The following is a 144,179-nucleotide window of genomic DNA, read 5'->3' as shown; positions in this document are numbered from 1 at the left end:
ACTCTCACACGAACAACGAAAAACCCGGAAGAGACTCTCCCATGCGTAAAGCACGATGGCGAGAAAAGGTAAGAGGAATTAACTCAGCGCCATCATGCGACTCGACTGACGGGAAATAAACCAAACATACTTCATAACAGTGTAAATGTATGGATTTGAAGCCACAGCTAACTGTTCGTTTTATTGTATTTTTTGTACTTTCGTTTAAATAGCGAATATCGATATTTCCTCTTCAATATTAAACAACATGCAATTGTATGTGTACGGCACACGAGGGCGACATAGCACAGGCTGTGTTTGGTGAAATGTTCAGATTTGTTATATGTAATTTATTTTATTACAAAAAGTAGAATAAAATGAAAAAAACAACAACCAATACAAATGTTTTAACGTAAACATGAACTCAGAAAAACGCAGAGGCAAAAAAAGAGGTTGTAAAAAAAAAATCACATCAGATACACACCTACAATACTTAATACCCCTTAGCATACACAATTAACTTTGTTTGTCCGTGACATGTGTGTCCCCGTCAGTGAAGATTAAAGAACAGGCTCTCCCTGAGTTTCTTTTGTCTTTGGTCTACCCAGTAAGGTTACGCCTGTAATATATAATGTGTGTGTGTGTGTGTGTGTGTGTGTGTGTGTGTGTGTGTGTGTGTGTGTGTGTGTGTGTGTGTGTGTGTGTGTGTGTGTGTGTGTGTGTGTGTGTGTGTGTGTGTGTGTGTTTTGACAGTGGGGTCTTTTAGAAACAGCTAAATCTTTGATGTGATGTGCAGCTGACCCTGTGGTCGCTCTCACGCTACTGTCCCCAACACAATGGGAGAATGGGAGACTGATCTTTACACACACACACACACACAGACACACAGACACAGACACACAGACACAGACACACACATACACACACACACACACACACACACACACTGTTCTTAAACCCTGTTTAGTCAGTCCTGTGCTGCTGCTTTGTGACCGGGTTTGGCTAAACACTGACTCGCTGATGTTGCTTCCTGAACAGATAAAAAAAAAGTATCACAATTAATAACAGAAGTAAGACACACCTCTCTAAAGGCCAACAGATCGTGGGGTGTAAAAATAGAAAAAAAACACTTCCATTCCATGCTGTGTGGTATGAGCTGTGTGTGAGGTCCTGTCACACATCTTCCATGTGAACTTTGAGACTCTCTAAAATCTACGTATAGTTGTTAGTTCTTCTCTTCAACTCTGTCACCAAGATAAATCAGGCTTGAAATTACACTGCAGTGCTTAAAAAAAGTACATTTAGATTTTTAGACTTTACATTTACATGTAGACTTTTCTGAAGTATAGGCTAGATGTTCTAAATGAATGAGCTGCCCTTTACTTCTGCTGAACTACAAACAGCAAAAAGATCAGTGTAGTGGTTCTTATAAATAAATTAACAAAACGATTACTGAAATATTTCATATACTGAAAAATGCATGAATGTGTGTGGCACCATCTAGGGGAATAAAACCCCATCAAATGATTAGGATTAGGAATTTCAAAGTATTGTCTTACAGCCAAACACCCCAAATGCGTTCCTGGAAATCTATGCGATTGCCTTTATGTACCAAAATACATACTTTTTTTCAACCTGTGGTAGTAAAATAGATTTTTTCAACTTACTTGAATCAAATTCACCAACACGGGCTGTAAAAAGATTGCTTTAAGGAGGCAATTGATATGTTGAAAAGAAAAAACAATACCCTGCACAAAAGATTGCAAAATGTAATGAAGAGATGGTCCTTGTGTTCAAACATATGACGTACAAACATTAATGTAATTAACTGGATAAGATTACTGAAATACACAAGCATGCTTGTCCACACACACACACACACCCATGCACACACAAAAACACAAACAGATTCACTGGGTTGGGTCCATGCTTCCCAGGATGCTGTCAAGGACAAACTAAATGTGGCAATGTATAGGTTCAATGAGTCTTTTTGCATATTGTGTTTTTTTTTATTGTGCGTCTGTTCTGCACGCTCATGCATGAGGAGGCAGTGTATCTTCATTAATATCTACGTTATTTGGATCCAAAGATAAATAAAATATGTATCGATTTTTTTACTGCAGACAGGCAATTCCTCTATATCTGTAAGCTATGTTAAGGATTGTGAGCATCACAGTTATCTTCTAATGGTTATTGTGTAGGTCTGAATCACTAGGCTTTGTCATATTGATACTATTATGTTTTTTTTGTGATTTTATTAATTTACTTTAGTTTTATGGGCAAATAGTGATTCCATTCTTCATTGAATCAGTTTTGCAGAGCTTTTATGATTCAAACATATCTCTAAGGGCTACTCTATATTTTTGATGTTTTTAAATATTGAGAATCTAAATTCTCGTCGAAACGGGAAAAAACGTACATTAAGATCAGAATTGTTGAATGATTCAGGCTATATTGGGCTTTTCAAAACATAAAAACCATGGTAAACACAAAGTAACCAAGTGTTCTTATAGGCCTCAACTGTCTGTTAACAAGTAGTAGATTAGTAAATATGTCTTATCCTCTCTGTGTCTCTGATTCCTGCAACGTCAACAGAAAAGAGGGAGGAGTGAGACAGAGATAGATAGAGAGGAGGAGGAGGAGGAGGAGGAGGAGATGTGTATACGTGCAGAACTGCACTAGTCTGTATTACATAGTCTGGGGGATCCCAGCCAGCTGTGTTGTGAGCATTGACCTTGGCAAAGTGTACACTGTTTTTCAGTCTCTGGGACAAACAAGTGTTTAAAACACGTGTCAACTGTTCAGCAGACAAATTATGTACAGACATTAATTAATGGAGAGGTGTTACTGCTAAAGAGTGAAAAATGCAAATATTAAATCATCTAAAATAAGCACAGATATGGTGTTTTATGTAAGTTATGTCATGCTGTATTATGTAAACTGTGCTTTGAAAGTTATTTTGAGGGACGACACCATAATCTACAACCAGTACAGGATACAGGATGGAAAGCTGTCGGGGTTATTGAATGTTGCAGGTGCGCGCGTGTGTGTGTGTGTGTGCCTCCAAGTTTGTTTTTTCCTTTCATTATGGTACAGCTTTTGTTTTCATCTCCTAGTATCTGGGAGCCCCTCATTTATTTTGAGGCGCCTTGTTTTTTATGACCATAAATTATGTCCTTTAGATCGTTGGAGCATACATCGCAGGCCAATGGTTTGATTTGTTTATGCCTGAAGTTTTATCTCCACCTATGTCTGCTGTTTTTCTTTTTTTTTTCCAGGCACTTATTATGTTCGGGGTGCCTATTGGTGGGGCAATGTGGAAACTTGATACATTCCCCACTGTAGTCAAAGCCAAACAATGAATCATGTTTTATATCTCATTGTATTAAAACAATGGTATCTTTCTTATAGTAGTATTTGACCATCTGGTTGCTTGGCATTGGCAAAACATTGGGGGCTTGTGTTATTTCTTGTCAGTCAACTCATTTGGTAAGCTGTATGACTTCAGAATGAACTCATTTGCCCATTGGTGATGACAATGTTCTATATTTTCTTTAAGCACACTGCCTTCCCTCATTTCTTTGCTGTTAATTAAAGGTCAGCCTTAGGGCATTTGTGAACTCTCCATGCAGTCACAACTTGTGTGTTTTTGTTCATGCCAATTAGCAAAAAGTGTGTGTAAGAGTGGCCTAATACAGAAAAGGTAGGGAACTTCTCAATCGAATAACACAAGTTGGCCAAACTCATAAACCATTTGTTGTACACTCTTGTGGAAGGTGTATCATTGTCACAAGCAGAGAGTGTTTGTGAGGTTGTGTGTGGTAATGCTGGCAAGCGTGGAATCGTATGTGTGTGTAGCTATTTGACATTTTTGCTCTTGTTTAGTGTAAAGATTTTCACAATGTCAAGATCAATCAAAATCAGCAATCAGCATTAAACATACAATTGATGCTACATATAACCAAACTACTGCTTGAATTGCATGATGATTGCAGCCTTTATTAAAGTTGCCTGTGTACGTCTTGTGACTACTGACCATCGATTTCCCAAACAAGTTTCCTATTCTCTGAAGCAATATGTTATTCTTCTTTTCTGACCCATCTATCTTTACATACATTGTACAAAATTATACTTTTGATCTCTGACTGATAACTGACCTTTGCTTGGTTGAGTTCAATGACCCGACAAGCATCCAGGTCTGGAATAAACCTCAACACATTTATTCCCATTTTCTCTTCAGCTCAACTAAAAGGAAATTTTGTTCCTTTGTTTCTTGCCGAGAGTTAAAAAGAGTGACTCAGCTCTTATACAGTAAATATGAAGGTAATACTGATAAGCAGCATAAGCCTAGTTCTGTCAAGAAGTAACACATTCTGCTTACCTGTCAGGGTTTGGGGAAACAGGACCCAATTGCAGTAAAATGAACAGGAGGCAGGTATGGGTCCAAACAAACGGCGAGCTTTATTTAAATTAAAGCTGTACTTTCAACGGAAAATAACCACACCAACACTAACCAGGGACCCCCATCGGAACAGGTGACGGCAGGGCCCACAACGGAGCAGGTGCAGGTGTTGGCGGGACCCCCATCGGAACAGGTGACGGCGGGACCCCCATCGGAACAGTCGACGACACGGCCCCCAACGGAGCAGGTAGGCAGAGGCTGTGAGGCCCCAGAAACAGGGGCGTAGGTCACGGCGAGGGAACACTGGGGGATGGAGACAGGGGCGAAAACCTAGGCTAGGCAACTCTGGGGGGCAGAGACAGGGGTGGAGACAGGGCCGGCGAGGGTTAAGGTTAGGGTTAGGGTTAGGCCGAAAAGCCTCTGGAAGATGGGCTGGAAGACGGCGAGACGCCTCTGGAGGACGGGCTGGAAGACGACGAGACGCCTCCGGAGGACGGCCTGGAAGATGGCGAGACAGCTCGGGAGGACAGCCTGGAAGGCGACGAGACAGCTCCGGAGGACGGCCTGTAGGATGGCGAGACAGCTCCAGAGGATGGCTTGGAAGGCGACGAGACAGCTCCAGAGGACGGCCTGTAGGACGGCGAGGCAGCTCCAGAGGACGGTCTGTAGGACGGCGAGGCAGCTCCAGAGGACGGCCTGTAGGACGGCGAGGCAGATCCGGAAGACGGCCTGGAGGACGACCTGGAGGACTGTGGGATAGCTCCGGAGGGTGGCGAGACAGTTCCGGAGGACGGCCTGGGAGGTGGGGTGACAGCTCCGGAGGGTGGCCTGGAGGAGGAACAGGTTATGGCGGGCCCCCCATCGGAACAGGCGATGGCAGGGCCCTCAACGGAGCAGGTGCAGGTGTTGGCGGGACCCCCATCAGACCAGGTGACGGCGGGACCCCCAATGGCGCAGGATTGGGTGTTGGCGGGACCCCCATCGGAACAGGTGTTGGCGGGACCCCCATCGGAACAGGTGACGGCAGGACCCCCAACGGAACTGGTGAAGGTGTTGGCGGGACCCCCATCAGAACAGGTGATGGCAGGACCCCAAACGGAGCACAAACGGTTCTTGGCGGGACCCCCATCAGAACAGGTGAAGGCGGGACCCCCAACGGCGCAGGAACAGGTGTTGGCGGGACCCCCATTGGAACAAGTGACGGTGGGACCCCCAATGGGAACGGAGCAGGTGTGGCCGGAGACGACAGGACAGGCGGGCCGGAGTCGACTGGACAGGCGAGGCCGGAGTCGAGGCCGGCGTCGAGGCTGGAGTCGACTGGACAGGCGGGGCCGGAGTCGACTGGACAGGCCGGGCCGGAATCGACTGGACAGGCTGGGCTGGAGTCGACAGGACAGGCCGGGCCGGAGTCGACAGGACAGGCCAGGCCGGAGACGACAGGACAGGAGAGGCTGGAGTCGGCCAGGCCGCCGAAAGGAAAGCAGGGGCTGGAGTCGGCCAGGCCGCCGACAGGACAGCCGGTGCTGGAGTCGGCCGGGCTGCCAACAGGACAGCAGGGGCTGGAGTCGGCCGAGTCGACTTGACAGGCGAGGCTGGAGTCGGCCGGAGTCGACTGGACAGGCCAGGCTGGAGTCGACTGGACAGGCCAGGCTGGAGTCGACTGGAAAGGCCAGGCCGGAGACGACAGGACAGGATAGGCTGGAGTTGGCCAGGCCGCCGAAAGGACAGGCGGGGCTGGAGTTGGCCGGGCAGCCGACAGGGCAGCAGGGGCTGGAGTCGGCCGGGCCGCCGACAGGGCAGCAGGGGCTGGAGTCGGCCGGGCCGCAGCTGGAAACATGGCGGCTAGGGCCAAAACATGAGCCGGAAGCTTGGCTGCAGGAGAATTGGCTGCAGCTTGAGCCGGAAGCGTCACTGCTGTGACCCGAGGTTTCAGCATAGGGTGCAGGCTTTCTGGGGAAATGACAAATGTCCGTAAATATTCCGGCAGTGAGCTCACGAACCATGGCTTCTCTGTCACTTCCCGGCGTGCACGAAGGAGAGCTGCATCTTGAGCCTCTTTAGACACTGCTTTCCTCCATTCTCCCAAAATACACAAAATTTGGTAGGAAAACTCCACCAGCGCATCGTCCAAACATACTGCTGGGTCCATCTTTGGTTCGGTCATTCTATCAGGGTTTTGGGAAACAGAACCCAAGTGCAGTAAATTGAACGGGAGGCAGGTATGGGTCCAAACAAAAGGCGAACTTTATTTAAATTAAAGCTGTATTTTCAACGAAAAATAACCACACCAACACTAACCAGGGGATACAGGGACACTGGGAACAGGAGCAGACAGACGGACGAGCAAGAACAGGCAGGTAGCAGGTACAGGATCAGGTAGGAAACGACGACGACCGAACAAGAGAAAAAAGGGGAACCAAGACTAAATACACAAGGCTAATCCCCAAACAACACACAGCTGGAGAGGGGAGGAGAAACACAGGGGCAACAGGTGAACACAATGACACAATCGGGGGAAGGAGGGAAACTAAAGACAGGGAGTGAAACTCAACCTGACCCAAGAGGGGAAAACCTTTCAAAATAAAACACACAACCCAAAGACATGACAGACGAAACCAGGATCCTGACATTACCATCCCCTCTAAAGCTCACTAATTTACCTGATTTTTCTCATATTCTTTTTGTTGAAACTGCTTATGTTGAATATGATGACCTCTCAACCTTTTTCAGCTGTTATGTGCATAGCCATACTTTTATAATGAGTGGTATGCCCCCAGCACTTCACATGCTGCTATTCAGGTCTATATACAGGCTGTACTACAAAGTAGTAGGACACCAGGCAAAAAGCTTTGGTGTTAAAACAAAAACACACAAAAAGTGTCAATTATTTCACAGACAGGGCTGCCCTGGAAGCAGCAGATGGATGTGGCATGCTAGTGTAATGTCAATACACTCTGTCCCTAATCCCTCAGGGTGAGTAGCTAATTCCACCACCCTAACCCCAGGCCTGGCTTTATAAAAGCACATTACCTCACTTCCTCCTGCTACACAAACACAGAAGTGGACAATAATGGCAAGCAGAGAAATGCAAAGTGTAGCAAGACTACAGTCTACTGTATCATGGGTCAGCAACATGATCTCAGTCAGTTCCAATACAGATATGAAAGGCTACAAACTATACAACAGCTGACTATCACTCTAATATCCTATAGGATGGGGTATTGAGGCAATATGAGACAATATATGTTGTGAACTGTCAGACATTCATAGAATTATCAGTACAAATTCACGATTTACTTTAAAAACAAAATGCAATGTTAACTGTAGCTATCTACACTATAGATACAACAAGTTACACAGCCAGAAGAAAATGCAACAGATTAAGTTAAATATAAATCATCTAGTTGGGAATACTTTGGTAGTTCACTGCACGACTTTTACTACTAGACATTACTTAATTGCAATTTTACCAAAGTAAAGGGTGTTATTAGTTTCTTAATGGCAAAAAACAACAGAAATAGCTTTTGTTATAGGGGGACAGATGGATACGTATATTGGGTAGGTTCAAACTTGAATATATTCAATTTTGTGTCTTATTCACAGACACATACTGGTAAGGGAGCCCTTTATGTAGCCTAAGTTATATTTATAGTAAAGTTATACATTTTTAAAAACAAGACTGTCAATTAAAAACTAAAAACTGAAAGGACTGTTTCATGAATGCTGTCACTGTAAATATGTTTATTGATGATACTTGATAGGAATATCCAAGCAATACTACAACGTATATTTCTTTTTAAATAAGTTGTATTATGTCAGTGCAGCTGAAAGTTGTATAGTAACTGGCACATGGCTTTTTGTGCATCATAATGACAGCAAAAGAGAGAGAGTGAGCGAGAGGGAGAGAGAGAGAGAGAAAGGAGATAGAGAAAAGAGAGAGAGGAGGAGGAGGAGCGGAGGGTTGACAGGCTGGAAGTGGGTGTACTCCCAGAGCACTTTTTAGGAGGTTTATGGAACCTCGTGCGACTCCGAGCATCCCCCTCTGTCAATCGGTTGAGTCTAATGTGTCATACCGGCGATGTTATTCTTAACCCCGCTTTATTTTATTTTTAACTGACAAGAAAATTGGATGGGACCGGCACCAGGGCAAGACAATCCCGGAAATAACATGCGTACTCACAGCCTGTCACGTACGCTCACTGGAATGCATTGCTGTTGACTGCCGAAGGTAAGCTGTGGACTACTGCAGGGATATTATACAATACATGTAGTTACTGATCTTTACACTGCGAAATGTGTTGCTACATTTTAAGAAAGGGACATGAACCCTAGGCTGCTCAATGGGTAATCAATTAAAACGAAGCCTTTATGTATTTGAAGGGTGTTTCTTAGCAGCCGGATATTCTTCTAATTTTAGAAGCAAAAAGAACACCTTTTTAATTACACACATTTCATAATTGAGTCTAATTCAGTGTAAATGACAGTAATATGTGTGTTTCTGTTAGCGTTTATTCCTTAGCATTTCTTTTTAGGGAATACAACTCAGTTAATAGCTCTGCAATATCATATCGTCATGAAGAGACGTGCGATTTATTATGTTATTTTGTTTATTGTCCTACTTTAAATGTTATGGCTGCATAAATAGTGCAGCATGTAAAAATAGCTTAATTTAACGCTACTTCATCTAAGTCTGCAATGTGCTATTTATAGGACTAAAGTATCATTTTCACTCTCCATAGATATCTTACACAATCAAAATGTGAATAAAACGGATACGATCAAGTTCGCAGTTTGACAGTATTAAATGAGAGTTATTGGTGAAATCATAACAAGGAGAAGAGGACTTGGACATGAAACTTCTGGTGGCTGTGGCAAAAATCCTCTCCGTCAGGGAAAGCAGAGGCTCAGCTGGAAAATGAAGCGAGGACGTGAGCTACGTGCGCATCCAGCAGATGACGAGGTGAAATGGAGAGCTTGGGACATACGGACCTTTTAAAAAGCTCTTCCCGCGGATGCGTCGCTGTTTCAGCATCACAAGAGAGGAGGACGACCTGCCAGCAGCTGGGCTTTGGAGAGGCAGAGATTCATCACACCTACCGGGCAGACATGGGGCTAGACTGCTTCTGCGCGGCCCCAGTCGGTAGTCCAACGGCGGCAGAGTTACTCGCGGGTCTGGCCTCTCAGACCGACTCCCCTGCAATCACAACCCCGACTAAGCAGTCCAAAACCGGCGTGCCGCTGTACAACGCCGGGTTGGTATCTCCATCAGCCACGGTGGAGGGGAGCCACGCAGGCATTTTGGCTCAAACACCAAACGGTTACCCGGCACATACAAAGGGGGTGGCGGGGGTAGGAGACCCTGTGCACCAGCACACCAGCAGAGCGTGTCTGGTGGAGAGCGGGCACCAGACAGATCATGAGAAATGCCCTTTAGTGTTGAGGAGGATCAATTGTGACCTGAGAGCCAGACAGGTGCAGCAACAGAAAAGGAGATGTGGGGAGAACCGGGGCACGGGGTCGGGAACTCTTAACACTCACACAATGGGATCGCCAGGCTCAGGAAGTTCTGTTGAACAGGTTTTTGCTCCCGGGGACTCAGACTTCAAGCGGAGAAGGCTGGTGGATGAAAGTGTTGCTCACAAACCTTCAGAGGCCTCCAGATTGGCCCCAGCAGTCGCCCCGCTCACACTCACAGCCAACTGCAGCAACAGTTCCCATAGCAACCAAATGACTATCAATAATGTGCACTGTGCCCAATTTCCCTTTACTCCTCATACTAACCAGCACAACGGACATCAAGTGGCCTCCTCAGACCGGCCAGAGGCACCCTGCCAGACCACCCCTGTCGTGGCTAACTGCATCCCGACCCCTGAACCTGCAGGGGCAGGCTGGTCAGCAGAGCACATAGCCCAGCAGTACATTGTCCCCTGCATGAAATACTATGGCATCTGTGTAAAGGACAACTTCCTGGGCCTTCAGCTGGGCAACAGGGTACTAGAGGAGGTGGAAGTCCTAAACCGCAGTGGGAAATTTCGGGGCGGTCAGCTGGTGAGCCAGAAAAACATTCCCTCTAGAAGCATACGGGGCGACCAGATTGCCTGGGTGGAGGGACGAGAGCCGGACTGCGAGGGCATCGGGACGCTGATGGCTTACATTGATGAGGCCGTCATGTACAGCGCCGCCAATGGAAAGCTGGGGGACTGTGTCATCAATGGACGCACTAAGGTGAGAAGGAGGGACGGGGTAAGGAAGAAAAACACAGGCAACCAACAAGCCTGATGACATAACATTTTGTGGTTGGTTGTGTCATATCTGCTCTGCTGTGTCTTGCTGACATGCAGGCTGGCCAACAGCTTCAGGTAGGATGTTAGGATGGGCCCTGCTGGGTTTCTGGCCCATGTGAGCTTGATAAGGTGGGATGTGGGCCGAGCTTTCCCCCTAAACTGGCTGTGTACCTAGGTCTAGATCTTGCATTGGTGTGCCCCTGTCCCTGCCTTCATACCATTTGGTATCCACAAGGAAAATAACTCTTTATCTGTTCTGCCATCACTTTCTGCCTTTTGAAGTCAATTTGTTGTATAACCACTTTCACCCATGCAAACACGGTGCTGATGTTGTAGCAGGGTTATGGTGCCTGTTTCCTTTGTGTCTAATCTCGTGACAAATTCAATCGCCTGGTTTCTTTTACATTTTCTGTGACTACACTGCATGCCCCATCTTCCCTTTTCCATTGATATTTTTCAGATGCCATGCACATTTACCAAAGAACAACACTGAGTGTTGTTAGTTTTCTAAACACCAAAAACGTTTACTTTACTTTACAGCAACCTTCACTTAAATTATTTTCATAGTCAATCCACAGAGGGAGCTTCTGCCTACTGCTGAGTTACTTTATACTGTGCAATAACACTGTCTAAGTTACCAAAAGATTTAAAAACTCTCTTTATCTCTTGACATTTCAAGCTCTAATTTCCTTTTATGAAATGAAGTGTTTTTTTCTTGGTGAAAGCAACAACACATCAAATCTGTTCCATTGATTCACCTGCTGTACCTGCTCTTAGGAAGAGGCAGCCTCATTTAACCTTACAAAAACTTGGAGTGTTGCAGCACATTCCATTTACTCTATGTACAGTACAAATTCTTTCTATTATTTGGCATGGTGATGACTAAGTGATTCCCAGGTAATAAAATGCAAAATGTCAACTGTTCCCTGGCCAGGTCCCTCTTTACCCTTGGTAGAGTAAAAAAAAAAGAGTTCAATGGTGCACTGTACAAAATGTCCCAGGTGGATGTTCTTGCAATGGGGTGGTGGAGTAAGCAATGATGGAGGAGGATCAGGAAGGAGTATCCAGATAGAAGGTCACTGCTTCATTTCCCTCCTCCTTATCCACAAAAATGTGAATTTTTCTACCCGCTCCTTCATTTTGTCTTTTTTCCTTTGTATGTTTTATCCTGACCTTTCCCCTGTCCTTAACTTCACTCCACATCTCCTTAAAACCTCTTGTTTGCCTCATGGACAAAATATTTCCTAGCTGTTACCTTAGTAACCGGCCCATACAGAGTAAAGCTCTGCATTGTGTATGAAAGAGATGAAGAGAGTGTGAGAGATATTAACGGCTCAACAGCAGTGGGTAATATCTCTGAGTCCTGTTAGTCAGCAGGAGCTGCCGGTAAGACTTAGACAACGGTAGGGATAACAGTTTTATCAATGGGATGGCTTTTCAGTTAGCAATGTCGGGATGAGACTAAACAACTCAGTGCAAGGAACGGGGTCTAATGAAGGGGGAGGGGATAGACTGGAAGTGAGAGTGGAAGGAGGGGGGGGGGGGGGGGCGGATTGGGAGCAAGAGTGTGGGAGGATAGCGTTGAGCGAGTTATAAGGGGCAATGCAGCACAAGCTTCGGCATAATGAAAACGTCTGCTGCAGCAGTGTGTCCTCAAACGCCCCTCCTAGAGTTTAGCAGTGCCACCATGCAGGCAGCTATTGACCATCCCCCTAGCTTTTCAGATGGATGGATAGACAGATACATTTGCAATTTTAGTATTCATTTGGTCTCTTTTCAGACATACCAAGATAATCATAATCTTTACCAGATAATATTTGCTTCATGGTAATTGGTATATTTCACGTCAGTTGTTTTTATGTGGTGTTCCCTTGCTGCAGCACCAACCTGTGATTTAAAATGTAACGTATAGCAGCAATCATGATGGTTTAAGCTGATATATAAGGGTCCACTTTGCGATATCTTGATCATTTAAAATTGTGAAAGACATTAACTATTTTCGGACATTTTAAAGACAAAATAATTTATCAATCATTGTCAGATAATCAATAATTAGTTGCAGCCCCAAAAATTACTTTAGGTTAGAATACGTATGAAAGCATGGTCACACCAACATTAACTTTCTCTCCATCTCACACACACACACACACACACACACACACACACACACACACACACACACACACACACACACACACACACACACACACACACACACACACACACACACACACACACATACAGCCACCAACTTTTACAAAGGTCCTCTTCGAACATTCAGAGGTGACTCATGCATAATGAGTGCCATTGGGTCCAGTTTATTATATTTTTGTTGATTTCACCCACATCTGTACCCTTCATTTTTCCAATCAAATCCAATTGGGTAGAAACTAGTGGTAATAGCTCATTCTTATTTTCATCATGTACTATGTCACCAAGGGTGTGTTCTAGAAATCAGCTTTGGAAATTAAGATTACATTTAAGAAGGAAGGAAACTAAGAATAATCAAGATGGCAGTGCTGCTTAACAGTTTGTGAGTCAAGTGGTTTCAACCCAGTGATTGACAATATTTGTTGTGCTGAAGTGTCCTTGAGAATTACCCTGGCCCACTCCCAAACATGGAGTCACATACTGTAATGTGCATTTTGATAAGGGCTCAAGGATACAGGACTGTGAAATTTAGAGGACTCGATAGACTGTTTAAAAGTAGAGTATTCATTTTTTGTGTAGTTCTTCTTCTGGTATTATCATGTTGATTTGTGATCAAACAATACAGCTTATACGGTGTTATATTTAAGAAAGAGCCATTAACACTCTTAAAACTATATTAATGTGGACACTGGAATGAATCTATACCAGCTTTAGAGCAGCTGGCCTGTAGCTGATCCTGCGCTTTAAGATAAGGATAGATTGGAAGATAATGTAGGCTAACTATAAAAGTTAGTATTCGTATTGCAACATTTAAATACTATGTCCATAGAAATCATGGTTAATCATGAAAGATATTGCGAGTAACCAAATGGTATGATGTGTACATCAAGTCCCCTCTCCTTTTCTCTCTTTCAATGTTTGCATTTCTTACATTAAGAGGATTATTTTCCCTCTACTTAGAGCACATGTAAAGCTAGCACACATGTTATACATTAAATATAGCCTCTTTTTCATTGTAATTACAACATGTATTTGCTTTAGGTCATCTTAATTATGTCATGGCAATCCCTGGCTTCACACGCATAAAAATGGTGCCAATGGGTTTAACACAAATCAACATAGAGATGTTTGTGTACACCATAAAGAGCACTCATCTCAGACTGGAGATTGGATATCCATAAAGGCATTAGAATTGTTAGGAGAAAAATAAGTACCCCAAATTCCCGCACTGTGAATGATGATCACAGTGTACCAGAAACATACTCCTCTCTGTTTTAATCCCTGCTACCACCATCACAAACATACCTATGCTGTTCCCCTCACTCTTTCTGCTTTACAGCCAGTACTCTCAGTGTTTGTTCAAGCTTATCTATCCCCCCAGCCCTCTTTCCACCACCACTCCTCTTATCAGAATTTGCGTGCAGCATTGGAGTTTATTTTTGTCCTTGTCCATGGCGGCCTGTTCTGCCCATCCAGCCGTCACCTTGACATCTACGCAGTGATGCCATTAGGAGGTTAAACTAATGTGTGTGGTTGTGTTGCCATTTCGAAGTTAAGTCACTGTTGGCACAGATCTTGGCAGAGATGAAGGATCGAAAGGTTCTGCGTCATGTTTTAAACCCTGAAGATTTATTTTAAACTGGTTTTAATAGTAGTTAATTTTCTATAATGTCTGTGGTAAGTTTAGAATAAATAAAATAATCCTCCTCCTTAATTATACGCCTGTCTTGTGAAAGCTTTAATGTAGACATTGTGTGTTTATTCGTGTGTGATGTTTATGCTGCAGTCTAGGGCTGAGCTGGCTTGTGTGGCATATGAAATGTTAATAATGGTTAATTACAGTTGTTAAGATTATTACCAGTTTGATAATAACTGTGTACAGGAAAGACACACTTCCTTGGGCTACATGCACACCCAAAATGATCAATCTCATCCTAATCTTGAGAGAAAATCCATCCTTTGAAACATTTATTTGTTTTCATAAAAGACTTCAGAATCAGAATTCATTTTATTACCAGGTACGTTTACACATACAAGGAATTTGATTTATTCACTATTTATTACTTGATTCTGACTTATGTACATGCATGTGCGTTCCTCTTTCCCATGCCTGAGATACAAACATATGAGATCCACTTATGACATTGCTCAATAGATGTTGGTCAAAGTCTTAATTACTCTAGATCACATACTGTTTAGATTCCTGTTTGTAATAATCATAATCAACACATATTTGATCATGTTCATCTTGACGCAGCAGGTCTGCTTGTCATTTTGAGCCCAGTAGTAAAAGGTCCGGAGGTTAATGAGCTCTGACTGTGAGAGTTGGTCGGTAATGAGTGCTGACAATGGTCCGATTAACAGACAGAAACAAGGCAGCCAAACTTTCTTGGCTGCGAATGTTGGGGGGACAATTGGATCATGAGGAGTGTGCTCTCTGACTGAAAACCCTCTTCACACAAAATGTCACTTATATACTATACTATACATTAACCCTATGAGTATCACAATCAACAAAAGAAAAGGTGTTTGTCCTAGAAATGTATTTGAGTGCTGTTTGAGTTCCTCAGCGTTAAGACTCTCGTTCTGTTGTACGAGAGCTTAAATGATAGCGTCAGGTGAGTTAAATCGATATTTCAGCAGCGCAGAACCCGCTAGTCATGAAAGATAGTGTCCCAGAACAGAGCTGAAGTAAAGCACTGACTCCTGATATTGTAACGTTCGCGTCCCATGCAGAACAATATAAGTCAAGACAGTGACAGTATCTTCATAGTACTCAGCCTGGAGAGATAAAAGAGAAGTTATTACTCTACATGCCGCCAACTATCATCACCTAGAATGTCTCTCTGCGAGCAAAGGCTGATGTCAGTCTGTGAAATAGCTGAAGATGTTTCTTTATCCTCCTCAGTAGAGCAGACAAAGACAGAGCGTTTGCTAAAGCTACTGGGGACAGTTTGGAAATTATTCACACGGCCTGAAACATGAGCTGATATGTCATATTGACGCAGGCTCCGCTCAGTTTCACCCTGAATCAGTGCATATACAGTCCTATGGTCCTGTTGCGGTCCTGGTCTGGAATGCTCATTGATTGTAGGGCTCTCACGCAGGTCTCTGTTCCCTCAAACTCCCCAGAAAAAAAGAGCGCTCGCCTGCTTCATAGCCTCTAACACATAGACGTCAAGCAGGGGAAATACCAGCGCAAGACCATTGTTTTAGCGTAGAGGCTATATCTGCAGATAATTTGCTGGGAACAACAGCTGAACTCTGACACATGCCACTGATCCTTCTCCCTCTCATGACTGTGTGTTTCACAAATCACATCATTAGCAAATAGTCCACCTGGAAAACAATTTAGGAGGGAGCAGTGTGAGAGCCAAATGGCGAGAGAGGATAATAACACTAAGTCACTGCCTTCTTAACCAGCATGATTTTTATCAAGAAGTACATTTTCAGTTTATTGTTTAAGGTGGATGCTAATGCACAGCTAACGGTCTTAATTTCTTCTGTTTCAGGCAATGGTTGCATGTTACCCTGGGAACGGGGCGGGGTATGTCCGTCATGTGGACAACCCTAACGGTGACGGACGCTGCATCACGTGTATCTACTATCTCAACAAGGACTGGGATGTCAAGGTACATTCATAATTGAGCTGCAAAGATTATTACATTAATCGAATAGTTGTAATCTACAGAATTGTGTTATTTTGACTATCAATTATTCAACTTCAGTTATATGTTCTGGTTTCTTTACTCTTTCATGATATTCAATCATTTATATTTTAATTCGGCCAAAGCACAACATTTGAAAATGTTATTGTTCACCATTTTCAGATTTTTAGAGAACAAAAACTGATAATAATAATGAAAATATGTATAATGTCTACACCTTGTATGACTGTGGTGTGTGTGCTCTGTATGTGCGTAGAAACAAGGAGGGTTGCTGCAGATTTACCCTGAAGGAAAAAATGTGGTAGCCAACATCAAACCTCTGTTTGACCGGCTGCTCATATTCTGGTCCGACCGCAGGAACCCACATGAAGTCAAGCCAGCCTATGCTACTCGGTCAGTAAAATGCTGCTAAACACAAACTCATGTATAGTTCTGTCCAGTGGCGGCTGGCAAATAGAGGGCGCTAGGGCGCCGCCCCACCACTCACCTCTCACCACATTTCCTTGAATAAGACATAAAAAAAATGAAATAAAAATGAAATAATAAAATAGAAATATTTTGAAATATATGTATATATTTTTTTAGATGTGCAAGATAAATATTTCTTAGTTAATGATGAGTAAAGTTGTTTCGTTCGTTGACATTGTCTGATTGGTGACGTATTTCGGCCCTGGGGCGCAGGAATCTTTGCCCATAGACTCTCGTTAAAAGTTGTACATGCGCAGTAGCTCCTCTTCAATACAAGAGATAGGACGATGTTGGGGCGCACCTCTCCTGCGCCCCGAGCTGAATGCAGCTGGATTTGGCGGCGGGGCTGACGTCACAGCCTTCTGTCATAAAGTATGTGTATTGTCCATGTTATATATGATATATATTATTTAAATATATAGATATAGAGATATATCTAGAGATAGATAGAGAGATATATCTAGAGATAGATGGAGAGATAGATATAGAGATAGATAGATAGATATTTATTATATATGTATATTGACCCTCTGTATAGTAATATAGCACATCTGTATATTTGTTCATACTACATCTGTTTATACTATGCCAATTATTCCCACCTCTTTATACTGCCCTTATCTTTACATAATCACTCTTAACTGCATATACTGTACATACTCTATATATCGCACTTGTTTCTCTTTGCACTTCTATCTATCTATCTATAATGTTGTTTTTGTTGTTTTCATTTATGTAAATACACTCGTTTGATACCTTAGTACATGTATGCATGCTTTTTAAACATTTTTATACATTTTGGAGTTATAGCCCCCCCTGGAGAAAACTCCACCAGCCGCCACTGGTTCTGTCACTACTAATAATGTATTGGAAGAGACAGGGCACACTTATGTATAATCTGTATAACAATACCATTAACAACATTTTATTGTATTAACTAAAAATGAGTTGATGACTTACTTTTTATTGGTTTCTTTCCTTTGTAATGGGAGGTTTGTCTTAAAATGTATTTAAATCAGTTGAAAGCGACTTAAGTAAATGATGCTGACACAATTAGACACACATACAGTTATTTACATAGTACCACCAAGTAGTTGCTTCCATCGAGGGAACATGATACTCTTTCACTCCTCTCTCTCCTCTCCTCTCCTCTCCATCTGACTGCTGGGGGGCGAGATGAAGGCAGGAAGTATGTATTTCCTGAGGGGGTCGGTGGGAGGGAAGGGGAGGAAGGTTCGATTGCAGGACTCGTGCTGAAGAGGCACAGACACAAGAGACAGGAATAAACAAAACAGCCCCACCGGAGGGGCTTAAAACTGTAGAAATTAACCCTTTGCTGCCTTGGACATCTGCTGCAGTGTGCTGTTCTCGTTCATACAAGATGTTTGTTTTGTTATCAGTTGGTTCTTCTGTTTTTATTATTAAGATCTCTTTTTCCCTCTTGTGTTTTACAGCTATGCCATCACAGTCTGGTACTTTGATGCCAAAGAGAGAGCTGAAGCTAAAGAGAAGTACAGATTGGGTATGCTTCTTTACAGTCGTAGATTTTCTGTGCACTGGATCACCTTGTGTTGCATTTTGTACGACTTTATATTGTATGTGACTAATATGCCACTTCTCTATCTCACTTGTGTAGCAACAGGACAGAAAGGTGTTCAAGTGCCTGTAACCCAAAACAGCAGGACATAAAACTCAGCGTATCGCTGGAGAGAACTCTGAAAGTATTATGTGCCTTCTTGAACTGCTAATGGACGTTGCAATCAAAAAGGGAGACACCGTTAAATTGTCAGCCATCATTGCAGCTCCATGCCAGTCTACAGTGTCAGCTGTCAGACTGACACCACAGGCTGCGATGTGATCGGGCTGCAGGACAGAGACATGGCAGATATGGAGCACAAAAGGAGAAGAGAAAAACGTTGATGTCTTGCGGAATTTTGTATAAAGAAAACAAACTGGAAGAAAAGAACAGACTCCCTTAATTTTATTTTTCATTTTTCCCGTTTGGTTTTCTGTGTTGTTTTGAAAAAATCAATAGCTTTTCCCTGTTTTAATGTCAATTTTAAACAAAAGATAATGAATCAATGGGGAGAAGAAGGGGCCCAAGGAGTTGTCCCTGGATTCTTTCCCCCTTGCCTGGGTTTCATCCACTTGTCTCAAGATGTTGGCAAGTGTGTATGTGTCAGTGTAAAAACAGAGGCACGGGAAAAGGAAAACAGTGAGAAGATTCCCTTTGCTTCTCATTCAGTCAGACCAGCTTAAAGCACCAACATTACAGGGATGCACATAAAAACAGCATGAAGACACTGTAGTTTTACCCTCTATAGCACACTCAGTACAGTTCAAGTATTTCTGGACATTACTGCAATATCAGGCTGGGAATTAAGAATACTTTGCCTCAAAATCTTAGTGCAACAAAATCACTGAATTACCCAGCATGAACGATTATTTTTTTGAAGTTGCAATGTGTGAAGGTGATTGTCTAGACACCTAGACAATACAGTGAGTTTTCTATATGACTGATGTGAAATATTAAGAGAGGAGGAAAGCTCAACTGTGGTTAGGGGCAAAACAGGGTTATGATGAAAGGGTGTTTTGTGTGTGTGTGTGTGTGTGTGTGTGTGTGTGTGTGTGTGTGTGTGTGTGTGTGTGTGTGTGTGTGTGTGTGTGTGTGTGTGTGTGTGTGTGTGTGTGTGTGTGTGTGTGTGTGTGTGTGTGTGTGTGTGTGTGTGTGTGTGTGTGTGTGTGCGCTCATAGCTAGCCTGAATGCGAATCCAGCTTGACTATTAACTGTTCTTAACAAGACTGAAACAGTATGTACCTGCAGTGTGGACATTTACAGTATAAAGCACAGAGTTAAGCACACACACTGTTTGGTAACTGCAGGGTCAAACTACTGCCTGCATGTGTGGGATCAACTGTTTGTGTGTAAAAAATGTACCTGCACATGTATGTGGCAATTTCCTGTGTATTTTAGATTGGTTAAAGAGAAGGTTATATTAAAATGCACTTTATTGTTTGAAATGCTATGCGTGAATGATAGATAAAGTATTCTTAAATATCTAGATGAATGCCTTTATTCTGTGGATAATATGGTAATTTTAATGCAATAGAAACTAAAATGATGAGAACAAATTGAAATTGTTTGCAGTTTTTTTTATTTTGAAATAATTAATTAAAAACTGTCTGTTTTGTACACAAAGACTTTTGTATTGATTTACTTAAAAAATCCCAGTTTTTGTTAAAATAGTGGAAAACAAGTAAGCAGCTACATACACATTTTCAAAGTAAAGAAATATCCATCTTATGAGGGAATCACAATACAGTAAACTTTAGGTGTACTGTAAAAAAGTACATATGCCTAAATAAACATGGACAGCGCCTTCAAAAGTCTGTCAGATGAATTTACAGATTGTCAAACATGGTGAACTATTACAGTTTCAAAAAATGTTTTGTCTCCTCGTGAAAGGAAGTTCACCAAAGGTTCTGTGTAATTAAATTCACCTTTCAGAGACTAGAAGCGAGTTTGTTTTTAATTGCTGCAACAACAATAATTTATGGTTATTATTAAACTGTCTGCTTTGCGAGTACACAGATACACTTGGGAAGAAGCATGTTAAACATCATCACAATCAAATACTGTCATACAAGACGATTTTTTCTCTCTTAAATTACATCAATTACACCATAAATGCCATTAACATTTTTTACAGCATGTACTGTACATATTGTGCTCTTTGTGGTTAAAGGGGTGTCGCAATATTTTGTCAGTGTGCTTGTGAAATTTAAAAATCACACATGTAATCGTTGTGTAAATGATCTGGTGCCTCATAAATAATTTATGTTCACTTATTTGTGTACACTTTTTACAGCCTAGCTCACTGTCATTCATCAGCCATGTCAACGCTACAGACAACTCTGCAACACAAAAAGACCCATCAGAACACATGCTGAGAAGCACAGATGTTGTTTATTGGTGTATTTACATACACACTGAACACATAAACAAATCCCAAAGGAGTAAATTCCCTCAGTGTAACATAGTCTCCCTTTCTCTCTAAACAAAAACTCATGTATGAATTAACAAAAAACAGTCTAAAAACAATTGTAAATATAAACTACACTGTGAGAAAAATAAACACGGTTTGAGGCACCTTGTTACTGGCTGCTGTTTTGTTTTGGCAGCACTCTTCAAACTTCCTTCTCTACTTTGCACACTCCTGGAGTATGACCGGAAATATGACCCATACAAAAATGCTTTGTCATAGTCCAAAGGGAATTCAAATGTCACCTGAGAGACTTATATGCCCCTGTGTTATGCTTGGTTGTAGTTCCTATAATGTGATCCTTTGTGTGTTGGTTTGTTTGAGTACAGTATAATCAAGGTTTTACAAAGCTAGTGAAGTATATCTTGCAGCGATGTAATACACCACACTAGGTCTGAATATAAACACTAGTGTTTAATACTGAAACAATACTTTTTGAATACCTTACTTTGGAAATTGTCCTTGATTGAACAAACAGGATCAAACGTCTCAAGCACCGTACGAGAGTTTTGCCTAATAAAATTTCTACAATTTGGTAAAACCTTGACGCAAATCCTGAGTTACTGTGTCATAAAGAACACATAAACAATACCTGTCAGCGCTTAACAATTTCAGATACTCAATAGCTATGGACTAATTTCTGTATCCACCCAAAAATCTATTTAGGCCCAAAAGCCGGCCCTAACAATGGCTGGCTCTCCTTTATATTCCACAATCAAAATGTTCCACATCAACTGATGAAACAAGTTTAATTGTGCTGAATAAATATCATAATGATTATGCACCTGACTTCTTAGAAGTGCCTTTATACTTTGTCTTTTCACATAAACAGCAATGTCAGCATAGTATGAAACCCTGGCTCCTGGTCTGCCAATGCAAAGACTCACTCACAGTAATAAGAGAGATGTACGATGATGAGACTTTGCTCTTACATTTGTTGAGATTGAGGTTTCCTTTTATTGGCTGAACATTTAAATGACCTCAAGCTATTTTGGTTTTAGTAGCATTAACCATATAAAACCCGTCATGATCTGTTTTAAGGATATGTATTTGACTAGAGGGTTTTCAAACAGCTACATGGCAAAATATCTTGCTGTCATCTCACTCCACCTTGTGGTTTCTTTCCGTCATAACCGTTTGGGTCTAATCCTTCCTGTACTGTCATTTGCAACCCCCAGAGGTCAGAACATTATATAAAAAGGCTCCACGTGTGAAATACTGTTTGTGAATGGTGCTCATTGTACGGTTTGTCTGGATGTCAACTTTGCACGCCATGTCTTCCTCTCTCTGCCTCTATTTTTTCCTGTACTGGATGTACACAGATTTTTCATCAAACTGGTAGTCTTAACTACTGTAATTAACAACAATTAACATGTCATACGCCACACCAGACAGCTCAGCCCTACCCTACGGTATAAACATCACACATAAACAAACACACAAATAAACACACAACATTTCTACATCAAAGCTTGCACAAGCGGGCGTTTAGGAGGGGGGTTATGTTATGTAACCTTAACTAACCCCAGAACACATCACTTACTTTATATTAAGAACAGTTTAACATACGGTACATGTTCAGGGTTAAAAATTTACTTTTGTCAGTAGCTTACACACACACACACACACACACACACACACACACACACACACACACACACACACACACACACACACACACACACACACACACACACCAGCACGTGAGATGCAGCAGGTGCAGTCAAAGTATGTGCGCTCATATATTGGAAACATGCGCCCTTTAACTTTACAGTGTATGATATTTTTGGCATCTTACCTTCTCAGTCAACATGCATGTCATCACTAAAACAAGTGTTGTTTCACCCTTTTGCAACAATTTACCTATAAATGTAAACTCTTTTCTCTGTTTCTTCGATTCTATAGTGCTTAACTTAAGCTTCTCCCTTACAAAACCAATTTCCATCATCTCTCTGTTAGATCACATGTTTGCTCTCTAGTCACAATGATGCAACCCTACCAAGTGTTACTTTTACTAAATTGTTGAGTTTCCAAATGACATCCTTTGACTCATCACCATTTTGTGTTAGCCTCAATGTCATTTTATAAGTTTCATTATGTCTTTTCTTCATCCTTTTCCTTTTTTGTTATTTGGCCGTATAATACACTTCGTTTCATGTAAATAGACACACAAGGATGGTGCCTAGCAACAAAAAAGCTCATACAAACAAAACCAACTAAATCATGAGCTATAATGCTTTTTACCAAAACTGCAAGGCCGAGCTGCCACATTACAACATTTAAAAAAGGGTAAATAATTCCTAACTGCAACTTCTTTAGTTCCTCACTTAGAAAACCAAGTTCTACCATCTCTATGTTTGAGAAACTCATGAAAGGTCACAGTTTTAGAGATACCCTGACAGAACGACCAAACCCAAAGAAGGACCCAGCAGTATGTTTTGAAGATGCGCTGGTGGAGTTTTCATACCAAATGTTGTGTATTTTGGGAGAATGGAGGAAAGTAGTGTCTAAAGAGACTCAAGATGCAGCTCTCCTTTGTGCACGCCGGGAAGTGGCATAGAAGCCATGGTTCGTGAGCTCACTGCCGGAGTATTTGAGGACATTTGGCACTTCCCCAGAAAGCCTGCACCCTATCCTGAAACCTCGGGTCACAGCAGTGACGCTTCCGGCTCAAGCTGCAGCCAAGCCTCCTGCAGCCAAGCCTCTTGCAGCCAAGTCTCCTGCAGCCAAGCTTCCGGCTCAAGTTTCGGCCCTAGCCGCCATGTTTCCAGCTGCAGCCTGGCCGACTCCAGCCCCTGCTGCCCTGTCGGTGGCCCGGCCGACTCCAGCCCCTGCTGCCCTGTCGGTGGCCCGGCCGACTCCAGCCCCTGCTGCCCTGTCGGTGGCCCGGCCGACTCCAGCCCCTGCTGCCCTGTTGACGGCCCGGCCGACTCCAGCCCGGCCGACTCCGGCCTGGCCTGTCCAGTCGACTCCGGCCTGGCCTGTCCTGTCGACTCCAGCCTTGTCTGACCTGCTGACTCCAGTCTCGCCTGTCCAGTCGACTCCAGCCTCGTCTGTCCTGTTGACTCCAGCCTCGCCTGTCCAGTCGACTCCAGCCTTGCATCCAGTCTCACCTGCACCTGCTCCGTTGGGGACCCCGCTGTCACCTGTTCCGATGGGGGTCCCGCCAACACCTGTTCCTCCTCCAGGCCGTCCTCCGGAGGCGTCTCGCCGTCTTCCAGCCCGTCCTCCAGAGGCGTCCCGCTGCCTTCCTGCCCGTCCTCCAGAGGCGTCTCGCCCAGCCCCCAATGTGTCCCCATCGCAGCCTCAGGCCCCGTCTTTGGCCCCGTCTTCGTCGCCGGCCCCGTCTTTGGTCCCGTCTTTGTCGCCGCCCCTGTCTCCGCCCCTGTCTCCGCCCTGTCTCCGCCCCTGTCTCTGACCCCCAGAGTTCCCTAGCCTCGGCCTTCGCCCCTGTCTCTGGGGCCTCACGGACTCTGCCTTGCCCCCGGGTCATCCGCCCGACCATGACCATACGGTTCAGCGCCTGTACCATCGCTCTGTGATTTCTAATACCGGCTTTGTATGAGTCATTCACATTTTGCAACAATTTTCCTATAAATGTAAACCTTTTCCTCTTTTTGGTAAGTTTCTAAATGACATCCTTTGACTCATCACCATTTTGTTAGCCTCAATGTTTGAAACAAACTAGTCATGTTCCAGATACTCTCATACACTATTTCTGTTCATTTTATAAGTTTCATTATGTCTTTTCTTCATCCTTTTCTTTTCTTGTTATTTGGCCGTATAATACACTTCGTTTCATGTAAATAGACACACAAGGATGGTGCCTAGCAACAAAAAAACCCATACAAACAAAACCAACTAAATCATGAGCTATAATGCTTTTTACCAAAACTGCAAGGCCAAGCTGCCACATTACAACATTTAAAAAAGGGTAAATAATTCCTAACTGCAACTTCTTTAGTTCCTCACTTAGAAAACCAAGTTCTACCATCTCTATGTTGGATCGAGTTTTTGCACTCAATGATTCAACTCTTCCAATTGTTACTCCTATTAATAGTTGACCATGACCATACGGTTCAGAGCCTGTACCATCGATCTGTGATTTCTAATACCAGTTTTGTATGACTCTTTTGCAACAATTTTCCTATAAATGTAAACCTTTTTCTCTTTTTGGTAAGTTTCTAAATGACATCCTTTGACTTATCACCAAGCTGTGGTAGCCTGAGTGTTTCAAAAAAAGGAAAGACAATCAAGGCATGAGCTTTAATGCTTGTTACAACAGCAACATCTATAATGGTAAATACTTCCTAACTGCAACTTATTTAGTTCCTCACTTACAAAACCAAGTTCTACCATCTCTATGTTAGATTGAATTTTTACACTCAAGTCACAATGATGCAACCCTCACAAATGATTAATGGTTAGTGAGTAACAGTAAAAATGCCTTCATTAATATCATGGCCATTTGGCTGTGAAAAACTGTCAGGCAAGAGATCAGGAAGTTGGTAATTGTTCTGCCATTCTCACTGGGTAGACAGGTCCTCATTGTAGCTGTCCTGTGCACAATGTCTTCTCTGTTTGTTCCACTTTTGCTCGCCCCCTACACATTTAGGTTGGATCTGTACTGTGCATGTAGTGTGATACCTCTAAAGCTGTAAGTATCACTGAGAAAAATAATGACAGTGCTCAAAGAACAACCAAGAAGTTTGAAAGTGAAACGTGTTTTGAATTTAAATTATTTTGAATGGTATATTATTTGAAGACCAAATTATGGATTACTTATGGATGCCTCAAATTAACCACAGCTTAGTCTTAATGTGAACCCAAATGTGACACTCACATTGCCATTTCTGTAATCTTACAACCGTCTTGATGCTGTGAATGCTCACCAGTTTGTAACATAGGAAACCTTTCCGTGTCCGCCATCCGTCCATATGTACATACATGCCATTATTATTGGTTACAACTTAGTTTGCCTTCAAACACCCTGCAGCAGAAAATGGCTGGCTTGGCATTCCTGTTTGGCATCTTTATGTCTGTAAGACCATTTTTGTGTTTTGGCTTTGGGCTATATTCTCATAAATATCTAGTGCTTAGTTTGTGTTGTGTTAAATAAACTCTTAAAAACACTCACATGCACACACATGAAAGCAAACCACTTGTGCAGGAAATTTGATGTCTGGCTTCAAATTCACTTTGATGAGATCGCAGTATGAGTGCGTGCCTTTGCCGGTATGCTTCAGTGCTTGGCACTTGGCTCAAGTGGCCACAACAAAAGGTAGAAAGAGCATGACATTATTAAATTAAGCCCATTGAAAAAAGGTTAACTTGAGTTATTCAATTGTTGAGGACTTCAGTAAAGTCTGCAGTGTGAGATGGAAGATGTGGGATGCTAAACCAAATCATCACCGGCTAATTGTGACTGATCTTTTCACCCTACTGATTTGTTTCCTTCTATGCTTTAATGGTGCTGTTTTCATACATGTCTTGCTTTTATTATCTGTTTTTGACAGATTTTAATATAATGCATATCTGTCAACCTCTTCCATGACTTCCATTCACTATTTGGGATTCACAATGCGACAACAGTGAAAGTTTAAAACCAATGTCTTTTATTACTTGTTTTCATGGCTCCTGACAACTGACCTTTATGCCAAGGAACACTGGGTTCTCCTGATAATGACACTTTCACTCCTCTTCCCACAAACACATCTCAAATGTCATGATTTGTTCTTCTCTGTCTTAGGTTTTGGAAAAATAAACAAGATAAAACAACGCTTTCCAGGTGTAACCTTGGGCTTGAAGAAAATAATATGCAGGTGAATGAACAGACCACAGCACAAGGACGGCTGACTGTGTGTTTGCCACGCATCTGCTTGATGCTGAAACGTAGTCAAAGTTTATGGACATTGTTTCTTTGATGCCACATTTTTTGTGTTAAGAAGTCAACCACATTATCTACTTAGGGAATTCACAAAGGTTATTGTTGCTGCTGTGTGCATTCCTCCTTATGCAAAAAAAAGAAAAATGCACCACAGGAATGTGATCCTGTTCTATTGTTTTTTTTGTTTTTCTAGAGTAGCATAAAGATACAACTGACCTTAGTCCTAAAAGTCCTAAGTAGAAACTCTGCTAAAACCACTATCGGTTACCAGCAAATTAACACTCACTATACCTGGCTATACCCTACTTTAGTTGGGTAACTTTAGTTTTTGTCCATAGAGTACATTGTGTGCTTTGTTGACTCTTCAGGGGGTTTGTTGCCAGCTCATTCTGGAGATGTAATATCATAGCTATAATTCAAATCTCAGTTTTATAAGATGGTAAATGAAGGACGTTGGGAGATAAACTGTATTGAGATCAGAGAGCTGGACAAAAAGGTGAAACTGTATCAGCATTGCAAACTAGGTTGGTGTCAGCGTACACTCTAAAGTGCCAAAAGGGGGTATGTGTCTGTCTTTCCTGGTCTTTCTCTTCTTTGTCCTCCCTGTTGCAGATTGTTTCCAAGCTGGTTCACCTGGGCCAAGGAGAGCAAGATTAGGTTTATTATCTTTGCGCCTGCATAGTTGTTTTGGTTTATGCAGAATTTTGGAACTGTTGCCTGAACCACTAGCAGAAAATAATGTTCACTCACCCCAGCACATGCATCACTGAAACTGATAGCTACTGATTTGACACACTTGATTATTTGTTTGTTAAATAATATTTGTATTACATTATTTTCCATTTTATTCAGTAGCCAATTCATGACAAAATGGAGAAGTTGATTGAGTCTCGTTCTGAGAAATTGTTTGAAAAGTGTGGAAAAGAACAACAAAAATAAACCATTGCTGAGCACTGTGGAATTGACAAAAGGTTGAAAGACAATTATTTGTGACTCTAAAATGCGGATGTGGAAACTCCTTCAGATTTACATTAAATTGCATTTTGCGATACTGGTTTTGAACCATCACTGGCAATGGACAACACAATTGTTTTTTTGTTTTCGTTTTTCTTTGCTCTGCTTTTTGTGCCAAAGGAACACTGGGTACTTCTGGCCACATAGCAAAAATGTGTAATCATGGTTGCCTTTCATCACTTCAAAACAAACAATATTGAAATCCTATCCTCCTGTAGAGAGAAACAGGTAGTGAATCCATGCTCAGAAACACTCATAAACATCCAATGTTAATAATGGTCGGGCTGAAATAGCCGGATTATTCCTTTCACGCTCAGAATACACAGCGCTGCCTTTCACATGCCCTCTACTCCTGTAAGGTCACATCTGTAGTTGCCATGGTGATGGTTCTCGCACACTGCACACCTCAGAATAATTAAGTGATTTCTGATGGTTGTTACCATCGCTCCTGGCCTGGATATATGTTATAGATCAATCAATAAACTGTTTCTTCACATATTCGCATATGTGGAGCACACACAATATGGATGTGTATACTAAGACTGTATTTATAGAGCATGTGTGTGTTTTAGCATGTCTCTGTGCGTAGTGACACATTTGACTGTGTGTGTGTGTGTGTGTGTGTGTGTGTGTGTGTGTGTGTGTGTGTGTGTGTGTGTGTGTGTGTGTGTGTGTGTATGTGTGTGTGTGTGTGTGTGTGTGTGTGTGTGTGTGTGTGTGTGTGTGTGTGTGTGTGTGTGTGTGTGTGTGTGTGTGTGTGTGTGTGTGTGTGTGTGTGTGTGTGTGTGTGTAAAATGACAGATGTAGTTAAGAATGGTTGGCCAGTCAGACTTTCAACATGGATGTGGATGTGTCTCTGTGTCCCAGGGGAGCAACACAGGGTGGCTGTTCTCACGAGAGCACCTTTCCCAGGGGCATCTCCAACACAGTGGAAGGCTTAGACCGTCTGACCCCTCTGTCTGACCTCCGCCCAGTTCTCCACCGGGCCCCACGAGCTCCGCCTCTGCTGGCGTCTGTCTGTTCAAGCCCCCTCAGCAAGTTTCTTTCAGGTCTGGTGTATAAAGAAGCAGTAGTTATTTTGCTGTTTCTGAAAGATTGCAATATCAGCCAAGACAGAAGCTAGTATTGTCCAAACTAAATCCTAGTAGGTGTAGACTGAGACAGATGTGCAACACGGCTCTGTGGCTCTGAAACCAGTTCAGGTGTGTGCAATTAACCTTGTCCTCAGCAGATGGAGAAACTTGCAAAGGGGAAACAGAAAGTTAAGGCTTTTTGAAAACATTTTTTTTTTTTTTGGCATGGCTTTGCAGGGTAAACACAGGTGTAATTTATTATATGAAATACGGTATTTTTCGTTTTTCGAATCGTTTGACTCATTTGGAAAATGGAAAAATTAGCTGCTGTCTTCCATAACTCAACAACTATCAAATTGATAGCCATGGAATTTAGTAACCACATTCCTTTACCCCTCATAAATTGTAAATACCTGTGTGATCCTTTATCTTTTACATTTCAATTGTGTGGTTAATAACAAAATATAATCAGTCTTAACTATTAGGATCAGAATCAGTTGTACTTAGTTTTTGGGGCTAAGAGCAAATCTGATAATGCTAGATAGCTAAACTGAGACAGTGAACATGGTAAACAATAAACCTGCTAAGCATCAGCATATTAGCATCTGGGTTCATGACAAATAGCTCCATTAAATTCCTACTGTATCATCTTATGGTTATAAGCATGTGGTTAGGCAGCAGTTTTCTGTGTAAGGCACACAAGGAGGATGAGGCACAAAGTAACCGGGAAAGAAGAAGAACATAATTTAGTCAAAGTGACTATCTGAACACTGTCTAATAAATCTGATGTCTTATACAAAGAAGCATTTTCATGCCATCTCTAAAGATCCGGCGGAAACACAGGTGACAGTTAGAGATTTTGGGAGCAGCAGCAGTTCATCTTACCAACATGGCAGCCCTGCGCTTCATCCTATCTACTAGTGCAGCTAACAGCAAGAGCCAGTAGGCATTATCCGCTACAGTGAGGGGATTATGTTGCCATGTGGGTCTGAAGTGAGAGGAGAGAGGGAGTAAAAAGTATGGGGGAGGAGCAGCGGTAAATCTGCAGGTCGAGGGAGAAGAGATTAAGAGATTTTTTTCCTTTTGCATGCTCACTGTAGTCTCTATTAAAGCTGTGATAACAAGCACAGAGTGAATCCAGATTTAATTTCATAACTGGACAAATGACAGCTACTGATTTTGTTCCATATCAGCATTAAATACCTCCAACTGTGTTTTCATTAAGAGCAGAATCCTTTAATAGCGCTGACTACTGAAATTATATTAAACTGACTCAGCCGTCGCCATCAGGGTATTGGTTTACAGCCTTCCATCCTCAATATTGAAGGACTAAGATGCTGGTGATATATGAGAAAGGTATCTGTGGATGTAGTGAGGAATTATGAAGGGGAATAAGCAAAAATGAGAAAAGAATCCTATTATTAAGGATTCAGGGGCAGGAAGAGAGGAGATAATCACATATAAAACCTCACTGACCCCAACCCTGGCTTCCACCCTGGCTACCCCTTACAACGCAATATATGAGACAATGTATTCAAAACACCTAGCGAATCCTGTTGTTATGGCAACATGTAACCTCTTCTCTACAACCAGTAGCTTTTCTAAGAGGTTCTTATGAAAAACATCATTGTCATGGAAGTACTGACCTTTGCACCTCAGGGTCAACCACTTCCTTCTGCACTTTCCACCCTGCTGCTGAAGAAATTGTAAGTCACCAGTTCCCTAAATCATAGTCAAGGTATTCCAATTAGTTTATTTTACCACAGCATTGGTAGCACTTAATGTTTTTTACAGTCCTCTATTTGCGCCAATACCTTTGTGAAAGCTAGGTGAAGGACAACAGCCCGACAAACAAGGCAGCACTAACCCTTTTAACAGAAAGAGTAAACAGTGTGCTCACACCTCTAAATCTCTTTTACATCTTGAGTAAACTTTTGAGCAACCTCTAATCTTGACAGGACCAGTATTAGCCAGCTTCTTCTCATGTACACAGAGCTATGAATATAAACATTACATGCTCATATACTCGCAGAACACATTGTGTTCATAGAGCACATAACACACAGGTACTTTACATATGTACATCTTATTTGTATATCTTTTTCATATTACTAGAATGTACTTTTGAGTTAGTTTAAACAAATAAGCTTGAATAAATGAGGACTGTGGTAGACAGAAACTCAAGTGCTGGATTTTTAAGCTCCTTCTACTCTTCTTGAGTATTTTATTTTCCTGCTACAACATACATAAGCATCATTGCAATGCATAGGAAAATAATTAATATATAAATCTGATTGACATTTAGCTTTAGATTTGACTATTGAGATTAAAATTAATAATGCAGATCACCATCAGCATACAATTTATTAGGATTGATAAAACGTTTTTTATCCCTTCACAAGAAATTCCCATGCTTTAATTGTAGCATGCAAAGAAAAAAAGATCTCTACCCTTACCAGATTCAAGTGAATTAATGCATCCCTCTTTTTCATTTTGTAATGTAACTAATATTATTCTAGGATGCTGAGTAACTGCCTTAAATGTTTGTAATTGAATTACATTTTGATGCTAATACTTAGTATATACTGTATATGCAGTACATATTATTTCTTAACTATGGTACAAGTACTGTTACTTAGGTAAAACATCTTAGTACTTTGTTCTCTGCATGAGGAGTAGTTAGTTAATCTTCACACATGTAAAGTTTTCAATGCATTTTGAAGGTGGGGGGTGGGGTGCTCCATAACACCCCTGAGCCTTTTGACTAATCTGCACTCACTGAACCTGACTTGTTAATCACACTACAGTTACACCTCACTCCTTTCAGATGTTTTTTTCTCTAGAAGCCATATCCCATATCATATCAGCAAAGGTCAGTTGGCAGGCTCCATGGAAACGTATTTACTGAAACTTCATCTAATAAGTAAACTTCTTAAACTGTGTTCACTGAAAGCATGTTGAAATCAATAATACTTTTTTTTTTTTGTTTAATCTTAAATGTTTTTGACAAAAATCTAAACACCTAAAACTCTAGTATCCTTAAGCCATCTGCAGTCCATTTGGAAAACTCTTCTTCTCTAATGGAATTTGTTATAGTTGTCTTGTTTTAAATGGGCAAACCACTGGTACACTGCTTGATTAGGGAAGAGTCCCCCCCCAACATGCATCCCATATTTTTGTTTCCTTCTAGTAGCCCCCAATTTTATGAACAACCTAAAACAGGACAGAGGACAACAAAATCCTGTGTTCTGCAACCTGTATACACACAAACTATTCATGACTGGCTTAGGTATGTGCCCTCTGCACATGAAGAAGGCCAGGGTCCTTAAGTTTTGGAAATATACAGGTTGTCCTTTTATTATTCCGGTCTCTGGTCTCTTTTTGAACACTTTTTGCAACTCTAGTAGTGACTCAGCAACATATGAGGGTGGGCACAATCATGTGGGCGCAATCCCTAGCATTAAACCTTTAAAACCTTAAAAGTTCAGTCTTTCTCTGAACTAATGTGTTTTTATGAGACTTTCTTGACATCTAAGTCTTATAAGAAGCAAGAACAATCATGCTCTTTCCTTCTTCTTTTTGTTCTTTAGACCCATTCCTTATCTACACAAAGAAAGCCAGTGAACGAGAACAGAGTGGGTGGTGGAAAACAGGAGACGGAGAGAGGGTGGGCTGGTGAAAAGAAGAAATTCTGAGCCCCTCCATGGCATACAGTATCATATGACTTCCAAAGCAGGACTGCAATGAAAGGAGCGGGGAAGTGGGGGAGGCGTTGTGAGAAGGGCGTGCGGATCTCAGCAAATCAGAGCCCTTGTGGCTTTTCGTGCTCAGGCCTGAATGTTCCCTGCACATGTCCCAGGGAAGATTGTGTTCTTTTGGCACTTAAATCTATTGTTGCAGGAGTAAAATCCTCTTCTTCTATGATAAATGCAATGCAAAAAAGATATAAACATGAATAGATGAGAAGAAATTAAGTAAATAAGTAAGTATCATAAGAAATACAAGTAAAAGTAAAATGTTTAGAACTATTAAAATGTTTGAGTGTTGTTACAGTACTGGACTGCCACATGAGAGACTAGCTCATACAAACCATATGACAGGAGAGGTGTTTCAGGGCGTGACAGTAATGCCACAAACTGGCCAGACTGGAAAAATAACTTCAGTGAGCACATAATTTCATGACAGTAACATTTTCTGCACATTTTTCTTTGTTTCTCTGTTTAAGAACAATGTTCCTTAGTGTAATGTTTCCTAGCCTGAAGGTGGACAAATGACAATACCTGAGCTAGAATTGAAGCACTGTTTCCTTATCTTGTGTTTGCTTACATGTGAGGAATATTAAAATCCTTTGCATCTCACCACTGTCTCTGACCCTTAGTGTGACAGTATTTCAGGAGAAAGGTTTGACTCAGAGGGAGGGGAAAAGTGAGTCATTTGATTTTCGATTTACTGGAAATTATGAGTGCTGAGTTTACTATATTTTCTATCAAATTTAAAATAACATTAAGTGTTAACGCCTTGTTACAAGAACTAGCAGTGCACATAACTACTCAGTTAAGTAAAAAGGAAAACAAAAGCCAGCAGATTGCTCTCCTCTCTTTGTTATTGATTGACCTTGTCTAGGTCATTAATTCAGATACACACAGCGACACACACATCAGTACATGTACAGATTTACACAGAGTTGTAATGACATGCATGCACAAGAGCTGCATGTATTGTTAATTGTTGTCCTTAAACAGCTGTGTAGAGTGAATGTTAATGGCCATCTGTTTTTCGTGTTCTTACGAGGGCTGCCATGGTAAAGCAACATGCTGCTCTTCGTTTTCTGTTATAACAGGTCAATGAAATGTTACAAGCATAACAAACACAAACCTGATTATTAGCTATGTAGAATGTCGGGAAAAAGAACGGTGATAGTCTGTAGAGTGTGGGAACAGTTTTATTTTGGTTCACATGGGTGCTAGCGACAGTACGCTAATGGACGCTACTCAGTGTAGCGCTGATAGTGTATGTGTGAACTCCCGTTTTGTTTAAATTACATGATACCTCCCGTGCCAGCATTATTCTTTTTGTGTGTTATGTTTATTGTCAAATATATTGCATCTCCTATGTTTCAGGGTGTAATGTGTTGAGTTAAACTTTCACTTTCACTAGCTCTCAAGAAGTTGCCTGTGAGGCCCATTTTGGGTTGAGTTAAAACTTTCACTCAAAAAGTTGCCGGTGAGGCTCATTGTTCGAGATATGTGTATATGTATAGTCATAGTAAAGTCATCAATATGGGATTCATATTCCTCGTGAAACATGCTATATGTGCATTTGAAACATTTTTGTAATGAGAAGAAGGATAAATACTGTATGTGTTTTATTCTCAATAAATTCTTAAGAGGGCTGCCATGGTAAAGCAACATTCTGCTCTTCGTTTTCTGTTATAACAGCAATCTGCCCGCTGGTCCCTTCACTTGGGACCTGTAACAAATGCACCTATAACAGACAGAGAGGGAGGGAGTCTGCATGAATATCAAATGACAAACAGTGCAGAGAGATGGGGGAAAGGAATAGTAATTTCCATGTTGCACTGGTCCTTTATATTTATGAGAAGGATCCAAGACTGACCAAGGGGGGGAGGATTTTCTGTGGATATAATTGATTAATTAAAATGTCAATGCATCATTAAAGCGGTTAAGTAGTGTTAGCTGCTAAAAAATACAAGACAAGACAATAATGATTAACTTCCATTTGCTAGACACATTTAAAATACATTACCCAAGGGCAAAAAACATCTTGTCAGCATTTCACAGTAAGCAAGACTTTGAGGAAAAACAAGTCAAAGGAAAATGGTGCTGTGGTAGAAGGGGAGAGGGAGGAGCAGTCCAGGGTTAAACATTTAAAGCTAGCACAAAAACAGCTCTCCAATATACGGTGCGGTTTAAACAGGTTTATCCCAAATAGATGACTTGTTGCGGATATACAGCGTGTGGATAATTTACCCAAAGTGTTTGTGAATGGGGGAGGGTCATGTGAGTAGCAAAGTAGGTCGGTTGTGGGGATGATAAAAAAAGATGTACAGCTATATAAAGCTTAGAACCTGACTTGTTCTATAAGAATGAACAACTTCAGACATGTATCTTCTCAATCATCCCCTTCTTAAATGAAACCCAACATATTTAGGCATTCTTTCCTAGATGTAACAAAGATTATTATCATCAGGAATTGCTTGTATGCTTCTTGCTTTGTTCGGTTTTTGTGATCCAGTAACTGTATACACTTTTGGACGTTTGTACCCTACAACCTACACCTGCCCTTTTGCCAGGTGGGCTAAAAGAGAAGCTTCACTGAGGTTTTAGCAGCATGTTCTATACTTAATTATTCTAGATTAAAAGGGCAGAAAATCATTTATAAAATAATTGTAGATTATTTAAATAGCAATATTCTTTAAGACAAGTAGTAAGTCTGCCTATGAAAAGTCGACTGTAACAGACACAGAAGGAAGGTTGTAGGCAGTGCATGTGAGTCTGACTACACAGTGTAAATCTGTGAATCATTTCAGAGGCCACTCCTGGTCACACAAGGCTCTACAAGATAAGACAGGGTTTAGGGGCCTTTCTATCACTTCTGGACAGCAGCGATGGAGCTGAAGACTTGCTGTGTTTTCATGACTCAGCACATTCCTTGCCTAACATGTGGTTTATGGACACACATTCTAATGATTATATCTTCTATGGACGCTTTTTTTGTAGGATTCTTACAAAATACAAGGTCCCTTAGAGGAGAGCCTAGTGAAAGCCTTTCTGTATTACCCCTGGGTCGTGCTACATGACAAAAGTAGAATTCCATTACTTTATGGCACATTAAGACTTAGTATTATGTTTACTTTCTGTCTCCACCTATCTAATTTCTTAATTGGCTCTCACTTATTGTTCTCAGGATACCTGAGATGGCTGTATTTTGCTGTCCAACATGTCCTTTTGTCTGTGTCCTGGTTTCCTAAGTCACATGGTGCTTGTGCTTGTGACTTTGTTCAGATATCCTCAAGCAGGTACATCATCAAACACTCTAAGGCAGTGTTTTCAGCTACGGTTGGAGCTACATGCTAACACACTACATACACATACATTAACCAGTCTAAAATGCTGAGTTTAGGCATGTTTTATGTTTATGAGTTTAGTTAAGTGTGTTAGCATGGATAACATTTGCATTAGCACTTATATAATATTTGATCAGAAAGAAAAGTATTGAACTTTTAGCTGTGAGGCATGATCACCAAATTTAGTTGTTTTGCTTGTATCTAATTTTGTGAAAGGTTCTTAAGTGTATAACTTCAAAACTAAAAAGTAAAGCTTCACAAGAGGTGTACAGTATACTAAAGGACTATTCCGACGTACAGTGAAATAGAAACAGAGTGTTCAGATTGACTGAGGCCCAGGTTTCATGATAAATGTAGAATATTTAAAACCAAAAATCAAACATGCTTTCATGGAAGCGATAATGTTTATTATCGATACTGTAAATAGAGTAATAGATAGATAATGATAGATAGATACTTCATCTCAAAATTGGGAAATTATTTGGTTCCAGCAGCATTACACAAGTTAAACATGTTTAAAAGATACAATAAGGTACAAATATAATAAACATTTTAATTATCATTAGCATCAAGTATATATAGTAAGAATACAATAAAACATAAAAAAATGTAAATGAATATTAGTAACAAGTATATACAAATTCACAATAGAAAGGACATATATCCCTTGATTATCTCAATAATACACAATATAATGAAATATTGAATAAATTGAGTACTCCAAAATAAACAGTCTCACTAGGCTACAGGAATATATACAAATATACTACAGACACATAATGGCATTGGATTCAACATATAATTGATTTACATTTATTTTCTGTATTGTTTTGTATTTGTTGTTGTTGTAAGCAATCTGCATTTGGAATTGCATTTAAAATGTTAGATGTTAATTAACAGCAGAAACTCATCTTGTCAGGTATGCGTTGTGTAGATTGTGTGTACAGTGTGTGTTTTTATAGACAGGGGCTACTCTAGAAAAACTCTCGGCTCTAATGTGCAAACGGGTTTCACTATTGAAGTTGTCCTTTCTCACAGAGTAATGCTCTATTTCACAGAATCCCAGTGGTTCCTCCAATCATTCCCACAGTCAGAGTGAACAAAGAACAGGCTTGAGATAACACACTGATCAGTGGGAGCGGACGGCTTCGTATCAGCCGGAGTGCTGGTCCTGTGGGTTTTATTTGGTGTTGAAGGTGTTTTTCCCACAAATGTATACCAGTGGGACACTGTTTAAAAGGGGCTTGAATTGTTGTTTGAGTGTAAGCTAACCCCATGCTTTCTTGGACCCCTACACACATTTGAACCAGAAACCAGTTTTTAATTGTTTCCATCACAAACTTTCCCTCTCACTATTGTTATTATATTTTGCCTGCATTTGCTCCTGAAAGATATCTGAAGAAAAGGTGAAGGATGTAGTTTGTTGCCATGCTTTTCAGAAATTGGTTAAGTTCCAGTGCAGTTGAAATTGTGCAACATAACCCGTGATTCTCAATTATCATTAATTGTCATTAAAACCATTGATTAAATTCTTTATTTTTGTTTTGATGTGCTTGTGGTTCCACATGCCTCACCCTTTCATGAAATTACTATAACAATAATGATATTCTTTTAGGAATTGATTATTGGGCAGAGAAAAAATAAACACACAAAGGAGGGAGGTCTCATCAAAGTCCAGTGGCAGTCTCTATAGCTATGGAAGCAAAGCTTCCCTGTTGATGTGCTTTATTAACACTGGCAGTTTTTTTAATTGTAAGACTGGGTGTAATCCTCTTAATAAACTTCCCTAATGTTGAAATATTTTTTAAATTCTCATTCAGCTCCATGATTTGAAAATGTATGTTTAAGGACATGTGCATGCTGTCATGCTAAGCAATACTTAGTTTCTTACATCAAAATGCTAAATTTTACTTTTGTATACACAGCTTATGCCACATCTATAATTTTTTACTTATTAGGCCCAGAACAGCTGCTGTTCTAGATGTAATACAACTACGAAAGAAACTCTACCAACGTCTTCCTATTCAAACTGCCTTTTCAGCCTGAAGCATTTGATGAAATTGACAGGATTACTATTCACTATAATCGTCCCTTATAAGTTTAGCCTATATGTGACAAATAGCCTTCTTTGATTATTTGATTGATTCATCAACAATCTTGTGTTAATAGCGTATGTATGACCATACATTTGATTGCAACATCAACAACTATATAAATACAACTCAATGAACTAGTAGGGGTTTGCTTTTGTTGAACATGGAACTTTTGATCACGCATTTGATAATTAGGTTAATTGACAGCTGCCAGCTTCTCTATTCAAACCATTCACCACTGTGACGGTGACCTAAAAACACGCCCACACTGGACGTCACATAGTGGGTGTTGCCTTTCCGGATGTGGGCGTGTTTTAGGTCATATGGTGCATGTTGCCTTTCACTGAGAAACAGTCTCAGTGAAGCTGCAGTGTCGCGTGTAAGTGTTAAGGGAACCCGGTAGATAGTGCTTATAATATTAAAAGGATATTGTCAGGGTCACTTCCAAAGAGCACAATGGCTGAGAAGATGGACATGGAGGAGGGGAAGGCATCCAACGGCGAAGCACATTTCGACGAGACGCCGGCTAATGGAATGAAAAGCCCGAATAAAGGCGGTCAACAGCCCCTTTCCCAGCGGGTCAAGAGAATAGTGATGGCCAACTTGCTGGTGATTCTCACCGTGGCCGGGGTCATCGTTGGTGTTTTAATAGGACTTGGTGTGCGCAACGTGGCGCTGTCCAGGACACAGATCATCTACATCGGGTTCCCAGGCGAGCTACTGATCCGGCTGCTGAAAATGATTATCATTCCTCTGGTGGTGTGCAGTCTAGTGTCCGGGGCGGCCAGCATCGACCCTAAAGCCCTGGGCAAACTGGGCGGCTGGGCTATGCTCTTCTTCCTGGTCACCACCTTAATTGCGTCCTCCATCGGGGTTATAATGTGTTACATCGTAAACCCCGGGTCCGGGTCGATAGCCAAACCCAAGGTGCAAGGCTTGGATGAAAACGTACCTGCGGCTAAAGAAGTGATAGACTCCTTCTTAGATTTGATTAGGTAAGTGAACACTTCCTACACACTAAGCTGGCGTTATCTTTCAGTAAAGTACAGGACTCTTGTTTAAAGCAACAAAGACATATTACGTCTAGCCACTGGGTGGTAGCCAAATTAAACGTTTAGCTTGATGTATCCTCAGCTAGGTGTGCTGTAATAACATCTCCAGTTGCATCAGCTAAGCTGTGCCACAGTAAGTCCCCAGGACAGAGTGCCTGTTGTCACGGTCTGTTCAATACAACGACCACAGGTCCTTATCCCCACATGTTTTCATTTTGTAATCACAAGTTCACTCAATTATCTATTTATTAAAAAACATTTTGTGTGTATACTATTGACCCGTGGAGTCTAAGGAAGTGGGTGACACATGGGAGACTTCGGTGTAGCCATGATGTGACACTTCCTGTGGTATGTTGTAAAGTTAAAACCAGCACACCTCTGCTCTTCTAATTTTACTCTAAGGGAACGCGTCACAAAATGTCAGAGTATGTCCTTTCCACTTAATTTACTACCATACGTGTGAAGCCGGCTGTATTTTTAAGACCATTTAAAGACCAACGCTTTAACGTGTGACACGTGGTAAAGATAACTGTGGTTTAACATGTATCTGATGTCGGAAGGCTGGCTCAGTGCCCTGTACCCTGCAGCCTTTAATTTGGTGACCATGTTTGCACTTGCATGTCACTGTCCATTTTTCACCACTGTCTTTTTTCTTTTTTTTCTTCAATGTGTCGCATTCATGGGACATTCACCAGACCTGTGCTACATCTTCTGTTGAGGAACAAGGGAAAACACAATTGTCAAAAAGTTGACTAAAATGGTTAACATTTCTGACACACAATCTTGTATTGAATTTGAAGTAACACATTATACGATGTTGTTGTTGTTGAAAGTTATAAAAGGAGTGTTTAATAATAGGATGCAGTAGTAGGTTTTACAAAAGCTTCACAGCTGTGGCTCAATAGCCCGGGACACGCGTCCACAGGCCACTGACTGAGTGGAGCTCATCAGTACTTACTGTCTGGTGTGTTTAGTATGTAACTCCACTGGTCCTTCTCCCTCTACTCGTATATACAATACAATATTAGCTTTATGCTATCTGAGGCTAAAAACAACATCCTGTGTTACTACCGGAAGTGGACAAATATGATCCGTCCAGAAACAGTGAATTATCTTTTAAAAGTTCCGCTCCAATATATTGATTATTTCTAACAATCCCTTCTTACACACCTTTCAAAGGTGTGTATACTATAATATAATCAATATGTTCTCCATTTGAATATTGCATAATACAGAATTGTATAGTTAAAAGTTATACATGATCATACAATCTTTTATTATTGAATACTAGTGGCTGAAATCCTGGAATGGCACCTAGAACAATAGCAGCAATTTCCTAAATGCGTAAAATCTTCAATTCCCTCCTTTCATATCTTCTGATGAGGTAAACAGATCATTTTCGATTCTAGTCCTGTGTAAATGCACTTATTCAATATGATCATGTAAAAAAATAAATGAACTGTGTGTAAATCATAACAGGAATCAACTCTACTATAATACCAAGTTGTATTAAGTGATTAATCACATCCTAGGAGTAGTTTATAGAGCATTTCATGTATGCAGTAATAAGAACTTATAAGGCACTTCCTTCAGACAAACTCATCTTGCTCATGGTCTGAATAAGGGACCGGATCATCCTGCTTTTCAATTAACTGTTCTCTAAAGAGAAATTGACCTTTATTTTTGCTCACTAGAGAGGACCGTGGTGATCAATCGGTCCGCTAAAGTGCGAATACATGGAATGTAACAACATCCACATAGTACCAAGATTGTATCCATTCCTGCATTGAATAACATTGCATTCATTATCGGAGTCTAATATTTACTGAACATTCTTTCTAACGTTCCTACAAAGGGGTCCTCTACTCCACTATTGTCTGCTAGCTCGATGATCAGGGCGGTAAGTCCTTCTAACGCTCTGGTTACTGATCCATCTGGGGAAGTGTTATTTGGGATGAAAACACAGCACAAGATTCCAAATAGTCTGCAAACTCCCCTTTTTATTAGCCAAAAACATATCTAAGGCCACCCTTTTCGCCAGGCCATCAGACTGGTTCCGTCCAACTGTACGTGCAGTCCCCTTACTGCATCATGGGTGTAATTTATGAATCTCTGCTGGTCATAACCCATTCAACATTCTTCTTGATTGTAGACCAGAGAAATATCAATTCGAACCCTGCGGTTATCTGATTTCTTGCTTTAAACTCGACCTCCCCGGAGCACCCCAATATAGTTAAAATAAACTGTATAAATAAAACTCCCTCCTGGAATTGACCTTTTCATTCTGCTGGTCTTGGGGTGCTGTGCAAGCTTTATTAGCAGCCTGGCTGTCATTGGTACTGCATAGAAAAGTATCACCAACTACACCAGTGCAAATGTTCCAGGCCACTCATGTGGAATGACTGGACACAAAATTTTAGTACCACTGTACCACCAAACATCTGCCCTGGGGTATTGCATGTTAGCCACAGCAATTCCTGAAGGAAGGTCCTGGTTGGTTACTGCTGTTGTGGAATTTCACCATCGTAACGTTCCCATATTGCCTTTTGTGTGGTTCGTCACAATGCAATCATAAAGTCCCTTATAGGGAGTGAAAACAGGTGGAATGTCGTTTTCCTTTATGATGGGGTACATTAATGCAATATCAGTAGAGCCTGCTTTGTTCTACCGCATACACAACCCAATCTAACCATGCATTAGTGCCTTCATACCATATTTCCACCGCTATAACCTTCTGCACAGTCGATGTACTCAAATATGTCACCAGTCTATTATTATCCAGTATATAAGCCTGCGCTGTTCCTATATTAGGGACTGCATTCAGGGAAAACTTCGAATCTGCCGTTTCTTCCCTTGCTTTGAATAGATCATCCAATACCATTTCATGCTTTCACCGTACCAAACACACACTCTGTCATTTACCCTTTCCTCTTATTTCATGTCTCTCAGGGGATAACACTTTCTTTTACCCAACTTTGTAACTGCAACTCGACCACTCATTCAAACCATCCTGTAGATCGTTGAAACAACCTGTTTCTTATCTGTTTCAAAACACTAAATAAGTAAATTATGTAAGTTATGCTCATCTTTTCCAACTCCCATCTGGTATTATCTGTTATGCAACATTTGTTCCCGTCATTGAAAATTCCGTATCTCTTCCTTATGTCTAACGTGACTTCAAAACGTTATTGGCTTGTGCCATAATTACAAACAAAATGAAATACCCAACTTCCTTCGGTAAATTATGTTACATATTGCAATTAGCTTTGAATTTCCAATGAATATCCAAATTATTCCTACATTTTAAAATCCCCATTTCAAGTCAAAATGCAATATGTCAACAACTCCTAATCTCTGGAGAAGGAAACACTGACTGTGTAGATAGAATAAGACCCAGTGACGCAGCCAGAATGAATGAATTTCCTGGCTGTTGTTCCTGAAAAGGTGTGTATGAGATATACTTCTGTATCAGAATCAATTACCCAAGGCTTCCGTTCCTGTCAATCACTTAACCTCTTTAGATGTATCAGCTTTCTCCTGTGCCAAACTCCATGTCGATCTCTGCCTGAATCGTGTGCAGAAATCCCTCCTTAGGCACCAGACAAACTGCTTCTACCTGTTAGTGTTTAGAAGTTAGAGAGCTGGGACATGAAATCAGAATTCCAACATAATGTCATCACATTTTTCCTAGGAACTTAGATTACTTCTGTGAAATTATTGTTGTGTTTATCACCCTCCTTATACTCATAATCTCAACCTGTCTGTAGTTGAGCCTCACCCTTTGTTCCACTATTTTATTCATCTTACCTGGACCATGTATATCGAGTAGCTGGAGGAGCCTGGGATATACGATTTACATTGACAACCTATATGCTGTATCTGTGCATATTACAAACAAAACCTCTGAACCTTTGATACTTCTCAATCTCTACTAGAGAAAGGGCGCTGACTAACTTAGTTCCCATTTCATCACATGATATGTTTAGCTCAACTTTAACTATCCTTGTTATCTACTAACCCCAGGTATCATATCTGTTAAAAAAAAACCCATTTACAAATTCAATATCATTATCACAGGTGAACTTCTTTCATAGGTTCCACTCTGGAATTGTATCTGTCAGCAGCCTCTCGGCAACTGATTCTGCTTTTCCTGTAAAAAATGTAAAGAAATGGAAACAACAACATCATCATTTATAAAAAATTGAATTGTAATTTAAACAATCATGTTGAGCAAACATGTTGCCACTCAACAATCATGTTGAGCAAACCTGTTGCCACTCCCCCTTTTTACACATCTTAACAAAGAGGTGTAACAAAAACCTGGTTGAGAAAAAGAACTTCAGTTAAGCAAAAGTTAAAAAACACATCACTCATTATTCAGACACTTCAAATCATTATTGTTTAAACATCAAACTCTCCCGTTAAAGAGTGTCTCTCTCCATCCATCAGTCCTGAAAGAAACAAAATCTCTGGATTTAGCTTGTGTTAGTTCAGAACATGCTCAGTTAGTCTCTGTTCCTCTCTAAACTCATGCAATTGCATTGATCAGATGCAAGCATTCATTCTCACTCACACAGTCGGGTCTGGTCAGGTTCAACCCAGAGTCAGTCATCAACAGTGCTGCTGTAAAATAACACCTGTCAGCCCCGGTCGAAAGGTCATTCGGTCTCAGTCTTCTGGCCACGTCATGCTCTGCAGAGTCTTTAATTATTCCGTCATACTCTTCATTTACAAAAAGACTTATAAGTTTCCTTTTAATTAGTACTGTTTTTAAAATATGTCTTATCATTCTATTAGGACAGCGTCGTGGTTATGTAGAGAGACGTCCCGGACGTATGCACATTCCAATCTACTTGTATTAACCTGTCCAATGAACATATGCCAGATGTGTAGGTCACTGCCTTTTGACCTCCTAAAGCGACAGCTTTATTCCCACAATATATAATGTCAAAACTGTTGAGATATTGCACACATCTGGTGTCGCATCTTGTGTGAAACCTTCTAAAGAATCTCAGTCCCTGCTTACTTCAATATACTTTACTTAGATTACATTAACAAAAACTGCTTCCCTCATGTTAAATTAAGTAATTGTTAAGCCATCACTTCCTTTTTAAACTACTGGATCTTTATCACCACCGAATTCATACAATAATCTCTAATAGATCTTATTTCCAATACTCTTCACATACCCACTATCTTAAATCAAAACATTATTAGGATCTGTATGACTCTGCTCGATTCTCTTAATATACTCCATTATTTATTATCAATTTCAGTCTTCTTGAAAAATATTTCAAGTCTTTAATCAGGAAAATAATGTGTGGAACTATGAGAGCTTTGACATGTTATAACTACAACTTCAATCCATAAGAATGTTTAAAGTAGGAGTGACTTTAATATTGGTTTCCATTCACGTGGTTAATTATATTTGACATGGTCTGTTATCTAATGTTGGAGTTATCACTATAACAAGTTTATTTCATTTAAGTATCAGATCTGAGATCAAGTGTGTACTAAATCTCTCCCTCCTTCTGTAGATCAAAACTCCCACAATTTAACTTTTACCAAAGTCACACCTCGATATAGGCTCTGAAATAATAATAATAGGTTAACATGATTAAAATGTTCCTACCCTGTTCTCCTGACTCCTGAACAGGTTCTACCAAAAGTGTAGTGGATCTTGCTTATATCTATAATTTCCCCCTATAATAATGTGTTTCAGATTTATTTACTCCTTCACTTTAAAAACTTCCCTTTTTCAATTATCATTTACCAATCTATAAAATCTTATGTAACAAAACATTTGATATTTGATCTTAAATTTAAAAAGTCAATTCAAATTCTTTAATGTGTTCCTCCGCTCTGAATCAACCCTTGTTGCTCTGGACCTCTGTGCTCTTATCAGAGGGACTGGTGATGAGTAGATCTCTGTAAGTCAGCATGATGCATGTTTGTAGCTGAGCCAGGTGGAGATGCAGACGGATGCAGTTCGAGACAAAGCCCTGCTTTTGCCTTCCTTTTCTGTCGAATAGTTAGGAAATCTCCGTGGGGGATGGTCTTTCGCATTATTTCAGGAGGATATGGGTCTGTCACCAGATTGCAGAGGCTGCAGTCCAGGTTGCAGCTCATTTTAACCTATGAATCTCAACACACTGGTTAAATAAATCCACTTAATTTTCACTTTTTCAACTAAGCATGTGTTCTGTCTTGTGTATTAAATGCCATCTACTGTAATCAACTAAATTAATGTCGTCACAACTCTCAACGTAATTCTGTCGCAAAGCTTACGTTTACTGACCCACTCACTAATCACTCTATCGATCAGGCCTTAACCTGACTTTTTTAACTTACTTTCTCACAAAATTATACTATCAATGTCGAAATACGCTCCAGAACCTTAATCTGGATCTACGCTGCCAAATTTAATTAGCACTACGTTACCAAACTTTAATCGGTATTTACGTATTAATTTACCTAAATGTCTTTCTAATTCCGGCGTAAAAAGGACAAACAAAGACAAACAAAACAAACGAACAAAAAAACTTTGCAAAATCCAGGACCGCACCCCGGTTAATTTCAATATATTCACTTCTTAACTTTAAATAGACAGTTCATGATTAACGACTCACCTCCAGACACTCGCATATCAAAATGCTATATAAACTATGCAGATTTTGAAATAAACTGGCCCTGCTTACCATATTGTAATGGCGCCTGTGAGTGCCTTGAGGATGCGTCGTCTCTCTCTCTCCAATCCCCGTCTTTCCTGGCACTTCAAATCACGTCCGGGGTCACCAATTGTAAGAAATGTTCGTTTATTTGAAGCCCAGGAGTCGGTTTAAAAGAAAGAAAGCAAACCTCCCTTAAAAGTTATAAAAGGAGTGTTTAATAATAGGATGCAGTAGTAGGTTTTACAAAAGCTTCACAGCTGTGGCTCAATAGCCCGGGACACGCGTCCACAGGCCACTGAGTGGATTTCATCAGTAATTACTGTCTGGCGGTCCGGAACAAAAGAGAGCTCGATTCTACAATACAAACATGTTTTATAGAACCACCCCTTTCCGACCATACAATAAACAACTTCAAAATAAGACGCTCTCCGCTCTCGTGCTCTCATTGGTTGGTAGCGCGGGTCTGGATCCTGTTGGCCGCTTGTCCCATTGCAGCATCAATGAGTGAGAGGTAGAGGCGGTGTGTTTAGTATGTAACTCCACTGGTGCTTCTCCCTCTACTCATAGATACAATACAATATTAGCTTTATGCTATCTGAGGCTAAAAACAACATCCTGTGTTACTACCGGAAGTGGACAAATATGATCCGTCCAGAAACAGTGAATTATCTTTTAAAGTTCCGCTCCAATATATTGATTATTTCTAACATGGTTTTCTCTGACACATCTCCCGTTTACCCAAAATATGATAGATCCCCAGATGGCATTGCTTATATGAACCAGCAGCTATTCAGTAGTAGATTAGTTTACTATAAGGTTAAAGGGTTTTGAACCTCAGCCTTTTTATAAACACATTGCCACACACTACACCACAATGTACTGCTTGTGACTGGAAAAGGCCTGTGGAGTTTTTCGTTATAGAAACAGTACTGTTTTAAACACTCTTTTGAGTTTTCGGCTATGTGATGTGCTGTCTTCAACCATTTTTAGAGAGATAGAGAGATATAAACCTGTTTCATAATAACGGAAAGTCACTGTTTATATGCAGTCTTTATAGACTTGGGAGTTGTATACTTTTGTCTAGTTAGTTTGAGCATTCAGTGCTGCTTTCCATGAATTATGGAATTGTGTACTATAAAAGCCAGAATGTTCCACTCTCTCTACCACACCAGCAGTGTGACCTTGCCCGGGCAACACCTCTTAAATACATTTCATACTGCCAACAGCCTGATTACACATGCAAGACTAACAGAACAAAATGTAACCACTTGTAGTTTAACACTGTTATCCTGATGAGTTTTATCAAGAGGCCCTTGCATAACCGTATATAAATTGCAACACAATGATGTGGTTTACAAATAGATGGACTATCTATTTACCATTATATTTTACTCTGTGTAGTTTAACAGCAAAGATGAAAAGGGATTTACTGCGGTTGGCTGCTGTTCATAAAGTAATGTTTAGCTTGTGCAGGACCCATGCCAACAACACACACATGCACACATTATCCTATTATGAAAGCTAACAAAACCCGTGCCTCTCATTACAGTGATCCTTCTCAGTTGGTGTCCTAGTTAGTTTTGACAACAAAGAAAAAAAGACTTTACCAGAGGGCTGCTCATCAAAGTATAAACATGGCCTAGTCATTGTTCCAAGACTCTGACGCTCATAAAAGCTTATCAGTCATTGTCCATGCAGTACAGCAGAATACCAAATGTTAGCTTACGGATGTTTGTGATAGGTTCAACTCTGACTGGAGCCACTCCTACATCTCCTTATTGACATTTCCTATGTGCCTGAAGTTGTTTGGTTTCCCACTTTAAACAATATGACATACATTCACAGGTGACCACTATCAGTGGCTGCTGGTGACACCTGTCAACATTATTTGCCTGAAGTGACGAGTTTCAATGTTTTCTTTTTCAGAGTACTAAAAATAGTATGAGTGTCATTATCTTAAGGAAGAAGTTTTCCCTTTTTAAATAAGCAATTGACTTAATGTGGAAAGAGTAGGAGCTACTCTGTCATCTGTCCTAACAAGAACCTAGAATAATTGTTTGGTAATAAACTTAACATTAACATTTCCACGTCGACCTTCACTAGATGTTCCCTGATTATTGCCAGATCCTGGTGTAATGAGATGCTAGTAAGACGTCACAACAATTTGCCTCAAACAAACCGAGGCCTGACACAAAAGAAACACACCCACCAAATGGCATTTGAACTTGTGTGGATTGATGTCATACCACTAGTCTTTGTCATCTCTGGTTGTGCAATAGCCAGGTTTATTTACATACAGCCTGTCTCTTAAAGCCCGAAAGGGTAGTCCAAAGTGGTGGGTGGAGATGGGGCGGGGTATATTGTAATGAATAATGCATTTTATTGGAAGGGTTTTGTACCTGTAGCAGGAATTAAGTTTCCGAAACAAGGAAGTGGATAAATTCAGGTTTAATCTCTGCAGGATCAATTCCTAAGCAAAGTTAGACTAAAACAGTATTATTTTATCATCTGATGTTCTTCTAACATCCATTAGGCCTAATGATTAGGGCTGTCACTGTATTCATTTGTAAATAAAACATCTATTGAAATTAGCTCTTGATTTTGATTATTGTATTCAAAAGCAGGTTCTGGAAAGTGTTTTCTAAAAGAAAATCAAAAGTCTAACTTATCATTTGGAGATGATGCTAAACTTACAGATATTGTACTGATGCCCCTTTGCTAGATTTACAAATCCGTTGGAAGAACTAAGTATAATGCACAACCATTGAAAATCCAAATAAAGTTGAATATTTGCTTGAAAGCCTGGCAGCCATGGCTAGCCTGTGTTCCTGTTGCATAGTGTTTCATGTTGCCGTGCCACATCACATGATGTTTTAATTCTAATGCATTATGGTTCCAATTTAAGGGAATGAATGGTTTGAAAGAGCCTGTGAAGTTAATGCCTTGATTATATGCTAAATCCAATACATATAGAACTATCTGGGACACATTTAATGAGTGCTTAGAGATTTAACATACACAGGCGTGTGTGTACTTGTTAGCAGAGATTGAATAGCTAAATGGCAATGAGAAGTAGGGGCAAAGGGGGAAAATGGGCTTAATAGGTAAATTCTCCCAGCTATTTCCACATGATCAATCTTGTGATTCCATTTGCTCCAAGTATCAGTGACGCCCAGAGGGTTAATATTGCTGCTGTCTCTACAACAGAAGGAGTTTGTAGTCGATTTGAAATTATTTAATGTGCTGTGAAAAAAAGTATTCACCAGGAACAGTTATAAACTCAACAATGGCCACTCTATGGCTTTACGATGTGTTTGCCTTGTGTCTCAATTCAGATAAGAGGTCAGGGTTCTTTTTTTTTTTACTGTTGTGTGTATGCAAATGGGAAAAACAAACAAACAACATCCACGCTTTATATTGTTTTCTGCTCTTCAGTTTCCAAACATGTAATTTAGCTTCCTCCAATTACAGCTACATTGTTTTCATTGGAGTTCTCCTGAGACATCTGGTGTAGACACTGAGGAATTATAAAGTGTTTTTGTTTTTCTCTCTCCACAGAAACATATTTCCATCCAACCTGGTGTCTGCTGCCTTTCAATCAGTAAGTACTGTAATCATTTCTAGAACTACAAAACTGACCATCTGAAATTGTTTAAAGGATGTATTTAGATTATTTATTTAACTGACTAAACTTTCTTTCCCATCCAGTATGCAACAAGCTACAAGCTGGTTAGCAGGAATGGTACTGATGGAAACCCCAATATCACAGTTGAAAAGGTAAATGGACATGACATTTACCAAATATACCCAACACATCATAATCCAACATCTTGTTGTGTCTGGTGTGGATCTGTGTCCTGACGTTTGTTGTCTTTGCATATCTCTAGGTGCCTTTTGGTACAGACCAGGATGGCATGAATATTCTTGGTCTGGTTGTGTTTGCCATTGTTTTTGGTGTGGCTTTGAGGAAACTGGGAGAGGAAGGTGAAATCCTGATCAAGTTCTTCAACTCTTTCAATGAAGCCACAATGGTGCTGGTCTCCTGGATCATGTGGTAAGAAACTTGCATAAGTGTGAGAGGCTTGTTCTTTGTGTAAGTTCCAGAACTATAATTATTTAATGATCTGTTCATTTCTTTGTCTTTCCTGCACTCACCTAAATGTCTCTCTTCAGGTATGCCCCTCTTGGTATCATGTTTCTCGTGGCTGGCAAGATTGTCGAGATGGAGGATGTTGGCACACTATTTGCTAGTCTGGGCAAATACATAGCCTGCTGTATAATTGGACATGCCATCCATGGCCTTCTCGTGCTGCCTGCCATTTACTTCATCATTACAAGGAAGAACCCGTACACCTTCCTCTGGGGGATATTCACAGCTCTGGCAACGGCTTTCGGAACAAGCTCCAGGTTATAAACTGCACATTGCGCCCTTCTGTCACAGTCTCATGAAAACACACACACTTATTTGCTCCCTCTGTTTGTTAAAACTGAGATCTTACGTTCTTAAACACACAATTCTCTCTCAACAAACACACATGCAAATACCTTTCGCCTCTATACGCTCACACATTCCTTGTTTCCTAGCTCTGCCACTTTGCCCCTGATGATGAAGTGTGTGGAGGAAAATAACGGTGTATCCAAGCACATCAGCCGTTTCATCCTACCCATCGGCGCAACGGTCAACATGGACGGAGCTGCTCTCTTCCAGTGTGTGGCTGCTGTTTTCATCGCTCAGCTGAACAACTATTCACTTAACTTTATCCAAGTCATCACCATCCTGTAAGTCCCAAACCACACACAACTGGAGTTACACTGCTGAATACATTTTATATCAAACTGTACAATTCCTTTACTTAACTTAATGTGTGTGACGATGTTGTTTGAAGGTGAATCTGTGTCTAACTGATCATGTTCCCTTTTGATTTGTTAGTGTGACGGCCACAGCATCCAGTGTTGGAGCAGCGGGTATACCAGCTGGTGGTGTGTTGACCCTCGCCATTATCCTGGAGGCAGTAGGACTGCCCACCAATGACATCTCTCTCATCCTGGCTGTTGACTGGCTTGTGTAAGTACACAACTTTTTGTATTTTATGAAAAATGCATAACATATCAACCAAGCAACAGTTATGAATTATTTCACATAATCTAATTCAAATGTACTGTTACCTGCCAAAATTCTAAGTCTGAGATGGTTATTTACAGGGCTTCTTCAAGGCCCTAAAATGTCTTGAATTACTTTTTCTGAAATGTGGGTCTCTTAACCTAACATTACTTGATAGGTCTTTATAATGTTAAACTGTTTTCCCCGCTGTGGGACTAATGAAGGATTTCTGATGTGTTGGTGATATTCAAAAAAGGAATCTTCATTTATTCATGGTTTGCGCAGCTGAAAAGTTGGATCACAATTTAAAAATGTGCCACCTTGCAGAATTGACTATCTCCATGGTGGCCATCATGCGTTGAGTTTTTGTAAATATTGTGTAGTTGTATTAAATCCATGTTTTTCTATGCATTCAAGGTCTAGGACATTTATTTTTTCTAACTTACTGTTAATTCATACATGCACAGTATGATATCAAAACACAGATGGGTATTCATTTTAATTCTATTTGGTCTTAAAAAGTCCTAAATGTAACCTGCATAAACAATGAATTTAAATATCATAGCATTAAAATTGTTTGCCATCCCTTCGGTGTCTTCAGTGACCGCACCTGCACAGTTCTGAATGTGGAGGGCGATGCCTTCGGCGCTGGGCTCTTGCAGCATTTTGTGGACCGCACGGCCAAACGAGAGGAGGGAGCAGAGCTGAGCGAGGTCAGGCTGGAGGGAGTCCCGTCAACTCCGGCCCCAGAGAACTCACCGCTCATTGAGAAGCGAGGTGGGAGGGACAGTGCACAAGATGCCAAGAAGTTTGGTGAAAGAGAGTCTGCCATGTAATCAGCTGCTGAAACCATCAATGATACACTCCCTTATTTCACACTCCTGCAAAACCTGAGGTTCTTAACCCCTTTTTTTAATGCCCAGGCCTGTCGCAAAGAGAGGATGGACATGCATAATATCATGCAATGAAACTGTCTTAGCTCTACACTATTTCGTGCAGAAAAGTTTAGGCGGACATTACAAATCCGTAATATGTAGAGGGACTTTTGTGTCCTTGTTGAGCGGGAGAACTGTACATTAGGCTGGCTACTAATGTTGTGTAGCGTCGGTCCTCTTCAACTTCTAATGTCAGAATTTTTCACGTGGCCAAGTTGTATACAACAGGCGTTCCCCAATACACTGTGTACCTCCACTAGGATGTCAAGGGGTTTTTCCAGTGACCCTCTGCTATCTAATAAGATAAATGCTACATTTTTACCAATTTCTAGACTACTGGGTTGACTGTTATTGGCTTTGTGGTGGTGTCTGACTTTAAAAGTTGAAAGGGACCACATAACTGGTTGCTGTTTGTTTTCTCAAGAAAAAGTGTGCGTATTCTCCATCTGAAATCCAATACCTTTTTTTTAGTTTTTTTTAGTCACCCTTCTTTTCTTACTGTGTATTTTATTTTAAATCATTATGGCCCCTTTTTTAATGCAGATATCAAGTTATGTATTTAAACTCTATATCTTGTATTTAGATGTGTCATTTTTAAAGCATATGAGCACACTATTTATACTATGATATATTCCATATAACCTGCTTTGAAATGGCAGAGAAAGACATCAAGACAAAATGCACTAGCATTAGTTGTTATAATAGTTTTTTTTAACTGTTTATCTGTTATACCAGGCAAATGGTTCTTCTGTGCAATGCCTCTCTCATGGTTAAAAGCATCAGTACACAAAGGAAATAATATCCTCTTCAGCAGCACAAAAGCAAATGCTATTTCAATACCCCTATGCTTAATGAAGGAACTTTTTACTCAAGGACTTAAACTATGTCAATATGAATGGAAACAGATCGACCTCCAATCATTTCTGCCTCTTCTAATGGACGTTGGTGTGAAGGCCGGCAACACAACCTCAGGTTTAACTATGGCTTGAAGACTGACCTTAATATTCTGAGACCAAAAATCACACAAACTCTGCAAACAAGGAGAACGTTCAACACCCGATAAGATTGAATGTCATTTCCAAGGAGATTTTTTCTATTTATTTTTTAACCAAAGCCTACACTTTACTTACTGCTGCTCTGTTTAGGTACCATCATCTTACCAAGGCACAGATGCATTTTAAACCACAGACTGTTCTATGGACACCTTTTTGATGTTATGTAAAGCGAGACTTAATGCGATGTCCTTTCACTACAAGAATTTGGATTCATTGATAAAATAACAGCAATGGACTGCTGGTTTGTTTTGATTGTTGAGCCCTGAAAACTAGAAGACTTTAAGTCAAAGTTAGCATGTCTCAACATAAACCTGTTTGCCTTTGATGGCCATCATCATTAAACACTAGTTATATATGGGTTTCAAGCCTTCTTGTATGTCATCGGTAATGCCTCAGCTAATTTGTTCAATTTCTATTTATTTACCTAATCAAAATCCAAAGACTTTCTTAGCATTTGTTTTGAAATGTTAGTTACTCCAAAATACTGTTACATGTTGTGGGTTTGATTGTAGGTTTTAGACGGTTTGTAAAAGGTGACTATTTTTGGAATCTTCTTTTTTATAATGGCAGTGGTAAACTTGGGAGACTGTGTTGTGCGGAACTGATGGTATGAATTGCATTGGTGGCACCCTATAGCTACAGGACTATATTTAAATGCGACATGCATATGCAATACCATGTGTGCACCATATGCCCTGTATGTATGATTAACTGCATATGCACTATTGAATGTTTATTTCTTCCATCCATATCATTAACTGTTAATAGCAACCAAATGTCTGGGATATATTGTGTCCAATACAAATTCCTCAAGTCTGTATTCTTTATCATCTTTTATACTGTTATAGCTTTGCAGTATTTCCCATGATGGTCCTCTGATATCACAGTCATGAGGTCATTTCGCCAGTCAAATGTATAATATGTTAAGCATTTGGTGGAAGGTTGCAAAGATGTTATCATTCCCTGCTGAGATCTTTTACCATATGGACATCTCTCGTCCAAACATATTATTTGTATGGTGTGTATGCAAATGGTACTTGTACATTTATTAGTGTTTCAAAAATCCTCCCATGTTAGTCTGAATTTAATGTCTTTCGGTTGTAGACAATAAAGGCCTTTTTTTTAATTATTATTTGGTCTCCTGGCCATTGTTTTGTTACTTCGGTCAAGTACGTAATGTTTTTGATTTGTTTGTCGGCAGGATTATAGGAAGGAATCCTGGCCCTATTTTTATGAAACTTCTGTAGTCTGTTTGTTTAGCAGAGATGAATTGCAATAATTACAGTTTTGCAAAGCAAAATACATTTGTTGCCTTGCAAAAAAATTCATTAGTTATTTAATATGTGCTGAGATTCAGTTTTTTTAATCCAAAAATAATCACACATGAAAAATGTTGGTTATCCCATAGCAAGTTAGAGTAATGCGAACACAGATTTTGCACTGATAAACAAGCAGCCTGCATTCCTGTGTGTCCTGTTATAAACGCCCCCCATCTCCCTGGGCTCATGCCATATGGCTGAAGAACTCCCATAATGCTGTTCACAGTTTGGTTAACACAACTTAGTGCAGAAGCTTAGTAGTTTTAAAGGCCATAGAATAATTGGGTGTGTTGTGCCACCTGGTGTGGCTGCAAAGAATTACAACCATCCTTCATACTGTATTTAGTATATTACCATCAACCCTTAAAACAAATTAATAAAACATTCATTTATTTTACTAGTTCATCACCTTAATACATCACACACAAGCAACAACATTATAGGAAACATGTTGTACCTAGAGGGGTTGGTAAGTTTGTACATCCAACTTCACATTTAAAATATTAACTTTGATTAATCTCCTGAATTGGAGATCCATTTCGGCAAATAAATAATGAGACCTCAGTAGTAACACATAACTGAGCTATGGATTAATAATTTAGGAAATTCCAGTTTAATGTTTTTTTTACTGAATACTAAGGCCTGGTAGACCAATATTTTATCCTCTCCTATTGCCAACAATAACAGGGTTAATGATTTGTTTGTCATTTCACAACATGGTGATGTAATGGCCAAATGGCATAAATATACACTAACATATTCACAAACTGCAAAATTGAAAGTACAAGTGCATAAATTATTCTGTACATAATCTTAAATCCTGTTTAAGATAAAACACTTTGCACCTATTAACAACACAATATAATTTATTTATAGTATGTTTCATCTTTACAGCGGTCATATGTGTACTTTACAGTACAACACATACAGATTAAGTGCACCATGTAGTAAAACCAGTCTTAGACCCTTTTGGATTTGCCTGATGTAAATGCGCTATTACATGGAACTAGGAAAGGCATACATATTTCTGATTATACATCCAAATACTGATAATGAATAATCTTGACCAGGCAGTAGATAATAGTGGTGATATATCTGTGGTATAATAGGAAGCGAATACAGTTTTTTGGGTACCATATTAGTTTTCAGGCATCATCTTTGTTTCTAAATAAATTCAATTGAGGCAACATTTTCTGGGTTTTTCAGTAAACAATTGTAATAAGACATAAACAGGCTTTCGAGTCTTTATCATAATTTGCTTCTGTCCAGCCTCTTTTTTGTGGGGTTGGGATACTGTGGGTTCTCAATAACACCCTCTCCAAACTTGAGCTCCAAGAAGGCTCGGTGGTTGTTGGGGCCGTAGGCAGTGACGCCGGCAAAGGACATGGGCACCAGCGGCTGCAGAAAGTGCTCTGGGAACTCAACGTCCTGCTTATGCTCTGTCCATGTGTCTTTAGTCATGACGCCATTACGCGGATAGAACGGCCACAGGTCAACATGCAGGTGGTTGGCCTCGCTGTATTGGACCCTGTAGAAGTCTCCTTCAACTGCACGCTCCCACACATAACCGTTAGCATCCACAAGAGAGCCTGAGTCAAGGTTCTTCAAGTGATCACAGTTGGGAATATCTTCTAGGTAGATGCCCAGGTCCACATCATAATCCCATGGGATGATGTCCTGATGACGGACAGCACCAAGAAGAGTCCCCCCTTCAAGCCAGTAGCGCACACCTGAAGTCTCCAAGATGTTGATAACATATTTGGTGGTTTCCCTGAGAGCCCGCAGACAGCAGGGAGGTGTCCAGCGATCTAGATAAAGGTACTCTGGAGTGTCGTCCTGCACAGTGCCAAAGCAGCGAGACGTCTCTTTACTGCACCCATACCACTGTTCCTTCCCATCAGGCAGCAGGAGTCGCTTTAGACCAAAGCTCCTCATGAGCTTCCCAGTTGTCTCCTTTAATCTTGTGTCGGCCTTCCACTGGTTGTGAGCGGAGCTGAAAAGGGGCCGGTGGTTTGCTGCGAAACAAGGGCTCTCCAGCAGCTTGACCTTCCAACCTCTCAAGGCAGTCTGGACGAAGAGTGAGGAAAAAAGGGGCCGGCCCAGAGGAACAGAGAGGTTAAATAGATCCTCAGTGCGAATGAGGACAACTGCATCTCCTTGTAAAGCTGTACACACACTCCCACTGCTCCCAGATGCAGCTGGCGAGTACGTGGCTGTCCACTCTCTGAGATTCACCCGCAGGTGGAGACACTGTACAGCAGATCGAGCCAGCACAGGGGAAGCTACCAGCCTCACAGGCCCCCCACCCTCACCTTCCAGCTCCCTGATGAGCCTTTCAATAGCCCGAGGTTGTTCCAACTCTACTCCATCAGGCACCAGTAGCACAAACTCTGTCTGGACATGAAACTCAGGCCTGTGAGCTTGTGGTGGCTGGTCCGGGCTGGGGGAGAGCACTAGAAGGCGCGCCCCCTCTGGGAGCAGCAGGGGTGGGTACGGAGACGCGTCAGCTACAGCCAAGAAAGGAAGCTCGGGTCTCTGGTGGAGGAAGGAGTTAGCCACATCCCCAACATAATTCTCAAAGTTTTCAAACTCCCGAAGAAGAACCGTCACGCGTTGGCCACGACTGTGACCCTCTCCACCGCCCACTCCAAGGTCACCTCCAGCTCCTACAAGAACCCCTAGGCCTCCCCCAAGACCTGACGCTGGTAGGGCAGACCTTCTCGTGCCCCTGCCAAGCTCCTTCCTCTTTTCCATCATTTGCTGCTGGGCCCGGGACACGAAGTAGAGAATAAGGAGGTTGAGGACGATGGCGCCAGTTAACAGGCCCTGGCAGAGACTGACACGCATGGCAACTGATGTCTACTCTGCAGTTCCTCTCAGGAGAAGTATGAGATTAGTCCAATGGTGGGTCCTAAGTCCCCATAAGTGTAACAGTAAAGGGATACTGGTGAGGACAACCTGTGAAAGACAGCAAATATATATAAATACAGTAATTGTAACTGTTTTTCCCTCACCATCCGTGGGCGTATATGTACAATTCTAAGGAGATACCTTGCCTGTATGGTACAACCATATGCTAATAAAAATTTAAAAAAACAGAGGATTGCTTTAATTTGAAAGACAGCAGTGCACTGAATTATGCTAGCAATAATCTGTTATATTAAATATAAAAGTAGGACAGCCATAGCTTCATGCAAAGGTAACTTTCATATATAAACTAGCAGCATTTCCAATCTTTAAAAGCATACTGGTAAAATAACAATTTACCTTAATTTGGATGCATCATTTATCCTTTAAAATGTAAATAAACTGCAGTCCACCCCATCATTCATTGGCCATGTTATCAGAAACATTGATAACGTTAAGCCTATTAACTTTGTTGTACTATATTGGTATTCATGATGGTCCATCTTAGCAGGCTCTGGTAGCAGAGGTGGAAACCAGGCTTGATCGGTGGCAGACAACACAAAAATACATATTCATTTTTCGCTAGGTTTGATTAAAATACAGTCTCTAACATTTTATCAAGAAATCGACAGCTAAGTGCACGCAAATTGCATCAGAAAGTGCCATTATTATGTAGCCTGACCCAAACACAACCGTGAAACCCATCTGCACGAATCACGCTTGCCGAATGCCCAATGTCCGCAGCAACAACAGAAACACTTCCGCCTCAAAACCATCAAAATAAAAGTGGCATCTTTTAAATTGTAACGTAAACCTAATGTTTTGCACAAAAAGTAATCAGAATACATATCAAACTGTATTACTGGGCCAAGGGTTATTTTCACCTATAAATAAAAACACAACTATGTACGGCACAACATTACACTGCTACACCCTCTCTCTCTCTCTCTCTCTCTCTCTCTCTCTCTCTGCAACTGCATGTAAAAAACGATGAATTAGAAACATTTCAGGAGATCTTAACACTACTGTAAATACAATTATGAGGATGAACATTGCCGATTGTATTTGCTTTCTTGGAGATATCCATCTGGTTAAAATGATAAATCAAAAGTTGTGTCCACAAAGTTTATTGGATATCATTCCAGTTGATTATGGATCCGTAATACAACTATTGGGATTTTATGGCACACACAATAGCGGTCGACATGTACAGTGCGTGGTTTCGTGAACATGTTTTAATGCAACTTCAAACAGGAAACAGTTGTGGATAATGTTGGCAAACTTCACTGTCCTCAAACATTCCTGCTCACAAAATGGCAGGAAATGAACTCCCCTAGCGACATGTTCAGTGTGTGTTACTGCAAACATGGCCCTTTATTTGTCACCCACATTGGGTAGTTCCAAAAGCAAACACAAGGAGGGGGAAAAAATCCGGGATTTACAGAGTAAAAGTCGCAAACAACATTTTAACACTTGTCTTGAGTGGTAGGCATATTAAAAGCCATATTTTGAGTAATTTTAGTATATCTTTTCTAATAAGAATTCATGATATATAGGGCCAATCGGTAACTAAACAGGCCACCATTTTACAAATATTTATCTTCATTGTCGTGTTTTATTTTGAAGGTTTTGAAAGCGGAAGTGTAGTATATTGCTAACTGAATAGTAATTTTGCTCTGTGCTTGTGAGAAAAGGAAGAAAAGAGGGTCGACCATAGCCGAGTGCTGCTGGGCTGGAAGAAGGGTACGAGGTACTTTTCTACATTACTGTTCGTACACTCTGCCCGTTTCCACCTCCTTATACTGGCGAAAGGTTGAACGGTTAAAATGGAGGCGGATAGATCCGGCGGAGGACCAAACCCGAACTCCGGAGGCAGCAGCGGAGCGGGGCGCAACCCAAACGGGCCCAAAGCAGCACCGGGCCAGGCGACATCAGCTGCGGCAGCCGGGGTGATGGCAGCAGCAGCGGCGGCGGCAGCAGCAGCCGGGGCAATGCCCGGATCATCGCAGGCTAGGGAGCTACAGGACGGGGACTCGGGCATGACGCTTCCCGGGATCCTACACTTCATCCAGTACGAGTGGGGACGCTTCCAGGCCGAGAAATACCGCTGGGAGGCAGAGAGAGACGAACTCAGGGTAAATTTGTTTATAATTTAGCCTGCGTTTGCAAATCCGAATAAAGGCCAGAGCGGATATGGCAGGAGCTCATTTAGTGTCGCTTTGTGACAGCACACATGCACGACAATCAATCAGTTTCGGGATGCCACAATGCTAACTGGCTAACATTACACCCTATCATATTGTATTGTGTTGACCAGGATGTATTATTACTAGACAGTACATGGCAATGAAGGGAATCTATGACCTCCACCAGATGATCTCCTATAACCAAACGGCCACTCATACATTTTAAGCATAAAAAAACCACATGTTTTCAGAAAGCATCATTATACGCCTTTTGGCCATATAATCAGTTAAGTTACATTTCACTCACAAAGAGTTCCACTACCGAGTTGGATTATAAAGGTTAGCCTTGTTCAGTTTACTATAACTGAACAAAGTGTTGTCCAGCAAATAAAAAAAGGTAGGTAAACAGTGTTTAGGTGTGGCTACTTGCAGTGTATCCTTGTTATTAATGCATATGCACCAAAACATGCCTGTACCAGACTATTTTGAAAGATGCATTGTATTTTGCAGGTCATTTTGAAAACTACCCACTTATTTCACTACAAAACATCTTCAGATAAAGTTCCTTGAGGCCATACTATTTCATATCGTATAGTGGTTTGTAGTAAAGGTGTATTTGGTGGCATTGTAATGATATCCTAATTTTGAATAAGGGTATTTTGTACTTAAGAGTCAGTTCTGTGGTAGATGGACATAGTTGATAAGTATGTAATGCAGTTGCTTTTTTTAAGTCAATCATACTTCTTTTAACTGTCTTGGATTATCATTGGTTCATTAACCTCATACCACAACTAAACTATAAAAAAGTATGAAGATGCTATGACCTGCTACTAACAAACACATGCTGGATGCCTTCATTGCTATAAGTGAACTTGTGTCATTAAAGGTTTTCAGTTTTAGTCTTTAAATGGCAAGACAAATCGATGTTGAACGTGTGAGTCAATGCTATAGAAAGGCTCTTGAGCAAAGCATGGGTTCCCTAATGGTCCTAGTTATTTAGAGACTGGCAGCAGAAGACAGAGGTTGTGCTTTGCAACGTCCCAGAATGCATGCAGGTATAACTTTGTGAGGCAGAAAAATGCTGGGTAAGATTGTGCCTACACATCAAATTGTTCCATGATTAAGGCAGGTTTGGTAAACATGCACACATTCAAGATGTTTTTGCTCGGAATGAAGGGATGAACAGTTCATCTTTTCATTCCTACCCATTTGTGGTGTCTCTATCCTGTAGCCACCGTTTGCTTCTAATTACGATGATATATCTTCTGGAGTTTATGAGCTTGACAAAACCACAGATAAAATAAACATATCATAGGCTCTCTTCTGACACTCTGCATCCCACTTTGCCCCTGACTCAAACCCATGTAGTTATAAATAGGATCTGTGATAAAATATGGATGACCAATAACAAACTGGTTGTGCTCGCTGCTTTTAAAGTCGTGTGTGGGAAAGAGTGGGAATGGAAGGCAGAAGCGGACCATGGCTATGTCCAACAAGCCATTAGTGCTGGTTATGGAACTTTGTTTGCGTGTGCGTATTTGCTACACATGGTCTGGTTTCATGGGTACAATTAGCACCACGTCCTGTGCTGAGAGAAAGAAGGGATTGCGAGAGTGCCAGGCTGAAGAAATTGACCTAGCTTACATTTTACCACCCACAGGCCACAGTCCACAGGCCTTTGGCTTTTGTTGCCAGCATGCTGGCAGGGCTATCAACATGCCAGTTATGAGGCCCCCCTGGGCCATATCCTGTGCAGTAAGCACCATACTGTACATGTATGCTACTCACATGGCGACTATACATGGCATTTTGAGCTTTTATGGCATTTGTAAGGCTAACGGGACATGGAAACTAGACTATATGCGAAATGTTACCAACGGCAGCAAAACCATCACCATTATTTGAGATTAACACTATTTGACCATGTGAGTCTCTGTGCAGCTGCGTGGATGGCTGTGTCTGTAGCAAAGCACGTCTCAGTGAGACTGTAACACGTGCTGTCTCCCTGAATGGGTTTTTTTCGTCGTGAAAGGCCACCTGTGCTGTCGCGTCTCATGTCACATTCCAGGAATGAAGACCCTCCCCGCACTGGGCCAGGTGGGACGTCCCATCGCAACTATAGGACAGCAGTAAAGGGGACAGGTGGCAGTGGCCTTGTCCCTCTGTTCTTCAGACATACAAGACGCTTCTTCCGAATGTGTTCAATCAAATTACATTACTACTGCCCTGCCTGAGCAGACTTGTTTTAACCTCATACTCATTATCATTTAATAGATTAACAAATTGGGCAGCAAACATCTCATCAAAACATCACCTTATTCTGCAGAGAACACAGGACACCTTTACCTGTTACTACCTCTTTCTATTATACTCATTGTCAGCTACTTAATTTTATTAACCAGTCAGTGTGAGTAGTTGTATAGAATAGATTACTGGTGACCCAGTTGACATCACTTCCTGTTGATTGTGGGCCAGGGAGGCCCCTGGGTACACATCTCTAATTAATAGCTCTGCACTCTCAGCTATGACACAAATATGACATCCATATGTACCATATGATTACAGTGTATGCCACCCTTGTTCACTTACAGAGCTCCTGTTTTAAACGCAGTGGTGTGTTTATCCCCCTTATTTTACCCATCTTGTTGATCTGTTTGTAATTCTCTCCTATTTGTTGTATTTCTTTCTCTGCTCTTCCCCTGAAATCTTAAAAATTACGATAAGATTGTTCCTCTTTTTATTTAACAAAAGGTTCATTACATGCAGTTTATTTGCTTCCCATTGCTTTTCAATCATCTTCAAATCAAACTTAGGCAGCAAGCCCAACTTTTTATGTTGCCATTCTCACGCTGAATACCACACACTATGATATGCTCCGTCAAACCACACTGTCCCAGAAAAGTTCATTGCTCTACTTGCTGTCTCCTTGATGCTCTTATGGGGATGAAGGGATGAGAAGATGGAGGGTGACCAGTGGAGGAGGAAAGCTGCCCTTGACCCTGTTCTGTAGTAAAGGGAGACTGACAGAAAAGGCTAAATGTGTCAGCGCTCCATGCTACAACAAACTCTGGAAAGGTCAGCAGCAGTTGGTCATACTGAGGAAAACCCCCCCACAGGAAAGAGAGATCAGATGGCACGAAAGGATTGCCCTCAACAAGGTTCCTTTGTATGTTGTTAGAATACCAACACAATACAGTGAATAAAACAGCAGTATCAGTGTTGGCAGGACTATATCAAATGACACAAAAAAGTATAACTAGTGAATTTGTTACTCCTCAACATGGAACAATATTTAGAAATCAGATTCAGAAATCCTTTATTAGTCCCACAGCCGGATTTTTAAAAACTCGAGTACATCTGTCTCTAGAATACCTTGATAACCTGACATTCTCCATTTTGGCTCCTATATAAAGGGTCAATAAGAACTCCTTTAACAACTAATAAATGGAGTTCTTTGTCTCACCTCTGTTGGACCAGGTCCCACATACGAGTAAAAGCAAGCATGTCCCAATCTGAACCAGACAAAGGGGAAAGAACAAAACAAAACCAGAAAAAGCTAAAACAACACAATGCCATGCATGTTTTTGTTAATGGCTTCACACACTTTAATAGGGGTATTGGTTTTGTGATCTTGTTTTCCTTCTCAAGCTAAACTGCATTTGTTCTTGTCCCAATGTCTACCAGGAAAATCATCTACTCTTTACCACTGAATTCCATTACCCTACCACTTTCAAAGATACATCTTGTAGGGAGAGCCAGTAAAACCAGGTCAGAGCCAAAGTAATAGATGGAGAATGGCATACAATTAACCCTTTGACAGACTTATCCCTGTGTTTTGCCTTTATGATTCAGAAAAAGGGCAGTTCTTAGAGTCTGGGTTCATTGTCATCTTAATAATTGAGTGCGGGGGTGTACACATGCAGCCAGGGCTTTATCTTGGACATATAAGCAGAGTCAGGGATTTAAAGTTTTGGACACTCCTGTGAACCTGTCCTTCTGAGATCACCGGCGCACAGGGGTGTGATGGTTATCTCTGTGTGTGAGCAGGTTGTAGCTCGTCCGTGTGTATGAGTAAGAGTTAAAGTTGTGTGCCTTACCCCTGAAGGATGAAGTACACACATTCCTTCTGGAGGTGGAAATTACAAAGATCGTTGATGCTTTGAATAATTTAGTTTCTTAGTCACCAACTATTGTCTTAGCACTTACACTTACAACACATACAAATGAACAGAAGTAAATGATCAAATGATTTTTCATGGTAGGGTGACATTACTATGACTGTTGTTAGTTATCTGCTGTTGGTTTAGGCCTAAGTTATTTGTTCAGTTCAGTAAATAGGATCTAGCCCTTAATAACATATGTTAACTATAGGTGAAGTGCGCAGCATCCACCTATCTGCAGCTAGTTGTCACTCGGATGGTTTTAGGTCATGGTGTTTCACTACTGAGTAAAAGCTCCGTAAAAGATGTGTCTATTTGTGTACAGACTACCTCATATCTTACCCCGCTTACTCTTGAACTGAATTGGTTTTACACGATACAAGCGAAAGTATCAGAACAGAGCTTAACAGAATTTTATTTAAATTTTTTCATGCAAAAATACTGTTTTCCAGTCTCTTAAACATGGAGATTTGTTTGCTTTTTTCTGTTTTAAATAACATTAAAATGATTGTCTGTGGGTTTTTTTCTGAAAAAACAAGACATCACTTGGAACTAGAGAAATGTTGAAGTACATTTTTCACAATTTTCTGAAGCAAAAGATTCAACTAAACCATAATCTGCATATTTATTAATACATAAAATAATTGTTTTTGCAGCCCAAACATCTGATTATTAATTTCATAAATAATAAATCATATTGTATTTGTTATTAATCACATTGTAAGTATAGTACACCTGCTCCTTGGAATGACCAAATGTAAACTCCATAACGTTATCTGTATTTCACACCTCTTAGATCTAGCCTGCAGTATTGACATGGTAGCTTTGACAATTATCTCCCAAATTCTCAGCTAAGTATATAAAATCACATCGCATTAATCAGGATTACGCAGCAGTAGTAGTAAGGTTTGCTTGGCAGATTATCCGGTGTTACAATCGCCCTCCTAGCCAGTTATATGACTGTGTGTGTGTGTGTGTGTGTCTGTGTGTGTGCGTCTGTGTATGTGCATGCACTTTCCTGGGTGATTGACTACCCTCTCAAGTAGACCGATTGCCTGCCCCATGAGATAGTGTTTTTAGACTGTTCTAGTTATACCGAACAGTGTATGCACGTGGGAGCAGACTCATGGACACAGACAGAGACATCCAGAGGAGAGATGGACTGTAAAACAACCGGTATTACTGCTCCAGCAGCACTTGACACAGTGAGAGAATGAAAAAGACAGGGTGATGGTGAAAATGCAAAACAATTGTCCCTACAATCATCTGTATGCAAATCCTGAGAGTAGAAACATGCCTTTTAACCTACTTCTTACTAGGGTAGTTACGGAAGGACATCTTCATATCTTATAGTTGTACATAATATAGTACTTTTTCAAATTGTTCTAATTTTCTTACTATTATGACCCTTAAAGGGATGAAACCTGAATTATATTAATAAACCGAATTGTAAACCTGTTAAAAGATAGCATGTGACGATAATTAGTACATAAATAGTTATGTAACTAAAACATATTAGTTTGGATGTCAGCAGCACTAATATGTATATTTGGTGATAATTAAGAGCTTTAAAAAAAAAAGTGTTTTCCTGTTAACCTGTGCTCACACACATGCACTTATTTTAGTTTTTCGATACAGTTTAAAAGCAAATTTGCACATTTTGATATTTTGAGTGTTATCTCGCAGTGGCATTAAAACCCTATTTCTAACTGGGATCTTGTTTGTTTTTTTGTACCAATTTTTCATTTCTAACAGAGGCCAGATACTGCCCAGTGTGAAGCATCCTTTGCTGCTAAACACAGCATATTTAAAAATGTGTTATAAACTTTCTCCTCCACTCCGGGAATCCTTTCACACCTTTGTCAAGTTGTCCATTATGATGCAGTACCCAGAGGAAGATCCTGTCCAAACATAGTCCTAGTCAAGTCTTGACAGTGTTATCACCCTTAATTCTTTCATTTTCACATGTTTTCTTCTTTTCACAAACACTCTGATTGTTTGCCTTATGGCAAGAATGGGCAGTGAATATTTTCGTTCCTTAAGGTGAGACTTTTATCTGCTCAGTGAGGAAGGAAACGGAAGGAAAATGAGAGGGGAAGCACACAAAGGAAGGATGTGTTTTAAACGAGGGTTTTGAATTTGGCCGTTGTGTGTCTTGTTTTTCCTCTTCTGCAGATGCGCACTGAGGCCTTGGTTAGGAGAAGTTAAAAATAAGAGCCCTGTTCCACAACCCTCTACTTATTCCTCTGGGTTTTCAGAAGTCATGTTTGCTATGCCTGTCACATCAAACTTTTTCCTTCCCATTCAAGGACTTTGTTGATCTAATAGTTTCTAGATTAAAATAATATATTGATGCAGTTATAGTGTTGATTGACATTGATTTAATGATTTTATGCTTGTGAGTGGTTGTTGTTGAATGTGTGCGCCTTTTTTAAAGGTCCCTTACCCTCCTGTATGTGTGTTTCAGGCTCAGGTGGCGTTCCTTCAGGGTGAGAGGAAAGGGCAGGAGAATATGAAACAGGACCTGGTGAGGCGGATCAAAATGCTGGAGTACGCCCTCAAACAAGAGAGGTCAGACAAATGGCAGGAATCTCCTTCTTTCTGTCCCTCATGTGTTTTATCCACTCAGACAGCTGTCTGTCATTTGATCGTTAAAGGTCTTCCTATATTTGCTTGTTGTACTGCCTTCATGTGGTATTTTGTGGGGTTGCAGGGCTAAACACCAGAAGCTTAAGACGGGAAATGACCAGAGTCCCGGAGACAAGAAACCAGAGACAGAGGCTGACCAACGTATGTGATTACATTATCTGTTACTTTGGCTTTACTTTTAGTAAAGTTGCTGCTTTTCTCATTTACTTCTCATTGCTGTTGCCTCACTATTGACCAATCCTTTTTCTGTAGTTCCCAACGGGCCTGCTGAGTCAGACTCTGAGCCAGCAAATCAGATGTCCTGGAAGGAGGGACGTCAGCTACTACGCAAGTAAGGCCTCTCTTTCATCAGCTCCTGTTGATCTCAGTGCTATACTAATGTGTTTCATGAGTTCTTTATCATTAGTGTTATACTTGTGATCTAGACTGGAATGATTAGATCATTTGAATGTGGTTATATATTCATATGTGGTTTTCCCTGTGTAGATATCTTGAGGAAGTGGGTTATTCAGACACCATCCTGGACATGCGGTCTAAGCGTGTGCGGTCGCTGCTCGGGCGGAGCAGCCCAGAGGCTAACGGGCCTCCACCTATTGAATCCTGTCCTGAGCCCGAGCCCCGGGCGGGGGGAGAGTCGTTGTTAGTCAGACAGATAGAAGAACAAATCAAGAGGTGAGACTGTGGAAGCGGACACAAGTGTTAATTAAGGGTTTCTCCACTCATCAGATAAATAACACCCACAGTTTGCAATACTAAATGATACATACATTTTCTTCAGTTTAGTTAAATCGCTATATTCATCTTAAATATCTGGTGTAAAAACGCCCAAACATGTTATACCTTATCAAACTAATGCAAATACTGATGTCCTAATTTACTCATCATCCCATAATAGGATCGTCTATTCACAGACATGACCTCGAAATATGATGGTATGCTTTTTTGGCAGTGCACACACTGCTCCTCTTCAGATCATCTGACCAAGACCCATTACAAAAATCTATGTATTAGTTTGTGCAAAATCACTATAAACAGTTCTATGCTAGAAACTACAAAAAGGTCTACCATACGGAAAACATACAGATGACTAAAGTGCAGTAAGGTTATTATTGGTAGGAAAACTTACTTACTCCAGGTGAGACAGAACATGAGTCATCATTGTATCTTAAGGCATCTCTGTGAGCATTATTCTGTAGCAGAAATGTGAAGATAGTGAAACAAAAAGCACACCCTGATCTCAAAAGCCAACAGAACAAGATGCAGAAAGGATGTCTAAAACGGAGGGCATCCTCCACCATGACAACATGGTAAGATTTATAAGAAAAAAATAGCTGAAATCTATTCAAAAAATGGTTATGTACAAGTAGAAAACTAGATGAAAAAGCACATGCATCCATAAAACTCAAGAGTTGTTGATCTAATAAAACCTTTCTACCATAATAATTAGAAAAGCTAAACTGTTATGTAGACTGCTGTAGCCAAACTTCTTATACTATGGTATTATTTATACATAAGTATAATTGAGGTCAACCTGTAGTGTCCTAAATGATCTTTTTGTCCTTTTTGAATTGGAATGAACATAGCAATTGTGTGTGCATTTGTAGGAATGCGGGCAAGGAAAGCTCGAAGGAAAATCTGGGAAGCTCGGTGCTCGATAAAATCCCCTTCCTGCATGGCTGCGAGGATGACGATGAAGACGACAGTGACGAGGAAGATGACTTCCAAGGCATGGCCACGGACTGCATTGACGGACCGCGCAAGAACAAGAAGTCTCGTGTAAAGGTATGATGTTAGATTTGAAAGGAAGTTGGGAAGACAAAGAACATCTGAATGACTCAACACAAATTGTAAACTTGATTGATGACTCGTCACATTATGAACGCTCTTCTCTGCTCTGTTCTCTTGTCCAGATGGGTTCGGAGCCCATGACCACAGACCTGGACCCGGAGGACGAGGAGGACGAAGATGACTCAGAAGATGCCCTCAGTGAATTTGACTTCCTGGGCTCGGGGGAGGATGGGGAGGGGGCGGGAGAGGCCCGGATCTCGGGGGACGGACGGGAGCTAGGTACGCTGTTGCCATAGCAACATCATCAGCACTGCCAGAATCACTGCCACCAGTGTATCTGTCTTTTTTGCCCCCCCACCCCTCCCCCTCCCTGCTCACTTTTTTATCTTTTACTTCTCATTGTGTCCTGGCATCTCTTCTTGTCAATAAAACCAACCTCTTTTCCCAACCACCTGTCTCTCTGTCCTGTTTCACGAGCTGTCAGTCTGTGACTCTTTAGAGTTGTGTAGCTGTCACCTTTGTGCTTAGATGTATTTTCTGTGGTGCAGGGTGGGGTCATTTCAAAGGTAATCACGCATGCTGCCCTTTCTTCTATGTGCGCATTTCATTATTTGAGTCATGTTTACACTGTGACCCTGTGCTCTTTTTAAATTCATTCTTATTGAAGAGTCATTCAAATTGTATGGGTGTTTGTTTTGCATTTAAAGAATGAAGTCTATTTTTTTTGCCCTCTGTCTACATCCGTCTGTCTCTTATCTGTCCGTCTGCTGGCCTCTCCATCCTTCCTCCGCCCATCTGCATGACTGGATGTTTTGTGTCTCTCTCCTCTTGCCGGGTTCAGAGAACCGCAGGAACAAGTTACAAGGCATGATGTCGGACTTCCCCCCTAAACCCACCCCGCCCCCCTCCGTATCGGGACAAGCTCGCTCCGGGGAAGGTAAGACCCCTCCGACGATTTATGCCCCATCAAAAACCATAGACTTTCTTCTATTGCCCTACACACATGACTGTAGCTTAGACACCGGACAACAAATTTAGAGGCTGTCTTGTTCCATTTTAATACCTGCGTGGGGTGAACTTAAAAAACTGCTCCAATACCTATAAATATATCCGCTGGTACACGGTTTGGGAGTAAGGAAACAAGATTATTGGACTCTTGCCATGGAGATTTATTGCTATATTTAACATTATTTATTTCTAAGCCTGTATTTATCAGGCCGTGATGTTTTGAGGATAACTTTTGTGAACTTCCACCCCGAAACCTGCAGGTGGAGCCCTGGGTTTTTCCTCTGACGTCTTCATTATGGATGCTGTCGGAGGAGGGGACATGAACCTGGGTGAACTGGCTGATCTCACCGTTGCCAATGACAACGATCTCTCCATGGATGTAATTGCATATTTCTACTGGTCAACCAATGGGATGTAATCCAACATACATGTGCACACTCAGAATATGTGACTCTTTTCAAACGTGTGTCCCGTCAGATGCAGGATAACAGAGAGGAGTTTAAGAAGACATGGAACCCTCGTTTCACGCTACGCAGCCACTTTGATGCCATCCGTGCTTTGACCTTTCACCCCAGCCAAGCAGTTCTGCTCACAGCCTCCGAGGATGGAACACTAAAACTGTGGAACCTCAACAAGGCCATGCACTCTAAAAAGTAAGAACCCTAACCCTCACCCACTGGGAGTGAAGACAATTCAGAACAAGAAATAAATTAATATAGCACTTTTTTTTGCTGTAGGAAAAAAATGTGCAAATGGAAAATAAAACTAAAAAACAAATTTAAAAGTCTGTCCCTTCACAGGAACGCAGCATTGGATGTTGAGCCCATCTACACATTTAGAGCACACAGGTGAGTACCAAATAAAAATTCACACATTGTCTGAAAACTGTGTCACTGACACACACAGAGGCAGTGCCAACACTCTCTCTCTCTTTCTGTCCAGTGGAGCTGCTCTGTCCCTCACCATGGACGAGGACGGAGAATCCTGCTACAGCGGGGGTCTAGATGGAGCTGTCAGGTGTTGGAAGATGCCGGACCTCAATGTGGATCCTTATGATAACTATGGTCAGCCCTTCTCAACTGTAGATGGATAAGAATAATCCAATTTTAGATGTGTTTCCCTTTTTTAACATGTGCGTTTGTTTATCCAGATCCAGGCATCGAGAGCAGTGTACTAGCCGGTCACGAGGACAGCGTGTGGGGTCTCACATACTCAGCAGTTCACCATCGTCTTGCCTCATGCTCAGCCGATGGTACCATTCGCATCTGGGACCCTCAGAACTCAGCTCCCTGTCTGTCTGTCTTCAATAAAGAAAGAGGTAGACATTGATGTGCAGTTTGTAGATGTGCTTTTTAGCTTTGCATCCATGACTCACAACTTTAACCATCTCCTGCCTTCTCCCAGAGCACGGCACACCCACATCAGTAGCATTTGTGGCCACTGACCCCGACCAGGTGGTGGTGTCATTCGACGCTGGAGAGACGCTGCTCTACGACCTCAACACGGAGCAAAGCATAATTTCGCTAGAGACGCAGACCAAGGACGGTATGTTCTGGACCCTATTTGTTCTAGCACAAGTAATATATTGTTGCGACAAGTTAAAAGAGAAGTACTTAAATGAGCAAATAAAACAGATAAGAGTTCAATCGTGTTGTTTTTCTCCCTTTGCAGGCAGTGAGCTGATCAACCGTGTTGTCAGTCACCCATCTGAGCCCGTCTCCATCACTGCCCATGAGAACCGCACCATCCGTTTCCTGGACAACAAGACAGGTATCTGCAGGTCTTTTATCTGTATACTCGTCAGTTAATTTCCTTTTTCGCATTTTTTAAATTCTAGAATGTGAATAGGTCTTAATGAGCTTGCTTTGTGTGTTTGTTTAGGTAAAGTTGTCCACTCAATGGTGGCTCACCTGGATGCCGTCACCTGTCTCACTACAGACCCTAAAGGCACTTACCTCATCTCCGGCAGTGAGTACTTCTCAGTTTACTACTACACCTTAGAATCAGGCTTCAATTTACAAGTCAACCTTTTTAATTTACAAAAACATTTCCTCTCCTCCTCCGCACACTTTTTTCACAATCAAACATCATTGTACAGAGAGAGATACCAAAGTTTCTTTACATCTCCGGAGCCTTATAGGATGTGTGTGTAGAAAAGGCAACAAGCTCTAACTGATATGTGCTGGGTCCAGGCTCAAGGGCGTATGGCACTCTCAACTCTTTCCAGAAAACTGCCAGGACCCTGCCTGCCAATAGCTGTGCCGATATCTGTGTTGATAAGTTATAGATTAAGAATGGTGAATCAGCTTAGAAACAGAAAGCGCTCAACTTTTAGTGTGAATTTATCAAATGTAGCTGCGATTCCACGTCAGTCACTGCTTGTCACACAAAATCAGACTGATAGTGTTTTCAACAAGCTTAAACTTGCTTTATTAAATGTCAGATTGTTAGCATAAATACATTTTTAGTCAATGATTTTATCACCAAGCACAATATGGATTTTATGTTTTCAACTGAAACTTGGATAGACCAAAATAACAGCGCAGCTGTTCTTATCGAATCAACCCCTCCCAACTTTAGTTTTATCAGGCAAGAATGCATAAGAAAGGGGTTGGAGTTGCTATTTTGTTTAATGATTCCCTTCAATGCAAGCAGATACTGTATCTTATGGCACCCTCACATCTTTTGAATATGTGGCGCTTCAGCTGAAATGCTCCTCTTGAGCTATGTTCCTAAACATCTATAGACCCCCCCAAATACTGTGCAAGCTTTTTTGATGACTTTGCTGAACTGCTGTCTATAATGTGAATTGACTTTGACCATCTAGTCATTGTTGGCGTGTGGCAAGAAAATATCTCCATGGAGAAAGGCCATGAGCGTGAGAACAGGAAAAAGAGAGTCTAGAAAAGCTGAACGCAGGTGGTGAAAAATAAATCTCCAGGTTCACTTTGAAATCTATAAAGAAAGACTTGGTGTTTATAATTTGGAATTAAAAAAGGCACGACAGTCTTTCTTCTCTAACATCATTGCCAAAAACACGTGCCTTGTTTGCTACCGTTGAGAGACTAACAAACCCCCCAGTGTCGGTAGCCTCTGATTTTCAATCCATCAGGGCCTGCAATGATTTTGTCTCCTTCTTCACTGACAAAATTCAGAAAATCAGACATGCACCATGACACAATTCCAGCAGATTAATGATAAAGACCTAGAGGACATTATTCAACATCTGAAGTCCTCCTCCTGCTGCCTTGATATTATACCTACAAGCTTTTTCAAAAATGTTTTTCATAGCATGTCCTCAGAGCTACTTCATATAGTAAACAGGTCTCTTCACTCAGGTGTATTTGCACAGGCCCTAACGCAAATAACTGTTTGGATGTGTTCCAGTCAGGCTTTCGACCGCACCACAGCACTGAGACTGCTCTTGTTAAGGTCTTCGATGACATCCACTTAAACTCAGACAGTGGCAAAATCTCAGTGTTAGTATTATTAGATCTCAGCGCTGCATTTGACACTATTGACCACAACATATTACTAGACTGACTAGAAAACTGGTTGGGACTTTCGGCAACAGTTCTAAATTGGTTTGAATCTACTTAAAGGACAAGAACACTTTGTTTCTATAGGCAGCTACACATCAGAGTTGACAAATATGAAATGTGGGGTTCCTCAAGGCTCCATCATGGGGCCTTTTCTCTTTAACATCTACATGCTACCACTGGCTCAGATAATGAAAAGCAACAAAACAAGTTACCATAGATATGCAGATGATACACACATTTACATTACCATTTCACTAGGAGACTATGCTCCAATTCAAACACTGAGTAAGTGCATTGAACAACTCAATGACTGGATGAGTCAGAACTTTGTCCAAATAAACAAAGACAAAACCAAGGTAAATGTTTTTGGAACAAACGACGAACGACACAAACTCAGTACTGAGCTTCAGTCAGCAATGTTCAAAACAACTGCTAACGCCAGAAACCTAGCTGTAGTCATGGACTCTGACCTGAACTTCAATAGTCACATTAAAACAATCACTAAGTCCGCCTACTATCACCTGAAGAACATATCTAGGATTAAAGGACTAATGTCACAGCAGGATCTAGAAAAACTTGTCCATGCTTTTATCTTCAGTAGACTGGACTACTGTAACGGTGTCTTTACAGATCTCACTAAGAAATCCATTAGAAAGCTGCAGCTGATTCAGAACGCTGCGGCTCGAGTCCTCACTAACACTAAGAGAGTGGATCAAATCACTCCAGTTCTGAAGTCGTTGCACTGGCTTCCTGTCTGTCAAAGAATTGATTTCAAAGTTCTGCTGCTGGTTTATAAAGCCTTGAATGGTTTAGGCCCAAAATACATTTGTGATCTCCTGCTACATTATGAACCATCCAGAACTCTCAGGTCTTCTGGGACGGGTCAGCTTTCTGTCCCCAGAATTAGAACTAAACAAGGAGAAGCGGCGTTCAGTTATTATGCTCCAAATATCTGGAACAAACTTGTGTTGAAAGGTGCTATATAAAGAAACTTACCTTGCCTTACATCATTAAATCAATTTTGTTCACAATTGAGTGTTTTTAAGGAATAAATAAAAATGTATTTTCTTAAAGAGATATAAGCTGTGATTTAAAAAAAAAAAAAAGGTTATTTATACTCCACCTATACATGTATAACTCAATACATGTTTTAGATACAAAAAAACAAACAATCAGAAAGGTTCTGTACAACCTTCAATCTTGGTTCAAATTACAATGTAATGCATTGATGACTAAACTGTGCATTACGTCTACATTGTAAGACAATACTGTATAAGGGGATCCTGCACATTGCATTCCTTAGTGATCCTTGCAGGTAATAACACGGTTTCCTTTGTTTCCCCCTTTCCTCTGCCCCCTGCAGGCCATGACTGCTCTGTGCGCCTGTGGATGCTGGACAACAGGACGTGCGTGCAGGAGATCACAGCTCACAGGAAGAAGCACGACGAGGCCATCCATGACGTGGCCTTCCACTCTTCACAGCCCTTTATTGCCAGCGCCGGCGCAGATGCACTTGCCAAGATCTTTGTCTGAAAGCATTCTGCTGTCATTCTGGTGAGAGAGGGGGGTATTTTTTCTTCAAGTCTTTGACAGGAAGCCTGTATTACACACTGGTGGTGTGTAGTTTGATTGAAGCATATTCAACAGCCAGTGGGGGGGTTTAATGAAAGACTATTGTGTTACATTCTGGGAATTGTATTAAGTCTTAAATGATTGCATGTATAGCCTTATGTTCTAAGTAGAGCTGCAGTGGATCTCCAAAAATGTCCCCTTCCCCGTTTACGGTTAAATTAAAATTAAATTAAAATAACTGAACTTCACAAAATTAAAATTTAGTTATTTAAATTTTTTTTATCAATGGCTTACATTTTCCAATCTATAGTTGTTAAATTGTTACTTTCCACTTACTTTATTGATATGGTGTGACTTGATATTTGTTGTTGGAATTGTACAATTGCTAATGACCTAACTGTGGTTGTTTCTGCATTTTTAGAGTCCTACAAAAACAACTGGGCCAAAAGAGACTGAAGACGACAGTGAACACATTTCAACTGCTTACACACACATAACACTCAACACACACTTGTCCTGCACCCCACTGGCTGGGTCATCGCCACAGGACGTCACCTCCCTTCAATTCCTCACTTTTCTCTGATGCCTCAGTGACTTCTTGTTATACTAATCACACTGCTTTTTTTTATAAAATCCGTATCGCTCTGTTTTCGAATAATAATCTTTGGAGAAACACTTTTTCTACACTACAATGTTCTGTTCTTATTTTTATTTCATTCTGGCACAGCTATTACAAACTTCTGTGTGTTTGTGATCGACCTGCTGACACACTACTCACATTTCACAGAGAAACCACCAAGGATCGCTTGCACTGCACATCGCACACGATGCACAAATGCACCTCAACATTTCATTTGAGATCTTTTTTTAACAAATTGCTTGTGGCTAGCATACATATGTAGGCATGACTAATAACAGTTATCTTTCCCAGTGTGGGTGGAAAACACCTGCCCAACCTTTTCATTGGGATTCAATGTATTACATTCCAAAGACTCCAGGTAGAGCGTGTGTGGTGGCAATTTTTCGGGGTTTCAAGAATGTTAAACTGAGCTGTCTATGATGTGAGGAAACATTAGACAGTTGCTAACCAGTGTTGAACAAATAGCTTTAATTTCAGCTTTATGGCGAAGTCTCATTGTATGTCCGAGTATTATAGTATCCCCATGATTCTGCCTCTAATTATCTTTGTGTGTGTGTGTGTGTGTGTGTGTGCGTTTGCGATAAAATGACACTCTGCTGTACAAGATTAATGAACGTAATTCCACAATCATGGTACATTTCTACAGATGGTCAATGTGAACTCTGCAGCCTGATGGTCTCACACCACATTTACTTGCTACAGATGGATATCATGAAAGTGCAGTTTGAGTCCGTAGACATACAGGGGTAGTGAAGCCAGTCTGTACGCTCTCAACAAATGATGCAGTTTGTGTCATTTGGTGCTTTCCACTGAACACTGTAAGAGTGTGCGTGTTTGTATATGCACTAGCTAAATCACGGTGCTATGAAAGACCTTGTCAGTCTTGAGTCAGAATCAGGGACCTACTTTGTGTGTACATGTGAGAAAGAGAGTCTGTGTTTCTCACTCAACGGGCTAAAGAGTGAATCTGCTTTTTAATGACATTTCATTGTTAAATCATTTCAATACCTGTGGTCTGACTTCAGAATTAAAGTTCAGTGTTAATTCCTCTCATTGAAGGTATGTGAGTAAGGTTGACATTGATCGTTTCAGGTTTTTAGGAGAGCTGGTGATAGTTGCATTACTATGAGGACCACTTGGACGGAACATGTTTCCTCAGATGAGAGCTTTTCAGTTCATCTTTTTTATTTCATCCCAAAGTGTGTGCCAGTTTGTAGGCAGTGCTGGTTTCTCGCGTGCTGTAATTTAATCAGGCTTTTAAAAAACCAAGTTTGTCATTACCTTCACTTGTGTGTTGAGGTGAGGTTCCCTTGTCTTGTTTGTGACGTGCATCAGTTGCACAGTAGCACATTTCTCATGAGAGCTAATGATGTGAAGCTGGTCTCTTTCAGAAGAGGCATGCTGGGAGAAATAGCCTCAGAAGGAGAAAGAAAAATTCCCTTTTTAAAAAAAGATGAGAGAATCGTGGGTGTCAGTTTATATAAGTAACATGACTTCAAAATCAGTCTCGCCGGTCTGTTACTGTTGCTGCTGATTTTGAACAAAACTAATTTGACTTATGCGGAGAAAAGGTTCCTTTGGGACTCCTACTGTCTATCTCTGTCTGTGTCCTGTATTTATTTCTGATAACTGCAGGAAACATGTTGGTTTGCTTTAGGTAAGAGTTGCCCTTTAAGACCTGACCTGACTTCAAATGACTTGAGTCATTTTATCTTAATGTCTTTAGAGGAACAATACAATTGGATGTTCAATCAGTTGATTTAGGGGGCACCCTCCACATTTTTAAGACTACAGGGTCACACTACGGGTCAGAGTTCAGACCCAAGAGTTCAATGTTACCTAGGTAAACACTCTGTCCCTAATCACTTGGGACAAGAGCATTCATAGTTCAGATTTGTTTTCCTAAAACAGCGTGGTAGAGTGTGCTGTTCAGGATCTAGGTTTGACTATTTTATAGTACTGCTGCTGGAAATAACGTCCTGTTAACACATTAAACTACTTTGTGGCTCCACTTTGCACTACATCTAAGTATGGATGCTTCTGTTAAAGAGTGGAAACAGGCAGGGTGCATAAAATGACATTTCACAGGCAATTCCTTTACAATAAGGAGTAAATGCTACAATGGTTGAACCTGCTGTGGCTCACAGTTATTGGATAGTGAGAGTAACTGATGGACCCTTTCTGAGAATAAAGACAAATCAGTATGACACATCAAAAAAGAAATTGAAACAGAAGTTGTAAATGATGACTAGAGATGCCATTACGTGCTGTAAATGTCCATCATTTCCTTGTTTTATTTCTTGCATTTCTTTTCCTTGATTATGAATATGATTATTAAGATGTAAGAATACTGTAGTATCATAAGTGAATCATTCTTCCTTGCTAGGCATAGAATTTGCTTGTGATTGAAAATGACCATGTATAACTTGTAAAAAACCAAAAAGATTAAAAAAAAAGAAAAATTTAGAAAATAAGTTAAAAAAATCTGTTACCAGTCAGAGGCCAAGGTAAAGGACTCTCATTTCTTTGTGTTTTTATTTTTTTATTAGCAATTTATCACTGTGTGATATTTTGTACATCATATTAAGCTGTATTCAAACTATTTCCTCTAACTACAAGGGATAAGAGACCTGCTTTTTATTAATTTTGTTTTATTATATATTTTTGAACTGCATTCTAGCTTGTATCAAATGACTTTCTCTTTTTGTTTACGGGTCCCCTGTTGTATGTCATTAAGGAAGAAAAAAACAAAAAATGAAGTTTTTGTACAGTGAACTGAGAGTTGTGTTTTGTGTTGTCTTTCTTGCCTTCTAGTAAGCTTACAGTACTTTAAAAAATAACTAAACACATGGAAGTATCGCTTACACATTTGAAAATACAATGCAGAAGTAGAATAATACAACAAATGAGACTGAGATTTCCTTCAGCCCTAATAATGTACTTAAGTGGGACGGTGTTGCATTTCCCTTAATAGAAATTGATTACATCTTACATTAAATCCTACACACCTGGTTCAGATCCACATCTGTCAAACTTGAAGTCCCCCCGATGCAGTGGTACACAGGCATTAAACATTTGCATTCCAAGCCTAGATTACCCTGTGATTACCCTTTGTGACCTTATAAGACTTACCCTAAGTCTTATAATGTCCTAACCCAATTTAGGTCAATTTACTAGCTCACCAGTTGGTTTCAACCATGTATCACCTCAAACCTGTTTGAATGGTTTTAATAGGAAAATTATTTTGTTTCATTTCATAACGTTTTTCGACAGAAGAAAGTTCAGTTACCATGTTAAAACTCTTATAACATACACTAAATCCCAAGTATATAAATATGCACATATCAATAACCCCCTGAACATCCTACTGTTGTTTTCAAAGACTGAGTATCCTAATCTTGATTTGTAAAAAGGATGTTCCGCTTTAAAAGCAGCCATCCAGGATTACATTTAAAAACTGACATTACTGGGAAATTATTTCTTTAACAGTGGCCTAGTTTTTGAAGAGCCCTTATTTGCTTTGCCACTTCTTGTCACAGGTGCTGTGTCAGCTACTGAGAATCAAGAATTCAATAATCAACCCTACTCTAAATAGTGAGTTATCTATTTGTTGAGCTTTTTCTCCACTAAATGAAATGTTTATGATGCAAGAATTAAGTTTAATTCTCTGTAAAGTACTAGAGCAAGATGGCGCCGAGGATGGCTGCCGTGTCTCGAGCTCCTCGTTGTATGTTGAGTTGTTGGAGGAGCACGCGACATAAGATTTTCATTGCCAACATATACGCTGTATCTGCTGTGCATATGACAAATAAAACCTTGAAACCTTGAAACCTTGAACTAATAGATAGGCTATTAGGCAAATGATGCCCCCTAATGGAATATGCTTTCATATCACTTTTCCTTACTGTGTACCTATATCCACTTTTAAAATGAGACCAAACACCGAGTAAAAAGTAAACAAAGCAGCACTAAGCACACATTTTTATGGAACATAATTAATTACATTTCCATCTATATTAAACAGTGCCCTCTTGTGGTGGATGGTAGCAGAGCAAATATTTGCAGCTGTAGAGTTACTGAGTTTTCCTGTCAACTCCGCAGGGTGCAGTTGCACCTGGTTCATCAGTTTTTAATTAATAAAATGGAAATTGTGAGACGGTTTCCCATAAAATTATTATTAATCTGTATGCTTTTAATGTAAAATAAGATTAGTTGTTCAGAGCCACAGTCATGGTGATGATTGGTTTAACCCAGTATATTGCATATCCTGGTGTGTGCTACCAGCCCTTGCCTTGTAAGTTCCCCATTTTACTGAAACTTAGTTCAATTTTCATGAAAACACCTTTACAGTAGGTGTGGTCTCATTCTGCATAGGTGTGACAACTAAATGTGCATAGAAAAACATTTGTTACAAAAACTAAATAAGGCAAGAAATTGAGTTTTACAGTGACAGAAAGAGGCGTATGCAGTGAAAAGGAAGATGAGGAAGATGTGGGAGGGTTTGTGGGTTTCGAGCTGCCCCTCAGGCTCTGTAAGAGGATCTTTGCTGGCCTACACTGAGGGAGGGAGCAAACAAGACAAATAACCCTAAAGCAAGGAAGGGGGAGAAAAAGAGAATAAGGGAGGAGGGAGAAACCAGGAGTCAAAGGGCGGGACTCTCTGAAAGGCTATTGGCTTCAGGCTGTGTCAATCATCTCACTTCCTCCCTGGCTGTGGCAAGATCACAGATGAGAGAACAGGAGGGAGGGGGAGTGGGAGGTACCCTAGCGCGGCTCATTCTCTGTGTACTTTTTCACAAAAAAGACTGAACTGGGGCTGAAACTGAAACAGGGCAAGACTCGTAAAAGGAGTGCAGTTTCTTGCTCTCCTTCATTCTCACAGTTTCCTGTTTAAGGAGGCCATTTTGTTACTCAGCCTGGAGGAAAGGCACAACAAAGTTTGGCATTGTTTTTGTTTCTTTACTCTCCCACACCCGGGAGTTTCATAATCAAGTTTGGACTTTCTCCCCTGCAACTTCTTTGGACGAGTGAGAGGTGAAGGAGGGACAACGGTGGATGAGACTCTCACACACACTGCTCATGCCTGCCATGCCAGGACTATAACAGGAGTTTGATAATAGGAGCGCTCGGAAGAAGTGGCAGAAAGGGGGAAAAAAAACAACTTCCTGGATAAGGGTTTCTTCCTTGATCCAATAGTAAAGGAGTGCACACAGGACGCTGAGGACCGGGACTCTGCTCACTGTGTGTATGTGTGTGTGTCCATGTGTCAGCGTGTGCACCCCTCTCTCCTCCACTGAGAGACAGTTTCAAATGTGTGAGGGTTTCCTGGGAACGGAACACTGTACCTGGGCGCGTGTTTGTGAATGTGTATGTAGAGCGCTTCAGGCATTGACACAGGATGGCTAACGCTAGCCCTTGTATGTCCTCGGGTGCCATGGCCCAGGTCTTCTTTCCTCCTGGGGGCTCCTCACCTCCAGGCTCAGCCGTGATGCAGTCAGGGACCCCCATATCCATTCCCTCTTTGCCCGCTCAGGGAGGGTTTCCTATGATGGACCTGACACCCGGGCAGGGTCCTGGGGGGGCTCTGATACCCCCACTGCCTCCGACTCCAGCAGGGGTCTCCTTCATCATCCAGATTGGCCTGACCAGAGAATCTGTCCTGATGCCCCAGAGCTCTGACCTGGCCTATGTGAAACAGATTGCCTGCTCCATTGTTGACACCAAGGTAGGAAATGTGTACATGTGGGGGTAAATGTGTGCCAACTGGGGAAGGTAGCATGTCAGGTTAAACTGGGAGTACACCTTCTCCAGGTGGAAAGCTGTTTATGTTTAAGGCTGTCATAATACACACTCATTTGTCTTTTAACGGCGTGTTTGTCAGATGATCAGTTCATGTTCTTTCTTTCTCTTTCACTCTCTATCAATTTCTCCAACAAAAAACGTTGTTTACAATCTGCTATTCTCATAGGTAAATGAAAGGGTTGAAAATTGCAATTAAACAAAGTGTTTGATCAGACAGTGCTGCCAGACATTGACAAAATGTCACAGTTTGGTTTCGCTCTAATTACAGCAATTACAAATTTTCCCTCACTTAGTTGGAACATAACTTTGCCTTCAATTAGGCTTTGTTATGCCCCCACACACTAGCAGAGGGGTATTTCATGGGCTTAGTGTCTGAGAAAGATTAATCTGGCTGTTCTTGAAACAGGAAACGTAGGTGCATAATTGAAATGAACACTTTCAATGAACACTTTTACATAAATGCATGTCTCAACATGCAGCTTAACAAAAGCAAGCCATTATCCAGGTGTTGAAGAGCACCTAAACCTTCCATTAGTTAAACAGAGAAGTGTGAAGACATTAACTGATCAGTCATGAGCCAACGCAGGTCTGGTGGGATCTTTCTTATATTAATATAATCCAAATGTGCCTTTTTCTACCAGAAGACTAAAGTCCTTCATGCCTGTGACCTTTCTTTGTGATGGTCATAGGTCTTCTAAACTTCTTCTCAGTGTAATGTCAGGCTCATCACTTTTAAGTTGTAGCTTTATATTGCCTAAGATGTCAATGGACTCATAACCTTGCCTGAGGACAAGGCCATAAAAGGGCCTTACTATTTTTTCATGCTGTCCAAACTATTTGAATTATGGTCATTTATTCCGTCCCTCTGGATAGCAGTCTTTTAATGCCTGGTTTTTACGTGTCTGTGCGGGAGTTTATAATTATTCAACACTTACACTGTTTTACTTTTGTTACATTTATATCTTATCGACACAGCTGTATTTAAAATGTAGTATTCAGCATTTGAACCTAAATGATGATCACAATCATTTGTAAAAAAATGTATTTGCTTTATTAAACTGAAAAAAACCTTTCTGAACCAACATATGCAGAGGGGAGAGGGGAGAAGTACTGACATCCTCTTTGCAACAGGAAGCATCAAGTGTTATGTAAAATATAGTCAAACCAACAGGACATAATCATTCAACTATATAGAGCAGCAAAGTTTCACTATGTTTATCTATAGAAGAAACTCCCTGCGGGACATAACGTAACTCTGTTGGAGTAGTTTGAGCAGCCCAAGCGTTTTGATCCTCCAATATACTTAAAGGTGTTCAGATTAGCAGATTTCCACAGCCGGCTAAGAGCAGATTTGTAAAACTGCCCTCAACTGCAAATCTTCCAGGAAATATTGTTAGCTGTCTCCAAACAGCTGACCCACTCTGCTAATCTGTTCCTGTGCACAACAGTCTTTGTTTTCCCTTCCTCAATAATTGGTTCTCTGTCATGTATTGGGTTTAAGTTAGGTACGGTGCATATGCTTCTGGATCTCTAATCACTGCACTATGAATGTGAGCAGTAGCTGTATTCTGGCATGATTTCTAACTGTGTTTTCATGTGATATGATATGGTTGAACGAAGTGTTGCGAACCATCATAAAAATGTAAACAGCTCCGACACGCCTCTGTAAAGTTCACTTGTGGCTTCATCTTCTTCTCATCCTCTTTTTTGTGTTTACTCTGATAAACCAAAACTCTGCTGTGTGATGTATCAGAGGTTGTTGTTGTTGTTGTTGTTGTTGTTGTTGTTGTTGTTGTTGTTGTTGAGACATTTGAAACTCTAATCCTCTATGCAATACACGAGAGGACCAAAACACAATTAAAAGCTTCTATAATACTGGATGTTCTTTTTGTCAGGGAAACACTCCCATGCAAGGCGGGAAGCAGAAGGGTCAATTTGACATGCAGCCAGACCACACTAATGGTGATTAATAAACAATATAAGGGCCAAATATAACTGCCATAATCCCACAGCAGTTCTAACACGGCAAAAACCATCTAGCCTTGACTTTCTATGTGTTTTGAGACACAGAAAGGAATGTTGATGCCTCTGCAGATTTCTATATATATGTTGGGTACTATTTTGTGGTTCCTGCTGCACAGCATCACATTTAGAAGGAGATAATCAGTTTCATGTTTTGGTCCTGCTTCCTTTTCAACATTCAGGCTGTGTGTAGGCTATCCTCCTACTGTTGTGTAAAATAGGCCTACATTAAAACTTCCAACTTAAAACATCTTAAATAGGCACAATGAACTGCTGATCGCGTGAAGCAGTGTGTAGATTTGTACAGCTATAGTAAAAGTAGATCTTGGTTGAAAAAAGGTTGGGCACCCCTGCTCTAGGAAAGGAGCTCTGAAACTTCCTTTATAACCTCCTTTAGCTTAGGATACACTGGATCTTCCTTTAGGAAAGGAAATGAGAAAGTGCTTTCCCACAATGCCTTGCGGTCGCAACATGACACAATGTTCGGCCGTTCACGGAAACAGCCGATTGTGACGGATAAATGCGTTTCATGAAAGTTACGGTGCTTATTAAGCAGTTTAAAACGTATACTGTAACTTGCCAAAGTGCTTTGTTTTGAATGTTCAACACTATATTAATCAAAAGGAGAAATATGAATGTTACTTTTTTACTGAAATTACCAAATGAAGTCCACATTTCAGTGTTTAGCCTACTAAGCTGTGTGGGGTTTCTTAAACGTTTTAAAACATGTTTGAATTGTGATATACAAAGTGATAGGTTAAGGCATAACTAGTTTATAATATACACATTTGTATTTACTTTAAAATAGTTTCATATAGTCATACATATTGGGATTCATGTGGATATACGTGTGGACCGGAGGGTGAGGGGGACAAGTTTCGCTTTCCTTTTTTATTCAATTCCAACCTTTGTTATGAAGAATATATGTCTCACTGTTGTCCACGTTCATAAAGCATCAAACAACACCATCAGAAGGCACAGTGCAAAGTCTCTAGATGCGCTTTATATAAAACTGTAGTTTCCCCACAGCAGACGCACATTAACAATGTCCGCTAGCGCATCATAAATATGTGGGATAATGTAAGTGCAGTCAGATTCTCAAAGCACCGCAGTCTCTTAGCCCTAAGTCCTTTTGGATTCTCCTATCCACTATTCCTCAACCCCGTGAAGTTTCACGCAAAGGTTAAGGAGTAGTAGATAGGAATAGACGATAGGAGCTGATCTTTTGACAATTCGACCGTACCCCAGGATTCTGTCCACAAGGATTTATTTAGCATGATAATATCATTCATTTTCAGTCAGAAAGTGCCTCGTTTTTACATGTCTATTGTTTAAAAGCTGTCTAAAATGTTTTCGGACAATAATGGCTGGTTTTTCAGAATTGCTGTTGTATTAAAACTAATACATAACTTGCTGTATACAATTCAAAGTTGTTTTTGTTGAGTATGGCGTTTAGAGGAAAGGTGAAAGAGCTTTTTTTTTAGTCCTTGTCCTTTGTTGATTTGACCTTTTTACTTTTACTTTTGCTTTGAAAATCAAACGAAATACATCTGAAAAGCACCCTCATTCCTACAAAGAAAAAGACGCTTAGATCTTTCCCAAGCTAAAAACACACACACACACACACACACACACACACACACACACACACACACACACACACACACACACACACACACACACACACACACAGACTCTGCAATCCCCAAAATCCCCTAAATACAGAATTCATGCCCTGCTAGGAGCTCCAGCTTTAGGTGGGACATTTGGACAATGGACAGCTTGTCCTGGTTTGGCTAACTGAGTACGACACATGAGTTGGACTGTGTGTGAGTGTACGCATGAATGCCTACATTGGTGTGTTTAGAGGGGTATTGAAAGCAGTTTGGTACCCCGCAACCCCCGCCCATCTTTCCCATCCCAGAAAGGGTGAGTCACCGGTTCTGTTTATTCACAGGCTGCCTCCTTGTGTTCCATTGACACGTTTTTCCATTCACTTCTCAGTGGAGGAGCACACACTCTCCTGGCTTCAACTTCCAACACTAATCCAGAGTTTAGGGGGAACAACACTTACATTAAGAACAACAGTGTGTTATTTCCATGGACTAGGAAAGACTGCCCTGCTACAACTCTTGTCAATTGTCTCCTGATATGAACATTACGCTCTGTTCCTCAGCCATAATCACAAAACCCACCCTTAGTCAAAATCAGTTTGTAGACCCCACATTTTCTGCACCTTTCTAAAACAGGGCTTGGCTTTATACCTGGCTATCGTTCTTGCCAAATTCCCATTTAGCCGTCCCACCTTCAGTGGCCCCAACCCCTCCTCCTCCCAATGGAACAAGGACTAATAGTGGGACCTGGAAACCAGCGGCCTGTATCCATTCAACCATGGTGCAGCTCTGATGTATTTGTGCTTTTGTTGGACAGGCCTCACTGACCCCCTACTTTCCTCTGCTCTTCTATAGCTATAAAATAAGACCTTCATGTGACTCTTAGTTGTTATTTTCCAGTACTATGAGTAAAGATGATGTTGAAAAAAAACCCTATTTAAATCAACTACTGAATGCCTTCTCTTCTTGTTTTTCCTCACTATTATTTTCCTTTCCTTTCTCCTTTGTGTTCCTCTCCTCTACTTTCTCAGTTCTTTGGTTTCTAGCATGTTACGTTATATTTTTCCTCTTACTGTCTCTGGGAGCACTGCCTCCAACTCTTTTACCTTTCCTCTCTACCTCCCCTTCAGATCCTGTACTTCCTCTCCTTATCCGCTCATCTCCGGTCATCTCCGGTCCCTTCTGCCTGCCTTATCATCGACTTCCTCTCAAGCTCTGCGTCCTCTTCCTCCTTGCATCCCACTTCCTCCTTGCATCCCACTTCCTGTTCATCCACTTTCGTCTCTTTGCACTCATCCACCTACTGCCACTGCCTTCCCTATAAGCCCTACCTTTTCAGAAAGCCGATTACCCTCTTAAACACACTTTAAGTGAGTGACCTTAAAATCGGGAGTTTCACACCTCTGTCTTGTTGTACGAGGCAGGACAATACAGGTTTGGAGGACGTATATTTTCCTAATCAGAGATGAATAACACATTCTGTACTGTATTTGAATGATTAATGTTTTCCAGTGAATAGTAGACATTGATGACAGGTAAGCCAGGCCTTTCAATTAAAAAAAACCCCTTCACATAGTTTGCAAAAAGGTGTGTCAGCTTGTTTTTTTCTTCAACACTAACAACTTGTTGTATTTTGTCATCAGCAAGATGCACGTCAATTTTTGTTCAACGTCAGTGGGTGTGTTCAAATGTATGTGTCAGCATGTGAGAACCTGCTGAGTCCTGGCAGTGTTCCCTGTGGTCATATTACTGGATAGCTGAACATGTCCGCAGACTGATCTGTGATGAGTTACAACACATTTAACAGCCAGTGAGCTGTGTTGAATCCAGAACGACTGCACAGGGAGCATTTTATGGCATTCAGTCTTCAACTTGCACCGACAATTTAGTTAATTTCTGTATTGAAATAAGGAATCAACAAGTATAAGTAACACGGATCACTCTCTTCTCTATTCTTAGTGTTTTTAGTTACATGGTTTAAAACATAAGAAAGATCAGCAAATGTACACACCCCCTTGCACAGACAAACACACAGCTGTTTATGAGAGCCATGCCCTGGCCATTGTTTCCACCTCCGCTTTGGAAGGGTCTGTTTCTTTATCTCTCTCCCCGGAGAAGCAGTTTGGCCCTGGGAATGGGATCATACACACCACCTCCTGTTTACCTCCCTCTCGTGCAAATGTATTCTATACACACACACACACACACACACACACACACACACACACACACACACACACACACACACACACACACACACACATATTGTAAAAGAAAGTAACAGTTGGCCCTGATTTCCAGATAAAGGCCCGGTGTGACAGACAAGGTCAAATTGTTTGTATTAAAACAACAGTCAACAATCAGTTCAGCTCTAGTTGAGGACGCTGACTTAATTTGGTCTGACTAATTACAATGTACATCTTACGTACATTACAATGTTGTTCACTGTGCTGGTCACAGTAGGGGTGGTTTGTCTTGCTGCATGGATTATTAAAAACCCTCTTGTATGGGTTGCAGTGACTGGGTAAATACACTCTGCTTATCAGCCCAAACCTTTGTTGGTCAATGAATAAATGCCAGTCAATTAGCAAGACACTGGCAGATGGACATACAAGTGAAAGGACAAACCACACATTTTATCAGCCTGCTTGACATTTGATAATTGAGCAAAGATTACACATTGTCTGACCAAATGCAGCAGCTTCAGCCAAGCGCGCAAATATCACACCGGTTATATCTGCAAAAACCTTACTGCAACAGGAAATGTTGTTTATTTTCATAAGGCTATACCCACAGCAACATGTATCAGTTCTGCTTACCCAAAACTCTCTCTTACTGTGTGTGTATTTCCCTCTCCTTTCTACAATTTGCATGATAGCGGAACAGCTTTGCATGACTGACCGTGCCTGGTGTCTCCTGGCTGTTAATGGCAACCTGCAGGGGAAGTTTAGTAGGTATAAGGACATTTGATTATTAAAGCACACAGCTGGAGTCCAGTGACAGGGATGCGTATCAGCAGGGGGAGAAACATGGTGGAGGTGGTGTGAAAAATGGAGGTTAGATCACAGTTTCAACAAACTTTGGCCAAACTTATTTGGAAGATTAAAAAAAAACAACCGGTTTATTATTACTCAAAGTGTGAGATTACAGGCAGGATCACAGTTAAGAGACTGACTTCCTGTTCATCGCTAAACTTTTCTCTATTCTTCTAAAGGGATCTATTTTAGTCACCCAAATGTATTGGGTGCACCTGCCGTTCTGCTCCGTACATGTGTAGCAGTACAAAGGGCTGGGTGAAGAGGGATATAGATCAGAGGGTGTAGTGATTAATAATTACACCCAGCTTTGCATATCACAGTGATGCACGACAACACCAGCTCAACCAATGGGACAATGCTTCTGTAAAAAACTGTGGTGTGGTCTGGATTGTGCAGAGCGACACAATGTGACCACACAGCACCACAACATTTTCAGCCAGAGGAATATGGTCAGGGTTTACTTCAGGCTTTCAGGGACTTTTTTTTAGAATAATTGTTTATGTTGGTTCTGTAGCAGCATGGTGACCTTCATATGTGATTTAAAGAGGAAATTAAAATCAGTAAAAATGAGGACTAAAGCTAGTCGAAGCACAATTGTCCTTTAAGGCCAACCTGATTTTGTTGTTATTTCTGTGTTTCTAGGGCCCATTCGGCCTCTTGGACCCCTGCATTCCTTCTCTTGTCCTGAGCAAAGGAGACCTTATGATTCTAATCTGGTGATTAGCATCGGTAAAAACGCTTTTGTGCTGTAATCCATTTGGAGGCCGCAGAGCTGAGTGGCATTTAGTGGCATGTGGAGAGTTTGTACCAGCTAGAGAGCATTTCTCCTCATGTCATAGAAACACAGAGCTCTTTGAGATGAGGGAGAGCACTGCAGATCAAGGATAGATAAACACTCATATTTTCATTACACAGAGAGAGACTGTTAGTGAGGCCGTCTTATTAGTCGCTGCTGTTGATGTACCTGAAAAGAGATTGAATTCTAAGGGACCAGACGTTTAAAATTCACGCTTGGGAACCTGAGTTTAATTTAGAAGATAGCAGAGGACAATAATTCCAAGAGAGGCTGGTATTGCAGCAAAATCTCCTCCAATAACAAGGAGAGCTACATCAGGGCATGAAAATATTGGCTGCTATAACGTCAGGTGTGTGAAGAGTGTGTGTGAGCGCATGCTCTTGGGAAGACAGCAGACAATAGGCTCAGTGTGAGGGTTAACTGGGTGGGTTGGGAGGGTGTGGGGCAGTTCTGCAGTGTGTGTGTTAGAGTGGCCCAGACACATGGTGAGGTGTCTGTCTGTATGTGTGTCTGCGTACAGGGGACGCTCAGTTATGAGGGGAAACGGGAAAAACCACAGTCTTACCTCAGAAGGTAAACACATGACATCAGTAATGAAGACTGGTCAACTGAAAAATAATCTGTCTCCATCCAGACCTTCAGTTCCCACATGGGGTTGGGTATTCACCATAGACTTAAAAGTTGTCTTATGATCACAATTTCTTTTTTTATTGAACATAAAAGCAATTATTCAAACATAGCCTATATTGTGATGTACAATAGTACATCACATTTGACATCGTATTGTTGCTTCATAGCAAAGTAATTTTCCAAGATAGGAAGGTTGACAGCATTTTCATGTTGCCCGAACCAGAAAACCCATATCTTTTTAGCTTTGAATGAACAAGGAAGAACATTTATCCTGACTCAGGTTCTCGGTAAATCAAATTCATCCATCCCTAAAAAGCTCATAAATCAACACTTTTGTTTTTCTCTGCCAGAAAGTGAATAAGCATATATCCAAATTACAGAACTATTGTTCAATTCTGAATCATGTTGATGGGGTTGCAGTAATGCAGAGCAAAGCACAAGACAAAGCATTATCTAACTGTATCTTTAGGAGAGTCATGTTGTGGGAAGAGGCAAAGTGACAAATGTAACAACACGTTTGTCATATGACTGGAGTTTGGTGTGTAGCCTGCAGCGCCCCCCCCCCCCCTTCTCTTTTCAATTAGGATCTAAAGCCATGCCAGAGAAAGTGGTGAGGAGATGAGAGAAAAAAGGGAGAGAAAAAAACTGCGTGTGGAGAGGGGAATAGGCATAAAGGGAAAGGGATGACTCAGAGTGCAGCAATGTGCCTATTGTGGCCCTCGGCATGCAGCTTCAACCGTTAGTGGCCCTCTTGGCGTATGGAGAGTGAGCTTCTCGTAGCTCAGCATGAGTTTAGCTTTCTTTATGGTCACTCAGGAGAACTCCTTATGGTAGATCTGTCAATACATCAAAGAAAAAGAACATGATTATTAACCTGGGCAGTAAAAGCATGAAGGTTAAGAGCAAAGAGCGGTTTTGGGCCAACATGTGTTTATCTAGAACAAAGTCTCAGTATATGGTACTGTTGGATATGTCACAGCCGCCTGGATCACCTATGTTCACATGCGTCAATCTCAGTTTCTATAATCACCACGCTTTTGATGAGTGTCGTTGCTGGTTCAATAGATTCGAAGGCGGCGTTATTAATATAGGGATTTTTTTATGATGTCAGTGCAGAGGCAGATGCTTTGACTGCGACTAGATCGTCACAGTCTAATACACGAGCAGTCATGCAGAGGGTAAGTCAGGCCGCCCCCTTTTGACTCATATTTCAACATGATTGCCATTGTGAAGGAAAACAATAATTTACGGTAAATCTAGAAAAAAATATTAATGAAGTTAGACATGAAAGAAAGGGACGAGCTAGATGTTACCATGTTTTAAAAATATAATACATTTAAATATATTCTCACGTTGCTCAGCTTAAGAGAAAATGTAATGGAAGTGAATAACACAAAGTACATTTTTGGAATAAATTAAGATAATGAGGGACCTGGTTTCACTTCTCCTTTTATATCCTGTTTATTAGAATTTAATTTTCACTTCCTTTGTTTTTCAACTAACTGACAATTTGTAAAATATTAAGATAGGAAGAAAACCTTACATCACTTGAGTAAAATGCGCTTTTACCAATTCTTCAACTTCTGCTTCATCAACCATACTTGAAAGCTACTAAATTATTGCAGTATCCACTTTAACCATCGTTCCGCCGTCTCTAACACAGTGCAGAGATCATCACGTCTACTTAAGAGGAACTAATCTTTTTAAATCACTTTTAAACGCCAAATAAATTCAAAAATCAGATACAGATAAACATGATATGTAAATGACTTTCTAGAAGTTGGGTGCTCCTGTGGCCAGGGAGTTAGGGTGGTGTTCATGTCATTGCAATGTCCAGGGTTTGGGTCTTGCCTGGGGTATAGTGCTTTGAGCCTTCTCATTTAATTGCTTATTTTCTTTCCATCATGGAAGTGCTGTTGTTTCTTTTATGAAGGCCTGTTTTTCTGTCCCTCCCTCTTGTCATGAATCAGTGACTTGTTCATTGCAGAGAGGATTGAATCCAAGGTTCCTATCGGCTTACCTGCTCAGAAATGAGCCAAGGAAAGACAGAGAGGCAGAGGAGGATGGGTGGGGGCTGATGGAGACAGGAGCTGCTACCAACAAAGGCTGGTTCAGAATAGCAGTGCGTGTCTCCTTTATCCCCAGACCCCTCTCTCATGCCTGGTCATGGCTCTCATGTTACCTCTCCGTCCTCCTTGATGCCTGGAGCAGAATGAAACACTTTGTCCCAGCGCTCCTGCTTGAGACTAAGCCTCTTCCACTTTCTGTCTGCACACACACACACACACACACACACACACACACACACACACACACACACACACACACACACACACACACACACACACACACACACACACACACACACACACACACACACACACACTTGATCTACATGCACCAACTCTTAGGCCTTAGTTTTGTTTTTGTACGAAAAGCATTTGCTAATTTCATGCATGCAGGATGTTGTTAATACAGTGTGTACATGTCTCTGTGTGCATTTTTCAGTTCATGTCTTTATTCTCACTAGGAAATAATTAGGCCTGCATATTTTGTCTTCGAATCCATTTGTTTGTGCACGTTTACATTGGTACTGTTGTGTTGTGAGTATTCAGCACAGGTTATTTGAGGGTTTATGGGTCATGTGTTGCTTTTGTGTTGGTTTGAGTTTTATTGGTATGTATGGGACCGGGATTTACATCCCCCCCCCCCCCCAGTCTCACAGGTTTTTACAGTTATCTCTGGTATGTAGAGACTAGCAGATCAGGAATTTAAACCTGATTATGTCTCTGCACACGGCACAGACGCTCACACAAATACACACACATACAGAGAAAACCCGAGTCAGGGAAAACATAAAGGCAAAGTATCCAGTAAAGGGTACCACAGTAGTCATGCTTATTAAAAAAAACATAAGAAACTACACACCCACCGATGCATAATGCAGATACATGTATGTTGTCTAATAACAATGCCTGTCTGTGAGGAAAGTCATTGGCTTTGACCATTTGACAAAATCTCAAAGCTGTATTTTGGGAACACCAGTTTTTCAGCGCACTTTAATAAATGAAACAGTGTCAGTCGGGCAGAATCCTTGCATGTGGTCTTTAATGTCTCTTCGCAAAGATCGTCATCATACTGATTGGATTCTCATTATTTCCTTACTAAAACAAGCGCTCAACTAGCTTTGAACCTCTCACTACATGTGCCTGTAGTCACCAAGGCACTTTCTCTCCTGTGCTGTGTAGAATCACACACACCGTGTTCGAGTGTGTTAATGTGAGGCGAGTTGATGGTGATAAACAGATGAAAGAAACAGGAAGAATCAGAAAGTCCTCCTCATTGTTCTGAAGTAAGACTATATACTATAAAGTGAGTTTGTAAGCTGTGACCTGTGACATCATGACGGCATGGTAAACGTCACTCATTTTTCAGTTATCCCTTCTTCTGTACACACTGTCAGAGTTGATTCATCCTCTTTTTGTTTTCCTTCTTTGTGTACGCCAATCCCAGCGCTCAGCTGACGTCATGGGTATTACCCAATTCCTTGTTGTGATTTCTTGCGTAGTAGGAGTGTTATAAAGGCAACATGTCATGACAGTTTTGCTTTTATAACACCAGCATGAACACAGAATTACAGGTGACTGCTGGTGCAGGGAGGGCAGCGATGGCTATCAATTTTTTTCGTTTCCCCATCGCTTCGTCAGAGTTTGACCTCACTGGGGTTAAAAATAGAGCTACGGACCAGCAACACGTTTGTTCTATCACTTACACTGTCAGCACAAAAGGAAAATTCCTGCGTTGCGCCAAGTTGTTGTCAGGAGCTAATGAGGGCAGATCGTTGACGTCTTTACATGCCCGTTACTATGGCAACTCCTCATTAAACACTTCATCACTTTCAGAAAGGTGGGGTGGTTCTTTCTGAGTCCGGTACCTGACATGTTAACAGGGATAGAGGGAGTTATGTTCCAACAATTAGGGTTTGTGTCTTAAAAAGAAGGATGCAGTTGGAAATGCAAAAAAAAACACACACACACACACACACACACACACACACACACACACACCCTACAGCTTTATCATCTAGAACTTGAGTGTGACCGTGCACGCAGGTGTTCAGGAGGCTGTGATTTGTTACACAGTGAGCCGTGGATGTTTAAACAATGTCTGTTGTTTGAAGGGACGCAGCGTGTTTCCTTATGACTATAAAATGGCTGGATCAGGTTCCTGTTGTGATTACCAGCTTGTGTTGCAGAAACACATCAGTGGGGAAGACCATGTAGGGCTATAGAGGTCGCACTGTTTACAGAGCTGAGCGTGCAGTCACACATAGCACGTTTTGCATTTTCTCATGCAGATTCTCATTGGTTCATCATGTTGTCATCTTTGGAGTTTGGCCAGATTGATTCTGCAGAACTGCAGTGTTTCTGGAACATACTGCACCGTGTAAACAGAAATTCAGCTCCTGTCGCTCTGTAACATCTCCCAGTCCTCCTTTTCACTGCACTAGTAACAAAACAATGCAACGACTGCAAAGAACACTTACAATATGTGTTATCCCATTTCAGTCTTAAATGCTACTGGGACACAGGGAGTAAAACCTGCCATGTTATTTTAACATGATGTCTTTAGTCATTTACATACAATGATAATTATATGTGAGCCATGTCACAGATGAACATGAATGATATTGCAGTTTTCTGTTCATCTTTATTTTCGTGTGAATGTGTTTGTATGTGTGTGTTTACCGTGACCATTTTAACTACCTTATTTTTAAAATGCCGTCACTCTTCCTCTTCAGACCCAAACCGTACATTTATAGATATTCTTTACACCTTCGAGAGCTATAGGCCTCATTCTCAAGCCTGCAGTAGCTTCCTGTGTCATTGAGGCACGCATGACATTAATACTTGTAGCTAGTACTTTATTCAAATTCATTATACTGCTGGCAATACTACTACTTCAATAAGTAAGCACAACTAATGGTTTATGATGAGGAGAATGCTACTGATAAAGAACTCAGTCAGTGGGGTAGGCGCCTGTTGGCCCAAGGCATTCAGAAATGTATTTTGTTTGTTAGTTCATGGACCTTTTTGGAGTTTCCCCTAATGTGTGGAAAAACGTGTCGCGTTGTTGAAGAAAACCCCCAGCAACATCCCCTCATAGTTAACAGAGCAATGGATAGAGTATAAGTTGAATCTCCCTGTGCAAATGTACAGAGTAATGGGCTGTAACAATCGCTTTGAGCCATGTTGCACCCCGACAAAAAGATAAAAACAAATAGCATTTTGAAGTTTTCAAATGTGCCTCTTTGTAAGAATATCAAAAAGCAGGCTTGATTTCTACTTTGTGAGCGAGTCACTAAGTTTATCTCAAATTGCTGCATGTCTATAAACTGCTTCGGTTAAATGGCACCGAAGCTGTTGCATCAAGGTGTGTGTGTGTGTGTGTGTGTGTGTGTGTGTGTGTGTGTGTGTGTGTGTGTGTGTGTGTGTGTGTGTGTGTGTGTGTGTGTGTGTGTGTGTGTGTGTGTGTGTGTGTGTGTGTGTGTGTGTGTGTGTGTGTGTGTGTGTGTGTGTGTGTGTGTGTGTGTGTGTGTGTGTGTGTGTGTGTGTGTGTGTGTGTGTGTGTGTGTGTGTGTGTGTGTGTGTGTGTTTGCATGTTTTGCACGGCTTGGTGGTCAAAGGTGTTTCATGCTGAGCTGCTGGAGGGGAAGTGATGGGGAAGATGAAGAACAGCAGCAAGCGGCATTCTCAGCAGGACATAAAAGTCTTTGTGTTTTTCACACATGCATCGTCTTTATATAAAGGGCTATATTTAGAAGCTGTACTCTAGAGCCAATTGAAAAGCCCTTGAGGTTGAGGTAAAACCCGAACATATTGGTGTTAGTGTTGTGAGCATCAGTGCTTGTGTAAGACAGCACTAACCCTAAAAATATTTCATTCACTTTTCAGAGAACTTTATCATTACAAGAAGTTAATCTAAGGCGTCTACGAATCGCCACACAAATGTAAAGTAAAGTGTTTAGTCTAGTTTGGCTGCACTTCACTTTAGGCAAAATATTTCCTCATATAGGGGGTTAAGGTAGTCTAAGGGGAAGTAAAAAAACAAAGATAATGCAAGGACAGAGAGGAAATGGCAGACAGCGCTGTGGCATTGTGTGTGTGTGTGTTTGTGTGTCTTGGTGTTTGAATACAATGTATTTGAGCTCACATTTCACTCACAAAAGCCTGGTTCCCTGACATCATCCTGATATGATGAGAAAGACGTTTGTGTTTGTCCTGTACACACAGAGTGATGTCACGTGTTTTGTACATATTCTAGTGTTTGGATCCTTTTTTGTGATTGTGTGTTTTTAATAACAACAGTTTGAGTATTCAGGATCATTGTTTGACATTACTGATGATTCAGCAACAGCACGCAGAGACCCACAGCACGAAACAGCGACATTTTGTTCAGGTGATGGTCATGGGCAGCTTCAAAACAAGATATAAATAAAACTGGAACTATTTCTATACTACAAGGAATAGTTAATAAAACCATGATGTTTTATTAGCTATTCCTATGTGACAAAATAAAATCTGAGAAGCTGAAACCATTTCAGATTCAACTGATTATTAAAAGATATTTGACTAATAATTTAACTTATCGCATCTCTAAAATCATCCCTATTCACAGCAAGTCAAAGATATGAAAAGGCCCATAAAGTGAATGAAAGTAACAAAAGCAGTTTGTGCCTTGGGACTTTTGTACTTCCAGATTTCTAGATTGCTTTGCTTTCTGCCCAGTCTACTTCCACAGAACATTTTTATGTCAGGTCCCAAACCGAACACAGCATCAAGCCATTGAAGGGAGGTTAGGTAAGTCATTGGCGAGGAAAAGCGCTGCTGGCTAACCATATGATTACATCAGCTTTAGAGAGAGGGAGTGGACCACATCAGGATTAATGTTTGTAAAGTTCAGAAAAGATGACAGAATGCTTTTCTTTATTTCCTCCTATTATATGTTGCTCCTTTTCAGACGGGCTTATAAAACGATAGCATAAATAAGAGACTGATATCTGATAAGTACAGCTGCACAGCCCAGAAGAAAAAAGGAGAGGTTGCAAAAACAAAGTGCCGAGGAGGAAATTAGGAGTGATGGGAGAAAAAAAAGGGAGGTGTTGAGGTAAAGATTACCTAGTCCATAATTCATTTCACTCATAATGGCTTCATTGGCCCGAAGAGCTGCAGGAATAGTGCAGGCAACGCAGGGCAACCTGATCCCTGGTAACCCGAAGAAACCGGCTAGAGACACAGCCCTGTCTCCAGGCAAACTGTACTACAGTAGGATAATACAGCCAGCTCTTTGTCTGCACACATGCACACACACAATCTTCTGCCCCTCGCTGCCAAATATGCAGTGTACACTCAAACATACAGAAGTGATCATGTAAGTAATAGACAGATATGACATTTTACAACATGTTGACTTGCAGACAGGAGTAATGTGCAGCCCTGTGCGATCCCTACCCTGTATTTCACTAAGGGATTGAAAGAGAAAAGTCATTTTCCCTGAGGTAACTGTGGTTCTGGGGAGTTGGGGATATTGTTCTTTTCAGAGAGCAGTAAAGACTTGTGGTCTGCACAGACATGGCAACTGCAGTTGTGGTTGGTACATCGTGAATGTTTTGGACGGATGGCGCAGGGTAATATGACTTTCCTTGTTCCTTGAGTTGCTCAGAAATAAGAGAGTGTAGGTTTAAACGCAGAAAGGCGAGCATGATGACCGTGAGGCATACAGATGACTTAGGCTGAGGTTTGTCTGTGGAATTAGGAAGAGCTCAGAGTCTACTCTGATCTGGGTTCTGTGGGTGTTTAGTAATTACAAGTGGCAGCAGTCTGTCTTATTTGTGGCATTCCCAGGTACTAATGCATGCAGTTATTACATGACTCACTTCTGTCAGAACACTTGAGGGTTTAAAAAGTCTGCTCTTGGTCAGGTTTGGAGACTCTTCTTATTTGTCTCTGTTCCAACCAATTTACCATAAACCAGAGTGAATTATGTAGACGTCTGTTGGGGTCAAAGGGTCCGTGTGCCAAAAGCTTTTACGCTAGTGAAATCCAGACATGCAGATTTTTTTGGTTTTATCCATCCATCTCTGCCTCCACCACAGTATAATTAAGATGACGGGAAATTGTGTTGATCTATTGTTTTAAAAAATGAAAACAAATCAACAGTAACTAGCCTCCCTAATTAGAAACCGTTACAGTGTAACTGGATAATATTCAGGCCTCACTAAGTTGTTTTCACTAGAACAATTACCAAAATCTCTATGTTGACAGTTGACTTTTCAGAGTTGTTGCGGCAGCCCAACTTAAGTCGACAATACACTTGCATTTCACTTTTTCCCTGCACCATATACTAGAAAGAGCCTTGTAAATCTTTGTCAATCATCTATTGCTGACATACAAGCATTGCTGTCTTTTGCTGCTACTGCTATTGCAACTGCGACTCATACAGACTTTTAAAAGTCACACCTTTATTTGATTATCCACCTGAAGACCGACTCTACTTCCTCCAGGTGGAAGTTTCTATGTTCACCTATCACTCACTGCTTAAGTGGAAAGTGACAAGGTAAGAGCGTAGACTTCAAACCTAATTGCTTCACAGATTCACAGTCACATACAATGTATTGCAAATGACATAGCGGACTGACATTAAATTCCTTTAACCAAGCCTTTGTAGAACATTACACTATCAAGCTCTGCTCCCTCTGAAGGATTGGGTAGATACCGTAGATACAAAAATGTCCACTCAAAAGACAATTTAGAGTCAAACCAGTCAAGACTCTCAAAAATCCAGTTGTGTTTTAGTGAAATTGAACTTACCTTATAATCATGATTTTGTTCCACTTAACATCTACAAATAAAATTGACTTGATGAGGCTGCTCTCAAAATGATTCTTTAAAAAAAATCTGAGTAGATGGCAGCTTATTTCTCCTTTTCCTCCTTTGTCCATTTCAACTTTCCATAAGAATACACATAGTTATTAGAATGTTTTTGCCTCCTCCATCAAAGGAGCTCCATCAGGGCCTAGAGTTTACCCACCCCTACAGAAGGGAAGCCACCTTTTTAAGCTATAATTCTAAAATGCTTATGGGGTAATTTTCCTTTAGCCATTACGTTATGCAATCAAAATATACTTTATAATAATAAGTTAAAGCAGAAAAATGTCGTCTTTTGATATTTTGATAAAGGCCACCGTGCTTTTTGTAGTTGACTGTGAGGTCAATAGCAGTATCCCGCTGCTGGGGCGTGGTGGACTCAGTATGGAGCTTGGCAGTGCGGCAAGCCAGGCCTGGATTTCAGATGTGGTGATGTGGATTGCCTTTTGGGAAACTGAGAGGAAGGCTTGTGTGTGTATTTAGGAGAAAAGGAGGGAAATGGAGGAAGAAAGGGTGTGTGTTGCTGTTTGTAAGGAGGGTGTGTCTGTTGGTAAGTGAGGGAGGTGTTTGTGTGTCATTGTGTGCTTCCAAAGTGGAGACCAGGGTTCCCCCTTCCTGTAAGTTGTTAGAGCCATGGCCACATGGTGAATCTTGGCTCCACTTTTGGAAAACAAAAACAACACGAGAGACAGGGTGGGTCGAATGTGTTTTTGTGTTTGTGTGGTGATTTGTTTTCTATTGTTGTTGTTCTGGTGTCACTCAGTCGTTCCACTGTATTCTTACGCAAAAGACACTTTTTAAAGCTTGGTGAATGTCTTCCTCTGTATTTCTGTTTCCCTTTGTGTGTGTGGAGCTGTGGTGTCCTGTGTGGTGTGGCCACTGAAGTGAACCAGACGGCATTAACTATTCAGGAGAGCAGGGTTTCCTTATGACAGCCTCCTTTGCTCTGCTGATTTCTGACTGACACTCTCATATCTCATCTGTTTGGAAGAGCTTTATGTAACCTGTGTGTGTGTGTGTGTGTGTGTGTGTGTGTGTGTGTGTGTGTGTGTGTGTGTGTGTGTGTGTGTGTGTGTGTGTGTGTGTGTGTGTGTGTGTGTGTGTGTGTGTGTGTGTGTGTGTGTGTGTGTGTGTGTGTGTGTGTGTGTGTGTGTGTGTGTGTGTGTGTGTGTGTGTGTGTGTGTGTGTGTGTGTGTGTAAATATAAACCAAAATTCTGCTTTGCTTTTTTACAGATTTGTAATAACTTCCCTTTATTAGTATTATATTTAGTTCTTTCAAAAAATAAAGTAAATATCCAAACATTGCAAAAATGAGTACTGGATCTGAATATGTATGATTTACCCTTGGTTTCATTTAAAGGGAGACTTTTCTGCCCCCTTACAGAAGCGTGGTGATTTTTTGATTTTATTGGTGACTTGAACATCTGTAACACACGTGCATTCAATTATTATTTGCTATAAAACCCTTTATTGTATTATATAAAGTGCAACTTCCTGTCTTTCAACAAATGGCCTTTCTGTGATTGAAATAAAAATGTTATTCTAAATTTTGCCTTTTCTACATTTGACCCTACTAACTTCCATCATGTTTCCTTTTTATTTTCTAGTTCCCAGAGTGCGGCTTCTATGGCATATACGACAAGATTTTGCTGTTCAAGCATGACACGACCACCAACAACATCCTGCAACTGGTTAAAGGTGCCTGTGACATTCAGGAGGGCGATCTGGTGGAGGTGGTGCTCTCAGGTATGTCATCCTATTAGGATGCAAGACAGCCATGATAAAATCTAAATGAACTTCCTCCTTATTTCCCTTTGCTCTCTCCCTTTCACGTTGCTCTGCATCACAACTCCTGTAATCAGGTCTGCTTATTTTACTATAGCTGATATCATACTCTGACCTGCTCTGTCATTGTTTCAGACTATAATGCTCCATTGTCAGGAGGTTAACTTCCTGATATCTATATTGTCCATGCTGTTTCCATCCCATCCATCGGGTCATTCTTTATTCTGCCTTGTTAGGAGTTTGATTGTATCTTGACACCTACTGTGACCAAGATCTACGCCTGTTTTCTCTTTCAGCGGCAGCCACATTTGAAGATTTCCGGATTCGGCCCCACGCACTTAATGTTCACTCCTACCGGGCCCCGGCCTTCTGTGATCACTGTGGAGAGATGCTGTTTGGACTGGTCAGACAAGGACTCAAGTGTGACGGTGAGGAAAATAGGGAGAGCAAGAGTGATAAGAACAAATGATTTGGCCCAAAAATGTCTCTGAGAAATAAATGATAACATTTACTAATTGTGCTCCAAATCTTCCACTCTCCTTCCCCCCCTGTTCCTTGTTCTGTGCTACCCCCTGCAGGATGTGGACTAAACTACCACAAGCGTTGTGCATTCAGCATCCCAAACAACTGCAGTGGTGCGCGTAAACGGCGTCTTTCCACCACCTCCCTGAGCAGCACCCAGTCTCTGCGTCTCTCCACCACGGAGTCAGTGTACAGTGCAGGGACTGCCTCCACCTGCACAGAGGAAACAAGCCTCATCCGCTCACACACACAAATGGTACTGGTGGATTCATGCACACGCAATGCTCTGGTCAGGTTTACACTATTAAAGTTAACAAGGCGTTCCGGCAGATCCCATTTATTCAACCTCGTCACACAGCTTTGTTAATGTTGTTTCACAAATTGGGTAAACACATTTTAAAGGGGACATATTAAATTATTTCTTAGGTTCATATTTTGATTTTTGATTACTATATGATCATGATTACATGCTTCAATGTTCACATATCACATTATTTTTTTCATAATATTAGTTAGAATATAACTTTATTCACGCTCTGTCTGAGACATCCTGTTGTAGAGCCTGCCTCTTGTTTCGGGATAATCCACACAACTTTCTCTCCTAAATAGTTTTTGTTGAAACTTCTTTCCACTCTTTGCTAACAAGATGTTTATAGGTAGCAGTAAATAACTAAAGAATGTGTTTTCACTATTTTATTTACACACACACAATTTAATGGATAACTCTTTTTTCTTCCTCTCAACTCTATTCAACTAGCCACGGACCGCTAGTGATGCCCGGCGCTTTTACACGGGCCGACCTGTCCATTTGGACAAGATCTTGATGAGCAAGGTGAAGGTTCCCCACACGTTTGCTGTCCACTCGTACACACGACCGACAGTGTGCCAGTACTGCAAGAGACTTCTGCGAGGGCTGTTCAGGCAGGGTCTACAGTGCAAAGGTGAGGACAGACAGAGAGACAGACTAATTTCTGGCTGTCTGATGCGGAGTATTAAATGTGTCTAGCTAGGTTATGTGTAATCTAAAGAAAATCTGCTTTATTTCTTACAGACTGCAAGTTTAACTGCCATAAACGCTGTGTTTACAAGGTTCCCAATGACTGCCTTGGGGAGACCATTGGAGGTGAGGGAGGACATAAATCTATAAGCTTTAAATGTCTTTATGACTCTTTTTTAATCCTGCATTTATTTGATGGATCATTTGTATGTCTATAATGTCAGAACTACGTTACTTTTAATAACATATATGATGTAAAACATTATTTACTACATCTGAAACTTACTGGAACTAATGTTTTTATCTTCTCAGACAACAGAAGTAACTGTGGTAAGTTTCCCTGGTACTCTGTATTGATGCATGTAAAGCGTTAGCCTTCTAATAGTCTTAGTTGTAGTCAGCAGCATGTCTTAGTATCCTTTCAAAGCCTTTTTTATGCATAGACACTTTAAATAAAGTTGCAATCAAACACTTCTCTCCCTCGTCTTTCGCCCCAGACTTGTTGAGTCCCAGCACCGACCCTGAGGTGCCGATGGACTACAGCAGTGAGTACGACGCCTCAGACAAGTCTTCCATAGATGACTCAGACGAGGCATGCAGCATCCCTGGGTCCTTCTCTCCTGACAACAACCAGGACGGAACCAGCGGAGACCAAAGGTATGGGTGAAAAGTTAGGAGTGAAAGTAAAGGATTGCTTAACATAACAAAAAAGGAAACAAAAACCCATGTGACCCTCTTTTCTTCTTCTTCTTCTTCTTCTTCTTCCAGTGTTTACATCCCGTTAATGAGGGTTGTGCAGTCTGTGAGACAGACAACCCGTCGATCCAGTACGTCTATCAAGGAAGGGTGGATGGTTCACTACAGCAATAAGGACACACTGGTAAAACATTATTCACATGCTATCCTGCCTGGATATCCAGTTCTCCTAAAAAAAAAAAAAAAGAATTGTTGTAGCAGTTGAATAAACAGATGTGAACGATATTCTCAATGTACTTTCTTTACTTTCTTCTCAGTTATTTACTGTAGCCAGTTTAGTTTACTTTCCACTCACCCAGAGGCATACCTGTCTATTTTCTATTTCCCTCCCTCCACTGTTTTGCTTTGGCTTTGTGCACTAGATTAATTCCATTTTAAGTTACCTTTATTGAAGAACAGATGTAAATATACAGACGTTTAGTAAATGTATGCTACCTTTTTCTTTTTTCTTACAAATTCTCTAGAGAAACATTTCTGCCTCTTTAGTATTGTTTTTGCTCATTTTCTCTTTCTGGCTTCACTAACACACTCCTTTTTTCTTCCTTCTTTTACTTTTGTCTTTTTTCGCTTTGTTTTCACCCTCTCATCTTGCAGCTTGTGCTCCTTCCTGTCCTTCTTCTCAGCTGGACACGCTTCTCTTCCTCTGGACGTCGACGCAGAACTTGAAATGCATTCATATTGATCAGCCTGAACCATGTCCCTTCCCTCACCCTCTGTCCTCTCTCGTTCTCACCCCTTAATGTCCTGCTTTACCTTTGTTGCCCCCACCTCATCTCGCCTTATTCCAACCTTAACAGAGAAAGAGGCACTACTGGCGTCTGGACTGTAAGTGCATCACCCTTTTCCAGAACAATACAACCAACAAATACTACAAGGTAAATATAGTTTGCTCTTTGTAGAGTTATAATCTCAAGTCATTTGTTCGAGGCGTGTAAACTCACTGGTCCACTGTCTTGCAGGAGATTCCTCTGTCTGAGATCCTGGAGGTACGTCCTGCTGGAAACTTCTCACTTGTCCCTCCAGGCACAAATCCTCACTGCTTTGAGCTTATCACAGGCACTATGTGCTACTTTGGAGGGGAAGACCCCAACACACTCCCGCCTCCATGCCCAAGCCACCCCCAGACTCTCCCCCCGACCCCTCCCTCCCCCAGCCAAGTAGCTCCCAACAGTGGCATTGGGCGTGAGGTGGCCAAGGCGTGGGAGAGCGCCATTCGCCAGGCACTCATGCCAGAGATCTTTCAGGACGCCCCACCAGCCGAGGGGAACACAACTCACAGTAAGTCGAGATCAGTCAAATGCAGGTGGTTTATTTTGGGTTTATTAATGGCACATTAGATTTATGGATGTATATTACATTTTGTTTTGGAAAGAGTGTGTGCTTTTTCTACGTCCCAAGCTAACCGGTGCTCGAGAAACAACGGACCAAATGTGAAAAAAATGTTTTAATCAGAAACACCCTGAGGAAGGCGATGCACCAAAACACATTGGCAAACACTAGACTATTCCAGTAAACTAAGTGGTCCTCACAAGTCTAGTATGTTGAACTGAGGTTGATTCACAATGTGAAACACCCACCACACCCACTGACACACTGTTTAACCCCTGTTCCTGCTGCTGTATTTCAGGACAAGCTTCAATCAGCATATCAGTGTCCAACAGTCAAATCCAAGAGAATGTGGTATGAATTTATGAGAAATTTTTATTATGAAGTTTCTTTAACTTTGAAATAAATTATACTTTTAGGATGATGATGATGATGATGATGATGATGATGATGATAATGATGATGTTTGAAATATTTCTTTCCTACAGGATATTGGTACCGTGTACCAGATTTTTGCTGATGAAGTTCTGGGGTCTGGGCAATTTGGAGTTGTTTATGGAGGTATGCATATGTAGCTGTGTTTTGTAAAGGTCAAAATGAATAGGTCAAAGGGCTGTATAGGCAATAACGATGTCTAAAGTTTTCTATCAAGACACAATATTGACATTTAGATATCCATAGATAAAAGTTTTACTCTGAATAAATAAAGTAACAAAAGATCTTACAAAACAGCACATCACAAAACGTCCTTGTGAGTGCATGTGTCATTAAGTAGGGAGAGAGCCTACACATCTGATTTCATACCGTCAAAGTCTGACAACGTTAAAGGATGACATGCTGTGTGTGTCACCATGTATGTGAGGTTAATCTCTAACCATATCTGTCACTAACGCTGCCTTTCTTCATCAGGAAAGCACAGGAAGACAGGGAGGGATGTGGCTGTCAAAGTCATTGACAAGCTTCGCTTTCCCACCAAGCAGGAGAGCCAGCTGAGGAATGAGGTGGCCATACTGCAGGTAAACACACTGCAGCTGTTCATGGTTTTCCTATATGCATACTAATGCTGACATAGTAACAGCTGCTTTGCTATATATTAGATGTAGGTGTTATCAGTTAAATCGGCACATACCGGAAAATACTGAAAGTCATTCCAAACATTTGTGTTTGAGTCTCAGTATTCTAAAGATCCCCAAACTATTTTGTGATGACACATTTATTTAAAAGGAAGTACAAGTTCCTTTTCGTTTAATTCAGAGGAACAGATTATTCATTGTCTGACCCGAAACATCTGTGGTTTGTGAACCATTTCTGAAATCCCCACTTTCGGAGTATTTACCTATATCTTACATTTCATTTAGATGTTGCTTTTAACCAAAGGGACTTAAAAAGAACCTCCACACCACAGAAATGCCTAAGGGATCAGATTTGGGGTTCAGTATCTTGCCCGAGGACACTTCACCTGCAGGGGCTGGGGGTCTAGCCACTGCCCACATGTGTGTCTTAACAATAGTATCAAAGCACTGAGCCAACCTGTTTAGGAAACAAGTGCCTGGGCTGGTTGGTTTAACAATAGCTATAGGATCAAAAAGGTCACATAATGAAGGTCATATTTCTTCAGTTGAAGCGCATGTTTCCAGTTTAATGTTTTATTGTTTTGTTTTCTGAAGTACGTTTAATCAGGAAGAAGTACAGTGTTGGTGGTTCCGCCTGTTGTTTGTGTCATAGTTTAGACATGTTTTGAACAACCAGTTCTCTTTGGCTGTCTCTCATACCTAATTGTAAAGTTCATGATTCACCAGCAGATGGGGACAGGAGACAGACAGGAGCTGCATCGGTCTATTAGTCTTGACTTAAAGGCAGTTACTCACTTCACATTCATCAGCTTTCAAGTGAAATAGCTTGTTAATGATGCCATGTGGCATTTGTAGAGAATAATTTCCTAATAACCAATGTTTTATACTCATTATCATGTTTTACATTTTTTGCTAACTGTCTTTCTCTGTCTATTTTTCTTTTTGTTGTTTACCTCAAACCTTCTTTCTGTTTCCGTCTTGCACACTGTGTAACTTAACTCTTTCAATCCTTTCCTGTGTGTATATTCTCTTGTGTTTTGCCTGGTATTTAATTCCTCCCTTTTCAAACATTTCTTACTCTTTCAATTCCATCCTATACCCCTTCCTGCTCCTATTTTCTTGTCCTTTTAGAGTTTACGTCACCTGGGCATTGTGAACCTGGAGTGTATGTTTGAGACCCCAGAGAAAGTGTTTGTGGTGATGGAGAAGCTTCATGGTGACATGCTCGAGATGATCCTCTCCAGTGAGAAAGGCAGATTGCCTGAGAGGCTCACTAAGTTCCTCATCACACAGGTGAGTTGGTGCCCCAACAAAGAAAGAAGTTGTTATGTGTGCTACGACATCGAAAGTATGGCATGCCATGTGTATTTATATCGTCATCATTTTGAAATGGGTGCCTTAGTTTTGTACTGGTACATGAAACAAATTCATATCCTGTTTGTGCGTTTTTGGCTTTGCTTGCAAAGATTCTTGCAGCTCTGAGACATCTACACTTTAAGAACATCGTTCACTGTGATCTGAAACCTGAAAACGTGCTGCTCGCCTCTGCTGATCCCTTCCCCCAGGTACACACAGAACACACACACAGTACACAAACTAGTAACCTATTCTTATTATGCGTCGGTTACAGAAACGTCAAAGCTTGATAGTGCAGTCACTTTTTTTTCCTCAAATATATTCTCTCGTAATGCACATCCATTACCACACTTCTCAGTTTTTTTTCCTATACGAAACCTAACTTCTTTTCCTCCCTGCCTCCTTCTCTCAGGTCAAGTTGTGTGACTTTGGTTTTGCCCGTATCATCGGCGAGAAGTCTTTCCGCCGCTCAGTGGTCGGCACCCCGGCCTATCTAGCCCCAGAGGTTCTCCTGAACCAGGGCTACAACCGCTCCCTGGACATGTGGTCGGTCGGCGTCATTATGTATGTCAGTCTGAGTGGCACGTTCCCCTTTAATGAGGACGAAGATATCAACGACCAGATTCACAACGCAGCCTTCATGTACCCTCCCAACCCCTGGAAACAGATCTCCAGTGATGGTAAACACTGAGGAGGAGAATTTAATTGTTACGCACATACAGGGGTGCGCTCAGTTGTCAGTTTTTTATACAGTTTAATAACAGTCCTGTAATAAATCCAGCTTTATGACGGTTATGATAATCAGTTCTTGTTGAAGCTGTTTTAGAGACCTGTTGATTTAACAGATTGCCCATTTAAGGGGATGTGTTCTTTCCATCTATGATATCATGTGTGGTCCTCTTAATCTTAAACATGGTTCTTGTTCATTGTATTTCTTCCACACCTAGTTTTGATAGTTTAATGACCCCTGCCTATTTGTACTGTAACTAGTCAGTTCAATATATAGAAATATTCTGATCTTTTTTCATTTTGTGTTTCCAGCAACTGACCTGATCAACAACCTGCTGCAAGTTAAGATGAGGAAACGCTACAGCGTGGACAAGAGTCTCAGCCATGTATACCTACAGGTAGCATATAAAAACACACACACACAGTTATACCATTATTTAATGTTCCTGAAATGTTTTATTACACTTCCAGTTCAACCATTTCTCCCAATGCAAAGTACAGGCAGCAGCTTTTTTTTCATATAGGTTAAGACAATAACCAAAGTTTTAGAGTTTCCTTAGACGAACAAAGAAATCTGTGGCTGAAAGTGGTTATTAAAAACCCAAGTTGACTGCACTCGTGACGTAGCAGTGAGACGTAGGCTCAAGGTTGATATTTTATAACTATTGAGGGTGGATTAGCTGTTGAAATGTGTGTTTTCATTTACTTGACACGGTCATTAATGTCTCCTTCAAAACTGAATGTTGGAACATTCAAAAACAGGAGAAAAACAGGCAAGCTTTCTCACATGGTTTAAACACTTCACTCTTGTTGTTGTTTTTTCTTTCAAAAATGTCCTTGCTTTAAAAAGCTTTGAGTAATGTGAACTGGACATAACATGCACACTTTACACTTAACATTGTACATTTATATTATATTTTATTTAATATAACATTTCACCGCGCTATTTTTACATATGTTTATTTCTTATTTTTATTTCTAATTATTTGTTATGCTTCATATTGTATTTTGCTGCTGCAACCAAAATATTTCCCAGTTTGGGATGAATTAAGTATTTCTGATTCTGTGGTCTAGAGTTATTACTGGATGATGAGCTATAATGGCATAAAAGCCAATTTAACTTTAATCTCATTTCAATTTTCCTGAAACTGAATTTACATCCCTGTGTTTATATCTGATTGTCTTGTCTCAGGACTATCAGACGTGGTTGGACCTGCGGGAGCTCGAGACCAAACTCGGTGGGCGTTACATCACCCATGAGAGCGATGACAGCCGCTGGCAAATATTTGCCTGTGAACACACCCTGCCTTACCCTGCTCACCTCGTTCCTCCTCCTCCTGCGGCGGGTTCTGACGATGAGGAGGGCGGGGAGGATGCAGATGTGCAAGGCCTCACTGAGAGGGTCAGCATCCTCTGACCAGAGAGAGACAGAGGACTCAAGCCAATTAAGGAACGAGAAAAGAACTAGGGAGAGCGAGAGAGGATTGTGATGGTCGACTTATAGCCTGAAAAAGATGGGTCTAAAAGGTGTGCAGCTATCTAGACTTTACAGCGATTCTATCTTTCACCTCTGCCACTCTTTATCTTTTGGATCGTTGAACTGTTGATATTCTGAGGACTGCTCGTCTCTAACTTATATCCTCTGTGCAACTGAACTGGCAGTTTTTACAGACTACATTAGAGTCAACATTAAATCTGAATATCTCACACGAATGATGCCTGTGTGGTTCACTGCAAAATGTGTTACAGTTAAGCAGGAAATGCCACCCAACCACTAGCGATAAAGGTCTGTATTTGTTGAGGTGTTTTTCTAATCTCCCATTAAAAGAAAAGTTTGCTTTTGCTGTCATTTAATTGGACTGACTGGAATTACCGTCCCCATTATGGATTCGGTAAAGATTGGTTTAATTTCTCTTAGGTGCTTTACGGAGACAAAGGACTTCCTCTCTGCTGGAAATTACTAATGTGCAGGCATGGAGGCAAACCCATTTACATTCACAAATACATCCCCATAAGTGCATGCCCTGTAGTTAAAACAGGAGATATTGATCTGGTGACAGAAAACCCTGTGCAATTACCACTAGTTTTGAGCCACAATAGACTCTTGGGAAATACATGTGATTAAAGATGTCTTTGCGGGTTTAAATGAACTCCAGCTTTGGGCTGTTCATAGCTGATTTTTTTCCCCCCACCCACATGCATCTCTAAAGTCAAACAGTTGTGTATTCAAACATGTTTTTTTTTTTAACCTTAATAGATAAGATAACTTCTTAAATTAGAGGTTAAATAAAAAAGCAGCCGCATAAAATGCTGCCAATGTAAGCACCAATGCTTTACACCTGAGCAGGTCTTTCTCTCTCCATGTTGTTAGTGCTTGGCAGACTGCTTGGGTTACTGAACTAGGTTTTTGAGAGTGAATGTATGCATATGTATGTCGATATGTTGCATGTTTCTGTGAAGTAGTAGAATTATCTAGATACAATATAAAACATACTGTAGTTATGATGGTCTATTATACACATGTGTAACCTAAAGTTGATGTAGTTGTTGAATATGCGTAGACTGTATGACATGTTTGAGGGATAATCATAGCCTTGGTAACAGAAAATACAAATTTCGAACAATATTCCTTTTTGCCTTGGATGCCTTATTTATTCATCTGTACTTAATTGTCATGTACAATCAAAAAAAATAACTGAGCAGTCATGGACATGTGATTAAGATTCACTACTTAGATGTTTAAAAAGCAAGGACCAATACTGTCGCTCAGGTTTTCTGTGGCAGAAGATATGCTTTGGTTAACACCAGACAAACAAACATGATCACCTTTATGCAGCAATAACATCCCCTGGCTGTCACAGGCTTTTTGTCCCCATCTGACTAAAAGCAAGATTATAACAAACATGCCGACTTCAATTTCTTTTTAAATGTATTCAAAAAGGGCTAATGCAAATGTTCGAGGATGCTTGCAACATAGACTGAGGCTATGATATTTATTTATGCACACACAACAAAAAAAACACTCAGCTTTCATAGAACAAAGACCTGATTTTTTTACACACATTGCGCCTCAGAGTGCCACTCAAGAGAAGCCTGTGGCTATAGTGGCAAAGGTAGTTTACCATTCTGCAATCTGCGCACTTCAGCCGCCTACTCTGGTGAAAGCAGACCCTTCTTTCCTCCTACACTACACCAATCATCATTGCCAAACGACACAAATGATACACTCTGTCTCCTTTTATTTCTTTAAGTGTTTATAGTGTGTTCAGCATCCTATCATGTACACTTATCCATGCTAATGTCTCTGCACTGGCAAGTGGCAATGGAGATCCACAACTCAGAGTAATTGCACCAAAAGGAATTGTCTACTTAGCTGTGTGTTATTGTGACATGGGCAATGTTCATATTGTTTTTTAAAGTAAGAGCATCATTTGTCCCGACTGCAGAAACTCCTGTCTAACGGAAAGCACCTCTCAAATCATAGTGTGTGCTTTCAGTTTCCATCATAACAGGTGTTATGTACGGCTTAAGGTTTTCAATGGAATTTCCAATAGAGAGACTAAGTGATCGATCAACAAAGTTAAGATGTTGTTCAATGACCTATTATCAGATTGTTTTATCATTTTGTAGCGTTTTGATTAATTCATTTTATTTCCATTCATCGTATTTTAGTTGCTTAAGAAATCTGAGGTCCGGGTGTTTATTCAGAGATCCAAACCTGGTTAGTTAAACTGAGACAAACTGTTGTTTCTAACCTATAATCAAAGAATACAACCGGTGATTTTCTATGTCATTATTGTCAACAAAGTGTTAGTGTCTTTTTTATACTTACCTATCCTATTTGCTTTTAGCCCATTTTCACTCAAATATTAACAGTAACAAGAGCTAATGAGACAGAAAAAGCACATTTGTTGGAGACAATTACCAAATGAATACACATTAGTTGCTCTAGTAGTGAGTAGTATACTTTAGTGAGCAGAAATGTGCATGAGGGTTGACTTAATGCAAACTACAGTGGCAATGTTCAGGGTATTAAAGTGAGATTTCACCTATAGCACTCATTGATTTGTTTCAGACAATAATGGAGCTCTATGGTTCAGAGGAATAACTTACTTCAGCTTTTGGCTTCTTGTTGTAGTATGATCAATTCATTGTTGGTTTTGTATTTTATTGTTTAATATATCATAACTCCGCAATCTAACTACTTATTGCCTTTTCCCAAAGGCTGTTAATACTACTCACACAGTTCCTCTGTTGTTTTGTGTATCATTTGTGTTTTTTTCAGGGGAAATAACAGGACATTTAGAATAATGGAGGTTTTTTTGGAATCCTCCCAAAGTTGGTATGTGGAGGGAGGTAAAACATTTTCAAGATTTAAACTCGGCGCTGTTATCTAATTAGCTCAAATCCTGTTTCCTGAGATAGCCGTCAAATACTGTTCAAAACAAAAACCTTATTAGCTCTGCAAATGTTTTTCTGTAATTGTGTAACATGATCGCAAATTCTGATTGCACTTCCTCATCAACCGCTGTGACTGTAGTAGCATTGACCTGCAGTTTGGCCATGGAGTACATTAAAAAGCTATGCCAGCTGCTGAGCTTGCCCTTGCACTCAAGCATAATGCATGCTGATAGAGAACAACTCAGCAGTCTAAAGCAATTTAGGAAATTACAGAAAATTACAGAGTGATTCCGGTTGTCAGCCAGATGCAAAACCAGAATGTACACTCAAACAGTTTTACACCAGTTTGTCATTGAACAAAGAAAACTTTAAGTTTAAGCTATTTATGGCTTGTTAGAAAGGTGCAATATCAACAGTTCATGGTCAGTAGGATTAACATTTTAATAATAGGATGATTAAATTGAATGTGTCGATAAGCTCACTACTCTTTGTCTTATAACTTAAAGGACAAATGCATGTGAATAGAAATTCTGGTATTTTTTGTGTTCATGTTAATTTTTCTGTTGCTCAATGGCAATTTAACAAGCGCCCAGTGTTTCTTAAAAATGAATGCAAAAGGCATATCTTTTTCTGTATGTCAGCTTCATGCTTAGAGATTTAAAGAAAGAGAAAGCAATCCAAGCATCATAATTTCACAGCAGTTGAACCTGCACCTACAAGTTGTGGTTTTTGAAGTGAAAGCTTCTTTTGTTTAAGAGGAAGCAACAGCATGGGGAGGTGACTGTGTTGCTACAAAACTATATCCTTCAACCTATTCTTATAAGCCATGTAGTCAGAAGTTGAGGCAACTCACCAAGTGACTGCTCGAAGAATGCCTTCAAAATGATTAATATGTGTTGAATATGTACTACTGTCCCCTTCAGTGAATGATATTACTAAATATTTCCTCTTTGTAACCTTCCTCTTTTCATCTCGCAGTTGTTTCTGTAGCTGATCTCAGGTATGTAGTCTTGCTTATAGGAAAGTACACATTCACAGCTGGTGTAAATGTTTACTCAACACATTAACGGATTGTCTGCAGGCATCCGCCACAGGTTCTTTTTATAAACATGTGGGTGAGTTAGGTTTCAAGGTTTCAAGGTTTCAAGGTTTCAAGGTTTTATTTGTCATATGCACAGCAGATACAGCGTATATGTTGGCAATGAAAATCTTATGTCGCGTGCTCCTCCAACAACTCAACATACATGGTGCAAAAGATAAATAAAATAGTGAAAAAGAGAGAAGAATATTTACAATATTAACAATACAGATTTGAGGATGTGAAATATATACATAAAGTTACTGTAACATTTCTGATAACCACACTGTTCATACCCCTGCCTGGTACAGACATCACAATATTTAAATCAGACTCAGCTTACATCTTGAATTCAAGCCTTTTTGTGGTTAGAAATGGGGCATTTATTATTACACACCATGACCCACAATGAAGGTGATGAATGAATTAACAGGGAGAGAAAAGTTGTAAAAATATTCCCTTCATGATTTTCATCTGGTAACACAGACAAGAGTCACATGTGAAAGTGATTCAGGGTCACGTAGGAAATACTATCTGTTATTTTTTCATACGTCACCTGCAAAGTTCCACTTCCCTTTAGAATGCTCACTATACACTGATAGAAGTCTCATTTATGTCTCTGGGGAGTACTACCGTAATATCTGCCACATGTGGTCTATCAAAGACTTGAGCTTCTCTCCACCCCTGAAGCATACTTCCTCTATGCACGTATGCACAACCAGACCTCCCTCATCCTGTGTCTTCCCCTTTTTGTTTTTCGTCTCGTCCTTTCCACTCACTACTTGCTGACAACTGTGGCTGGCAGTGACAGGTCTCAACCGAAAACGAAAAAAGAAATCAGAGTGAAGACAGGGAAAAGCCACCCGTAGTTGTACTATAGGCTGAAAGTTATCTTCTGAAGTAATAATTTGTGAGTACCATGTGGGACAGTGGAGGCTTGGCTGCATGTCAGCAGCTTTGAAGAGTCTCTTCTGAAGATCATCCTCTGACCCTGCTGGACTGAATTCCTTAAACCTTGTAGCATCTCTGGAATGTGTCTGAAACTTTCAACCCACTCGACCGCTTCGTTTGAAACACTTTCAAAACAACAAGTGAGTTAATTAATAATTCAATTCTGGCTGTGAAATGTTTGGAAATTATACTAGACACAACTGGAAAAGTAATGTATACTTAATGTTTTTCAGCAGAGACTTTAAAGGCATTTTTAAATGTGAAACCTTGCTAGTTTTATGTCTATCCCTGCGTATTTTTTTGTCAGGGGAAACACGGCTAGCTTGAGGCTTTGTGAGTCACAGAGGAAAAAATAATTAGGTTGGAAATGTTGATTCTTTGCAGGGTTGAATGTTTTTTGACATTCTCCCAGCGGTGGTCACTTTAACAGGCTGGACAGTACAGAAGAGGAGTGCTAGACAAGAAGAAAGTATTGGAAAATCACAGGGATATATTGCACAGGAGGACTGTTAACCTTTGATACAAAGCTTTGGTATTAGGGAGGCAAGCTGTAAAACATAAATCATTTTTTTTCCATTTTGCTTGAAAAAGGTTATTTGAAACCAAGAGAAGAGGTTTGGTTTTGCTCTGTCAAACCTCAGTGCTGACAAGGCCGTGTAATAACAATCAGGCTTAGTTCAGTTTATAATATTAACAAACCTATAGTTTTCTCAGATGGATGAAAGGAGGGGCTGAAGTCTGTACCAGAAAGTAGGCATGTATCAGGATTATGTCATCAAATAAAATAGTTCATGCCTGACATAAATGAAAATTACACCAGAAGACGAAAACCTGTAGCTTAGAAGATAAATAAAATAAAATAAATTAAAGCATGTTGATAGAACAAACGGTTCACAGTTTTAGACCCATTATTAGTAACAGGGGAACATTTTTGGCTGTATCACACACCAGACCTATGACTAATCAGCAGCTTACACATTCATTTGAAAGAAATGGTTACTGATACTGTATGTGCGCAAAACTTTCCAATACTGAAATGAAGGTAGTTTCACAAGCCACATTACTTATAGATCAAATGCAAGCATTTGCATGCACACATAAACACACAAAGTGACACAAGTGCAGGCACACATGGTTCTCTAAAGATGTTCTGGCTCTAAATGGCTTTTCCATTATTGAGTTTAGAAGGGACAGCCTATCTGGGCCCAGATGTTAATTGCATTAGATGCTTCCTGAGAGCGCCAGAGCCGAGCCTGACTGATAGAACAGAAGGTAGAGAGGGAGGAATATAATATAATAATATAATATAATATAAAAGAATACCACTGTGATACAGAGAGAAAAAGTACAAAGACACAGAGCGCAGAACTCATTTCCTACTGCGACTTTTAGATGTGTTTAGTAATTGTGAAATAGGAAGTCTTGTATTATTTCAAAGTTTTCTCACATATTAAACTGTTTCAAGACAGTATTTTATCCCGGGAATAACCCTGCTGCTTGCCACACATCTTAGGCAGTGTGCAATATACGCTTATAATAAAAAAAAAACAACAACAGAAAAACGGGATACAAAGGGGTCAGATTTAATTTTTGTAGAAGGTAGAAATTATCATAGGAGATAAAGGGTTCTGTAAATCTCTTCACAAATCCTCTGACTATGTACACAATATTTTCTAAGAAGACAAAGGCATTAACATTCAATACAAAGAAAGTTGTGTCAAGGGAGTTAGGACTCTTCAATTCTAAGTATATGCTACGTTTAGCTAACATGGTAGCAAATGCAGCAAGTCAGCCTTGTATTTTTAAAACCGGCCTTCAACATGAGGCAAAACAATGATAACAATCACGGCGGCACATGTTTACTAAAGTGTCAGGAACTTCAGGAAGGGTTTTTAAAAAAGCAAGCAGAATTAATACCCAGCTCATTTTCCTATGTTTTCTTTAGCCAGGAATTAAAAGATGTAGTAAGTATAAAATATAAATGATTTTGTCTTTCAGGGTAAGTCATCTTCTCTAACGCAGTATTCTTAGTTAGTTTAGGTAAAGATATGTAGTGAGTTTGGCACCATATCTGAACAGACCATCTTTTGATATACCAAATGTACAAGGTTTCCAAAGCTTCCAAACGTCTATTCAAAGTGCTGGTCACAAAAAGAGACCAGGACCTTCTTGCATTCCACATTTTATATGAAAGCTGAATCTAAAGTAGGGTTAAAAAAAGAGGTAAATGTTTCAAATATGGATAGAGACTGACAAAAGTTTTAATGTAAAATGTTGTCTGTTTCCAGATTTTTTATGAGGAAAGTACAGCAGGGTTTCAAATGTTTTGGGAAGGACATATGCAAAGGGTTAGGGTTATGCCATCCAGCTCTGCTTGGACATTAGAATAAGGGTACATTGAATTAGCAGTATCTGTTTGAATGTGACCAGGAGGGTTAATTTCATCAACATAGAATCAAAAATGTATTTAACAAGCATTGACTTTAGTAAAATGCAAGGGTATACCGCCCCTGTCTGCCATTCAGATTTATACCATGGAGGCCAATAAGAGCTAACATTTAAAGACAGGTTAACAAAAAGCAGCGTAGAGATAAAAGCATGTGACAAGATATAGTCGAAATTGGGACCAGAAGTTTTATCATCTAAAACATTTGGCATAAAGGATTAGTACCTTGATACTTGCAGTTTCCATAAAAAAATGGAAAATATAAAAAAAATGCATGACATTCTGTCTCCATGCTGAGTAGTTGAAGTAATAGGAGGCGAATTTTGGCAATCTCACTTTCTATGAACCGTTGAGAGAAACTGTTATCATCAGGCAGCATGACTAAGCCTGTGTCTTCACTAAGGGGGGAACTTCAACTCTCTGCCTAAGCAGCATATACTGCAGAGCCAAACTACCTCACATTCAGAAACATCAGGGGAAAACCAAATTCTTATTTCCTGAGCTCATTGAACCATGAAATAGGATTGGGAGTAAGACATGTCCTAGCTGTACTGTGAATTTTATGGCATTATAGTAACACCCATGTTAACTGTGTCACTTTTACTCAGCCAAACTGACAAACCCTTCATTTCTTTACAGGTGAATTTCTAACCTTCATAGTGAAAGAAAACTAAAGACACAATGAACACCACAGTCACACAACCATCGAGCACCACAAACTCAACCGTGTGTGTTAAAATTAGCGACAGTGCCATCAGTGACTTTTTGATGTCTGTTTACATTATTGCTTTTATATTTGGTTTGATCTTCCATGTTCTGACCTTGGGCCCAATATACCAACAAGTGCGGCGGCAAAATGTTCTGGGCATCTTCCTGCTCAACCTGTCCCTTTCTGACATGCTCTTCATCCTGACTATGCCCCTTTGGATCAATTATTACCGAGAGGACCACCACTGGCGGCTTGGTGCTGTTTCCTGCAGTGTTGCTGGCTTCGTCTACTACTCCAACATGTACATCAGCCTTTTCCTGCTCTGTAGCATCTCCATAGACCGCTGCCTGGTGGTCACATTCCCACTCCGCTCCAAGACCCACCGGACATCTCGTTACGCCTGGGCACAGTGTGGGGCTATTTATGCTGTGGTGATAACTCTGCACATCATGGTTCTTATCAATGACAATCTCACTGACGCCCATGATGAGCACAACAACAATGACCGTTGCTATGAGACTTACCCCATTACCAAAGCTGTGGCCTTGTTCAACCTGGTCAGAGTGGGCATCGGCTTCCTGCTGCCCCTGCTGGTGTTGGCAGTGAGCTATTGGAGGGTGCTGGCCACTGTGGGCCAGAGTCCTGGCCTGAGCGCACAGGCTAAAAGGAAGGTCCGCATGCTGTCCTTTGGGGTAATTGGGATCTTCTCCATTTGCTTTGCTCCATATCATATTCTCCTGCTCATCCGCTCACTTGTCTTCTACAGCAGTGATGACGAATCACCTCAAGGGAGTTACTGCCAGTTTGAACAAAAAATGCATTTTTTATTCTCATGTACACTTTCACTGTCCAGTCTGAACTGCGTGGTGGACCCTGTGTTGTATGTGTTGGTCAGTAACGGAGTGCAGGAAGATGCAAAACTGTGCTGGAGAAGGCATAGAAGGACACAGACAGACTGTGCTTTAACTGCGTACAATGGACGAACGTCTAATAATCCCCTTATATGAAAAGTAAGTGTGTATGTGTGTGTGTGTGTGTGTGTGTGTGTGTGTGTGTGTGTGTGTGTGTGTGTGTGTGTGTGTGTGTGTGTGTGTGTGTGTGTGTGTGTGTGTGTGTGTGTGTGTGTGTGTGTGTGTGTGTGTGTGTGTGTGTGTGTGTGTGTGTGTGTGTGTGAGCTGTTTAAACTTGTGGCTTTATTTTCAGAGGGTAGCGAGAACAGCAGGAATATATACATCCCATAATCAACCGTTGTACAGCCAATCAGGTTTTGCTATTTTGTCCCTCATATCCTCCACGATGTCTGTGTGTGTGTGTGTGTGTGTGTGTGTGTGTGTGTGTGTGTGTGTGGGGGGGGGGGGGGGGGGGGGGGGGGTTGAATTATATGCATCTCCTTGCTCTGTAATTGGATTGTATTCCCAGGTTCTGTTCTCTCAAGAGGTCTTCAGAGGCAGCCACTTCTGGTTCCTGGCTGGACCCTGTAGGAGTTGAAGAGCACTTGTGTTTTCCTACCAATCTATACAAGGATATTGTGATTGTGATTGTGTGTGCATGTCTGAAGCATGCAGAAAAATTATTGTATTACCATGACCATGTACCTTGTCTTAATGTCGGCAAATGCCATGTTGAATGTAAATCCAAATAAAAAGGTGGTTTGAATAGGTGCTCGGCTTTTAGTTTGTTTATGCAGAAAATTGGAAATTGTATCCAGTTGGCATTTTTTACATATCCACAGGGTTGAAAGGGAATGATAAGCCCATAAACGCACTTTCCAATTTGCCTCAAAAAATATTTTTTGTAATAAATCCAGCACAGCTGTGTGCTGCACAGGTTTCAAGTGGGCAAACACTGTAATCAGAGACCAGTGTATGTGTCATAGGGAAGAAAGCATTATATCCACCGTAGTGTCTGAAAAGGGTTACAAAAATAAATGCATTGAAAAAAGAACCAAAAAAGTGAGAAAGGAAATAAAGAAGAAAATAGAAAGTAAGTGAATTGAAAACAATAAGGCTGTAATTGCTTTTTTTTTTATTTGCCCATTATCCATACGATGGGTCTCTGATCTTCTCTTCTCTTCTCTTCTCTTCTCTTCTCTTCTCTTCTCTTCTCTTCTCTTCTCTTCTCTTCTCTTCTCTTCTCTTCTCTTCTCTTCTCTTCTCTTCTCTTCTCTTCTCTTTAAAGAGATCGGGAGGAAAACAAGCTCATTGTGCAATATTGATAATAACAGTAGTAATATTCTAAATGCATTTTTTTTTACCACCTAGTGTTGTAGTTTTATTTAATGTATTTATGTATTTTAACAGAGACAGTGCATATTAATAATCACTTCTATAATGTGCCAGAATTAGCTAAGAGCTATTATCTAAGAAATATTTTTAGTTCTAATATATCTTCTGTGCCAAAAACATATCTTGTCCAAAAACAATGATTGATGAGTCATTTGGTCCGTTATTATAATGTACTCTCGCACTGCATATTAAACAGCCTTATGCCAGGAATACATACCCAGCTGTTTAAGGAAATCAACTTTCGTAGACAGTAAGGGACCAGAAACAGATTAAGGAAGTTGGAAAGTATTCAGAGATGGATAAAGCATGGAAAATAAACAATGGTCCCAGCCTTTGAAAATAACACTGGTGAGGATTAATCTTCCAAATCAGAATCTTGGTTTTCATCCGGTTGGTCTGTTTGCTGAAGAGAGAGTGAAGAAGAGAGAAAAAAAGAAGACCCTAATTAATTTGTGAATTCATGAAAGGCTCCCAAAAGATGTCCTTTCTTCACTCTATTATGTCCCCTCAATACTCTTACCAGTCAGAGCTTGAGGCAATTTCAAGAAGAACTACTTGAAAAAGTGATTTGACTGCAAAGGCAGTCAAGTTTGAAGAAATTACCCAAAGCTGCAGTCCATCATCTTGTGGCATAAGGCCCAAGATATTACAGATCCATTTTCTCTAGACTCTAGCTTTTAATGACCTAACTCAGACTGTAGCCGTGGAAAATCAATGCGCTTCATTGATTAGCTGTTTTCACTCACAGGCTCATAATGCAGGGTAGGTCAGAATGAAGTTAATTCTAGACTGAAGTTATTTGAGTGTTTAGTTCAGTATTGTGATACATACAAAACAGCACTGAATATAAAGTATTTGTTTATTATCACTTCCATGAATCCCCGCTAATTAGAAAAAATATACTGCTGCTCTCCTGCTGCCTTGTCATAATGAAGCAGCAAGTCTCAATAATCAAACTCAATTTGTCCTAATGCATTTCTGAACCACAACACCAAAAGTGGTCTATCAATAGATTTGATGCTTCACAAAGCAGGCTTAATTTTCAACATGACTAATCCATCTATCTATCTATCCATCTATCTATCTATTTAAAATAAATATTAAATTAAGAAATGACGCTTCATTTATCTATACTCCCAATAGTTTTGGGCACCATTGAGCATGTTGAAATGTATAAAAGTAACAAAATAAAGACACATTTCCTTACAGTTTTAATTCACAGACAGAAACAAACTCAACATTGCTTTCACATCGAGTAGATGTATATTTAGACGTTCTTTGCAGTTTTTGAGGTTCTCTGTTGTGCTTGCATGTACTTGTTGTTAAACACAGTAGACGTAACCACAATTTATATATACGTATGCCATGGTACCCAAACAGCAAAGAAATGTTATTGACGTGAGGGGACGGTTGGCATCAGCAGCATTGTTTGGGGAGCCGGGGTTTATTTTCTAAAACAAATGCTACACTGCCAGTTGGCTGACCAACCAAATTGTATTTTGGCATTTAAGAGTGGGCTGGTGGGTTATTATGATCTCCCCTGCACCATGATTGTGTTTTTTCAATCCTTCAACAAAACAGTAGAAAAATACGTATTATAAATCAAAAGCAACAATAGTTATGTAAACTGCAGAACTCTTAATAACCAGGTCACTTTTTTTCACAACAGCAAGTTCTTTGGTGGGCTTTTCCACAGAAGACATGTGCAAAAATAGATGTTATAGTCAAGCTTTGACACAAAAAGCATAAATCATAATTGATGGTGTCTTTATTCTTTATACTTTGAATATTAGGTTTATATGTTTCTCAAGACCCAACCACTAAGATGTAATGTATAATGCATTATGATTTGAAATTAATTCATTTTTTTTACAGAGAGGTCTGAAGGTCACTGTAAGGCTGCTGATTTTTCCTCCCGGTGCTGTACACTTCATTTCTGTTCCACCCAAGTCCATACAAACAAATACAAATGTACATACATGCACATACAAACTTGTTAATCCATGTGAACAGGTCACATACAAAGTGAAACCAAACCACAGAGAATAGCTACTACAGTATTACAATAAATTAGCAGGCAACATTATTTAAAGTGTTTAAATATGTAATATAAGCTAGGTGATGCAATATTAGGGATACACATCTGTTTTTAAGCACAGGCATTCAGCAACAAGGACATGGAAAAATAATCTGGTAACTTTATGTATACTACGGGATGCAATCCAAGTCTGGGGAAGAAGAGTTCATTGTACGGTCAGCTCCCTGAACATTTGCTGTTTAACCAGGCCCTGCAGCCAGTGGAGCCAACCCTGGGTTGAGCCTCCAGCATGTCTGCTTCACAGCTCTGTTGGCCTGTTCAAAGCTGCAGGATCTGCTTAGTGTCTATGCCAGCAGCTACTCCGTCCAACAAAAACACAGGGATCCCATTTGAGGCTAAATCATCTTCCTCATCATCCTGAACTACAGTCTGGTATGCCTTTTTGTCACAAGTGGCCTTATTTAGCACTTACTCTGGTGACACAATGCAAGAGAGGAACAAATGTCACAAAACACTGGAAAAAAAGGGTGGTTTGAATAAAGTAATTCAATGCAAATTCAAAAAAGACTCCTGATATTGCTAACAAGACCCACTCATCACTTGTCCAGGGATGTGAGTCAACAGCAGTAGTGAACTGAAGCCAATGGTCTGCAGCTTGTAAAGGTCGCTGTGAAAACGCTCTTTGCACAAAAAGGTTTGTGCAAAGTAACCTTGCACAAAAAGGTTACTGGTTTTTCAAATTCAACACTGCATCTGGGTTACAACCACATGCCATGAGTGATGTAGGTCAATGTTGCGTAGGTAGGACTGATGGTTCTTAAGCTTTCAGACAGACGGTCGGACGGAGGGACAGAGAGACAGACAGATTCCTTGCTTTTTGTGACAGAGAGAGAAGCTACAAGACACTCAAGTCTTGTGTGTTAGTTTAGGTCTGTGTGTTGTGTAAGATTAAGAATTTGCCTTGTATTACTGGACAACTTAGGCATTATCATCGTTGTTAGGGGTGCAGCTGATAGCTTGTGGGCAAAGACCGGGCACTTGATGTCAGGCGCCGCTACAGCCATTGTATCAAATAGGGCATTGTCTAAAATCAGCTCCTGGACGACACCCTCTCTACCATCTCCCTCTGACGATGACGACAAGGACAGAGGTAGCCTTTCAGGTGCATGCGCACCTTGCTGTGCAGTGAGGCATAGATGAAAGGGTTGTAACAAGCAGAGCTCATAGCTACTAAATGACAGCAGACTTGTAAGACATTTATGTAGCGCTTCCCTATGATATGGAAGTCTGGGTCCAGGTCCAGCATCAGGTTCAGCACCTACAGTGACAAGGAAAAAACTGGCTGTATTTAATTGCATTTACACATTCTCGTTAAATAAGGAGCAAGAGAGAAGATTAGTTGAACTAAAAATGGTTCGAAGTTTGGCTTCAGTTATACATCTCAGAATATCAGAATATTACAGTCTGGATCAAGGACTCACCTGCAGAGGCAGCCAACACAGTGCGAAAGCCAGCACTGAGGCCACCAGCAGTGAGAAGGTCTTCCTTCTCCTCTGGCTCCATCGTTGCTGGCTGTTTGATGGCTCCCCAGGCACTGAATAGCGTTTTAGGCTAACAGTGATGGCGCAATAGGATATGCTGACTGACATCAGCGGGATCATATAGGAGGCAATGAGGGTGAAACAGGAGTAGAGCAGCCGCTGATTGCCAGTATGAGGCCAGAATTCTTCACACACTACGAGGTTGATGCCATTGGGTCGCAGGTCCATGTAGCGTGTGTAAAGGAACTGAGGTGCAGCTAGGGCCAGAGATAAAAGCCAGACACCAAGACTCACTGCACCACAACTCCACACAGAGATCCTCCTCCGTACTGGGTGAGCTGAGACAGGAAGGAAAATTTAATAAAAGAAAACCAAAGCAATACAGTATTACTCATATTTAAACGGCGAATAAATGTTAGATTTGCATTGTATTTAACATATTTTAAATGATTCTGACAACCAAAGTATTTGTGTTCCAAATTACGTATTTTTTTGTTTTTAGCATGCATTCATGTCTTTTTGTTCACCATAGGGTTGCAAAGAAACACATTTTTTAATTCTGCAGATAGCAGGTTCTCATGAGTAAAAAAATGTTTAATGTCCCGTACCCACAACAACGTAGCGATCCACAGCAATGGCAGTAAGTGAAAGCACAGATACGAACACTGTCGCACATTGCAGCAAGGGGACCAAATGGCAGAGGGCTCTGCCAAAAGCCCAGCCACGACTGTCGAAGGCATAAGACACAGTCAGTGGAACACAAGTTAAACACATCAGCAAGTCTCCAGCTGCTAAGTTACTGATGAAAAAGTTGGTGGCATTGTGTAGTTTTTTGTCTGACAAAATGCAAGCCAACAGGAAGGAGTTTCCAACACCAGCCACGGCGACTACGAGGGAATAGAGAGGCAGGAAGAGAGGTTTGAATCGAAGAAGAAGCTCTATGCCTATGAACATGTCCAGGGGGTCACTGTGGTTGTGTCCTTGGCTTATAGTGCCTTTTAGTCTTTCTTGTCCTGTTTCATGGCTTGTGTTACCATCAACACCGAAATCCCCATTTGTGAAGATGTCCATGTTGCTGGAGGCCAACCTTGAAAGAGAAAGAGAGAGCATAATCAACAATTAATCAATAGGTACTCAAATAAGTAATCAACTTCAAATTTCTGGTTATTAAGTTAATCAAAATGTAATCTATCAGAGACCTAAGAGACACTTTGATCGATAACAGTTTACAGTCATTTGTTTCATTAGAGGTTTTCTTGTATTCCAGGTGATTTCCAGTTGAATACTGAATAAAACAGGCCTCTTATTTCTCATTTTGAGGACAAAGTTACCATGTTTATGGAAAGTCAAGTGGAGAAAAACAAAATGTAGATAAAGGTTTTCAATTATTTGGGAAGCCTATATATTTCTGCCATCTCCTAAAACCAAAGATAATTGAATGGCTGGACAGGTCTACTGCAAGCGTTTAGTAACTGGCCCTTCAAAGGCTGGGCAAGCACGTTAAAGTGCGATGGCTACAACAATTTGGACGGGAGCATTTCCTTTGCAAGAGTAATATCTCCCACAAAAACCTTCCATAGTCAAGGAGCTTTTGTGGAACACCCATAACAAGCCTTTTAAAAATATGGTGATGTCATTAAGCTTCGTTGGTGGTAGGCTACAACTTGAGCCCCGTGAATACTACATTAGCTTGCTAGCGTATGTATATACTACTTAGGTTTTTTTTGTATATACCTTTTTACCCCCCCCCTTTTTTTTCTACACTCTTATCTATTTATGTTATATGTTCTTGTTTATATTTGCACTGTGGGACTGCCAGAAACGGTATTTCAATGTTCTGTATGTATAACACATATGGAAACTTTGACAATAAAGTGGTCTTTGACTTTTGACTAGTTTGCAATGTCCCAATGGTAAACAAACAGCTAGCACTGGATTACGTTGATACTAAAGAAAACTCAAAATATGATGATTCTCAGTCAAGTTCTGGAATAAGGCGTTGTGATGGTTTCCAAACGGATTCATGGAAGTTTCTTCGAGATGGACATTGGTGGATGATATCATGGAGAAGTGTAAGTCATTCTGTTTGTAAAAATAGAGTATGTGCGTCGTGTTTGTGCGTTTAGATTTGAGACTGGTATTGATCCTTCTAATAATCTTTAAAACCCCTGGTGTTTGGTCTGAGGCCTTTCAGCTTTTGTATGACTCACCGCTGTGAGTAAATATGTCAGGAAAAGTATTGTTTTTATCCAAAAGTCAGGAAAGAAATGCTCTGAAAGTGACTATTTTGATATGACAGTTAGCAATGACACAAAATCCGTATGTAGGGGGAATATTTGTTATCCTCTAGCTTCGTTTCATATAATATATATATATATAATATATATATAATTAGTTATGTTTATTCCTCTGCTTGCAGATGCTGTTTATTTGAGTTTAAATAATGAAACTGTTCTGGAAAAAGGTGAATTCTACAGGCAGACTTTTAATATGCGAGGAAAAGCTGTGTTTGAGCATAAATGACTTCTCATAATGAATGCTTTTAAGATTTACTTACTTGTCTGGAGGGTCATCAGAGATGATTTCCTTTTTTTTGTGCCCTAGTGCTTTGTGAGGATGTATCATACATAAGACCATACGCAACTGTGTTCCTTTGCCTTGAGAGAGCTGAGAGGGTAATTCAGCGGGACAATCTTAAACAAATTTGGTATTGAATTGTCAAGAATTTTGAACTGAGTTCTAGTATTTTTCACTAACTTGAAATGCTAAAATGATTTTGTTTTGCAATTAATCATTTAAGTAGATTAGTATTTTAATACTATTGTTACTTTATGCTGAACAAACACTATGATCTTATCACAACAGCAATGCTGCCAAATGAGAAGCATGAAAACAAAACCAGTTTTGGCTGGTTAATATTTCAACTCTATGCATATCAACTTTTATCCAAAAAAGGAAAGGCATAATTTATAACATTTATAACTATCCATCTGGCCATCTACTAAAACTGTCTTCATTTTCCTCTTAAATTCAAATGTGTTAAGTATTGTGATGCCAAATTATGTCAGGGGCATATGAGTATAAAGTGGGGCGACTAGTTGCATCTTAAATACATATTGTGAAGTCTTGTGACGGCATCTTGCACTGTAACAGACTTTCCCAGTGACAAAATCTGTGCTCAGACAAATGTATAAACTCTTGTGCTATTACTCAAAATGACCTCTGTGATGTTACATTAAGTGTTTTCAGAAGCACATTTGGTGAGAATGACACACACACACACACACACACACACACACACACACACACACACACACACACACACACACACACACACACACACACACACACAGACTCCCTACTGAAAACAATACCAACTGAGCTTTCCCTTCAAGTGAAAATGTTTTATATTTACTTTGGTAAGTAAAGATTTCAAAACATCAGCTTTTAACAAAAACAAGGCTGGTTACTCCAACTGCCATGCAGCCCTTACATCTCTCCAATCAAGCACCTAATGAGTTGTTTGTTGAATGCTAACAAATAAAAAGCCATCTTAGTCTTCTTTAGAATTGTTTGCTTAAACTCTACCAGCACGGACAGAACATGAACCGTAAGAACATGTTTCACATCTAGAGAAATATACACAGGAGCTAGTGGAACAGTGCCTATCTTAAACAGATTGTTTGATGGATATGTTACGCAGTAGGATTGTCTTTTTTATTCACCACATGTGAAGCACATTTTCATGCAGCGGCCTTGAAGTAGCTGTTTTCCATCAATCTCTGACCTTTAAGCTTTGGCAGTTTATGCTTAAAACAACTGCCTCTGTCCTCTGAGTAAATCCCTGCTTGCACTTCAAAAAAATGTCTGATGTGTTTCAGTCCTTTTGTTAATGTCAACTTCTCTTTCTTTTAAAAAAAAAATTGACAAATAGATTTGCTCTCTCCTGGAGGATTTTTTATATTTGTTTTTAAAGGTCTGTGTGAAAATGCAGTTGAAAGTAGATATTGATTGAAAAGTCTCGAGAAAGTTCCTGAATGCAATCCTGTTACGCTACAAACTCTTCTGTCCGATGTTGCAGGTTTTCACCAGCACATGAACAACCTAAAAATGTTTCTGGAGGACCAAACTGATATGTTTACTTTGTCCAGAACAGATCGTGTCCTGCTGTGTCTAAACAGATAATGACTTGCTGATTTGCCCTTCTGCATTAAGCACATACTGTAATGAAGGTTAAAAGCATGTCCTGTTTTTATATGCGTAGAATCGGCACAGAATAGAGTGATACTTAAAGCAGCATATCCTGGTTGAAATTAGATTATTGTTGGACAATAAAAAGGTGAATAATACTTCACCTGTGTGATATTTGGGAGAAGTATCACTTAGAGGACCCTTTTTAAATAGTTTTAAGATTTCTAGAAATCATCAGAAAAATGCAATATGATTAAGAGCAACTTAAAAACTGAAAATGCCTGCGCCCATCTGGACAGACCGGAAAGCACTGTAAGAGTCATGTTCTTTGACTTCTGCAGTGCGTTAAACCATCTTCTTTGGTGTCGTGTGCTGGGGCAGCAGGCTGAGAGTAGCAGACGCCAACAAGATCAGCAGGATCATCAGGAAGGCTGGCTCAGTCCTGGGGGTCCAACTGGACTCTTTGTTGGTGGTGTCTGAGAGGAGGATGCTGAGTAAACTGCATAGTATCCTGGACAACAACGCTCACCCTCTCCACCAGGTGCTAACCTCGTACAGAAGCACCTTCAGCAACAGACACATTTCCCCCCGATGTAACACAGAATGCCAGATGAAGTCCTTCCTTCCTGTGGCCATCAGACTGTTTAACTCATCTACCTCAGGTCAGAGGAACAGTGGAGACACTGTGTCCTGAGGCCAAAATGTCACTTTATCCAATTCCACTGTATCACTTTATTTAGTTTATACTTATTTTATTTTTATATATGCTGCTAAATTGCAGAGTGTGTATTGTGTATATTGTATATACCTACTTATTAACTGTAATTTTGTTGCATTTACTTACTTAATTTTATGTTAGTTTGATTTTACCTCTCACTTTGTATTACTTTCCCACTTTTGTACTGCAACTGTTGCACAGCAATTTCCCTCGGGATAAATAAAGCTTCTTAAATCTTGAATTTTGAATCTTGAAATGCCACATGCACCAATTGTGAGCATTCATGCCTTCATTAGGGAGACCTGAGCCAGACTGTGCTTCACACATCTAGCTATTGTTACACAACTAAAAGCCAATACCGCGTACCAGTTTCATAGTTCACTGAGAACACTGTGTGCAATGTCTCCAAGGGGGGGCATTATGCCAAACAAAGAGTCAGCTTCCCTCTGTGTTTTGTGTAAGAGTCACAACCTGATTTGTTTTTTCTCCGTCACATTCAGAAACAGCAGTTTGCAATTTGTTATGAGTCATTAATATTCCTGCTTGCCCAGTTGCCTATTCAGAAAGGAATCTGGGTCAATTTAAAGTGTTTTGTCTTGTTTTTATGTTTTGAGACGAGTCATTCTTTCCCTGACCAGACTCTCCTGGTGGAGGTTAAACCTCAGGCATGGGCTTTGATATTGCAATTTTGATATGATTCACAATATTGAAGGGAATGATAAACCATATTGTCATCGTTTCCTTTTTTGTGGAGGAAAATCTGAAGATAAATTACTGAAATGCAGAATACCTTTATAATTTAATTGGATTATTCTATTAACATTAACTTGATTCTATACATAGTTAGATAAGAAGTGCTTTATAGTGTATTTTTACAATGTATAGTAAAAAGGCTAAATTCATACTTTTTTTTTTTTTTTACTAGGATGAATAAAAACACATCAAACCGCTGTGTTTACAGCATTTATCAGGTTGTACTAACATACTTACTTATTGCTAGTTTTCAAAATAATCGCTTACCAATGATACATTAAAGGTGCACCGCGTAAGATTTTTAGTAGTTTATTTCCAGAATTTACGCTGCCCATTCACAAATGTTACCTTTTTCATGAATACTTACCACCACCACCAAATTCTAAGTATTCATTATGACTGGGGAAATTGCACTTTTCATACATGAAAAAGGGGATCTTCTCCGTGGTCCGCCATTTTGAATTTCCAAAAATAGGCATTTTCAGCTGCAAACCTTACTGTACTTTGGTTAAACTAGTAAATATTGGTTTATTATTTAGTATATATTCATGAAAAGGTTAAATTTGGCAACATGCAGCACAGTTTCAAAGAGCAGCATAGTTGCAGTATCCATTCTGGTCACATTCTACACAGTGCACCTTTAAAGCATTGTATGTGTGTTTCTCCTTTTTATCAATGGAACAGAAAGATTTCTGAAAATGTTCTCACTAAAAGCAGGGTTATGATTATCATAAGTCTGAATAATGCTAAGTTTGTTAGACTAAACATTGGTAAAGGTTTTTGGCTTTTTTAACTAGTGGCCTGTCTACACCACAATAAACCTGGTTAAGAAAGGTGGTGAAAGGCCAACCAAGGTTTTCCATCCCATCATTATGCGAATAGATAATAATACATAAATAATAAATAATTCAGATGGTTGATAAAATCTTAAACAGATGGATCCACTCCAGCGATTCAATATCAAACCATCCTAACCTAACTATTACCTGCTCAGCAGCACTCCCCACTTTAGTTTTGCATCACTCAGTGGCAGGCTGCATTCTGTCATCGGTTTCTCATTTGCTATGCACAGGTCCATGATTAACAGCAGGAATATGTTTTCTGATCCCATCTGGTCTCACGGCGTCTACATTATCTGACAGCTTAGAAGAAATTCATGTATGCCTAGTAACGCTGTTGCCATGGCTTTTGTGGAAACCTTCCAGACTAATTCATGAATCGTGATGAGAATTGAGAGCTCTCAAAATGCTAAACAGGAAGAACGACTCTAGACGACTCTCTAAATCTATTTTCTCTCCTCCCTTTTGCTGTCCTTACATGTGCTCATTATTTGCTCTCTCTGACTCCACATGACATTTCCTAACCCATGCAGTTCGTATCAGTTTTGCATTTCCATCATTCTTAGACTTCTAAGGCATCCAAAGAGAGCTAAGGGCAGAGGCTACACACATGAGGTTGAATTTCATCATATGAAATTCTGATGAGATGACTTAATGGTGCACCTCATTATTTAAATTGAACATGCATTTGGTTCATTATTGAAATTGAAAATGATTGAGGCCAGGTCCTTTTCATTCTGCATTATTGCTAGAGAGGAAAACAGAAACCTGTTGCAGTTGAGACTGGAATAGTACGGCCCTTAGCTTTTCAATTATTTTCACCTATGCCGGCATGTTTTTCTGTCAGTTGTGCATACATAAACAAATGTGCCATGTCTTCCAACTCTGCGTCTACTCTCCTGGGAATTTATAACAAGGAGGAGTCTTAGCATAGAGAAAGAAACATCCCAAAACGTAATTTAATTTAAGAAACAAAGATGACAAAAGTGCCTCTGTGAAATGTTTGGCATGTGGATATGATATCAATTTGTTTGCACATTATATGGGATAAATAAAGAGATATTGCTTTCCATGTTCCATTGTTGCATAAAACTAATGAAGGAAATGATTTAACTAATTCTAATATCCTAAGACTTTTTAGTGTGCATATTTCTAATGATAGTCCCTCTCATTAACTATCCCTCTTTCGCACTGTGTTTATCCTGCATGATGATATCACAAGGACGCTGAAAGACAATTACATTACCTATCCTAATGCATTTTTTTTTTAGGCAGCACAGAACACAAACACCTGCCTCCTGGGGGACAGACTTGTGTTTTGTGTACTATCTATCACCTCAACCCCGTACGGAGTTTCTCACTGTTTACTGCGTCACCTGCTCACCATCTTTGCTCCTGTTATGATGTCTCCGGTAGTTAGAGGTTTCGTCTATTTGAATTTATTTCTGTGATCAGCCATGTGAATGGATGGTAGAACCTACACATTTGTGAAATGTTGAACATTTGAACTGGGTGTTGGCAATTAATAAGGGAATGGATAAACACTCAGACCCACTAATACTAAAACTAAACAGAATCGATAATCAAATTCCTATTAATTAAAAGAGTTTTAACTCCTAAGATGATAGGTTGATGTATGTATGATGCATATGATTTATCAGACACAACAGGACAATAGTTGTTGCTCTTTTTAACATTGGGTAACACATTATTGTCACTCAACATGACACACTCCACAGCTGAGATGTTTTGTGGGTGTTTTAAAGTGAGTACAGGACATTTCACACTGCAGCAAGATTTTTTTCCCCCCCAATCTGCAGGGCTAATGATCAACTGCTGGCTAAATGTTATTATCTTCTGCTGACCCTTTCATTAAGACAGGTCAAAGCCACTCTAATAGCATCGACTCTGCCAAGAAACAACCCATCACAATTTGAGACGCACACAATTGGACAAGTGAACTGAGTAGAAAAAAAGAACGCAAAAGGGCTTAAGGTTAGCTGTGTTAGATTAAACAGCAGTGGGAGTGTATATTAATGCATGTCCTTAAAGATATACAAGTTATGCTTCCCCAGAGTTTTGTTGACATGTTAATGCACAATGCTTCAGCAGTGTTATTCTTTTCCTGATGGCTGTGTTCTTGTTTGTCTTCCAGATTTGATTTTCAGAGCTGATAATGGCTTGATGTTCAGCCTTCAGCTCCACTAATCTGGCAGTGCCCCCTTTTGGTCTTCATTCACCCTGACAGGATGCACACAGATGCTGAGTGCCACAGATTACCAGAAGCAATTCAATTCTAACTTTTCAAATGACATCTTTCGTAGGAAATTGTCTGAAAAAGAACATGCCAAAGAAAAATGTACTTGAGCTTTTGGAAGGGTACACTTTTCTTTCAGAGAATTATATTCACCAACACCATTTATAAAATATCTGGGGAACGAGTATGCTACCCAGATGCATTCAATGTATGGGAGACACCGCAGTGTGCATGTTCATGCCCTATCAATGTACCTGGTATCATTGTGTAAATGCTTTTCATTATTTTTCAGTGCTATTTATTTCATTGTATGTAAAGTCTACGAATGCTGCTATTTGCAATTCATTTGATTAAGGTTTAATTCAGGTTCTCCAGCCCCTGCACAACAAAACTTTCGCATATGATGATTCTTGTGAATAACCTGAAATGTCAATAGATTGCATTCACAATATTGTAACTTCTTGCAATCAGAACACATTGAATTATACATAAAAGGTTAAGATTGAATATACTGCCTGTGAGCAAGGTGAGGCATTGCAATTTTAGTGATAATAGAAACACACCAGATGCATAAAATCATGGCTATATTTTGATTGCAATCAGAGCAAAATTATTATCATTTGTTGGTAAATCAGTAAACACATAAAAGTGCTTGCACACTATAAGTTAAGGGTCACTTTTTGAAAAGAATTTATCATAAAGCATACTATTGAGATCAGCATCATCTTCTTAACTCCTAATTCATGCAGTTAATTGGAGAATATAGATGGAGTATCTTACCTGTGCAGATATTTGCATAAATATCATAAAATGTGCGCTCTTGAGAATATCCCGATGTGGTGTCACCCCAGTTGAGAAAATTAGCTTTTTTTTCTTCTTTTTTCTGTCGCCTTTGTTTTTTCCTTCCTTTTCTTTAGTTACAAATCTTACATGAATAGTCAGAAAAGCTTTCCGTCAGGTTATATATAGAAACACGCAGGGTAATGAGGAGTCAGACAGGAATGGTGTCTTCTCTCTCAGCACTGAGTGAGACTAACAGAGGGAGGGAGAAAAACTGGAACCACATAACCTCTCTCCCTGAAATCCTCATAAACGGTTCCCCCTCCCACCTATCCTTTACTTTGCCCGCAGCCACACACATTCACACGTCTACACACACAAAAACACACACTTTTGCATGAATCCCTTACAATGTGCTGTGAAGAGCTGTGCAGAGACCTATTATTTGCCCTTGCGGGAGAGGGCAATCTCTTTTGCATTATTTGCTGAATGCCAGCCTGATTGCCTGCCAATTCTTCAACACCTGAAAAGGAATGACAGAAAAAACGAGTAACCATAACAAAATCTGACATAGTTGTATTAACTTTGTTTTCTGAAGGGAAAAAGCTCTGTACATCACAAAGAAAAAATAATTGAAGATGCATACTTAAATGTAGGAGCAAGACTTCAGCTCAAATACACTTGCTGCCTCTGCAACAAAAAGTACAGCTTTACAAATCATTTACAGTCACATATGTGAAGCTCTGAGGTTGTGTACACCAAGCACTTGTGCTTTCACTCCTCTACTGATGCATATCTTTGTAGTGCCCTTTGTATTGTGATGGCTTCTCAGAGGAACCCCTGCTGGCACATTGACAGCTACTCAGTTCCTCCTTTCTCTTTCTCTCCCCCTCTTTCTGCTGAAGGTTGCTCCATATCGCTATTGTTGAATGCATGAGGAGGATCTGTCACTTGAGCTCAGATATCTACTCCATTCTACAACAACCAATTTACCCCACATCAATTCAATATGAGAAGGACCACTCAATAAAGCACACTATCCTTTCAAATGCATGAGAGCTCTGAGCATGCAGGTCTTTTTGTAAGAGCCTGAAAGAAAACTGAATGTTTGATTTGCGAGCCACTGTGGAGAACCTGAAGATAAAAGGGGGCTGAGATGGCACAGTTAGTAAGTATAAGTAAGATTTCCAGCTGCAGGACCAAAGCAGCACTTAGTCCAAAGGTAAAAAATAAACTCACTCAATGAAAAGTAAATAAACATAGGTTTGGTTGTTTGAAAATGTTTGATTTATTTACATGCACTGAGTTACTCCTAAAGTAATGTCTGGCCCCTTGGACTGAATAGTAATAATGGTGACCTCTTTTATCTGCTGTACGAGTGTGAGTGAGCGTTCAAGTACTGAGGTATTATCTGCCTTTTATTTAACATTTTTACAGGTGTGTTAAATATTTCGGAGAAATGTGACATAGAAGTGTCTTAAAAACTAAATATATACTGTATAGTAGTATTAAATAAATGAGTTTAATTGTGATTTCCTTATGTTGCCCTGAAGGGACTGAAGCTGCTCCTTACATCTAAAGTTACATAACTAAACCAGGTTATTTTACAGTATGTTTGAGTTTGATTGTCACTGAACTCTTAGGTTTTGTGGCTGTAGCACATTTGCCTTGCTAAACGTCAGTCTGTCATCACTTTGATTTGATGTCCCTGAAGGACACATTAAGTAACAAACAGTCATGGCAGATTAGTTCTGACCTCCATCTGTCTGTAGTCACCCTCCAGAAAAGAAACACTATAGGGAAAATGGAGGGAAACGAAGGGAGGTGACCATGTTAAGAGGATTAGTGGTTGAAGTGCAAGCAGAGAAGTGGTGTGTTTACTGTCGAGGGAAAAGAAGGATACATCTGTTGATAATGGCAACAAGCATGAACCACAAGAATGCAGTGCTATATGTGGAAATAACGCAGGAAGAAAGACAAGACAACAAAAATATCTATCAGTGATTCAAAAATATAATTTAAATGTACCTATACTTTAGATCAATATTCTGTGTTAATGTATTTAGATGTAATGCTTGGAATCCACCCTCCTCATTAAAGTGACACAGTGATATGCAAATCCACAGCTGGCCAAGCCTAACCCTAGTCCTAGGGGTGATGTGAAATGGCTGTTTCAGAGTATGTTTCTCTTTACTCCCTGTGGTTAGTGTGACAGCATTGCAGCACAGCAGTACAAACAGTACATAGACCAGTACAACCACCAAAAGAAAGAAGGCGAGTTCTCAATCAGAATCAGAATCAGAATCAGAATTAGAAATACTTTATTTATCCCAAACTGGGACGTTTTTTGATTGCAGCAGCGAAATACAAAAAGAAGAAGTTCTCATCTGAGCTCCATTTAACAGGAATTTTATTTCATTCTAGTAGAAACGATTTCAGTAAAAATAACTTTCCTTCTTCAAGCTGTGTAACCGTGCATGAATCACACACAACAGCAACTTCTGTACATAAAACTCCAGGCAAATATTTAATCACTTTCACCAATGCCAGGTTCATAGAACGATGGTAACACTCTCTCTTGGTGTTTCTTCAAGGGTGCATTACCATGATGCACTCATTTCCCTGATGGTGACCAACATCAACATGTTTGGAAATTATTGTCAGGCTGATTTTCCCAGATAATATCTTGTGCATGTTGTTTAACTTAGCCAAATTTGAATGTTTCCCCATCATTATATATAAATACTGATAGGTTATCAAATATGAATTGCTGCTATCTGCTGAAAATGTTCATGCAAAAAGTGAGTGATGGAGCCAGCTGGGGACAGAATAAGCAGGGACCTGTCCTACATCATGAGCAGGACATAGTTAGATGGTGAATTATTCTGCTTTCAAATGCTTCTATTAGCTCTGGCACTGTCCACTGCGGTTTGTTCTTGTCTAGTATGGCAGCGACTGGATGGAAGATCTCACACATGGCCTCATCTTACACTGCCTAATCATATTTGTCTTGTTTTAAGGAGTTGTTGCTTCCTGGTGAAACACTACACAGGCACTACAAGTTTTCTCAATTTAAAAGATCTGACATCGCAGGTATGTTTGCAATATCCTGACATTTTAAATTAGTGTTCCTTGCTGCTAGAAAATTGTGGTCCACTTTCAATTCATAGGCTTTATCACAGCTGGAGTCCTGCAGATTAAGTAGATTTCTTTTTGTATCTATTTGTGGAGATTTGTCCCTCACTGGTTTACCCTTATAGACAAGTGACTCCCACTGTCACAAGATGCACAATCTGAATGTCTATTGATTCACTACTTATTGAAAGGCCTGGCATCATATTGTGTTAAAATGTGAAGAATGATGCATGTTTTTTCACTGTATTGACATTGTACTATACTGTGTATGCTTCACACTGCAATTGACAATCCCAGTAAGCTACAGAAAAACATGTTTTCTTTCTACCTTCTGGGGAGCTATTTGTTTCTATACATTTTCATTTGAAAAGAAAATTAGCAGGCAGGTCTTGCTATTTTCAGGATGGTAGGCTGATGTGTAATCAGGCTATTCCCTCGGTCTTACCAGGCTAAGAATGTTATAGCTGTGTACGACGGGCAGCGTGTGGTCACAGTTGGCTGACTATTAAAGACAGAGTCGTGTTGAACATTTATCACAGCTCAGAACACCTTAAAGATAATTGGGCCTCCTATTAATGTCACTTTTAAACCAATTTGAGGAATAAGATAAACAGACTCAGGTACTTTTTATCCAGGATCTAGAGTTATACCCTAAATAACTTTGAAGAATAGACAAATAGGGCAGCACAGATCTGATATGATTCAAACAGAGCTCTAAATGAAGGCACTGATTGTACTAGCATGTAGAGTTTAAAAACAACAACAAACTGCTCCTTGTAAATTAAAAATAGATATATGAAGATCTTACCATTCAGGAAACGTGGTAGTCTGGTCAAATGTATACGCATAATCCTAAATGCAAATGGTGCATTTGTGAAAATCCCTTTTCCCTTTATCACTCTTGAGGTGACACACTCCTAGTGCTCTTCATTGCAGATGAATGATTGATTATACATAATTAATTGCTCTGCGGTCCATAGTTTACACGCCACCTCCATTATCTGTGTACTTTTGTGTTTGTACATCCCCTGTCTGTGTCTGTAGGCAAGAAAATAATAAAATGAGTCAAATGAGATGCCAGTAATGCATAAACATCCGTATTTACAGGCTTAATGAAGACGTGTACCTGAAAGTGATGGTGATGTTTTCTCTAGTGACAACTGTCTCCCAATTGAAACAAAATTAAGAACTGCCGATTTGATTTTTGCTGCTGCTTGTTGCATGGTTTTTTATGTATCAATTTGAAGAAATAGCCAATAATGGCCTACCCAGAAATAAAACATAACGATACAGTTGAATCACCAAGTCCCTCAAACAGTTTTAACAGAAACTGAAAATTATAATCATGAAAGATTCACTGCAGGAATGTTATAATGGCATTTCAAGGAGGTCAGTATATCAGTACTTCAATATTTCACTATGACAGTTGTGGGATTTGGAGCATGCATGTTTGTATATTCATTTTGTAAAAAATTAAACATCCTGAAAACCTAAGTTTCTGTCGAACCTCAGATTGAAGAGGAACAATGCGGTTTTCGTCCTGGTTGTGGAACGACGGACCAGCTTTTCACTCTCGCAAGGATCCTGGAGGGGGCCTGGGAGTACGCTCATCCGGTCTACATGTGCTTTGTGGATTTGGAGAAGGCGTATGACCGGGTTCCCAGGGAAATACTGTGGGTGGTGCAGCGGGAGTATGGGGTGAGGGGGTCTCTACTCAGGGCCATCCCGTCTCTGTACTCTCAAAGCGAGAGCTGTGTCCGGGTCCTCGGTAGCACCTCGGTAGTCCGGACTGATTTCCGGTGAGGGTTGGCCTCCGCCAGGGCTGCGCTTTGTCACCAATCCTGGTTGTGATATTCATGGACAGGATTTCTAGGCGTAGCCGTGGGGGAGGGGTCTGCAGTTCGGTGGGCTAAGGATTGCACCACTGCTTTTTGCAGATGAAGTGGTCTTAATGGCTTCATCAGTCTGTGACCTTCAGCACTCACTGGATCGGTTCGCGGCCGAGTGTGAAGCGGCTGGGATGAGGATCAGCACCTCCAAATCTGAAGCCATGGTTCTCAGCAGGAAACCGATGGACTGTCCACTCCAGGTAGGGAATGAGGCCTTACCCCAAGTGAAGGAGTTCAAGTATCTCGGGGTCTTGTTCTCGAGTGAGGGAACAATGGAGCGTGAGATGGGCCGGAGAATCGGAGCAGCGGGAGCGGTACTGCAGTCACTTTACCGCACCGTTGTGACGAAAAGAAAGCTGAGCCAGAAGGCAAGCTCTCTGTCTACCGGGCCATCTTCATTCCTACCCTCACCTATGGTCATGAAGGATGGGTCATGACCGAAAGAACGAGATCGCGGATACCAGCGGCCGAAATGGCATTTCTCCGCAGGGTGGCTGGCATCTCCCTTAGGGATAAGGTAAGAAGTTCAGTCATCCGGGAGGGACTCGGCGTAGAACCGCTGCTCCTTCGCGTTGAAAGGAGCCAGTTGAGGTGGTTCGGGCACCTAGTGAGGATGCCACCTGGGCGCCTCCCTAGGGAGGTGTTCCAGGCACGTCCAGCTGAAAAAACACCAGGTGGAGGGATTATAGCTCTTCTCTGGCCTGGGAGCGTCTTGGAATCCCCCAGTCAGAGCTGGTTGATGTGGCCAGGGAAAGGAAAGTTTGGGGCTCTCTGCTGGAGCTGTTACCTCCGCGACCCTGGCGGAAAAGCGGGAGGTGATGGATGAATGGATGGATGGAAAATCTAATTTCCTTCAAGATTTGCAAATTCCCAGTAAAAACTCTGACCTCAATTCTCATTATACAATATTAGCATACATGAAGGCAACTTTAGATGACCTTTGGTGACTCTATATTTGTCTCCATTGTGCTGTTTATGTTCTAGCCTGAAACTGTTGCTAGTTATCTGCCTGATTTGTTGTGTGTTAGACCTGCTTCCTGCCTTATTATCCTTCCTTCTGCCGCAAGCACCCTGGTGGATATGTCTGCTTGTTTGCCTGTATGTGATAATTACTATGAGTCTTGACCATGAAAACTTCTTTTACTCTAATACCTGAACTGTGAGGTTGTTACTGAAAGCGTGTAAGTGTTTCAGGGAGAAATTTGAATGCTGGCACCTTCATAAATCCCTTAGCAGAGAAATCAGTATCAGAATCAGAATCACAATCAGAAACAGAAACAGGTTTATTGCCAAGAAGGTTAACGCATACGAGGAATTTGCATTCACATACATAAAAATCGAACAAAAATGAATACACCAAGGCGCCATTTAAGCTGAACCGTGTGTCAAAAACACATCACCAGCCATTTACACCCTCTTAGATAAATACTATACAGACATTTATTCCTTTTATATACTTATGGACAATAATATATATGACATTATTTCATTATTATTATTTTACATATTCATGTACATAAATAAAAGACGGGTGTGCTTGTTTGTGTGTAATGCATGAGTGATTCAGCTATTTTGACATAAAGAAGGAGTGCTAATAAATAGACAGAACTTAAATATCTGTATTTGAACTGCACATCAATAAATAGCAAGTGGCAAAATACAGTGGCCGGTACATTTAACACTTTCTCAAAGCACTTTGTTACCTGGCTGCCAGCCTGGCACCTATTATTGAGCTTTTAAGCCTTCACATACAGCCTGAGATCCTTGCTGTCACGTGGTTGTACTGAATTAGCGGGAAAGAGCAGAGGCACCTTTACTGCCAGGCTTCACCTATGTTAAGAGCTCTGTCCAGTAACTGTAGGTCACTGTCACTTTCAATGTTGTTTACTGTATTGCTCAGAAAAGCAGTTTTGTCAGGAATAATGCAGTTGTTCATATGTTTGCTGTTGTACATATTGCAGTTAAACATTGAATAGTATTGAATAAAAACATATTGTACAAGTAGAATAGCTAAATAGATAAGTAGATAGGTGAATAGACACATTGGGTAGCATGTTAGTTTAGAAATAAAAACATTAAACCCTGCTCTTAAATCTCAGCACTGAGCTGTGAGGGATTCCTTCATCACAGTTTCACTTCAAATGCAGCAACGAGGAAATACAAACGGCACCGTGTTTTTATTTTGTTGTTATTTTAATACTTTCACTTATTTTCTAATTGTTTATGTTTTATTTGAATTTTGCAATATATTTAATGTTACCTTGAAGTCACAACATGATGTGTTTAAAACATGTAAAGATACTAAAATGTAAAGATATACTGTATCTAGTAAGTCATTTTAAAACAAAGGAGACACACTGTCTTGTCAGGTCAGGAGTCATTGGATCAAAGTGATAGTGATCAATAGTGAAAAGTGATATTTTGAAGGCGTATTTTATGGAACACTATCTTGTTAAGTAAATGATAAAAAAAATAAAATTCAAGAACAAGATCACCAGTTATTTTCAGTGTTTGGAATCAACGGTCCATTTACTTGATTTTCTGTCCACTATTATAAAAACATCATCATCCTTGTTAGGTATAAAATACTTACACACCAAATAAAACCTGAACTTAGTTAATAAAATGTTGTGCATCATATGATAAGAGTGTACAGCACAGAGCAGTCGTAATATCAGCATTGTCCAGTGAAGAAGGCCTCCTTCAGACTGTCCAGTGCCGCTTCCTCAGTAATCTCCTTCCATTCATCAGGAATATTTGCTGGCTCCTGATTGTATTCCTTTGCAAAGCTCTCATTGAACCTTGCCCACACATACCTGTAAATTATGGAATATTCAGCTCAGCTCATTTAAAATACACTTGCATCTAAAAATGTCTATTTTACGGTGCGAATAAAGAGAAATAAAACCAAGTGTTATTTGAACGTTAATAAACATCATAGTACCTCCAATAAGCACATGGGATTGCAGTGTTTGGGTCCTCATGGGAGATGCTCCAGTCTGGGTAGAGGGAATCAAGGCTGCTACATGTTACAGATATGTCTTGTTTTTCCTTCCTCATGTCTGGGTTTCCCTCCGTCATACATGTGTCATGGGGCAACATGTCTTCTGGCCTGTGGAGCAGAGCCTTGTGAAACTCATGCCTCATCTCGTGCAGCTCACAGGGGGCTCTGCAGAGAGGACAGTGCTGATCGCAGCCTCTTACTCTTTCAAACAAGACATCTTGGGGCTGAATTATGAGGCACTGAAGAAGTTGAATGATCTCCACATTTTGAGAGAACTCCTGGGCCAGTTCCAATCTCATTGCAGCCAGTAACTCCATTAGACATGTGACAAAGCGATCCCATTCCGTGGTTATACTGAAGAAAGGGCCGTCCAAACAGGGCCTGGCCATGACATCAACATCTCCATCTTTCTCTACAATGAGGCAAACTCTCTCCAGTAGCGGCTTTGTATTACTTAGTACTCCACTGGCACCTTCTGCTGTTTGGCTCACTGCTGCCGCAATCTTCCCTACAATTTCTCCAAGTCTCTGTTGCCTCCATATACCGAGGTTGGATGATTCTGAGAGATGAGCCACCACCATCTCCTGGATCTTCCTCACTCTGAATTTGTCATAGTCGAGCAAATATTCAAGGAAGCTTTCAAAGTGGTCTTCCTTCACTAGTTCTTCCAGCAAGCTTTGATGAAAGGCACGTGGGGACTGATATTGCTGGGCTTTATCTTGAATATCCTTAACTATTTGCATTCCCAGTGGTCTATAAATGTAGTCCAACACTGTAGGTCTGACAACCATGGAGGTAAATGCTTGAGCCACCCTCTGGCACTGATCTCTCTTCCTGAACTTGTAGATAAAATCTGACATGTACTTACTCTTGGTTGCAGTAATAGTTGTCAATAGCACGCTGTCCTTGGCATAGCGGTTGTGTAGTTTTTGGAAGTCTTGGCATGCAGCGCTACAGAGATAAACTTTCAGATCCACTTCAAAGGCAGATCGGATTTCCATAGATTTTTCTTTTAAGGTTTTTTCAACACTTTCCAACAGCTCTGTAATGTAGCTGTCAGAGAAATCTGCTGCTAAGCTAGACTTATCTGCTACAAACTGATTGTATTCTTCTATGATTTTGCATGCAAGCTGTTGAGCTTCTATCCTCTGCAGTCTGTTGTTGTCTTCAAACATGTGCTTTAATCTGCTGCGGTATCCAAAGTGCTCATCATTCACTTGGAAGCTCGATGCTTGCTTTTGGCCGATAACTTCAAGTTTTTTCATGTGTTTCTGGAGACCACAGCGGATTAGATTATGTTTCAAAATATTGGTCACTCCTTCAGTAAGATCATCTGTTTCTGATGGCCTAAAGTCAAAGTTGGACAACGTCTTACTCCACACACCCTCAAACTCCTCTTCCAGCTCTGTATCTTGAAGGAGAACTTTAGTTGACTTGCTGTTCTCTACTAGTGCATGCAGTTTAGATTCCTGTTCTTTTTCCAATGAGTTCTCAAATCTTTCCAACTGTGTCAAAGAACAATGGCTTTCGTTGACTGTGCCCAACCTTTGCACCATCTCTTCAGTTACTTCCTCCTGAAGGTGATCCATATTGCTCATTAGGATTGGCTTGAATGTGTTCATTTCAAGAACTTTGTCTTTCATCAAATAGGCATCTGCTTTGGATCTTAGCTTGTCCACCTCTGTTTTGACTTCCCCTCTGGCTTCCTCCTTCAGTTTGCTCAAAAGGCTATTTTGGATTGAAGCGTCCAGAGCCTTTGACTTTGTGTCGAATATTTTCTCTGTTGCCCCCTTAAGCCAGCTTTCCATGTGTTGCAGGCAACTATCCTTCCACTGGAAAAACTCTGTGCACAGTAAAGAGAAGGCTAAAGCTATGTCAGTATTTTGCAGACCAGTGGAGAATGATTCTGATTTCACTGCATCCCAAACAGCACACAAACGGCTCATTAATTCAGGCAGACCAGTGGCTTCAGACATAGCTGCACACTTCTTCAATGCACCAAACAGGTTTTGCTTAAGCTTCAACAGAGTCTCACTATACTGTGTGTCAATTGGTTCAGAGAGGGACATATTCCACCAAGGCCCTTTGACACAGGTGATACAGCTTTTGGTCTTTGCATAATGGTCATCCGCATTGTTAGTTCCTCTGTCCCTAGTCTCAGTCTGAAGCATATCTGATACACGTCTTAACTGTGCTGCTTGTAATAAGCTGTTTATTCCTTCATCCTGGGCCATGAGTTGGCAAATGGGCATGGAACTACATTCTTTGATGCGTAGGAGAGCATTGACTATGACAGTGATGTAAGTTTCATACTCAGTGCCGACATTTGAAGAGATGTTCTGCAATAAAACATCACTCAAACCTGCGGCAACAGTGGCCATCTCATTGTCGATCAGCAGATTTCTTTTGTTGTCTAGAGACACTGAGCAGAGACCTTCTACATCAATTAGAAGCAGGAAGTCACATTCCATTTCCTTTCTTAGCCTATCAGGGAGATGCAGGGCCGCCATGTACAACCCTTTAGTGGATCTTTTCCTTCCTTCAGGAAATGTTGCCTTAAATAATTCAGAGAGAAGCTCAGCATTCCTAGAATGATGTACTCCAAGCATTGTCAGCACTCGGGTCCTGCACTGTTTTTGAGGTAGGCAGCGTTTGAGCTCTGCAAAGACACATGCCAGCCAGTGCATTGGGATGTTTGAGGCATTTCCATCCATCAGTTCAAGGGGAATCCCATATAGAAGAAGGTCTGTAGCTAAACTAGGGAGACGCAACACATTGTGGCTCCCACTCCCAGGACTGATGTTTGTTAGTTCAAAAATTAAGCCCATCTCACGCAAAAAATGCTCAAGTCCAAGCGAGGACTGATCAGGTACTAAAAGCTGTTGACATGAGACTGCAGGATGTGCAAAGGAAACGTCTAGGCAGATTTGTTGTTCAGCAGAAGAAGTCAAATCTGACTCAACTTGCGTCGGCTCCGGTTCATTTATCTGTTTCCGTTGACAGCTGAAGGTTCCATTTTCTTCAAAGTCCAAATTACAGTTTGGGTTTTCAAGGACCTGATCTGAAATGTCTTCTTCTCCATGAATCTCTTCCTTGTTTGACATCTTATGCAACTGATGCTCTCTGCCTGGATCTTTTGCCGACCCAAAATGTTCTTTATGTTGTGACTGTAGCTCTATGTTCTTTTCTGCAGATGTTTGCAAAATATGTACTAACCCTTGGCTTAGCTCAAGCTGTTGCTCAGAAACTTGCAGTTCACGATTCAGAGGTTGCTCTTCAGTGTTTTCTTCCTCAGGTGTTGAATCTGTGCAGAAACTGTCACTGTCACCTGTGTCGTCATTAAGTTCATTTTGGAGGTCATCATAATGTTCTGGCATGCCATCTCTGTTCTCTGTCTTCAGCTTTTTAAATAGATCTTGTGGACTGTTTTGTTTTTCCATTTGATTAAGCCGAAGCCTCAGCTTCATCCAACTAAGGAAATAGGTCCTCTCCACTTTATCTGTTGCTGAAAGCGCATCTGTGAAAATCTTCATTGCGGAGGTCATTTTGTAGCTGCTCAACTCTACCAAGATGTCTTTCTTTTCTTTTTGCAGTTGTTCATCAATTTCTTTTCCTTCCTTTCTTTGTTTACTTTCCTCCTTTTCAATTTCAGCAAGTTTGCTCCACAAAGACCCCTGCAATGGAAGCTGTTTCTCTCTAAATTGAACAGATCCCTCATCTAAACCTTCCAACACTTTCTCCACTGTGGCCATTGCCTTTTTACAGACTGCCCCTTCATCTACATTTAGGCCTAGCTCCTCTGCCAATGATGCTGCTGCCTCAAGTGTCACAAGTTTCAATTCATCTGGTAAAAGATCTTTCAAGGACCCACACAGCCTGATAGCCAGTTCCTCTTCACTCAAATCTCTACCTTGCACCACTGATCCTCCGGGAAGCTCCATGTATTCTTCAAGGTTCTGAACAGCAAACCCCACAACCCTGTTATCATTGTTCTCAGCATCTGATAGGTCAATCAATATGAGCTTGTGTGCCATATACTTGCAAGATGCAAGAAGTTGCTTATCTTTCTCCCTAATATTCCCACAGAAAACTACCACGGCTGAAGACGCTTGACATAGAAGACTAAGGCATTTCTCATTTGTACTGGCATCACCACGGAGGTTAGAGATGACCACAGGGACAGGAAAAATATCTTTGACAGTGTCACCAGTCGGTAGATACCATCCAATCTCAACCAGGCCATTAGAGAGTCTTCGGGGTAGCTGTCCTCCATCCATCCCCCTGTGGAGAAATGTGTCACAGGAAGAACTGAGTCCACCTATTACATTGTTTAGCACCTGTGACTTAGAGACACCAGTGTGACCAAGCCTCACACAAGAAATTACTGGCATGTATGTACTTGCCAAATCCCCCCCATAGACCTTTCTGTTATTTTCCGGTAAGTGAGACCTCCATTGGCTCACAGCGCCTCTCAAAGGCCAGAGAAGGAAGCGACTTGCTTCTTCTGGATCTACATTTGGAAGGACCAGGGGCACAGCAAACTGGCATTGCAACATGCGCACAGTCATCTCCTGCTGAAGGAAAGTGTTGGCAGACATAAAGACTGCTGTTACTAGATCAAGGGGGTTGACGGCACACTGGCTTTCTTCTTCAAAACCATTTTTTATTTTCTCAGGCGAATTGTTGGTATTGTTCAGAACATCATGCAGAGATTTGCAGCAAGGACTCCTGGCATCTTTGCTAAACAGCCACAAGCGTTGGAGAAAGGCATTTGGTAGATCCTTGGGCTCAAGAGGGACCTGTTTCTCTAGAGTCCAAGTGCTGATGTCCAACAAAGACGCTGGGTCAAGTGGTGTAGTCCAGAAGGCCTCTAGACCCAGGTTATTGAGAACCTCTGCCTGGGCATTGTCCTTTTGAGGTTCTGGTTCTAAAACAAATCAACAATTTAGCCTTTGGATGAAATACATTTTAAAATTGTAAATGGTTATATAGTTGTATCAGGGAAAATATGGAGTAAGATGTCATATGATCAGAACAGAGATCCAATCCAAGTCTTTA

At 40.6% G+C, this 144,179-nt stretch overlaps 9 protein-coding genes across 12 annotated transcripts in view; 5 read left to right on the top strand and 4 right to left on the bottom strand.

Moving 5' to 3' along the window:
- Nucleotides 1-29, bottom strand: part of tmem160 (transmembrane protein 160) — a 4,428-nt gene extending 4,399 nt beyond the window's left edge. Inside the window, exon 1 of the mRNA XM_063907731.1 lies at nt 1-29. This exon is cut by the window's left edge and continues 276 nt beyond it. The gene's annotated coding sequence lies outside the window, so the exon portion shown is untranslated.
- Nucleotides 30-8,347: 8,318 nt separating this feature from the next.
- Nucleotides 8,348-21,101, top strand: egln2 (egl-9 family hypoxia-inducible factor 2). Its single transcript, XM_063907075.1, has 6 exons — nt 8,348-8,609; nt 9,121-10,606; nt 16,329-16,448; nt 16,741-16,877; nt 18,407-18,474; nt 18,589-21,101. The coding sequence occupies exons 2-6, from the start codon at nt 9,347-9,349 to the stop codon at nt 18,639-18,641; spliced, it is 1,638 nt and encodes a 545-aa protein (XP_063763145.1). The 5' UTR covers nt 8,348-8,609; nt 9,121-9,346; the 3' UTR covers nt 18,642-21,101.
- Nucleotides 21,102-38,488: 17,387 nt separating this feature from the next.
- slc1a5 (solute carrier family 1 member 5) lies at nt 38,489-54,095 on the top strand. Its single transcript, XM_063906216.1, has 8 exons — nt 38,489-39,144; nt 49,431-49,473; nt 49,581-49,649; nt 49,760-49,926; nt 50,046-50,279; nt 50,457-50,651; nt 50,803-50,937; nt 51,575-54,095. Exons 1-8 carry the CDS (start codon nt 38,606-38,608, stop codon nt 51,807-51,809), a joined length of 1,617 nt encoding a protein of 538 aa, XP_063762286.1. The 5' UTR covers nt 38,489-38,605; the 3' UTR covers nt 51,810-54,095.
- Nucleotides 54,096-54,656: 561 nt separating this feature from the next.
- Nucleotides 54,657-57,919, bottom strand: fkrp (fukutin related protein). Its single transcript, XM_063906217.1, has 2 exons — nt 57,550-57,919; nt 54,657-57,240 (listed from the first exon to the last, which is right to left on the bottom strand). The coding sequence occupies exon 2, from the start codon at nt 57,127-57,129 to the stop codon at nt 55,531-55,533; it is 1,599 nt and encodes a 532-aa protein (XP_063762287.1). The 5' UTR covers nt 57,130-57,240; nt 57,550-57,919; the 3' UTR covers nt 54,657-55,530.
- A 933-nt stretch (nt 57,920-58,852) lies between these two features.
- On the top strand, nt 58,853-77,509 carry strn4 (striatin, calmodulin binding protein 4). The gene is made up of 18 exons (XM_063907076.1): nt 58,853-59,324; nt 66,003-66,106; nt 66,249-66,325; nt 66,437-66,515; nt 66,671-66,856; nt 67,789-67,966; nt 68,095-68,251; nt 68,814-68,909; nt 69,241-69,359; nt 69,458-69,633; nt 69,781-69,828; nt 69,923-70,044; nt 70,131-70,298; nt 70,385-70,525; nt 70,652-70,750; nt 70,862-70,948; nt 73,886-74,076; nt 74,516-77,509. Exons 1-17 carry the CDS (start codon nt 59,016-59,018, stop codon nt 74,053-74,055), a joined length of 2,316 nt encoding a protein of 771 aa, XP_063763146.1. The 5' UTR covers nt 58,853-59,015; the 3' UTR covers nt 74,056-74,076; nt 74,516-77,509.
- Nucleotides 77,510-79,509: 2,000 nt separating this feature from the next.
- On the top strand, nt 79,510-108,732 carry prkd2 (protein kinase D2). Of its 2 annotated transcripts, XM_063906391.1 has the most exons (19): nt 79,510-80,458; nt 99,170-99,308; nt 99,644-99,775; nt 99,926-100,125; nt 100,627-100,810; nt 100,921-100,992; nt 101,179-101,196; nt 101,364-101,523; nt 101,635-101,746; nt 102,420-102,497; nt 102,582-102,900; nt 103,250-103,302; nt 103,437-103,509; nt 103,858-103,964; nt 105,153-105,314; nt 105,488-105,586; nt 105,790-106,057; nt 106,419-106,504; nt 107,299-108,732. In XM_063906391.1, exons 1-19 carry the CDS (start codon nt 80,132-80,134, stop codon nt 107,521-107,523), a joined length of 2,814 nt encoding a protein of 937 aa, XP_063762461.1. In that variant the 5' UTR covers nt 79,510-80,131; the 3' UTR covers nt 107,524-108,732. The 2 variants fall into 2 exon arrangements, with proteins under 2 accessions (XP_063762461.1, XP_063762462.1); XM_063906392.1 differs by lacking the exon at nt 101,179-101,196.
- A 3,568-nt stretch (nt 108,733-112,300) lies between these two features.
- Nucleotides 112,301-117,347, top strand: gpr184 (G protein-coupled receptor 184). The gene is made up of 2 exons (XM_063906393.1): nt 112,301-112,676; nt 115,622-117,347. The coding sequence occupies exon 2, from the start codon at nt 115,664-115,666 to the stop codon at nt 116,696-116,698; it is 1,035 nt and encodes a 344-aa protein (XP_063762463.1). The 5' UTR covers nt 112,301-112,676; nt 115,622-115,663; the 3' UTR covers nt 116,699-117,347.
- Nucleotides 117,348-121,104: 3,757 nt separating this feature from the next.
- si:dkey-202l22.3 (7 transmembrane receptor domain-containing protein) lies at nt 121,105-122,665 on the bottom strand. Its single transcript, XM_063907639.1, has 3 exons — nt 122,164-122,665; nt 121,496-121,893; nt 121,105-121,332 (listed from the first exon to the last, which is right to left on the bottom strand). The coding sequence occupies exons 1-3, from the start codon at nt 122,663-122,665 to the stop codon at nt 121,105-121,107; spliced, it is 1,128 nt and encodes a 375-aa protein (XP_063763709.1).
- Nucleotides 122,666-137,382: 14,717 nt separating this feature from the next.
- si:dkey-202l22.6 (interferon-induced very large GTPase 1) overlaps nt 137,383-144,179 on the bottom strand; it is an 8,964-nt gene continuing 2,167 nt past the window's right edge. For all 3 annotated transcript variants that reach the window (XM_063907101.1, XM_063907098.1, XM_063907099.1), the window contains 2 exons: nt 139,062-144,048; nt 137,383-138,933 (listed from right to left, as the gene is read on the bottom strand). In XM_063907101.1, the coding sequence (XP_063763171.1) occupies nt 138,792-138,933; nt 139,062-144,048 (5,129 nt within the window). In that variant the 3' untranslated portion in view covers nt 137,383-138,791. The remainder of the gene's footprint in view (nt 138,934-139,061; nt 144,049-144,179) is intronic.

Source organism: Eleginops maclovinus, chromosome 18 (genome assembly GCF_036324505.1).
Source record: "Eleginops maclovinus isolate JMC-PN-2008 ecotype Puerto Natales chromosome 18, JC_Emac_rtc_rv5, whole genome shotgun sequence".
Taxonomy (NCBI): Eukaryota; Metazoa; Chordata; class Actinopteri; order Perciformes; family Eleginopidae; genus Eleginops; species Eleginops maclovinus.
This window is presented reverse-complemented; position numbering and strand designations above follow the sequence as displayed.

Excerpts from the sequence above, each read along its gene's own strand:
- si:dkey-202l22.3 (XM_063907639.1), bottom strand. The coding sequence starts at position 122,665 with ATGCTCTCTCTTTCTCTTTCAAGGTTGGCCTCCAGCAACATGGACATC. Across the intron at positions 121,894-122,163 it reads GGATCGCTACGTTGTTGTGG|CTCACCCAGTACGGAGGAGG; the intron begins GTACGGGACATT and ends TTCCTGTCTCAG. Across the intron at positions 121,333-121,495 it reads TGTGTTGGCTGCCTCTGCAG|GTGCTGAACCTGATGCTGGA; the intron begins GTGAGTCCTTGA and ends TTGTCACTGTAG.
- fkrp (XM_063906217.1), bottom strand. The coding sequence starts at position 57,129 with ATGCGTGTCAGTCTCTGCCAGGGCCTGTTAACTGGCGCCATCGTCCTC.
- slc1a5 (XM_063906216.1), top strand. The coding sequence starts at position 38,606 with ATGGCTGAGAAGATGGACATGGAGGAGGGGAAGGCATCCAACGGCGAA. Across the intron at positions 49,474-49,580 it reads TGTCTGCTGCCTTTCAATCA|TATGCAACAAGCTACAAGCT; the intron begins GTAAGTACTGTA and ends TTTCCCATCCAG. Across the intron at positions 50,938-51,574 it reads CTGGCTGTTGACTGGCTTGT|TGACCGCACCTGCACAGTTC; the intron begins GTAAGTACACAA and ends CGGTGTCTTCAG.
- prkd2 (XM_063906391.1), top strand. The coding sequence starts at position 80,132 with ATGGCTAACGCTAGCCCTTGTATGTCCTCGGGTGCCATGGCCCAGGTC. Across the intron at positions 99,776-99,925 it reads ACAAGGACTCAAGTGTGACG|GATGTGGACTAAACTACCAC; the intron begins GTGAGGAAAATA and ends TACCCCCTGCAG. Across the intron at positions 103,965-105,152 it reads ATGAGGTGGCCATACTGCAG|AGTTTACGTCACCTGGGCAT; the intron begins GTAAACACACTG and ends TTGTCCTTTTAG.
- strn4 (XM_063907076.1), top strand. The coding sequence starts at position 59,016 with ATGGAGGCGGATAGATCCGGCGGAGGACCAAACCCGAACTCCGGAGGC. Across the intron at positions 66,857-67,788 it reads ATAGAAGAACAAATCAAGAG|GAATGCGGGCAAGGAAAGCT; the intron begins GTGAGACTGTGG and ends GTGCATTTGTAG. Across the intron at positions 68,252-68,813 it reads GGGGGACGGACGGGAGCTAG|AGAACCGCAGGAACAAGTTA; the intron begins GTACGCTGTTGC and ends TGCCGGGTTCAG.
- egln2 (XM_063907075.1), top strand. The coding sequence starts at position 9,347 with ATGGAGAGCTTGGGACATACGGACCTTTTAAAAAGCTCTTCCCGCGGA. Across the intron at positions 16,449-16,740 it reads ACAAGGACTGGGATGTCAAG|AAACAAGGAGGGTTGCTGCA; the intron begins GTACATTCATAA and ends GTATGTGCGTAG. Across the intron at positions 18,475-18,588 it reads TAAAGAGAAGTACAGATTGG|CAACAGGACAGAAAGGTGTT; the intron begins GTATGCTTCTTT and ends TCACTTGTGTAG.
- gpr184 (XM_063906393.1), top strand. The coding sequence starts at position 115,664 with ATGAACACCACAGTCACACAACCATCGAGCACCACAAACTCAACCGTG.